This window comes from Diuraphis noxia, unplaced genomic scaffold (genome assembly GCF_037042655.1).
Source record: "Diuraphis noxia isolate RWA-SAM2 unplaced genomic scaffold, SU_Dnox_SAM2 contig0002, whole genome shotgun sequence".
Lineage (NCBI taxonomy): Eukaryota > Metazoa > Arthropoda > Insecta > Hemiptera > Aphididae > Diuraphis > Diuraphis noxia.
Genome location: NW_028301712.1, coordinates 37,570,881 through 37,680,538, shown reverse-complemented (window position 1 = coordinate 37,680,538; position 109,658 = coordinate 37,570,881). Strand labels below are relative to the sequence as shown.

The following is a 109,658-nucleotide window of genomic DNA, read 5'->3' as shown; positions in this document are numbered from 1 at the left end:
GATAAGAATATTATGTATATCTGCGCAGTCATGTTTAAATTCAAATTTGATAGAATATTTAAAATTATACCAATATGACTATATTATGATTTATCACTATATACTATATAACTATAAGCACAGTAAACAAAATATAATATCTAATAAGTTATACGATTGGTACACAGACGTATATGTATATATATATATATACCAATGTCCAATATAAATATAGGCGATTTATATATATTATAATAAAATGATAAACAATTTTTTTCTCCTGGGGTCGACATATCAGTAATGTGTCTCAAAAGATCGTCTTAAATGTAAAAATATCGTTTATTTTTAAACCTGATCATCATCTGCAACATTTAAGCACCTTGCAATATAATATGCATCATATATACATATATTATATATTATATATGCATAGTGCGCAGTGACATCATGGATGAACAAATAAATCAGTTTTGTATATATACACTATACATCAAGCCACACTGAATTTAATTGTATAGGTATATATAATATTTAATAAATAATATCAATAGTGGTATCATGCTGTAGTACGCGATTTAACGTACGAGATTCACATAATAATAATAATATAAAACATCACTGCGGGGACGACCGAAAAAATGAGTTTAAAAAAGTATAAAACGCGTATGGCTGTACCGCGGTTTCGGCGATTCACACACTCACACAATCGCGTAGTGCCGTTGATTCGACGTGCGTGTGCGTGTTTGTGTGCGTGTGTGCATGTGTGTGTGCGCGCGTGTGACCTGAAGCTGAAGCAGCAGCTGAGAGATTTAACGGAACCCGTCGGTTGTGTGAGTACAAGCGCCGCGAGAATGCGAGTGCGTGCGTGCGTCGGCGGTGGTTCTACCGAGTCGGCGGCGGTGGAATTAGGTCTTTGGGTAACGACGATTGGTCGTCAGGTGGGAGGCGGATGGACTCGCGGCGGGTTTTCACGTGGCGGCGGCGGCGGCCTCCGCGCCACCGGTCGAGTTGAGTTACCTGCGTGCGTGCAGTGTGTGATTTACGGTCTCGCCGGTCGCCAACCTGCAACCGCCGTCGTCGTGGTCGTCGTCGTCGTCGTCCGGGTCCGCGTGGTCCGAGTGTGTGCGCGCTCGCCGTGTGTCCAACAATTTGCGCGGAACCTTTTTTCTCGTCTGCTCATCAAGTGCGTACTTTGCGAAGAACGCGGCACGTAGTATAATATCATAAATATATACTTACACATTACGATAGTGTCGGGCACGGCGTAAGATAATAAATATTTTTTTCAAATTTTATTCTACCCGAGTTTTGGATTACACTAGCCGCCGTGTCTGAAACGCACGCACCATCTCCTGGTTCACGGTATGTACTTTATATTATATCAGAATTTATATTATTATTTTACTTATAACAACGTACTGTTTCTATCTGGTATATTCACACTCGTGAAAACATCTTTATTATTTCAAAAGTCCAAAAACGACCACCGTTAAAGTCTCTAAGGATTTTACCCATCGTTAAAGTCTACGGAGACATTTTCTTTAAGCTGTTGGCCAAGTTTATTTTCCGATTTTATAGAATTGTCTTCTACAGAATAATATTATTATAATAGTTACCTATCAACAAGTGTGGTTTTATTCTATCGGTATAGTTATATCATATATTCCTATAGGTAATATAGTTTTAGTATGCGACCATATAGTTTATTATGATCATAATTTAAACGCGTGACTGTCACAAAATAATAATACAACTGCAGCACGTATAGGTACCCACGTACCTGTACACGTATAGGTCCCTATATGATTAATAATATTATTGCATATATTTTTCTCACCTCTGGCGTCGGCTTATATTATACCTAAATTTCAACGTCTTACAATACCTACATGTTTTTCGGAAAACACTTATATTAAATGCGTCGTGACAAAAAAATTCATGTCCGTCGCCGATAGACATATACTTATGTGGCTATGTATAATATTATATACCTATTACCTGCATATATTATATAGATAGCTGTGCTGCCATTCTCCTTCTCAGAAGCAATGTTTTGGACTCCTTCAAATTATTAGTTGTATAGCCAGTGGCGGCCCCTTAACCATAATGATACTAATGACAGCGTCAATAAACGAAACCTGTTACACTCCATGGACTTGTCTCCATACACTGCGATGTGTGTGATGATGATAATAATAATAATAATAATAATAATAATAATAATAATAATTTGTATTATTATTGCTATGCAGTTTTCGGCCAATTCTTTATTTTGCTCTTTATTTAGATCGCGCCGTTTTAATGACCGTGTTCTTGCGGCTGTCATTGACGGACGGCCAATATTTGTAATACGCGCCAAACTGGAAGTCACGATTCTTACGTTTCGTGCGAACACCACTTTTAAGTCGTATATAATATGACACGACATATTATTTTTATATTATATTATCATGTTTCTAGTCGTGGTGGTGATGTACGCAGTTGTATAGGTATTAGGTATTATATTATGACATACACCAAGCAGACTTTTAACGAGGTATATATGTATGTATGTGTGTGTGTGTGTGTGTAAGCGGTATGGTATAGAAGGTCTTGTTATCATGCAGCTACACACTTCCGGGACCACGGCGGAAGCTAATAAGCAATAACGTACGAAAGGTATTTTCTCTCCATAAAAAGGCTTCGATCATTATAATGTTATGCGCGCTTCAGTGTTATTTTTTTGTCTTTTTTACGATTGTCTATATTGTCTGTTTTTTTTCTTGCGTATCGTTTAATATAGGTACCTACTACCAGTACTATCTTTACCTTATACCAACGCCTACACGAGCTGTAGTATGTGGACAATGTTCATAAGAAACACTACGCATATGCACGCATAAGAATATCAACGACTTTTTTACGATCTCAAGAAATCATAATACGCATTATATATTATAACGTATCTAACCACTGTTGCAGGATATGTACTCTCGGATGCTGAGCGTGCTATGTACTCTTGTATTCAGTGTGTGTGTGTGTGTGAGTGGATCCAGGTTAGAGCCGAATGTGCTACCCCTCGGGGCACCGGTTTCTACGCACCTTTATAACCTCGTCGGAATTTCTTTCTCCGCCGCGGTCTCGTTTATATATGTGGGTATACGACACTCTTCGTCGAGCCTCATCTTGTATAAATCATTGTTGTGTTTTTTAAGTCGTATTCGGACATTAGTTTTTAATGACTCCGCGGTTTATATTTAATTCATATATATGTATTATGTATTATTATATTCCCTGTGTAACTGTATCTATAATAAACGAGTAGGTATAGCTATGATGCCATAAATAAAAAATAACGAATCGAGTATAATATATATAATATTATATATGGGGGTACCTACCAGACACTAGACTTTTCTCGTCGCTTACTTGTCAACCTTTTTGATTACGCTGCTACTGCAGCTCTATAGCTGCCGGACCGACAAAATTATTATTGACAATACAACATATTTAACGACGTCGCGTCGTCTGCAATTCTGATAACCATCGCGCATTACCATATAATTATAACCTATTTTTATAGTATTTTAATGTTAATTTCATTTTATAGTAAAAATTATCCTACAAATGAGAATATTAGGAATTTAATTTAGTTACATATAAAGTATATTATTACTGTGTTGTCAGAGGGTAGGTTAGTGCGAGCACATCACACTGTGCAAGAATATTAATACATAATATAATATAATACATATTTATGTAATAAATTGCCCCCAGATCACAAACATAGTTTGATCGAATCCAATAGTACAAAATACATTTTCGTAATATTAATAGGTTAGGTTAAGTGACTTTGGTTATCTAGTCGTACACTATTTCTACTGTGGCAAACGCTAAACATTTTTATTTACCAGTTTAAATATTTTATTTGATGCAATTTATTAAATAAATAATTCGTATTGTTTTCAATTCAATATAAGTACTAGATAACATTTTGATAAATTAAGACATAATATTATATACAGTAGGGGAAATTTCATCGTACGCTTAGCCGATTTAAGTTTTTGTATGGTAAAAGAAACAAGTTATTGTTATTATACATAAGTAAAAACTATTCGCCGTGTGTTGCATAATTAATGTAATAATAATTATTGTAGACATAATAACGGGTCTGAGCTGAAGATTATCGCTAATTTCCGAAGTGAGTTTATGCACGTAATATAGTACTGGAATTGAATATGTGAATATATATATGTGTATAATTAATATATCCATACATAGTAAAATTTATTATCGCACGTATGTATTATAACTACTACGAAAGTCTGTTTTCGGCTAAAACCGATCGGCTTTGTCGGAGAAATTCGACCCCTGACACTATATAAGAATTTATTCGTGCCTCCGAGGTCGTTGCCATTTTTTTTTCACTCTATACTCCGAACGAAATCTCTATATGACCGCCGGCGCAAATAAAACGCTGTGATATAGAAATCACATAAGTGTACAATTTTTACACACACGCACAAACATGTGTGTACATGCATACACGCTAACGCGTGCGCGCTCATACATACAAATAAAGACACATTTTAAAAATAGCAAGTGCTTAAATTTTTACGTGTAATGGATCCCCCGCGAGTCATTAGATCTGACAACGTTGGAGTGCACTTAATGTCTGACTAGGTACGAAACGCATGTAAAGATCATGAACGAAAAATCAGTATAATAATGATAATGATGGTTTTTCTCCTTTTAGTTTCTCTCTTTTTTTTCGAACACATTTGACCTAGAAACTTCCTTTTTTTTCTTCTATACCCACTAATATATATGTATTTATAATGCTTACATCGCCAAATTGGAGTAGTAGTGTTGTACTGTGATCGAACTTGTTCTTTATATAATATTTTTTAATAATAAGTACCAAACCTAACCAACCTAAAGTTTTTTTTTTATTTGTGTATGCATGAACTATGATGTTATATAATAGTATAAGGTGTATACAATTACTTAATAGTACTTACCTATTATGAAGAACGACAAGAGACATCTAAGTTGGTTAAGGCGTTGTGGATATAATATATATATATATATATATATATATATGTATATGTATAGATATGCACGAGTAGTTATAGTGAATACTGTGTATAGTACTCATTTTTAAAAAGAATATACAACTGATCCTAAAAGTGTATTTAATTTAAGAAATATAATAGGTTTTATAATATTTTAATATATTAATATCTTATATGGAGAGGAAGACTCTATAGAGGGGGTCCACCATACAGTCGAATAAGTGATAGGTACACGTAAAATATATTATGTATGATATTGATTTGAATCCATAGAAAGTCGTCTGTATAGTAATAATTTTATTGCACAGTTTTTATAATAAACAATAAATAATACGAATGTCTGTCGTCATGGGTGGATCCATTGCCGAAACGGCGATGGACTGTATGCGTATACCTGCGTATACCTACTATCTATGGGAGGACACACTGGACATTGCTTTAATAGTATACACACATATACACTCCACACGATTTCACCCTGTGCTAAAAAACTCACGCATGGTCTATAATAATATAATAATAATAATCGTTTTTATCCTCCGCATTGCTCGTCGTTCTAATATCGTGCAGGCCGCAGTCGGTTTTCTAGAGTAGGTATACAGAGTATATTATATATACACATACAAAATTGTAACAATATACATCTGTATATACGCGAAGACACAGCGGACGTACACAATACACAATAAGATGTAGGTATATCGTATATATGCTCTTAGAGTCGGTTTTCTACCATTATGCTCGGTTCGTCCGTATAGTGCGCGTGGGATGTGTGCGACTCATCCCGCAGAGTTTACGTGTGTGTGTTATTTTCTCATATATATATATATAAGTACATGTGAGACTGTCTCGAGTCGTGATCCGCGCTCGCCGCAATGTATTCCACCCGCAATGCTCGTGAATAACAATATACAATATAATATGATAATATATAAAATAATTCGCCCGGACCAATTTGCCGAGTTCCGTGTGCGAATCTCCAAGACTATATGATATATATATACAAAAACCACACGGCTATATTATTATATGAATCACCTCTCGTCCGATCAAAAAAAAAACTGGATCGTCACGTTTCGCTCGCGACCGAATCGGGACCGAGCTGATGAATGGCGGAGATTTCACGATATTATGAAACTGCACATCAACTGCAAGTGCAGGAAGTACCTAACTTTTTTCGGAATCAAAAATATTTAATAATCTCTATAAATCTCTTCACACGAATCCGAGGGTAGCGGGGGCATCGTCGGGTTTAAAATGCAGACAATAAATAGGTTTATCAGTGCCTGATTCAGGCCAGTTTGAGTTCGTGTATAAATAGATTTGGATGAATTAGTTTTTTTCTATACATAATATGTAGAATTGTTCGACGGCGTGTATCTCAAATTACGAACTAAGGCATTCATACTGATTAAACCAGTTCATCATTCATATCTAATACCACACAAACAATATAAAAATAACATGCAATTTTTGTTTAGTCTGTGGCTATTGTATACAATTTTTATTTCCGGTACACGTTCGCATTCATAATTAAAACATGCAGACATAATTCGAGGTTTTCTAGGCGAAATCATTGTGTTTTATGATCGAAGAAGAAAACACGAAACGACGACGATTTTATCGAAATAAAAATACTGCTATAGTCATAACGTTATGTTATGCTCATTCTTCATCAAGATTGCTGAAGTGTACACGCGTTTGTTATCATCAGCTCATAACGATATCTAACATTATTATATACAGCAGCTGTACCATGGTTGTACTATCAAGTGACAATCAATAAATTAGAAAAAAAGATTTATCCTACCCATTGTTGTCTAAAATATTATAATTAACATTATATTATATAAAATTATGTAGTCAATATATTATATTATAGAGCCTAGACCACCGGTTAAATTATTTTAGTATCACAGAAGTAACCACAGAACGAACGCCTATTGTGAATACTCGCAAAATGTATAGCGTTCGTATAAGTTTAACACTGTATGGTATTAAAGAAAAATCATGGCACAAAATTAATATTCACAAGTATAACCCATATATAGGTGGCATCTTATGTGCGGTATCGGTACAGAGTAGTCGGTGTACTTATCTGTATCAAATACAGATAAAATTGATAGCTCAATTTTCTTAAATTGTTTTTTTTTTTTAATGTTTATTGATGCTTTGAGAATTAAAACAAAGTAAATGTATTACCTTAGTAATTTAATTGTATACGTCCAATTAAGAAACTATTGGTATAGATTATAAATACAATTTCAACAATTCAATATAATATGATAAAACTAAAAATATAAGAACACAGTTGAATATTATGTCTAAACAATTGAGAAATAGCAGCTTAAAATAAAGTAATAATACGAATGTATTATGGGTAGAAGGAAATTGATGTAAAATACTTTTTTTATTTTAACTAAGCCTCAAATATGTATGTCTTTCTAAAATGTAAAATATCAAGTGCCATAGTAATTTCGAAGCATTCAGTGAAGAGGGAAAATGCATTTTATTTGAAACGATCGAGTGAAGCATAATTTCGACGTGTCACGAATTTAGCCTAAATAATTATATTTATTATTCTCTAGCACTCTTTATAGCCATGTTTCATTGAAATGCGCGACGGATTCAAAGCGGCTTTGCGCTGATTAAAAGAATATATAATTTGCAATATCCTGTAATTAGTCGTTAACGGGCGTTTATAGACGACATGGATTTAATTTTGTCTGTTATATTAGTGTAGTATATGTATATAGTTACAGACTCCAGTACACATTTCTAGGCATTACACGATAAGGTTTAATACTATTTTTTTAAGAATCGTAATTAATACTCACTACACGTACCTGTACACGTCTATTATATACACCTAACCACAAATTAATAGCCATGTTTTAGCTAGGTAAAAAAAAAAATTAAAAATAATGTGTACCTAAAATAAATTTTAAGTAAGACATCATTTGATAATTATTATAATTTATAACGGTTGCTGGCTTGTTGCGCTTTGTGTCAAAATAATAAATTATATTTTTTTAATTCTTATTCTAATATATTACATTTAAACATGCGTTCTTATATATCTATTGCACGAGACTTTGACGCTGGTCATGGACTTTCTGCAATTTTTACGAAATATTGCCTATTGACAACGGTTAAAAGTTGTCATTTGTATAAATAATATTCTGTCGATGGTAATAATTGTCGAATTCGTTGAATGTCTACTCGTTCGGTTTTTTGATTCAGTTCATGTATTTAAATATTATAGACGCGTGTTTCTTATACATTATATTAGAATGGTTTTCATCAGATACATTATACAGAGTTTTATTGATTTTTAGTCAAGTGTCCTGATTTCTTACAGTTTAATTAAAAACCAGCGAAAATGGTCTTATATAATCTCATTATGCAGTAATCTTTATATCTATAGGTTAGGTCTGTATGTAATCCACTATGTAAAAAATAAAAATTATTAATTAGATATATTGTATATTATATTCGCTCTACATTTCCTCGGTATAATTTTATCATAAATCATCGTTAAAAAAAAAGTGTTTTAAATTTAATGATGATTATTAATGTGTATATTATTAAAGATAAAGCTATGGATTAGTTTAGACACAAAAAGTTGGGAAACATGAATAAGTATTGATAATTTATTTAAATTATTTTTTTATAGTATGATATAAGAATTATTATTTTATTTATTTTTTTGGAAAGTAATTAATATGGTTGCACAAAAGACTGTAAAAAAGGTGTTTTGTATTTTGTATACACCCGTCCCATACACATAATATACAATAATAATGATATATTATGTATACAATATACATAATATAATTTCTTATAATATAAAATCCGAAACCTGGCCAGTTGTTAGCGGTGGCCATGGTGCATTGCATTTCCCATATGGATCATATTATTATAACGAAAATCTACGACAATGAGACTGAACGAAAAAATCATGACCGACTGTAAGGTTCCTGTATAATGTGTATATTCTTAGTAGCCGCGTGTTTAGATCCGGGCTAATTATCCGGGCTGATATAATAATGGTTACTCGTGTTTAAACATTGAGACGCGCCGTGGAAACTGGTTTTTAATACGGTTTGTACACACACACACACACACCCATATATATTATATATATAACATGCGTTCCGCTCCGCCAGCGTTTTCCTTTACTCTTTATTTTTTTCGTCTAATTTTATTTTTACTCGTGTAGTTTTTTTTCTTCTCCTATGTTTTATTTCTTTTCTTATTCGGCGGTTAAGGTCCGTCAACACCGGGGCCGCCGCACGAAGCGGTCCGAGAAAATCCGTCCGTGGCGGCGCGCGGTGTGCACGCGTTAGCAAAGACGGTAGGTCGTTGCTGCTGCTGCAGTGTTTAGGTATACCGTTATAAATTTATAATATAATATACGAGCGACGTTTGTATATACACACTCACACAATAATATTACAAATATACAACTATATTATATTTATATATGGCATATTATACAACTAAGTATACCGGATGATCTAATATTTATTAAAATATACACTTATCATTTCTAAAATTATTAATGTTTTTGAATGTATTACCATATTGTTTTACTATTTTTTTGCTTCTATATCTTATTATTTTTTGCATGTTTTACTTTTTTGAGTTTTGAATTGTTTAATCCAAAGCAGAATATTCTTAGGAACACTTAAATTCATAAAAATCGAACTTTGATCAATTAGTTTATGACTCATAACTTTTATATATGTACCTATTTAAAGTTTATTATGAGCGGAATGGTGTGGTATAGAAGTACACCGTAAAATGTCGGTCCGTTACTTCGCTAGTCCAAACTTTAAATAATTATAAGCTAATAAATTACTTTTTAGAAATTTCATTTTTATATTTCAAACTACCCCGAATAATATTCCATGTCATTCAAAAAAGTAAAAAACTTAAAGAATAATAACAATATAAAATATTAATACTATTTTGTAACGAATTAAAATCATGTGGACAAAATATTTTCAAAAATATTAGTTTATTTTAAAATACTTTTAGAATTTTAAAATGTCTTACGTTAAGTGTATCATCCCGTATATGTGGTTGTATGTGCGTATAGTTATAGATTTTTTAATCTTGGTTCCGGAATGAACAATTTCGATCGGGATAAAGCATCGAGCACTAAATGTAATATTCTCCGTCTCCGTAGATATTCTAATAATTACGCGCTTCAATAGTAATATTATATTTTATCACTGAAACCGTGACGTGTCCTTGGACGTCACGATATAGACTTATAGCAATTATGATAAATTGTGTTGCTGTTTTATAGAATCGAAAAATTAAATATTTTATGACGAATTGACGACCCGCGTACAACCCATGTTTAGTTTTTAAACCGATTGCTAGACAGTGGGTAACGTTAAGAAAATAATTAACAATCAAATATAATAATATTTAAACCTAATGTATGAACATATAGTTTGTAGTTTTTCGAGTTATCGAGGTTTGAGTTGTGGCGACTCGACTGTAATATTTAGTCGTACGCTACCCGACGATTTTATACCGGAATATGTTTCGTACCTCTTAGCCGCGTAATCGTTTCATATATTTATTGTATTTATAACAATATCAATAATATCATGCGTTTATGAACCACTGCACAAATTATTTCAAAATTTTTCCGATCGTGAACTGCAGGTTTATTTAGAATTTTTTTCCATCAAAAACCACAAATTCGTATTCAAGACTACAATATAATTTATAAATATATTTTATATAGACAAGTATATAGCTCGATACCGACTCAAAAATCTTCCAATCCGCAAAAGATTTTTTTCTTACTACTATTTGAAAGTAGGTATATATATATATATATATATATATATATAGCAGTATACAATTTTTCGGTAAATATAATATAGATCATTTCGGCTATATCAAAGCTACAGTTTTTATACATACATATAATATATTGTAATTTATGATACCTTTATAACTTATATTATTGTTAGTAGATAGCGTAGGTACCTATAGTAGTAATATTATAGTATAATATAGTATTGTATAGTAGTAGCTATAGTATTATGCTGTCGGTACACAAAATGTAGGTGACGTCGTGACTTGGAACCACACCCGAAGTCGAAACGGATCTGCCAGTACCCCTTAGTACTCGTATACTCCTTCCCTATTGCGGTTCTACTATACTATAATATACGGTATAAAACTAGATTATAACTAATATATATAGTAAAGGTACCTTATATTATATGGCGGACAATGGGGAGGAAAGCGGTCGCGAACGGGGAACGGTCGGTCGTAGAAGGAGGGGCGGGCACAAGGTATATATTATTATATATTACAATATACAGACCATTGATAAGACAAAGTGGGGGGCAGGGGGGGCAAAACTGCCGCGGTGGACCGGTTTTCTGTATATCCCGACAGATCGAGTCACCCGGACCAGATTAATCAAAATACGTTGCGTGGGTGCTCTCGACTCATAAAAACTATACATATATATAACACGCGTATATGAGCCCGCGAGTCGGCAAACCTCCGCCGCACGATTACTGTTTTCTATTCTCCCTTCTTCTCTCGCTGCCATAGCCAAAGCGTAAGAACCTGCCGGGACGTAGAGTATATTATGTAGGTATATACTACGGATGTACACGAATTTCAAATCGTAATTATTTATGGTGACCATTTTATGTTCATCGAGACCCCCCTCGTGGTGAATAAAATAATTTTATAATATACCTAATGATATGCGATATAATTCGATGAGGTCCGTCACCAGGTCGTGAACCTTTGCGGATAGTTATTGACAAAATTCTTATCTAAATCCTATAGTAAATAATAATAATACAATGCTATGATACCTAACAGTTCTTAAAATAATACTACATTCGAACTAGGCTCTCATTAAAATAGAATTCGATTAATTATTCACCAAAGATAAATCCCAGACATTACTATATAGGTATAATATAGGTAGTGATATACCTACTTATTATAATACGCGTCATCGATTTAACGCGTTTCGTACCGTTAATCAAATTATCACAATTGCAGTTTAATGTCGCATTTATGCGGTCGTAAACCGTTTTTAATCGGTATATAATACTAGCTGTGAGTTTCAAGCCATTCAAAGCGCAAGGCTGTACGTTAAAATATAATATTTTGCATACTAGTGACCTATATTTTATCAGATTTTTGCGACGCCCGCGCGGTTACCGCACTTGACTTTGAACTTTACAATTTCAAAGTTATACATTGATACCTGTGAATTACAAAAATAAAATAAAAATATGTCCGCCACTATAATATAATATTGTCACAATTTTATATGACTATCTTCGTCTACTTGCGCTCTGACTGTACAATACTATCTCCTATTAAATTTTATATATTGTATAATGGGGCTGCACCAACAGCGGCAAGTATTATTATATATTATTATTATTATTATGTTATAACAATAATATTGTTATTATATAGAATTGACAATGATGCCGTTATTGGAAACCGGACTGCATAGGTATATATCAGAATAACTGAATGTAAATCAATTTTTCGCCCACTCATTCCCTCTCTTCAGAGATACTCAACAAACAAGCCAAGTCAATAGGTATATACATATTTATTATATTTGCATATTGACTATAACAATATTATGCATGCATGTGTGTGTGTGTTTTATTGTGAGTACAATATTATAAAAATATGCATTTTAACAATAATTTGATATTAATTTGAATCACGACGCACTCGAAAAAGTGACTGTTTTTATAAATATATATTTGTTATGTTATATTTGTCATTAACGATGGTAACAGGTAGGTTTTTTAATCCAATTGAATTTCATAAGCTGATACCGCCTAATGTAACCTTACCTTTAATATGATATAATAGTATATACATAAATATGTATATATATATATATATATATATTTATTTATTATATATTAAACGTACGGTAAAAATTAACTCAATGATTTATATGACATGAAAGGTGGCCATCCGGTTGATAAAAACCAATACACAAAAACATGCAAGTACCTACTGCGGTACGATAGATCGTTTTTCAGACGAAGATTTATAATGTTCATCGGCCTGGGCGCAAGATGTTGAGCAATAGTCTGATTGTGTTAAAATAATAATAATAATAACATGAGACGTGAAAATCGTATATGACTCATATATTTACGCGCGTCCACCATAAACGGTACGGCGGCGTCATGAGTATAATATTTTTTTTTTGTAGGTCGACAATATAACCGCATAGACACGTGGTATGTTCCTACACCGTCGGTATGGCTGTGGCGAATAGGTTCACATAATATATTATATCCCTCGGACGACGCCCGTTAATTTATTGCCTCTATGACGAAATGAACATGCGCGAGCGGATCACGACCAAGTCAAAAAAGTTACTCCGATCACGATTTCATTTCCGTCGTACATTATTATTATTATTATTTTGATTTTGTTTATTATATTTTCCGGCTCCTCCCGTCATAATCCTAGCTGCCTCGTTTTATGTCATTTCGCACACACATTATATATATATATATATATATATACCTGTGTGTGTGTATTTTAACAATATAAATAAGTACGTATTAGCTGTCGCATTCTATTTTGTCTATGTCGAGATTCGAGGCGCACACTATCTCGTTCCTAGTACCCCCCTCCCGGGGGCTACCTCCATCACAACCTCCTCCTCACTACCCAATCTGACAATCCGGGCGTCAAATTCACGTCGCCCGCCGTGGCCTTCGTCTCACATTTTATCGGATCTGCGCGCGCTCGTGAGACTTGAAGAACTAGGTTACACCGCGTGGTTTAATATCATAACGTGTCGGACCGAACGGCGTTCAAGCTGGTGCAGTAGTAGTAGAGTTTGACGGGGATAATAATCTATAAATGAAAAAAATTGCAAGTTTTATATATATGTAATAGATATTATATTATAGACAGGTACATATTACTATTATTTTACGCCATGCACGACGGAATGTTATCGTATTATAGCGTAATAATTTTCATACGATTAACCATACTTTGTTGTAAGACGTATATGAACCGATAACTGCAGGTTTCTGCAAACTGCAGCAGAATACTCGACACCCGAATTTTATCAAAACTGTACCAGCAACTATATCAAAAATAATGTTTGATGCCCGTAAAATTCATCATTATCGTTTTTCGTTTGCATTACTTTTTTACTGCCGAACGTCTTTACATAATGTAGTGAAAAAAATTAACTGTACCCGCATTTCATCATTAAGTACCTATACATGTCATACTGTCATAATATTAGGTGTATATTTTTTTTATGTTATATAACATAGAGTATGACTCTAATATTTAAGGCAACACTTAACATGTTTGTGGAATGACCTTTAATATTTCTATCTAAATTGGTACTTATAGTACACTACGTAATCGTTAATGCTATTTTTTTAAATACGTATTTGCATAAAAGTGTTATAAACCTTTAACTTTGGATGTAAGAATAAATTTAAATGCACAACACATTACGCACTTGTATGCATTTTTAAAAATACGTTGTTTTATCTAACCGCTTTTATAGATACATTACGCATAAGTTGAACCCCCTAGCTAGACACCATAACCACAACTCCGCCGCCGGATGCGAGGATATATTATGGTTACCGAGGTCGGGGTCCGATATTCATCATTGTGGTATACAACCAATAGCCATACTTAAACTTAAAAAAAAAATCCATAATGTAATACAGTAGGTATGATGTATATTGTATATTATTATATATTGTCTTTTTATGTTTAATATTATTATAATACGTATATAAATACAACAGTTATTATTCTCTCACACAGTGTATACTAGGTGTTATTGTTACTCAAGTACACCGCCAGATTTATGCATAAGCTTTTCTAAATGGTTTATAATATACATATGGCTTATAAAATCATGTATGTAAAGAAACCCATTTCTCTTTTGAGACGTCAAAAAAAGACGTCTCACGTTATACTTTATTATTATGTGCATATACACGGACTCGGACTCTCGGTTATCTAGAAAACCGTTGTAGTCGTGTGTGAACTCCTCCCCTATAATGCATATAATTGGTTTTTCGGTCGACCATATACAAACACATAATATACAATGTAATGGACGTCGAGCATGTAATTTCTGTCGAGTATTTACATAACACAACTCAATAATTTTCAGGTCCGTTCCATTGGTGATGTCTTAAAATCTCGTTAAATTTTTGACGCATATATACACTATTATTCATTTATTTACGTTATGATTTCATGAATAATCAACTTTCGCTTGACTGATTTGTTCGTGCAATCTTCAATCTATTTTAATTAAAGATTTATTTAAACTCGTTGGCGTTCGTCCGGCGTGATAACGTATAAATACGCGTATTAAAGTGATGTGTTTTTTTTTTCTGAGCAAATTCCGAAACGTTAATTTTGCAATTTTAAAAAGGGAAAGTTACTTATATTGGCGTATAAGGTTTTAGACATATCGTTCGCACATTTCACTGCTATTCATCATTAAATGTTATTTATTTTAGATATTTTTCATTTTTCATTTTTTGTAATCTCTTCTTCTCTAAAGCTTCATCATTATTTGCCATATAGCCGGAGACCGACGACCTCTGGGATTGACCTGTGTCAAAACCGGTTCATCATTTTTCGTTACATTCCGGATAATAGTCATTAGGAAGTAGAAAGAAATTATTAAAGTATATACGATAGTTTTAATAATATAATATTATAATCATATTTTGGAATATTTTTCACGTACCGATTATTAAGATAGTAATTTAATTGAATTGATAGTCCATGAGAACTTTAGCATTTTTATAAAGTGATGTGGTATTGCTATGGAGACTTGAACGCTATTTTAAATTTTTAAGCAATGAGTTTCAACTGTGACGGAGGCATGCGCACTGCACAGCTCCTATATACATACTATTTAAATAGTATTTATAATGATACAATCGTCTCGAAATCGATCAAGTGGTAAAAAAAATATTTGAAATCAAATGTTTACGAATTTTTAAATATTTATCGCACGTAGGTAATACTATTTCGATAATGTGGCATAGTAATTTATAAAGATCACGTTGTCTGAGATATTTTTCAATGCACTTTGTATAGCCACAATAAACAGTTTTAATTGGTCAATTTCCATAAGTCTGTTTTATATAATAATAATGCTTTCGGATTTATTATCTGATAAAAACCACGAACGACGAATTTCATCGGAATGCATATTTTATTACACGCGTACGTGGTAAAAATTATTATGCACTTATAACTTATGGTTAACTGTATCTGTAACTATCGGATATTATAGTATAATATATTATACACAACGATGACATAACACCGTATATGTAGGCACGCTAAATATCAATATATTATATATTATTATTATGAACGTTTACAGCATTGCAAATTCATTTAATATAAAATCCGATATTGAACCTTTAATATGTTCTCCTATACACTTCGATGTGTATACGTCGTGTTGCGTCTTATAATAAAATAATATAAATTAAAATATATAATTCAAAGTTAATTAATGTTATATGCGCACTATAAGTTTATATGACATACTTATTATATATATTAATTAGTATTATCATTGTTTATTCTTTAGTTAGTTAAAATATAGAAAACATGGTTTTATAGGCAATATTTATAATCGGGCTGCATAATTAAATAACGATTTTCTTATAGACGATAAAACAAAAAAGAAAATTTAGGACTACCTATAATTATTCTGAAATGTTGGAAACGTGAACTCTACGAGAGGAATCGGACCGGACAACCAACCTTTAATTTATTGATATGGTGATGGCTTTATTATTTTTAACTTGATTTATATATTACAATATACATAGGTAGTATCGTCGCAAGTCTAAGACAAACTTAATATATGACTGCAGCCATCGACCAAATGATAATTTCATCTATAAGTAAACATATATTCGGCACAATCGAGATTTATCAATGGCCTATTATAATAATACTATATCTAATAATATATTATCCTGACCTGAGTTTTTACTTCGCGTGTAAAATCTCGACGAAGGTGCAGCGTCGTCACGGTGTGGTATATTATAATACTATAATAGTGGTATACCTACCTGTATACGCGTGCGTGGGTAGTCTATACTCTATACCCAATTATTATTATTATTATAGTAATAATAATAATAATGTTATCTCTGATAGATATTTTTTTCCAGTAAATTCCGGGCCCGTGACGAAATAAATAAGAGTCAACTAGTCGACGGTGGCTTCGAGCACTAAAGCGTAAAGCGTTTGGCGCGCACTCGTCTGGATTTCGAAAATCGCGAGGTATATAACGGTGCTGTGACTTACTCGTATATTATTCGTGTAACGCCCACCCCGACCGAAGACGAAAAATACGAAAAATAAAAATAAATAATAATTGCACGACACCATAAGTCGGGTGCACCTATACCTTATAATAATATAATATACACGCGTACGAAAATTCTCACGATCCGTTTCGCATCTCGTCGCATGTATATATAATAATATTGTGTACCTACACCATCAACGGTATTTTTAAAAACACAACGCGTTCTTCGTTATACGTGAGATTTGGAAATCGACAGAAGTAGGTATATACCAATTATTAGATCGAGTATCTTTCAATATTTTAGTATGGTTAAAAAACGATTTAAAATAATCTCATCCGGGTTTATTATAATAAGTAGTATAGTGTATGCAAAAAAGCTGGTTTTAAAATCTAAAGGAATATTACAGACAGTTAAAACTAACAATTATTCTCAAGAATATTAATCTCTCTTTGAAGTCGCTGCAGTGTAATTGCAACCGCCAAGACATGTAACTTTAGTTTTCGTTCTATATATGTCATACATGATACATCGATCATCATGTCACAAATTATTGATTAAAATTGTATGTTTAGGAATTACACATTTTTCACGAAACCAAATATATTGCAGTATATAATATTTGCTCACTCGACATTCGACAACGATAAATATTCGATAAATCGTTTAGAACAAAATATGATTTCTCTATATCTCGACGTGTGTAAATCGTGCAGCTATATAGTCAAGGTATAGACATCGAGTGCATAAGCTTAAATTATATATATTTACCTATGTGTATATTAAGTTATATGTGTATACAACGCCGATGGACGTTATATAGTATAAGCAGAATCGAAGATAAATACGAACGCATAATTTAAGGTCTCAATAAATCGCGATAACATAAATTATAACGGCGGCTGCATTGAATAGAAGTTTCGCACAAATTGTAGCGGGTCACAAAAAATCGTGTAGACATTTTTAATATAAATATAAATATATCAATACTTATATCGCTGCGGTGCATTCACGTATCTCACGCAGGTACCTAATTTATTATTTGTAATAACTGAATAGGAATAAAATAGTCAACGACGCGTGCAAAATTGGATCATCTTATCTCCGATGGTGAATCCAATATAGATGTGCAGTGCAAAGGAGGGGAAGAAAAAACTGCACGAGGTGGACCGCCGCCGAAGAGATGTGCAATGGGAAACACAACGACTGGGCGTCGAAGTCTTCGTCGTAGTTGCCGTCGTCGTGGGATCCGGACGCGGTGTTGCCGTTTTGCCAGCGCGATCACGTCCTGGAAATATTAGACACGCCACACATACTTAAACAACTGGTTTTCGTGTGTCTATACACGTTTCTGGTCAAACATTGTTTACGTTTTCTCCCGGTGCAGAAAAACAATAGAGCCGGATTTTTAATCGGACAAAAAAAAAAAACCACTAATACTGGTGACACTGCCATCAGTTTCGTCGACAAATAGACTCAGCCCCAGATGTAAGGCGGGTTAAGGGAAGCACAATTTATTTATCATCATTAATATTGTATTTTAAGTTTATCACAATACTAATATTAATGTTTACTGAAACCAAAAAAAGTAGATAATCAATTTAATCATTAAAGACATTACATTAGTTGTTATTTTTAATTGTTATGTCTTTTGTTATTAAAAATAACATAATTATATTTATTTTTCATCTGTGAGGGCCTATAACTCACATCCGTACCTTGCACACATTAAAGTATGATATCAATCCCGACATCAATTACGTCGTTATTGAATATTGATATTATCCACGGCATAATTATTTCAGTATGAGCGCAAAATATTATAATAATTTACGTGTAGATGCAATATGAGCGTTTACATAATTATGCATCGTGGTCGAGAAAAGCGATTCTTAGAAATGATGAGATGGGTTTCAATAATACGCCGGATAAATCTAAGACTCCGAACCGCTAATGATCATCATAATATATAATAGTTTCTATAATTGATCATCATCATAATAATAATAATATAATAAGCATTATATTACTATTGAAATCTGGTTGAGAGTTTAAACTTGAAAATACGATGTACTATGCTGTGTATCAAAAGTGAAACATTAAGGTCTACGACACTGTGATTACGGATTCATATTCGGCTAAACGAATTAATTATTAAACATATAATACAAGCCCGAAAATGCTGACGCGAACGACACGTCAGCGTGCATCGAAGTGACAGTGAAAATAAAAACGAAATATCGCTACCTGAAAATAATATTATATGAGCCCAGTGTACGCGGCATGTGTTGCGTGTACCTATATTATAATTGTGCACGGAGTACATAAAACATACATATTATATTTAAGTTTTTATTATATCGACGCCATACATTTCCGCATGTGTGTATAATATAATGTGTATCCGTAGAGACTACGTAACAGACCTTTCCATTGGCCTCAAGGTACGACTATTCTATACGAATAATAATAATAATAATAATAATAATATGAAAACATGACGTGCAGTGGAGTTTCGCGTTGTCTGTCGGATAAAGTATATAAATTCTTTGATAATAATATATATATATATATATATATATATATATTCGTCATACCAGAGTATGAGTTGCGCAACTATAAGTGCATTTTTATATATTTTATATATTATTATATTGCAGTAAAGTATATTATGTTCAATTAATATGTGTTTTTCGACGTGTTTTATCTTGTAATAGGTAAAATAATATACGTATAAATCAATAATATGCGTATACTGTATATTTTGTGTATGCGTGGAGATTCATGTATAAAATATGATATTTTAAATTTCGAAGATTTTTTTTTTGTTCCAATTTTGCGTGATTAAACACAGCAGCCTTAGAGTGAACAGGGAAGCGTGAGACTCAAAACCCTCAACTTTTTCGAACGCGTATATTATTATTATTGTTGTTATTATCATTATTATTATATTACCATGCGGTGCGTTTTTATTTCTATTCTCCTAACTCCCCGTCCCCACACACACACACACATGCAGTGCACAGATTTTCTCCGACCGGTTAATGCCCGCAGAGAGGCAGCGCAGTGGCGGTTGAAATCGGAACCCATTCCGTCCGTCTATACAGCGTGAACTGAAGGGGAAAAAAATCGTGAACCCGAGAACCGGCTCTCTAAACCGCTTCGGTTCAAGTACCTACTGACTTAGTTTCACGTCGTCGGCGGTGGCCTCGTGTCAGAGTCGTCATATTGCGTGTGTATATAAATAGATATATCTGTGTAAACGTATTTTTTTTCCGCTCATTCTGATTTTATAAGCAATATTGATTCAATTTTTTTTTTTTGACTCCGGTCATTGTCTCGTCTCGAGTAAAACAAAACATTACATATGGTCATCTCATATTATACATATATGTCTTGTTATTAATTTATTGTCTACGCCTTGGTACTCATTATAATATAATATTGTCAAACGCTAGGCGTGTAAGCATGTTTCGATATCCGATCGACGACATTACCCGTCCCCTCCCCCCTTACTGAATCATTGTATGCGATGGATCATAAATGTGATATCGCATCATAACGTTGTTTAGACATATTTTCAAGTACGATAACACTCGTAGCATATTATATTACTTTTCCGGTTTTCAACTAAACGTTTTTATACCTATTATTATATCATATTTATATATACTACATACTATAATATATCACTGCACACGCATATCATGAAACATGATTTTTTTTTTTACAAACGACATCAAATCAGTTGATTTGTGGAGAAAATTTTAATTAACGAACGCACTTTAACTTTATTACATCTGAAACGATGAATCAATATACAAGTCTTGTTGGATAATGCATTTAGAATTTATCAGACTGTCCAGCCTGTATATCGTGGTATAATACATTTCATATGCATAATATGTAATTACTTGTACACAACAGCGGTGAGGCGGTAACGATGGTAGATGACCACGACAACAATAATTAATTCCAGTTCTGCAGTAGCACTAATATAATGTTATACATGGTTATTACTTATTGTTGTCATTCGATAATATGTAGTGTGTTCTTAATCAAAGATCGATTTGTTCGTTAATCGACTATAAGCTAGCACTTTTAATAGTACCTAGATATTATATACTTCTTACTTATACGTAAATAGTGTTTAGTATATAAGCATGTACATTGTTTCACGATATGAGTAAATCCAAGTCACCTACAATCCTCGCGTTTTCGTGGCACGTACTAGATGAAGATAAAAATGAACAATAATCAGTTCTTTCATGTCTACATATTCGGGCACGTACAAAAAACGTCCTAAAAAACGATTAAAATGTATAACATTATAACGTTATTGTACCTAAAATAATATGGTACAACGACGTAAACCGTAATTATTGCAGTTTAGATCCCTTGTATTAGTATACATTAATAATTTAATGTTTTGATAATATTATATAAATGATGAAGGTAATCTTAATATATTTATTAGCTAATAATATAAATAGCGAACATCTTTATTCAATCATTGTATACGATCCGAGGAATAAGGATACTTGTCTTATATTTATTTAAAAAATAACTTTCATAAACAGTTTTGTTTAACTCTGATGCTGGACATCATATTATTAATCACTTTTTTTTACCATTAATACTCAATAATAATTATTAACTCGTTATAATAATTATAGTATTACTGTTAATAACTAGACATTTTTTTTTTTAAGATAACGACAATTATTAATTTTCATTTTATTAAATTTCTTTGATGGGTAATAAATAGTACCGTAAAGCTATTATACGTGTATATTTTCGCATATTGTTTCCAGCTCATAATCCTATGTAATTATGGAAAATTTGATACGACAAGGAGAAAACGGACCTTTATCGGCGTGTCGAAAATTGTTCTCTTGCAGTAGCGAAGGCGATATAATATAGAGGTTTGCCCACACTTTCTACAGTCGACTGGCTGTCAATTTTTTTCTCATTAGCAAATCGACATGTACAAGACCTTTAATAAACCCACAGCCATATAGTAATTACAGGGTACCTGCAGAGTAATGATTATGTACCACGTGGTGGTATATCTACTATACGCAGTACACACGTTTTTCCTTAGAAATATAACCGGTCTGTGTATATAATAAATAATAATATATATCAACTAATACGTGTGTATAAATATAATATCTTCGTTGCTCATCATTTTTCACGTTTTGTCGACTTAAAATTTATAAGTCGATATAATAAATAATATCTATGCTATACCAAGTATAGCATACTGAGGTAATTAAAATTAACATTTATTCGATTGCCCAGTTAAGTTGTTAACTATACGTGCTGAAGAGAAACCTAAAACCTGAAACCGTATATAATATTATACCAGATACCTATAGTATAAGCTGCATCTAACGAGAACCAACTATACCAATCGTGAATTGCTGAAGCTACCGTACGATTACTATTCGATAAAATTGTGGAATATAGAAAGAGTGACACACTGACACATGTCACATCAATATACTCGTTTCGCCTGTCTCACAGTTGATCGAGATGGTCGAAAGAAGTTTACTAGCTTATTGTTATATAATACCAGACGACCAATAACTTGCCAAATGAAATAAAATAATAATACGAATGACTCTGCTCGTAAAGAATAATCCTGCTGAGCAGTCTGTACAATGTTTTCCAATAACCTATCGATTAGACCCGATTAACTTGAACTTAAAAATTATTACGGTCGTATAATATACTGCCTACTCCTATAATGTGTGCGGTTTTTGTCGAACGATTTTCGATGTCCTCGGTGCAGCAGTATAGTAATGATAATATCAACAGTCGACACGGACGAATCGATCGGCGTAACCACAGATGGATATTATTATACCGCGGTCGCCGCGCGCATTTCGGTCCAACGACGATGTTCTGTGAATCGATACAGACATAACAATATACATTATATATGCCTATACAGTATATATATATATATATATATATATATACGAGATAATGATATGTTCGTTTTATTCTATTCGCTGTACATGGACGTTATTTAAAAGATAAAAAAAATAATATATAATGACACGTTACGGTTTACATTTTAATAAGGTTCCAAGAATCGTGTAAAAAGAATTTATAGAGCGAAACGTGGCGGCGAGGCGGTGTATTACGGTTTATTGTGTACATTTTTTTTTTTTTGTATGTGTGTATGAGTGTCTAACTACACTATACTACACTGTTCCGTCAACGACCTGTCGTATCGATATAGTAATAATAATAATAATTTATAACAACTCCAAGTCGTGAAAAGTGTCGATTAGTCAGATTTAATTGCATTTAAATAATAAAAAAAAAATAATAATAATAAGAAAAAAATAAACTATTAAAAGGAAATGATTTGACATTGTGTGCACATCACCGCAGCGGGAAGTGCACACAATAACGAATGGCCGCGAATACTCGCGACCTACAGTACATGGGTAGGTACACAATATTACATAAAGTTAGCGCGTTATACACGGCACACGCGTCCGTACAGTGATAACGTTTTCACTGCAGAGCTGATTACACGTCCGGCGGGCGATTTCAGGACGGCGACTTGTCCGCGTGCTGAGCGCTTTGTGATTTCCTGCTGTTTGCGCTGCATCTGTTCAACGTCCTGCTGCTCTCGATGTGCACCAGACCCACTTCGGCGCCAGCCAACAGTCGGCGGATCGCCTGCAACTTGCGACGCGATCGGCCCTGCGTCCGGTGGTCGCGGGCGAGCCGTTGCTGGATCTGTCGTTCCCGAGACGTGTTGGCAGCCAACCCTTTCTCGAAATGCTGCACGTTGTCCACCATGCCCAGCACTTTGTCCGACGCAGCTTTTAAGTAGCTACGGCACGAAGAAATTACCAAAATTATTATATTATAATATTATACTTTATAGTGTTTTATTGTGGGTATACGCTAATACGCGCAATACCAGCTACGTTATTAATAGCTATCCGATCGATCGGTGCTGCGATTTCATAATGTGTCCGTCTGTTCTACAGCGTATTTTATTTGCTTGGCTATTGACGGAATAGGATACGAGCAAGGCTGAGAAATGAAAAAATTCAAGTTACGCACTCCGATGGTTACTTTTTTCTTTCACAATAACTATATTAACTATGGCTACATTTTGACTTAATTTAATATGTGGAGTTATTGGTATTCAATTAAAATCACACAATATGGATCTGTGAAACAATAATACAAGGACTCTTGAACGTGTCTATACTATTTCAGAAGTATACCTATTGCAGGGCAATGTATTTCGGTTATTATCGTAAATTCGATGAACCGCTGGAATCATAAATCGGCTTAATAACATTAATTAGATACTTTTTAACATGTCCAATTACTAAATTGAGTAATTCAATCCGCTCGAGCGTTATACAGAAGTATATAAGATAAAGTGATTAATTACCGTATCGCTAATGTATATTATGATAATACTATCACTAGAAACAATACTACAGATCTTAATTGAGTTTAGTCGATTTAAAAGAAGTAAAATAAAAACAACAGTTCCCGGGCTTATGGTATTGTCGTGCATCATGTTACATATTTTTTATTCAAAATTTACCCATTCGATTGGTTTCATGCTTATGTAATTCATAATATTCGACTAAAATCTGGAGAAGCGATGTTGATGATTTACATATATCTCCGTACGTACGTCGATCGGGTCGGCTATTAAGCCATCACTCGATGATAATAAAATAATAATAATACTATCGTGAAATCAACTATCAGAAGAGTGTCGTAGTGTTGATAGTTACTATTACATTATATTATATCTACTTATTAACCCTCACACTATAATGTATGCATGATAGTACTTTCACGACAGCAACTATCTCATTTTTCTATCATCGTGTAACCGCGGTTTAATGCTTGGTTCATGGTTGTATGAAATATTATAATGGTATCACCGCACCTGTATTTCTCTCTCTCCAACACGGCCATTTTTCGTTCACGTTGCTGAGCAGTGTTCAACGCCGCAACTGCTTTGCTCAGCTGATTAGTCAGCCGCATCACCTGATCGCGAAGTCCATCAGCAACTGCCGAGAAACCAACGGTAGAAGAAGCGTATATGGTGGACTCGTTGACGTCTTCGTCGCTAGAAGAGACGCGAGTTGAAGTCTCTACTCGAGTCATATTTTCTTTTCGGGTCGTAGATTCACTAAAAGTCGTAAATTCACACCGTGTCGTAAGCTGGCTCTGGGTCGAAGGCGGATCCTGGGTTGAAAAACTGCTCTGGGACGAAGATTGGCATCTGGATGTATGTTCGTGATGTAATTGAAATTCGGCCCGGGTCGATGATTCGCTTCGAGGTGGTTCGGTCCGGGATACTTCTCTAGAAGATATGATTTTTGTAACCATGTTTTCGTCGGTAGACGAAGAAACAACTGCGATCGTCAGATACGCCACCGCCAACAAAAACATTAACTGCCGGTGTCGGCTCATAAGTGCGTTGCTAACGACTGTAACGAGGTAAGTATATTAATAGACGTAGTTACAATAAAACGCTTCAAGTTCGAGAACCACAACTGTTGCAAAGCTTCACGAATGCTATTAATCCGGCAAGATTTTCCGACTCGACATATTGTGTAGTGTCGAAACAATCCACAATGTAATTGATGCGTATATCATTGATCAATATAACAGTCAATCGAAATCGTGTTATATCGTATGACTTTACTAAGGTAACAATATATATATTTAAATGTTTAAAAGAAAATACAAGTGGAGTGTGCGTGTTATATGGGCAGAGGTGGACGGCCTTATGTCATATATAATATGTACATGTATACGATCCGGTTCCCGGGCAACCTGAAGTAACACGTCACGATTCTCGCCGAGAGAAACTTTAGATGTTTGTTAATAATCATATTGTTAGATATATAATATTGTATACACTATACCTTAATACCAGCCGTATTTATGTATGACGGGTCTTGTTGTCCACCTCGTTCACGTGAGATTTCGATCCTTCCGCAGAACGTATTGAAAAAAATTTAAATAACGTGTGTCATTTATGCCATTCATTCAAATCATTGTGGATCTCTTGACAACCTAAAAATCGTATCAAAATAGATTTTTTTTTTGTGTGACGTTGCGACATAGAAGGAATATAATTTATTGTATATTTGCATGTAGGTACCTACCTATACTTATTCTTAACTAGGTTGGAATTTTCTAGTCTGCGAGTCACACACCACCCTCATACATTATTATAATAAGGTATCAGATAGATATAATAATATTATTTTATATCGGTCGAATGTGTTTAAGCTGATTTCTGAAAACTCGTTTGCTACGCTTTATTTTACATGTATTATTGCACTTATTCTGAAAATGTTTCAGTGAAAAAATACACTTGAGATTAATAGTAGGTATGCTTTATTGTTTACTATAAGGTATAGATATTAGGTACATGATGCAATATAAAACTTTTGAGAATGTTTCTCAACATTCTGAATGCTAGGTACCTAATTAATTATTAGGTATCATAACCATATAATAATATATCATTTAAGAATGTGTGGTTTTAAAAGTAATGATTTTTTTATGTTACATAATATAATTATTATATTATATCATTATCGCGTATAATATCATTCATGTTAAATACGCATTTTATTATTATGATACACGTCATGTAAATAGGGAAGTCATGGGTGGACAGAATTGACAGGAATAGGATAATATAATAATAATAGAAAATAAAAAAATCTAATCTCAACTATCCCACACGCATTAGGTATCTGTATTTTATATTATTGTTTAATATTTCACAGGACTCGAACGCAAGAGTAAATCAATTACGCGACGGCGACTACGTGTTATTATTATTATGTTTACACTTCGAGCATTCGTTACTATATTATATTATTAGATACACGAGTAAGACTTCAATATTCGGTTTTTATTCTCCTGCCCTCTTATACGTATAACACATAAAACCCACACACCACTCCATTTATAATATTTCCAAATCGTCATTCAGACAGTTCCCATCATCATTGTGCTGTCCTTGATTCTACTAGTTCAAGGATCTCATTCCGGATTTTCACGCTGCTCCTGTTCCGTTAACCGATCGAAGAAGACCGGCGTGTTTGTGTTACCTACTCATATAGTCGATTTTTTATCACCGCGTACAGTTAATGTTTAAGTATAATGTATAAATACTATTATTGCAATATCCGACTTTGGTGAGAAACAAATCTAAACAATATATATTTAATGTTTAATGGTGTAAATATAATAATTTAGTTGATATGTATATACAATAATACCAGTTGTGAGTATTCCTTTGACTAAGTTAACAAATATTTCATAAGCCACCATGGCACCAAAACGCAATGTACCATGTACCTATATCAATAAAATGTTCACATAAATTATTATCGGGCTTATCGACACGGTGGAATTAATTTATATTATTTATAGTCAGTTTTTTTAATGATATCATATATTAAGAGTGCAAGACTGCAGCGATCGGCAAAGTAAAATTATTATAATTTATATACGTAAGTTTGAATTAGTACATGGAATTCAAACAACGCGATTTGCGTGTTTTGCGAGAATTTAAGTAATAATGAAATCGTGTGTCAGAGGGTCTATAATAAAACGAACGTAGAACACACCTCTACAGTTGGCCAATTTAAATCCATTTTATATTTATATTCTACCTGTTACATGTATGAACAGTAAAATTAACGTGTAGGCACATTATTCTAACTGTTTTAATGTACATTAGCGGACATTATAAGCGTATAATATAATATCCACGCGTCTTGTGTACACAATATTTAGGTACCTACGTAATAGGTATATAATATGTGTTACGCCGAATGGAGGAATTATATATGTCATCAAGAAAGCAATTTACTAAGCGTTTTAATAACATATTTTCAGATCACCGACGCTAAAATAACATGAACTCAAATTGGAAACACAACTTAAGGGACGCTATGAAGTGTGCTAAAAATCACGTCCTCAATAATAATTTAACGACTTACACAGAATGTCGTTTGAAAACATTTTTGGTATTTTCCACTACTCCTTCATAGACACTATATATTAAGTATATAATATTATATATATTATAATACAAGCTTATTATTACGTGTTCGGTGATGTACTCGTATATATATATACATATACAGGTACACTGCAGCTATTACGTTTAGGAAACAAGCGTACCGCCGTTGCACAATAATTATTGTTTTGTCGCGTCTGTACATGAATATAATATTATATTTAGGAGGAACCTACGTTGCTGAACAATAAATAAAATTGTAAATGTTTTTTGTTTCGGCGTCATCGTCCGGCGCGCGCTCAATGAAAGCGTGGTGGTCTCCTGCAGGCCTCTGCACGCCTCACACTCTTCACCATAGGTACTTTGTATGTGTAATGGCGTAAGTACTTATACACACACACACACACACACAGTGTAATTGTGTACTACCGGCTACTATATATCTATACTCGTGCACATATACGTACAAATAATGTGCCCCGAAGTTAATGATTGTACCAGCTAGGTGCCTATACATCTATACATATACGAGCAGATCCGGCAATTAAGGTCGCGGATCACGCATTATATATATTATTTTTTATACACCTGCGTATTGTGATGTCTAGCCCGATGTAGACAAATATAATATATGGCTTATTATTGTGCTATAATATTATCGTGACTCGAAAAAATGAAACACAGATTTAAATAAATAACACATCATGTCTTAAACGTTCATGCCAGAGTAAAAAAACTACTAATAATTAGTTATTTTATGTATCTACCTAATAAGTAGGTATGTTTTACAATTTAATATTTTAAGTTCATTATTGCTCATTTTAATAATTATAACAATAGTTTTTACTGGTTTATAAAAAAAAAAAAAAATAGGAGGTATATATAATGATATTTTATACAATATTATGTTTCATCTGCTTTTTTAAAATTAAATTAAATTAACACATTACATTGTTTAATCAGATGTTGTTAGTACCTAGTTAATTTTAACATTTTATCCACTATTCGACCATCGTGATGGTTATGATCTATATTTGGTCTTGATGCACGATTTTTAATCTTTTTTCTACCTACCTTAAATCGAGAAATGCTAACAATGTCTGATTCCCTACTTTTACCCTGACAAAATATTATACATGACAATACAAAAACTGTACTAAAACGAAATATAGAGCATAGAAATATTATACATTAGAAAAGGTGCATTTCTCATATTAATGACGTATAATTTAGGCTGATTAGGCATTTTGAGCGTAGCTTCAGCATCATCTTGCGCCTCTACGTCTGAGAATGTGTTTTTATGTTAATATAAGAAGAAACACAGTTGAGCATGCGCGTTGAACACGCGTGAGAGACGGTTTTTAATGGTTTTTTTTTCAAATTTTGACGCTTTTCCCCTCGAACCAGGTCAACGTGCCCGACGGCAGTGATACAATAGGTATAAAGTCTCTGCCGGTCCTATCGCTAGTCGCGGTGATGGAAGACGACCGCCTGCTGACGAATCGGACGAAACGCTCGCGCGGAACCATCGCGGCGGCGGTGGCTGGTACACGCGTCCTTGGACGACGACCGCGACCACGATCATCATAGCGTCTAACGGTATAATATGGCGGCGGCGCGGCATACGTTTTTCCGTACGGAAAAATAATATTGGAAAAAAAAATAATAATAGAACGCATCGCCACCGCGCCCCGCGATGACGGGAAATCTCGGTATGATATTATATGGTCGAGACGTGCGCGTCCTTGGGCGAACACGATCTTGGTTATAATAAAATATTATAATAATAATCCGACGGCCCACTCGAGGGAAAATAATAATAATAAAAAAACGTAGTCGCGTATAAAAACTTAGACACAGAGAAAGAAAAATAGAGATAGAGTGAAAGAGAGAGAGAGAGAGAGTGAGAGAGAGGGTGGGACAGAGACAGAGTGAATCGGACTGACGACCGGCCAGTGTCGGTGGTAACGGGACGTGCCATCGTAGTCGTCGCCGCAGTCCCCTCCCGCCACTCCAACATCATCGTCACGGTCCGTACTCGACCGCCGCTGTATACGCTCTAGTACACACGGAGAATCTCGACGCGGCGGAAAGAAAAACGTGTTTTTTATTATTCTTTCTTTCTATCTTTCTTTTTTGCTTTCTTTCTTTCTTTCTTTCTTTCCGCATGTCCACTGCACACACGCACATCGCATAACATTTATGTTATACGCATAGTATGCTGTGTCTTTTTTTAGTGTGCGCGAGCTGTAATAAAAATAATAATAATAATCAAACGAGCTCTCCGACCGTCACCCCCAACCCCTACCAGCCATGGATTTTCAATCGATTTGCACCGATGCTCGATGATACGTCTCACTATAATAATAATTAACATATTATTAGGTGTATAATTTGTTGTACTATTTTTGCAATCTTCCCAACCGTGTGTAAACGTAAATTGTATATAATTGTTGAATTATATCATACACTGTACTTATTATACTTATATAGTTATGTATTAAATTTAAGGATAATAGTTTGTATTTAAGAACTCATGAAAATATATATTGTAGTTTTCATATATTCAGTAAACATTTTCATAAAATATTTGAATTGTTTAGTTTTTATTAATTTGCAGAAATAAAAATAAAAATATTTAACGTTTTCTTTGCTTGTGCCAACCTTCATACTCTCCTCATTTAATTTTATACCCGGTGATTAATCAGTAAATTATTTGACAATCCTGTATAGGAAAAATAATATGTACCTACCTATGTTTCATATGTAGTCTACTTGTGTTCGAATTTGTTCGTCTACCAAATTTAAAAATCTCATCATTATTCGTTACTATCAAATATTGGTTGCATATGGTGACATTATGGCTATTACGGTATCTACTTACCTAAATGTGTATTGTAAAACAATTCTTTTAAATTTTTCAAACGCTAATAATTATAACTAACAATATTTCTGAAGAAAATATTATATTATTATTATATACCTACATGTCATGATAAAATATTTTCAGTCAATGCGTGATGTAGAATAATCGTTAGGTAGTTTTATAAGTTTCGTCTTCACGCGTGTTTTTTGATAAACTATGTTTTTATATTTGCGAGGTTTGAGTACCTTTTCCGCGTCATCGCGCACTCTGAAATTCGTTATCGAAGTTGTGAACTAATATGGTAATATTTCGTCTACATGTATAATAAATATCTATATATATTTCTGGATTATTTATTTTCATTCAATTTTAAAACAATCAGATATTGTAAAAGCATTGTACAAACTACAAATACTTGGTGTATTGAAACGATTACATTAGTAAACTAAAAAAAAAAAATTCAGAAGTTAGAGATAAATATTCGCGTGACGCGAAAATTTGAGCTACAGTGCTAGTATCCATGTATAGTATGTAGGGTTCACCGAATATGATATTTTGTAAATAATATAATGCATTTTTTTTTAAACTTTAAGCTGTAATATGTTAAGTTACACGTTTACCATTCTTATTATTATCTCATCTTCTGATTATAATACTTTATTTTTTCAATGTTACTATATTAAATGTGTGTATAGGTTTGTTAATATATGTATATAATATTCCATATATGTTATTGAACTGTTATCGTATAATGTATCCTGTAACTATTTTATATAAAATAAAATTCATTAGAATTATATAGAATCAATGAGGAGTGAGGAGACATGATACATAGATAGATTATAATTGATTGATTAAACTAAAGTTAGTACAGTATTTTATACACCTAATGAATAGTAAAAACTGCTGATATGAGAGTAGAGTCCCGTTGTATGTGAATCCCTATTTTTATAAAAAAATAAAACTTAAAAGCAATGACAAAACATCATCGTATTTAATTAAATTATGGATCTGAGTATAAAGCGTTTAAATTTATTTGTTTTACATCATCTCTAGACTTAAAAAAATGTTTGAATTATCCAGGTAATTAAAAAAACATATTAGATTTTTAAAGCATCAATTGTTAAAATTGTCCTTAATTTTATTTACAAACGATCAGATGTTGATAGAGCTGCATGCAACTTAAACTTTCACAGGAGCACTCTTTCTACCCAAAAAACAGTGTCCACTGCAGAAAAAGATAAAAAAACCAATCATAAACTGTCATCCTTAAATCAATAGAAATATGTTGTGTTTTGTAGGCAATGATACAAAATTTGATTATCATTATTTGTTCAATGTCAAACAGTTATTATTAGTCATTTTTTTTTTCTACAAATATACAGATAAATATGTGAATATAATTTATTATCCACCATGACGAATTAACTCAGATTTGTCGTTATAATTCCTCAACACGCGTTTTTGTTTTACCGGTTTTGTTTTAATTCTTCCGCATGCTGTATTTATAGTATACGATTTCTCCTTTGGAACTCAGTATACCTACTAAAAACAAACCTATTAACTTTACCAATCTCGACGCTGTGTTCGTATTCGGGTATTCCTCGCTTTTAATTAAAACAAAAAAATATAATGACTTTATAATATCCACATGACGGTATAGGTACCGTTACAACTCTCGTGTCCGTCATAATAAAAACATTTTTTTAATTGGTTACATCCTTTGAGCGTTTTGAAAACGATATCACACTATTATTAAAGCTTCGCAATTTTCGCTCAACCATCAATATTTTTTTACAATTCAATTTTGTTTACTGATAGTGTTCTGATAAAATTATATTTTTATTTTATTAAATAATATATTACAATCGAATATGTTTTTTAATTAATTCTGTTTCAAACTACGTTCAAATATTTAAACAAATTCAAATAATGGTATAATCATTCAGACATGATGCTGGACAATGTTTTCTGCAGTTGCAGAAACTAATGTTATGTAGGTCAACACAATGGCAAATATTTTTAGTCTATAAAATAGTGTGTGAATCATACGATAAACAAATTAAATATTAAATATAAATGATTCAAATCATGGAAATTTACATATATTTAACATTAGTTGTTAAAATTAAATTGAATCTTCTTCGATGTAATCATAATCCATCATAGATCTCTAACATGCTAATTTTTTTTCTTCTAGAAACTTCGAATTTAAATTATGTATATAGCTGCGTATGTTTATTCTGTATATTATCATTGAACCACGCATCGTCTATCTATAATTTCGACCATTCGGGCGTTGGCTCAATGAGCTGACCTAATGATAATAATATATTATAATGATTTATTTTAATACACTCCGCGGTATTAACTATAATACATGAAGAGAACAAATTGAATATTATTAATTATGACGAAACCATCAATTTTTATTAATTTAGTATGTATAATCCTTTAGTGACGTTAATGTTTGAAAGTAATATAATAGTATAATTTCAAATTAAAATTTTAATTGGATAGGTAGTTTTTTATGGTCCATTTAAACAGAAATTATTTTCACTTAAACATTTATAACACACTTGATTTATCACGTGGTAAGAATATTTTGTAGACAATATATTTATAATAGAACTCCATTATATGGTTCAAGCTTTCCTAGTAAATTAAATAGTGGTTATATTGTCAGTTATAGATCATTAACATGCCCAAATTCAATAGTATTCGGAACTGAAAAAGTGGTCGTATTTATTTTCAGTTTTACAATCGTAACTGGTACATACTTTTCTAGTTTTCAATAGATTTTAAAATCTTTTTTATTGTATTTTTAATTAAGTTATTAACATTGTAAACATTAAATATTTACTTTAATCTTAAATAGGATATATAAATAAACACAACACAAAGACCAATACGTCTTTGGCCCGGAACCAATTCGGTTATTATTTTTTATATTGGAATGTGAGTGCCGTTCCGAACATGTGGATATATACCTATACGGCTATACCTACCTATAGTAGCAGCAATAGTATAGTAATAGTACCAAAAGACTATTGTAGAAGTAGTATAGTATTAGTAGCTATGGTAGTAGTGGTGGTACTGTCTAGGAAACGATTGAAATGAGTGGGTCGACCGGGGCAGTACCGTTGAAAAATCCATAGATCGAGTCAACAATTTGTTTAATAATTTCCAAAGATAAGACCAGCATCCTGTCAATCAACTACTATTTTAAAGCTTGATCGAAAATATAAATTCACTTTTCGTTTGAAATATATTATAATCTACGATACCGGCGCAGCTATGTTAAATACCTATTTATATATATAATAAAAAACCGAAACACCGACTCATAATATATTTATGACGTATAATTTTAACATAATTTCTTATTCACTAAACCGAGTTTCACTAGCCTCGAAATCATATAATATATTGTGTTATATATATAAACTATGTAAGATTGATATTATAGATATACCAGATAGCTCTAGTCCATATTTATATGTATGAAAAAAATTGTTTTGTTAAAGCACATAAATAGTTATTCGCCTCCAGGCAGCTGCATAGAACTCGGGGCGTATAACTATATTGCGAGTTAGGTTTTTTACATTTAGTAAATACCATATAAATATAATATTTTATAATGCCATATAGTATGTACTATGTACATTGTAAAACACGACCGAGTGCGTATAACGTTACTAAAAAATTCCGCGCCTGTCACCCGGAATACAGCTCCACGCGAATGACGTTTTTTTTTGTATTTTTTTCATACCGTCTGTGCTCCGCAATGGTGTGCATGTGCATGTGACTACTCCAAAATCATATAATAACAAGCCGGCCAACTAAATTATATATTATATATACGCGTACGTGCAAGTCTGCAGATTATGAGCGTTTGACCTACATATTGTAATATAATATTTATAGTCTCCTGCGAGTCGTGCATATGACATGTATATGCATAGCAATGCACTTGATGGATGAACTACATTCATAATATACATCGTAGAAAATTAAAACACCCCTAAACACGTATAGAGACATGGACCGATTGAGCGGATCTGCATAACAATAACATATTAAAAAATATGTATAGCGTTATATTTGGAATATAATAATATAATATCAAACTTAAGTAGGTGCTTAATATTTTGGAGTGATGCGTATTATAGCGGGGTACAAGCGGATTTCGCAAAATAAATATTATGTAAGTACGCGATATAGATGTACGCGGCGATGAGGAAAAATATTAAAAACCATTAATCATATGCATTATACTTTTATATATAACAGGTATACCTTTATGTATATAATAATATATTAATGGTATATATATATATATATATATATATATACGCATCATATTATTAGCTGCTTGGTGCCGGAGTTGCAACGAGCCTGACGGAAGTGCCTACTCGGCGTTATAGTAATAATAGTAATATATATATATGTAGGTACGCGTTTGGCATTTACGCGTGTTTAGATTTCGATGGCCTCCATGACCCAAGTCGAAAACGGACGCGTGCACATAATAAACGCATGTCGATTTTTATCGGAGTCGTGGTGAGATTTATTATAATATGCGACCGGCGAATTCCTAGAAAGTCCTATATTATGATGCTATACCTACATTTATAATATAATATACGTGTAGACGTGTAGTATAATAATATTATATACGTATTGTAATGAATCGCATGTCGCGCTCGCGACAGAAACGTTTTTGGCGAAACGATCTAACACTTTATAGCTATATTGCAGCAGCTGTTGAATAGGTAATAATAATAATAATAATCGTTATTATTAATATAATATTAAAAAGTCATTGATGACTTGGGTAGTTATACAACCGTATAGGAGTCGTCGTTCGCGAAAGAAAAACTAAGGCTTTGCAGGTTACGCCGTGACGAAAATTACTGTCGTACTTCTAGATTTTAAAATATTATTGAAGATTTTATATTGGTTTTTGCATCCTCGGATGAAGCCTATATAGCCATTACCCACCGAGATTAATATTCACCTTTCTCAGCATGGGACTGGTTTTGCATGATACTCATAAAGGCTGTAGGTAAATTTAAAAGTCGTTTTATGACGGAATATAATATTTTCAATGCGTTTGCTTGAGGCATAGGTATTAAGGGGAAGTCACACCCACGTATGTTGTCTCTGTCTTACACACGTACGACGTAGCAACTTACCAGTTTCAATAGTATGGCGTTAGTTTTAATATAAGAATGAAACGATTTAAAAGTAAGATTATTATACCAAGTCCCCCGTGTAGGATTTTATTGATATTATAGTTTTAAGCAAGCTATGACCTTTTTTAAACTGTAAAAAATTTGCAATGTCGTGCGACGTCTTCTTTCCTCTTAATGCTGTTTGTAAATGATGATAAATGATATTATTATTATCATATTCCGTTACACATTAAATTTGAAGGGGAAAATATCACTGACATAATATGATTTATAGTTATACAACTCATACTGAGTTCAACATTTAGAAAAAATTAAATAGTGTACCTCTTCTCCCTATCTGAATACATCCCCGTAGGCCTAAATTAATAATATAATAAAGTACATTGTATACTATTTCTACGAATTTTCATCGACTTTTAAGATTTTTACGGATTTCATACAGGCTATCAAATATTAGGAGTTTATTCTTTTTGACATAATATTTTATCTACACTTGTTTATACTATACAACATCTATGTACATTGTACGCACAATGTATACAATCTGGCTACCTATTATATATATTGTTCTACAGTCGTATTATGACGAAATCTATGCGAAGTCTACACTATATATCATATTATAATATAATGTGTGTGTGTGTGTGTATATATTATACATTCGTAAGGAATAATAACGTAAAAAAAAAACAAAAAAAAAATTGTATTACATTATAATAATTTTGTTTTTTATTTTCAGCTCACCGGTCATGTGGAACAAATCGTCAGGCGTAAAAACGTTTAATCAACGTGACTGTCAGCCATCATATACATATTTGCTGCAGGTAAGCGGTCAGAATTTGACACACAAAGTTTTTCACCCCACCATATAGGTATCGAATAATGCAATATAATACCGAATAATTTATTTAAAAAAAAAAAAATAAATAAAAAACTGGTCGCTTACCAATATTAATAATAATATTAAATATTATATTTTTAATTCACGGTGTGATACAGGTGTCTAAAATTGGCACTGCGTTTTACCTGTCATTGCGTGTAAAATAATATGATATATTATAAAACCTACCTTTACCAGCTCACATGTATATTATGCATATCAAGTGAAAAGATGGCTGGGCAGACAAAGCTCTTTTTTTGCGGACTTATTATCCGCAAGCGTACTCTAGTAAAACCGGCTGAGTAAAATGATCAGTTTTTAGTGTATAATACTATATATACTCATAGTTTAGTTTTATTATTATTTTTGTATTATTTTCACCATTATTTCGGCCTGCACAATATCAACTGTAAAATACGTAGGGTGCAAAAAATATCTCATATTTGTTTCTTAATTATTGTAAAATGATAAATATTATATGTACCTTGATAAATATAAGGTTATAAATGCCTGTTTGATCGTTAGTAAATTAAAGCTCGGTATGAAGCACAAATCCGTTGTCATTGATCATTTTTTGCATTTACAAGATTAATTAATAATCATATACCAATAAGTTAAATTAACACTATACACTAAAATTTATTTGAAACGAAATTATACTTAAGAATAAGAGATATTTTTTGTTACATAAGTTTCTACTGTTTATAGACGCTTCCTCTGCTAAAATTTTACATCAATTAATTTTGAAACAATTTAAAAATCCCATGAATTAAGCAAGCAATTAATATGCAATTATTTTACAAGTAAAATTTACTCTTCACATTACTTCCGGCTACTGAAATTGTGCTACTTTCTAATTTCCTCAAAACTTTTCTTCTTCTTATATTAAGTTGAGTATATACATATAGATTATAGGTAGATAACAATAAATATTCTTTTTTGTTGAGTTAAGTAAAAATTTGATTTAGGTTGAATTCTTAAATTAAAATAAGTAAAAATAATATATATTTTTATGTATATACAGATCTATATACTGTGAGAACATATCAAACTATTACGACTACTAAACCTCTTGTTACTCACCTTAGCTATAAATAACTGCCTGAAATCAGTTAACTAATCGCAGTCCTCTGAGAGGTGATAATGGAGTTTAACTAAAGATAACATAAGTATTTTTTCGAAAGAAATTAGTTTAAAACAATATGTATTTTTTTAGAACTTATTTACTCGTAAGATTAAACTCGTAAAAATATTAACAGTAATTAACCAATTAATGAAACCTTCAATGAATATAAATAACATCATAATAGTTCAGTATACATAATTAAATTGTGTAAGCATTAATCTCTGAATGTATCTTTAAAAATCAGTATAAAAAATATTATTAATAATAATATATTCACACTTGGTTAAATAAAAAAATTACTGAAAAAGTATTTTTAAAAAAACTTAATTAAATAATAAACAAATTTATGTATATAATACCAACTTAGTTCAGCCTTGGTGTATACATTGGCTGCTGAAATTCATTTTTTATTAACATTATATTTTATCTATATAATAATATACCTAATATATTACATATTCGGTAAATAATTTTACGATCAATATAATTAGGAGTTTTGAGTCAAGAAATCATCCATTGGTGGAACTTAAGTGGTTTCATGGCGTTGTATTGGTGAAAATATAAGTTGTTAACTTTTTTTTTTTAATTAGCTTTTTATGGTATAACAATTAGGTATGCGAACATAATATTTATGCAATCGACTATAAAATAAATTGTGAACTTATAACTGATTCTTTAACTGAAAATACCTTTTATGTACATCAGTTCGCTGTAAACCTGTAAACCTAACAGTGGCGGATTAAGCAATTTGCCGCCTACAAGCAGGACATTTGCCGTCGTTTCATTTTCAACTTTTTTTTTAAAGAACAAAATACATAAAGAAATACATTGCGTAAATAAATTATTAATTAACAAAAACATGCAACGTTGTATCGCCGTATCGGCCATCACGATAATGTATTTAAATACACCGTTCCCGGGAAAAACATAGTTTTGCTAATAATAAAAATTTAAGTTGATCGCGTTCACCGAAACCATTTCAGTATTCAATGAGTTAATAACCTAATGAGTAATGACTAATATTCATAAATTATAATATAATTTTATAAATACATTTTTTTTTAAGTGTGGCAAATTTGCTGCCCCGACAAATTTGCCGCTCCAATCACCTGATTACTTTGCCTGTAGGGTAACCCGCCACTAAAACCTAAGTAATCCACATTTAAGTAAATATAGTAAAAAATATTTTTCATTTTGAATATTATAATGGTTTGCATTTAGATGGGTAACTCGTGAATAATTTTTTAATTTAAAACATAAAAAAGGGATTTTAATCTATGAATTTAGTATTTATTGATTTATAAAGAAATTAAAACAATTAAAAACAAAATTTTAAATTGAATACATTTAATCGAGTTTCAAGAAATAATTTCGATACGTTTATGATAGTAGTTATAAGTTATTACTTACAAGGTTTTTCCTAAACTACTCAAATATTATTTTTATTTCTTAAATTTTGCATGATTTATTATTGTGTATTTATGTAAGTATTTTAAAAGTACTAATTATTTGATATAACTCACACATTATAAATCGACCAACTTTATAACATTATAATTATAGCTTGTTCGAATTCATTCAATATTAAATATACGCATAATAAACACTTTTATTAACTTTATATCTTAGCCAACGAGATAATAAAATAATAAAATATGAGTATAATATATAATAAGTATAATAATTGTGCCCTTTAAAAAAACAAAACACACCAATAAGACCTTGCGTTTGTAAATTAAAAGGAATCAGTCTTAAATATTAATGGATATCAAATATAATCACGAGTATTACAAAACATTTTTTTTTTTAATTTTTATTATTTTACGATATAGGTAGGTACCAATAAAAATTATCTTTTTTTTACTGCTATATACTCATAAGGTCAAAATATCTATATTAAAAAAAATAAAAATAAAAATAAAACTAGGCACTGTAAAAAAATTATAAAATGTTGGTTTTAATATCAATAGTGTCATTATTTTTGATTTAACATAATATCAATACATTATTATCTTTCTGAATGATCAGTATAATACGGTGTACTTTTTTAAGGATAGGAAAAGAAGTTTAAAGTCCCCACCATTTATATTTTATTCACGAGTAGGTATGTGTTTTTTTTATACATATATAACATATTATATACTCATAATCGATATTAATCATAACTCCCGCTGTTTGAATCGTTGTTGGATACTAATACATCATAACCTGAACGATTATGTTATGATATGTAATTATAAGAGCACTCAGAGTCACGACCTCGCGTGCATCCAACGTCTTTAGCCATGCTGGTGGGCTTATGACTTTTATTCGTGCGTATTGTAGGGATTCGTTTTTTAGATAACGGACAGTCATAAAAATATTTTGTTGTACCCATATTATAGTATATATTACTATCTGAAATACAACGACGATCATGAATTTCAGGTTTAGGCCGGGCGCATATTGAGACGCAGGCGACGCAGCACAGTGTAGGGCGACGCAGGGTAGGAAAAACTGGGCTACCTAAGTGAGCGCATATTACTATGCAGTTCTGACGTTTCACCGCCTAATATCAGTCACGAGCATGAGCGTGAGCGATAGTATGATGGCCGAAAATTTAATAAATTTAAGTTCTGAATCAGATTCTGATGACGAATTTGATGAACTTATTTTGTTATATTCGTTAACTAAACAAAAAAAAAGGTGGAAAAGTAATTTTATGAAAAAAAGACAAAGTCACGGTGAATTCAATTTGTCGTCGGAATTTTCTGACAAACAATTTTTGAACTACTTTCGCCTGGACCGAAATCAATTTAATGAAGTTCTTCATTTAATACGAGATACTATTTATTCATTTGGATGTAATGCTCAAAAGCCGATTGAACCCGAAGAAAAACTGGCAGTCTTTTTAAGGTAAGTTTTTTAAAATGAATTTGAAGTTTTAACAATAAAATTATAATAAACAATAATTACATTATTACTATACAATAAGGCCTAAGCATTGCAATTTTGTAAATTTTATTTTAACAACAAAGTAAAGAACCCAAAATAAAAACACGATCCTTTAGTTAATGATTTTATGTTATATTAATATGGTAAATCATATTTATTAATCTTCTGAAGTAAATTAAAAAAATTATTCTGTATAAGTCAATACTTAATATTATAATATTAGATAACTAGAAACAATAACTTGATGTAATAAAATTAAAAAAAATTATTCTGTATAAGTATTTATATAATGAACAATATCATCTTGGTTCTCAACATTTTCAGAAACTGAACTGTCGCGAGAAGTACTTGCACATGAACTTTCTCCGTATGACCACGTAGAAAAAGACTGAGGTTGACTGTAGATATTTTGTTGTATCTGTTGTGAGTGAAGTTCTTGAAAAGCATTATTTTGTTGAGAATTCAAAAGATCAGACTCTACTTGCGAAACAACTTCAAATAATTTATTTTTTATAGTAAGTTGAGACGCTGGTGGCATTTTATAAGTAGTTTGGTACATGGACATAAAGAAATGGTAAAGCGGATCATTTGGAGTTTTGAGGTCTACCAATTTTTGGCGTTCAATAGATCTTTCTTTGGCTCGTTGTTCGCGATTCGCTATAGACTGTTGAATTAAGGTGCCTATATCATTTTTTTTCATTTTTTTCTGTGGTTCTTTGAAAGTAAATTTCCTTCCAGCTGACGAAGGAGTATCTTTTAATTTTTCAACAGAATCTTCTCGTTCCTTGTTGCTGCGCACTTCATTATCTTCTTCCAGTTCATAATTATTCTCCAAGATTGGCGTCTGCTGTGTCTCTAAAATTTGACTAACTTCAGTGTCTGCATTGTCAGATTGTTCATCATCACTGTCAACTATATTGGCACTTCGCTTTCTGTTCTCCATGTATGGCAACAAAAACTCCATTTGTTTCTGGAATTTCCACTGTTTAACTGTCTCAGCTCCAGCTCCACTTTTAAACATTTTTTTTTGCCTTCGTAGAGCATCTCTGTGGCAGTTCCTCAGTTTGGTCCACATGGTTTTCACTGTTTCACCTGTAAAAACAATAAAATATTCTGAGCGGAGCGACTGACCGACCGTTTTCACTCAAAATCGTTTTTTTTATACAATGATTATATTATATCATTGGATTCAAATTTAACACTTGATAATGTATTGTTGTACTTGTATTTAAAGTAGTTAACCGAAATTGTTTAACTGCAAATTTCACATCTCTTTGATTAATAGTAGTAAAATGTAAAAATAATTTTATTAAAAAAACTGTTTTCCCTGTTGGTTACAGGTATTTAGCTTCAGGAGATAGTTACAAAAGTATAGCATATAGTTATAGAATGGGGGATCGAACTGTCTCAAAGATAATAAATGAAGTGGCCACTGCTATATGGAACAACATGCAACCAATATATTTACCAGAACCCACAATGGAAATGTGGAAATTGATCGCAAATGATTTTGAAAAGATATGGCAGTTTCCACACTGCATTGGCGCTCTAGATGGCAAACACATTGTGATTAAAAAACCACCCAAAAGCGGAACTTCATTTTATAATTATAAACAAACATTTTCCGTGGTTTTAATGGCAATAGTTGACGCTCACTACAAATTTATTAGTATTGATATAGGTTCTATGGGAAGATTCAGTGATGCAAATATATTTTCGAGTGGTGCTTTAGCAAAAAAACTTAATAAACAAACTTTAAGACTTCCACCACCAGCAGCTTTAACCGATTATGACCAAATATTACCCTATGCTTTTGTAGCAGATGAAGCGTTTCCACTAAGTGAAAATATTATGCGACCTTATCCAAATAGAAGTGTAACAAACAATTTTCAAAATAAAGTTTTTAATTATAGACTTTCTCGAGCACGGCAAACTGTTGAATGCACTTTTGGAATCTTGGCATCACGATTCCGAGTGTTTAGAAGACCTTTTGAAACTAAAATTGAAAGTGTTGATAATGTTGTAAAAGCAGCTTGTGTATTACACAATTTCTTAAGAAATGAAACAATAATTTTAAATAATATGCAAGGCGATAGTAGTGAAAATGAAATGCCGGAAAATCAATTACTGCCATTAACCAACAACAACACTAGAAGTGGATCAAATGCTTTTTGTGTAAGACAAAAGTACACAGATTATTTTAACACAGTGGGAAGCGTACCATGGCAATCGGATAGTGTTTCTAGGGGTAAATACTAACTACTTTTATTTGTAAAAATGTTGATATAATATACACTCTATAAAAACTATTTTATTTGTTTGTAATTTTTTTTTTTTATTATTATAATGTTCTACTAGGTATAAATTAATTTTCCACAATATTATAAACTTTACATTTCTATGAAAAATAAATACGTAAATCTTTACTTGTAATTACTGTTTATTAAGTTCATTATTATTAGTTATTACCTAATATATAATAATTTGGTATTCACAAATCAGTTGTAAAATAAATTAAAATCATCATTCACAATCAAAAAAAAAAAAAAGAAATGTAGTATAGTCATACAGAAATTTGTGACAAATATTGTTGATGTATAATATGATGTATATAGGACATAAGTATGTATAATACTATAATGTATAACCATGCGACGAAAGTGAATTTCCTATTTTAAATTGTGTGCGCCTGCTAATCAAATTATAATTAAACCAAGATAATGTTTAAAATTAGATAAAATCAAATCACATAAGTGAGTTTTTGTAAAATATCTTATCTGTACTTGATAAGTTTGTCGACATTTATAGATTTCAATAGTACACCGAACACTTTTCATCGTCTAGACAAATATTCATATTTCATATCTATATTACAATTTATACGTCGAACATTATAGCATGTTAAATGAATAAAAAAAATACCTACGAGTTTTCATAAAAAATATTGACTGATTAATATATATCAGTAAATTTGTTTGATTTTAGTGATATTAGTAATGAAAAAATATTAATTATAATAGTAATATAAATATTATTTTAGGTAATCTAAATCAATTGAATACTAGGTACTTACCATTACTTAATTTAAGTTCACTGGCAATCTTTTCCCATATTTCGTTTTTCAACTTGCCCTTCATATAGTCAGCATGACTAGTGTCAAATAAGACACTGTAATGTCTGACGGCTTCAATTAAAGTTTCTTCCATCGTAATTTTTAAAAAATGATGACTTAATTAACAAGTTTAATTAGTTAAATAAATATCGTAATAGCCAAAGCTCGTGGCACGTGTGCAGTAATCTGTGTCGCGAACACTACGTGACGCAGGCCAACATAGGCACAGCACTGCTCTGCCCTGCCCTGCCTCCCAATATGCGCTAATAAGTTCTAACTAATAGATTACAGAAAACTACGCTGCACTGCCCTACGCTGCGCTGCGTCGCCTGCGTCTCAATGTGCGCCCGGCCTTATAATAGTGAATACAGAGTGATTCACAATGTATGAAATCGGTTACCGATCACTCCCATGATTAAGAATTAATTCAAATTCTGATACTTGAAATTTTTAATCACACCCAAGACTATATTTTTCCGTTATATTATTTAAGGGATGATTCGTTGTGATAAAAACTTAACTTTTATTTAGGTTTGCCAATAACGATTGTTTTTTTTTTATTCTCTAATTATACTGCTACGAAAACATTAAGGTAGCTAAGTAGCAAAGTATATACATATATATAATCGATAATTACATAATTTTAAACAGAGTTTTATAGAGTTTCACTTAATGTGATCGCTATTATTAGGGTTCAGATTTAGATGCTTTAAAAATATCAAAAATAAATTGTATAAATTAAATTTTATTGCACTACGTACTATATTTTACTAAACTGTAACACTACCATAAAAATTGTATACAATAAAATCGGGCAATTGGTTGGTGCAACACTAAAATAATCTTCAGCCTTGTATAATAATTATTTAAAACCAGATTACCAGGTGTTAAATAGTCCAAATGGTTTATATTATGTAGTTCTATATTTATACTTTAATAAATTCAAATCGAAAAATAGGTCAAAAATATCATAATACATTTTAAAAATTCATTAAAAACCTCATAAATACTTTAAAATGTATAAGATCCGTAAAATGAAATAATCCCCCCCCCCCCAAAAAAAAATGTAATTTTTACATGGAATACTTGAAGCACATTTGTAGCTTGGAAAGCATCGAGTAAAATATTTAAAAAAAAATATGCAAATATTTTGAAATTCGAGCCCTATAACTGGTTATAATTATAATAGAGTGGCTTGGTGAGGCGCGGTCGTACGCTCAATCTGCGGAAACGCACTGAGCGTACGTACCGGCCGCAGTTGCTAGCTCCCGGATGGGTGACCACCCGGGATTTTTAGCAACATATCCTTGCCACACTTACACAAACACGTGTTACAACCCTACCCAATTAAAAACCTACAAACAAACATACACAAATAATCCCTACCGTACCACCCCACACCCAATGGCCTATGTTGCCGCGGGTTCTCCTTACAAAAAAAAAAAAATTATAATAGAATCCATTGTTAATATTTATTATTAAATAAATACCAAATCACATTATGTAAAAAATATTGAAAAATATTTTTTACTTCCTCCTCTTGGCCGCTAATAATATAATCGTTTAGTTTTGGCTATTAGTGACACTTGTGTGTCTTAAAAACTTACATGTTATACACAGTACACAGGTCATATACACATCAGTAGTCATCTGTAACGTCTTCATGTGCTCCTTCTAGGCTCTAATACACACATCAATTAATACAACCGACCGATGCCATAAGAGTATAATAGATATATAGGCTTACATTATCGCATTTTCCTATTTTATTACTGCTTTAATTATTGTTATTTTTAAAAAGTCGTCTTGCCTCTTCACGTCGTAGTTCTCACAAACTCGTCTGAATGTACGAGATGCTCACTTAGCCTAACAACGTATATAATTTTCATCACACATTATCGTTGCATAATGTATATGACACATACCCAGTTATCATCTTTGTACGGTTCTCCACCGATGTGAACTATTCAAAACTCGGACCATATGTATAGGACATAGGTACTGGATACTTAAATCCTGTTGCTCTATAAGCGGCTGATGCTGCGTTTTCCACCGCGATCTACTCGAAGGTACTTCTATAATACCTATATATACACATATATTTTATTTATATATATATACAATACAAACAAGATTCGGATAACCGACCGAATCCGAAACACAGGGGCGCAAGATAATCACAAACCGCATTATAATATCGCGGTGTGCTATACATAAATATAATATTATACATTATACAAATTATATATACTATTATAATACACAACGCACGTGTTCCAACGATATTATTCAGTTTTATGGGTCACGAACAATTTAACGCTAATAAATATTCATAATAATATACGAGTTACTTATTATACGCGTACACATATTCACTGCAATAGCGCGATGCTAATAGGCGATTTTGTTCTACATCATGCACTGTTTAATGCAATTGCTACTATAAATATATATATATATATATATATATACGTGTACATGCAAATATATTATATGAAATTCCGATATGCATTTTTAATTTTCACATACTTTTAACCACCACAATAACACGTTTGGCGCATGTAATTCCGCTCTGGATTTTTACCGGTCGATTATCGTCTACATTAAAAATATTTTATATACACCCATGTGCATATTTATGTATAATATATATATATATATGGTATATAATCTCAGATTTATATCTAATAATAATTATTTGTGGCCGCAAACCACTGTAGTTGCTGTTATGGACATAGGTACACGTCCTCGGCTGACATATTATAAATATGTACACCGACTGCATACAATTATATTTCGATATCGGATGAATAAAATTCAAAATATTTTCGGCGTTCCATTAATCTCTATTGTGTGTAAGCTCGTTAGTCCGCGGCGGATCGTATTTACAACAACACGATTTCGGATTACGTGTAATAAACACGAGCACGGGCAATCTTCGACGGTTATAATATTCCGATACGGTGGACGCTACGGGTAGAATACGATTGCGCGCATACCCTTTTGGTTTACGATTGCGCGTGTTAAATACGATTACTCGATCGTGCAATATTGCCAAATTTAATAACACGATGATACAAATTCTAAGATAATTATTGTCGTATTTATCTGATTATCTCATCTTTTATCGTAATTCCCATCATATACTCATATGTATGTAGTTGAGTTACCTACTAATATCTGCTGTAATAATATCATTCATCTCATGGAACCAGTAAACGAAGTACGTGTGATTTTGTTCGGCAGAAAAAAAACGTTACTCGTGGTAAAAGAATTTAAATATCGTTTAATTAATAAACGAAAAGATAATTTGATGAAATGGAGATGTAACAGAAAAATGTGTTCAGCTACTATACTAACAAAATCGAATTACACATTTATATGCATTTTATGATTTGTTCGTCTATTTTATTATTAATTGCATTGAATCTGTATGAATTTTGACTAAATTATGATTAAAAACTCTTAGATCAAGCAAAATTAAATTACTTTCAATTTTTTTTTTTTATACTACCACTAAATTAATTTATGCCCATGTTGGCAACATCGCATGAAGTTTTACGAGCAATCGTACATATATCTTACCCAAAATGTATGTTCTATTGTCCCATTAAAACGTGCGCAATCGTATTATGAAAAAGGTAAAATGCGCGCAATCGTATTTTACCGGGACGCTACTACGCTAGTTACCTGACCATATAATAATATGGTTATGTCTATATTATGTTATCAAAATATTGATCGCTTTATTTCCCGCGGTGCGCTACATACGCAGGACGCATCAGGACTCTGTAAGATCAAGAGATCCATACGATATGTACCTATAGCGACTTCGTGCAGACGAAATCTCTGTGGTATCATGTTGTGATATAGTAACATGTATACAGGTACCTGCGATGGGTTTGGCGTGTCTAAATCACGTCGGTTACAAGGGTAACCGCGGTCGTATGAATGAAATGAAACAGACAATATAGACACACGCGTCTGGGGACAATTTCGCGTCTGTCTCGCGTTGCACATAATCGTCTATGTATACCTACCAAGTACACACACACTCGTGAGCGGGTGCGCATTTAAACTTACACAGACTTGATATAGGTACATTTTTCTTCTCCGTTGGCAATGCGTTTTCTGGTCACGATTGATCATTGTCCGCGCTGCTCGAATACCTGGGTACATACATATACATATTATATTGCATTAGTCATGCGGCATTACATCTAGGAATAAAATTCGTGTACTTAATGACCTCGACGCCGAAGAATATAGTATAACCTCCTAGATAAATACGACTAAGACAATCATGATATATATATATATATATATATAATATATATATATATATATATATACATATAAATATGTGGTTCGTATTTTTTTTTTGCATCAAAAATTTCTAATACGAAAATAAAAAATGTGTCAACATTTTTAATCACTCGATCACCTATTAGGGAAAATAAAAATAATATGTCCTGCTTACAAGGGCTTAAAATATTATTATTTACTGAACACCTCCTCATCTACTCCCCCACCCCCACCAATAGAGAGAGGTAAAAAACGTCTAGGGTAATGTTTCTAACGATTGCAGGTGCCCATAATATTGTTAAGCATTATACGTACTGTCAAAAGCATTTCGAAACATATACGATTCGTGAAAACGTCAGTGAATATGTTTATCTGGCCTAAAAAAGTCCTATACTTTGACACAGCCTTGCGTTACAGCCTTGGCCTCTTATGAATTCTTTTGTGCTCCATCTAGTCACATTTCCAAGAAACTAACCGCAATAATTATGATGATAGCACAAAGTACACATATAGGTACGACCCGCGAGGAAGTTTTTCCTAATTCACCTAATGGGTGGCTGAATTAAGAAAACATCAATCATTATAATGAAATTGAAATGTCAGCTGTGCTCATGGTTGGTTGGGCGTGTGTCTCTATAATATAATGGTCAACCGAGTTTCGCAATACAGGTCCAATTAAACATTTGCGAATATTATGTTAGTGCAAGGACTTGGGTAAGAAATTCGGTTAATGCCGGAATTTTATTTCTTTTCATCTCGAAGGACGTTGCACTAATTTGGGTCTCTCGATCAATTGACGTGAACTTTATTAAAAAAAAAACGCAATGTAGCACAAATCTATTTTAACAATCATAATAATAACAACTGGTCATAATTGAATATAGGTTTGATGTTTAAATTGAAAAAAATATTTTTTTCAATTGTAGTCGTAGTAATTTCCAATAATATTTCAGCATTCATCGGAAGCCAAATTATTGGAAGCTGCGAAACGTGAACTGCAGTGGTATACCACCTATATACGCATCTATAGAATTGACAGTTGTAAATTAAAATGCAATAGACTCTTATCAAATATAATTTAGAAAAATAAATAATAAACGAAGCATTTTCAATACTCAACAACGGATATTTACTCGTACTGATAATTTTTAAAATACTTATCTGCAATAGAAAGTATACTCGTATCGTTCAACGATGTTGGTGGCCTGGACGGTGTGTCGATACTATTATAATCTATATGAGTTTTAAGTAACATCATCTCAATGCATGACGTATTGTTTTGATTATAGTATTTAAATTTGAATCAAGCCGTGATTACTGCTAAAACTATAGCCGTCCACACACGTCCCGTATATCATAACACGCGTATTGTCATCGATTCGATAACAAAAACAATGGTATCAAAATAGTAAATGTATCATAATATTATAGTCAGTAACGCGAAATGTAGCGGTTACCTGTGAACATATAATATATGGTGGGACTTAACGATGCTTGGCAAAGACGTTAAACCATCTGACACTGCGCCTCTGAGTAATAAGAATAATATTTTGCGCTATGATATGGTTGATGTCTATGCATTTTCTGCAGCCACTGCCACACTTTTGTCTCAATTGTGCCTTCAAAGCGTGTTAGCCGCAATCGTGTACGTAATAATATCATTATAATATATATGTATTGTCGACTGTTTTTCTTTAAGGTCGTTATAATATTATAATATAATATACGAGTACCGTATCACTTAAGAAAACGACACGAAACCGTGACAATCGTCACGCAAGTGCGTAGTACCTATATGTTAAGTCAGAATTTTATTGTTTTATTAATGCGAACAAACCATCTCGTATCGTTATTGTTTTAATATATTATTATTATTATCGTATTCGCACCAGCGGTGCCGGCGGCGGGCGATATAATATTAATAATAATAATATTATAACCATGTTTCACTGCAGCACCGGCTGGCCGCCGTTTCCGAGCACCTTTTGATTTATTTATATGCTAATGAAACTGGAGAAAGTCTCGTGGTTTTTTTCTTTTTTGTTTTGCTTTAAATATATTCTCGAGACAAATCCGCCATGTGCGGGTAAATGGTTTTAATGAGACGTAAAAATATATTATAATATAAGAAGTACTCTGGTCGGACGGGAAAACGACTTATACCTATATGTAAACTGTAAACACGACATGGTTGCGGGATTTGCAGATGTATACTTTAGGTACGCGCAGAGATATTTTAAGAAGATAAGAATACATTGAGCGATCGTCACGGTAAACGAATCGTTTTGTTACACGTGTGGCTTACCTTTTTTCCCCTCAGATATTACCAATTTTGCATTTTTTTTGTGATTGATAATACAAATATATAATATTATATACAATATTATTGTAATGCGGACCGCTGGCATTTGTTTGATCGATAAAATATGTACGTCAGTGGCGCCGGTACATCATATTGAGCTGTTTATTTATGTTTTCGTATCAATATAAGTAATCTAAAAATTTTTCCTGTTAACTTTAATATTGAGAATAATTTATTTCACTTAAAATAATGCTATACCTATTATACAAGAAAAATGTGAAACAGTTTTCACTAGGGTGACCTTAACAGTTAATTATTTTAGGTTAAGTTCATAATTTGTTTTTTAACTTTATTTAATATTTGCGATAAACGTTAAATCAAGCTATGTTTAACAAACGGTTATAGATGTAACGTTATAAATTAAATGGTTCACCGAACATTTTACTAAAAACGTTAAAATTGTTTATGTTTTTTGAAATTTCACCTAAACAACGTTAAAAAATTAAAGTTCTTGAATGATGGACATAATAAACGTTGTTAAGTTATTCGTTCTTGTGAATTTAAGCAGCAGAACATTTTGAATTAATACGGTCTTGAACATATTTTAATCATAAGAACGTTGTACAATAAGACGTTCTTGAACGCTTTAAAATTATATGTTCTTGAATATTTAATCAGAAGACGTTTTAGAGTAATATGTTCCAATTGTTGAATTGTTATACGTTAACGTTTATAAAATGGAGACAAAAAGTGCAGGTGCTAAATAAAATAATATTTTGTTAAATTATAGGTACACATAAATAGATTATAAAATCCAAATAAATTTATGAACAATTTTAAAAGGTGAGCAAGTGGGTGTCACTCTCCTGTACAGCAAGTTACAAATGAGTCACTGTAATGGATTGTATTAAATTTGAATTCAATGATATTATATCACTGCGTTACACCAGGCCACTTAAAAATTTTTTTTTACTTTCTCTAGATTATTATACCTATTGGCTTATCGCTATCATGATAGCTATTAGTTTATATATGACAAACTTTATTGGAATTTCAAAAGTCAAAATATTTGATAGTTTTTACAATAAAGTAGGAAATAAAAATTGATGATATTATGTGTCTAGTCTAAAATCAGTAAATACAATCATTTACACTTTATAATATATATCATATATTTATACTTATACCTGTTAAATGGATGGTACAGATACAGATAATCAATATTAAAACTGGATTTATATTTTATGATTCTATTACGTACGTCCTAACGTTTTGTAATCTACATAACAGCCAAATGTCATTTTTACACGAAACTGTTAAAATAACATTGTGAGAGTATGATTTAGTTATTAAGTATTTGAAAATACACTAAGAGAAGCTAAAAATCATTTGATACTCTTGTCTTCAGAATTACACAAAATTGATCCTGTTATTAGAGAAGAGCAATCAAATATTAATATTGAAACAGATGAAGTAGATGACTGAGCTTGAACTTCGTACGGCGGCGGCTGACAGGAGTAGTGGTTTGGTTAGTAGTCAAGACCAAGTTGTGTTGGACATTCAGAGAAAAATTGTAAATTTTATGCATTTTCCTGGGGAAGATAAAAGTAAAAAATACTATGGATATTTGGACAAAACTTTAAAAAATTATCCAGTGATGTATGAATGTGCTTTGGTTGCTTTAGCATTACCAACTACTCAGGTAGGTAACTACAACAATGGCCAATTATTTATATAATAAAAACTATTAATTACGACTATCTGTCCTAAAAATTTTTATATCTTTGATTTTAAGTGATACTCGTATCTTAGTTAAAAAAAAAAAATATATAAATATTTGAAATTTTATGTAGTGTTTATTATAGTATTAATGTATTATGATTTATAATACCTATAGCTAATTTTTTATTGATAAATAGGTCACAGTGGAACGTATTTTTTCCAGTTTGAAATTCATATTGAATGATCAACAAAATAAGATAACACCCAGTTTACAGAAAAACATAATGGTTGTACGATCAAACTATTTATTTGACAAAAATTAATCTACAGTATTTTTATTTATTTATAGAATTTATTCATTATTATTCATTTATAGTTTAAATTGATTATTATTTATTTGTAATATTTATTGATTATCATTCATTTACAGTATGAATTGATTACTATTATTTATTAATGTACTATGTTACTATATTAATACTCATAGTAATTTATTACCTATAATCTATATTATCATCATATTATATCATCTTATATTGTTAAAAATAAATGATCGGCTATTGGATTTATTTTAGCTAAATCTTCTTTAGTTCTTTCAGAGTCACATGATTCTGTTGGGGTATATTTGTAATTATTATTTTAGTTATTAGTAAAGAAAGGACTAGATGCAATTTAAGTTTTAGATTTTGATATTAAAGTAGGTAATAATTATTTTAAAATAATTTTAAATCCAAAATACTAAATAGTCAAATCATAATTTTAATTCATAATGTTATTTTCAAAGTTCGAAGAACGGTTTAGTTCGAGATGTTCTACGCGTATATAATAATAATAATAATAATAATCTAATAATAGGCGTATTAAAATTTTGAAGAACGTATTAGCTTATTAGTTATTACGTTCTTCGTGTAATTGTTCAGAGAACTTAATAGGTTATAACTTTTTTTAAATAATTTTTCAAAGAACTTAAAAAAGTTATAACGTTTTTTTGTAGTAATTGTTAAAATAACTTAATAGATTATGATGCTCCTCATGTCAATTCTTTAAAGATTATAATGTTTTTCGTGAAAAAGTTTAGTAAACTAAATTTAATAGTTTATATTTTCTTTCATATGAAAGACCAATAAACTAAATTAAATAATTGGTTTCGTTACATTATATTTTGGTTCATGAACAACAATAATGTTCTTTAACCGTTTTTTTGCGTTCCGTTTGGAAACATTGGCCACACGTTACGTTATAACACCCCATGTGCATAAAATAATAGATAAAAAAATACGCGAATAATGGACTAGACGATATAGTCCTTTGCAGTGAGATAGGTATCTAATAATATTATTATTAGAGTCGAAAATCGTATTCTTCCATTACTCTTATATTTTCTTGTTCATGATTAGTGGCAGTATAGGGTACCTATCTATATAATATTATCATTTATACTTCACCTACCACGCACATAGGTATAGGTGTTTTAAATTTTTTTCAAATATAATACCATTTGTATAATAATAATGTTACTGTGTTGACCTAAAAAATTATGGTATTTTTATTTTAGTGATCCTGGACCGCTACGATTGCCCGGGTATAATGTCATTACAAAATATAAAATACCCAAACAGAACAAGTTTATACGTCTTCAGATCCGTTATTATACTCGTTTAAGTATAGAACTTTTTAAGCCCGTAAACAGCAGCTAATAAACAACATTTTAAAACTGAAATATTTTTGTGACCGCTGCCGCTGTTTTTCAGGCATGCTTAAACTCGTCGGCAAATCATAGTCTGGTCGCCAATAATATTATTTATCGTGCGTTTAAATTATATTTTATGTATTATACTAACATGCTTATATGAATTAATATTATGATTCCGAAAACGCTATTTAGAAAATCGGCGGTACTTAAGTATAATAACATACAACAATCAGTATTTATCTGGTTTCAAATGATTATAACATATTTTAAGTGTTTAGGTTTAGGTTTAGTTAAAATTATTAATACAATCAATTGATAAATAATATTTGAAACAATTTTGGTAGTTTACGGTAATTCTAAAATATTTTGTTTGATTTCCCTTGGTTACACAAACAACATCTTATAATAGCCAAATTCATCCCATTCTATTTCCTCCATCGTATCCATTGTAATTAACCACGTTAAGTTTTTTGTCTTCTCAGGTTGATAGTATAGTGGTACGTACTAACACACAGTATAAAAACATATCCCCAAAAGAAGTAGGTCACATGGCGTAAGATCAGGTGACCTAGGAGGCCATGTGCCAAGCAACAGTTGAATCATTTTTAGTAACCCTGTCTTTTTAATACTTACATTATGTGAGTTTTCAACTAAATCTTTATAATGTTTTATTAAAATACGTAACTATTTACGATCCAATTGATGCACGACTTTTTTCTTTTGTTAATCTATATGCTGTAAATCATACCTATATATTTAGTTTAAAATAGCTCATTTTTTATTTTATACAATTTAATGTGTTATTTTTACAAATTGTTTTAAAACAATTTATTTTTAACTTAAATACTAAAAAAATTTGATATACTCTTGCATTGAATTTAATTGCATCAAAAGTGATTTTATTTTATAGTGAATCATGTTTATCTAAAATATTACGATAAAATAATAATCTGTACGCATAAGTTAGAACTTAATTAACTAAAATATTCTTAAAAAAACCATCGTACATACATAGTGATTATATTCTTACATTTAAGTTTAATCATAAATCTATTCCTATTATACAATCATTGAAGGTAACAGCACAAAATTGGTACTGTTGAACGCGAATCTTCCATGTTACCTAATACATTTGTAAGGAAAAACATGTCATGTGAGTGAACGTCTTATTAAGATAAAATTATTTAGTCATGCTAAAGACATATTATAATGTTATATTTACGTAGGTAATATTGATATATATATATTATATTATATTTGTTGTAAAAGACTCTGTAACACTCTGTATAATCTGTATAAAGAAGTAGTATAATTATTGTAAATTGTATTTTTTTAAGGTAGATATTACAAAACTAATTTATCAATAGATTATGATGTGTCGGTATGTGTACGTTTAATTCTCAAATATTTCAATGATTTCGTGCAATCTGCTCATACATTCCAAACATAATGTAATGTTGCATTAAAATAAGATTTTTGTTTGGCATATATTATTATACATTATGCCATTTAAATATTTAAGGGTCTCCGAAGTACGTTGGATCATCGGTACATCGTATAACCAAGACAATTCTGTTCGTACCTATATATTCGTACGCGTTATAATCATTTATAAAAACAGAGAATCTTACGGCCGAAATTTTTATCGTCCGTGGTTTGCGTGTGCTGCATCGTCCTGCCTTGATGCACACGGTCAACGTACATAATTCACCCAATTCCGTTTGCTATACAATATTATAATAAAGCCAATCAGACCGTGTTATTATTATTAATATTTTATGCTTCTCCGGTGTATAATGATAATAGTCGTAGGTAGGTAATAAACTTATAACAATATAATATGATATCGCGCTTATTACGTGCCCGCTCGCCAAGAAATCCCATAACGCACGTACCGACTGCGCGCACCACCTATACATTAGTTGTATATGATGAATATACCTAACTGATTTCTTAATTACTCAAAACCTGTTCCGTGATTTTCTCACCACTTTTTATAACCGTATATTATTATATTAGTGTTATATATATTTTTTTTTAATTCTAGGAACAGCGTGTATTATTAGTACTTACCTACTATTCTTGTGCAGTGTATAGAGGTACACTGCAAGATGTCGAATGAATGACGATGATCGGTCAAACGATACAAGGAACTCATCATCGTGACTCTGGGTGCCAGCTTTAGCTGAACATGCTATTAAAAAACATAATAATATTATTATAGCCGATATAAACGAGCGTTTGGATTGTAGGTCATTTTCGTCAGGTCCGGATTCCTCACATAAAGTGCTATAAACTTCATTTATGTTATTCGATATTTCACTGTATAATATTATATATCTGGTCAAAGAGAGAAAGAGACAAATAATTTTCCAACACGAGACGTACCTACAATATGTTGCGCGACCGTATATTTATTTATTTATTTTATTCTTTCAGACGCGGTTTAATGGATATCGACGCGTATAATTCAGATGACTCAAGTCAGTGCACGATGTACCAAGTACGTAAATCGACAATAATATTATACACATTCTAGTCCAATTATCGTCAAAAAAAAATATTAAAAATAATGATGTGTTAGAAAATTCGCCAAACCATAGATTGCCAGAGTGCAGGTCGTGATAATAAATCTATAACACAACATGTAATATATAGTTATAGATTTTATTTATTCGTAGAGAAAAAGAGTTTCTCACGACAAACCTCACGCGCATTATAACATCAAACTGCAGTACATCTAAAAATAATAATGTTAATAATGATAAATTATAATATAATATATAGCCGCAACGACATGTAAATTAGCTCCAAAAAGCAATTAGTATAATACATAATATTATTATAATAAATATTTTTTTAAATTACCTGAAGCATCGTCATGCGTTTTCTCCGTGAAAATCCGCGCTGGAATTTAAAATGCAGAGTGCATAGCGGTTTATTTATTAATTTTTTTATACAGCCGTCTGATTCTAACAAATATACGTACACTATACCCTACATCTAAATACAATAATATTATTAATAATGCTATGCGGATTTCTATTATATGTTAATTTTGGTACTATCTATGGACATACATTGTATTTATGGTTGCGGTGCCCGGCCGTTGTACCACTTGATTCGTATGACCGGTTTTCGGCTGAGCAAAATGTTATGTTTGTATCCGAAACGAATAATGTTATAATATTATGGTAATAATATGGTTGTAGTGGCCCGTATGGATATTACGATTAAATGTGACACGCCATGGAGTATTTGTTATTATTTATTAAATTTCAAAACTGTTGTTCCTATAGCTTGTAGCTACTTGAATCTGGCCGGTTCTATAACGTAGAATACTGTTGATAAAAGCACGATGTAAGAACCCAATAATTTTGTGTATGTTTTATAACCAATTGGATTAATTCCAAGAATCGTTCAAAATGTTAAAAATCTCACCGAACATAGCAGTGATAAGTTTATTACCTATTTAAATACGTAGAGGGCTTATTATCATAACGATTAAGGCCGAAAATTTACCATATTTAGTCTCGCAATATATATTCTTATTAATTTACACTAAAATTAAATTTTCGAAGAATAAACAAATTAAAAATACTACTCGTAGTAACGGTTTCTTAATTACTATTTAGGTTTTTGATGAGAGAATAATATATGTAAATACTTCATAAGCACAGCTAATTATTTCCTGCGTGAAACTATATGCATGGTTGAAAAAGATGACTGATGTTTTCGTAAATTCTTCTCATTTCGTAACAACACTTTATATAGGTATACGTGTACCTATCTAATTGTGTATAATTACAGCTTTAAAACGCTTTCCATTTGATGAGATTTATTGGAATTGATTGAATACAAACGTACGTTTTAAATAAGGAATTTATATTTTGAGTACACAAATTAAAATATTTCTATTAGTTTACTCAAATTATAGTTTAAGGTTTGAACATATAAGATGATTTAATTATTTATTTATTTCATCAGTAATATTATTACACTTTGTTGAACATTTAAGATGAGATTTAATAAAATAGCACATTAAAAATCGTATCTAAATTGTAATATTATTTTTGTTTTCGAATTCAAATGCATTTCTAACACAAGAACAATGTATTATTAAAATGACTTCAAACTATTTTTCAACGTTGTTTACATTTTATTACAAATCTATACATGATGTATCTCTATAATTTTATAATGTAAATATTTATAAAATTAATAACGTACATCTTCAATAAGTTTTAAAAATTGTTGATATTAACATTATAATATAGTTATAAAGTTGTACACATGTTATTCAATCAAATAACCGAAAATAATTGTATAATAGTTTTAAGAATAGAATAAAAAATATGTTGAATTCTAAAATAAACATCATTATTTGACCGTAGATTTAAGTGAATGAAACAAACAATCAAATATAAATTATTAACAAAAACAAATAATAAAAAATTGTTTAATGCATGCTCTTGCCTCTCAGCCACAATATTTATGAGTTTGACAAACTAAACATTATTGAAGGCTAACAGAGAAGTAGATACAATAATAGGTGCACGATGAAAATTGTTAGTTTTTTCTTTCATTGAAATTGTTGATTGTTAGTACTATAGAACTAGACATGAGGCCAAATGAATAACGAGCACATTTCGTGAGCACTGAGGACAATGTCAGCGGCTTCTCATTAAAAAAAAAAAATTAATAATAATAATAATAATAATAGAAATGTACCTACTACTGGAAATTAGGTCACGTTTGTGGTTGTGTATGATGTACCCGCTTGCGCTAGAGGAGTTGAGCCAGTGGATTAATCATCGATTGGCAAGAAAGTGTTAACCGATTAAGTTCAAATTTAATTTTCATTAAGCTGATAACCAATTCTATTTCTACAATCTGTTTCGGTAGTAAAATCTCAAGGGTTTTGGCGGGCGTGTTGTATAGGCAATTCCGGTACACGAAGGAGTGCACATATCCCGGACACTGATTATTTGAAATCCCTAAACGCGGCACTAAGATAATAATTCGAATAAAATAGAATTATTTAAGTTATAATATTAAATTGTATGTATTACGATGCCTTTATAGAATGCTATTGAATATCTTTCGTAAATAAAATATTAAAATGTAAAAATAAAATATGATTTATAAGATTTTATAACCTTGCATACCGACTTCAACAGAATATGAATTTTCAAGCTGGTTATAATATCCTAAATACATAACAGTTACATCCAACAGATAAATTAAAATATCGTAGTTTAATATTAGATTTAAATAACTAGACCCTAGACCGTATACATTGACGTAGTGTTGTAAATACAGTTTTAAAATATTTTCAACTAGATTTGTTTCTGTATTTAATCCTTGTTCTGATTAAATAAAGTGTTGAGTACCTACCTATAATAAACGTTAAATTACCAAAAACCGGGGCGTTAAATTTCGATCCTGTTTCATAAATAACGAAATCGATGGAATAACCGTTAGATATTTTATTTTATAATGCATCATAAACTGGATAGATCGACGCCGACGTTAAATTTGGTATTTGTTGTAGTCGCGTTCATGGTCTGCTCGGCGTTCCAAATGTGTGTTTACTAACAACAACTGAATGCGTTGTCCATCTAAAAAAAAATCTGTAAATTATTGCGAACCACTAGTTATATAGCCAAGCTGTGGCTCTACTACGACAACCGCTACAAACATAATGTATATTATTTATATGCGAATACAAGTAGGAAAAATACGTTAGTTTTAAGATACCTTAACCTCAATCTATTAATGACGAATATACGCCGGTCATTCGTATTGGGCCAACATATTATATTATATTCTCGGCACAATGAACGCAATTTATTATTTATTTTCTCTCGTTTATTAGTTTTGCCGCCCAACAAAACTAGAGTTCAATTTTTCTTTTTAGATTAAATCATTATAACTAATTTTTTTTTACCGGTACCAATTTGCTAAAAAGACACAATACCTAGTACATACATACGTATATATTATAACACATACACGGTGAACTGCGATAATAATGACTTGTTAGTTGTTTATCACTTTGTGAGTGCAACGGCAGCTGAAAGAGGACGCGACCGTCACATTGTGTGTAAAACGATATGAGATGAATTACAATACAATTATTATCACCCACTGATTGTCAAATCGACAATGGGACCAATATAATATTATATAATATATTATACTTAGGACTGGGGCATGTATGCTACACACATGATATTTATTGTATTGTATTATTATAGTATGAGGAAATTGTTAATTTTTTGTTCACGCATATTCGTGTTTTTAAATGTCTGGTATTTTTGAAAAAAAAAATTAATTAAAATGTGAAAACAATGTAATATCTTAATAATATTATTGTAATTTAAATAATCTAACGTGTTGGTTATATTAAAATCATTAAGGAAGTAAACGTTTAAGAGATCTGTTATCAAACAATACTCGTTACGTGCGTGTGTACATATTATTTTATACACGTGTGTTACGATTTCTGAAGAATAATTTAATCGCAGCTGCACAAAAGAATATATACCCGAGAAAACAATCGAACTTGTTGAAATATTTTAAGGCTAACTGTATGACGAATGACGATAATACTTCAAATTTAGTATAATACATAAAGGATCATCAAAGATAAACATGTTAAATAATATTATTCAGTTTCATAGATGATCGGCGTGGTAGGTATATAATAGGAAACTAGTGATATCACTATATCAGTGATCGACGAAAGTATTATGATGAAAATAATATTATTATTATATTTGATGACACCTCCCACAAATTATTTATATCTAAAGTGTCGTATTATTATTGTTAATCTGAGCATATTTGATTTGTTCTCGGAAATCATGTCAGGTACCTACAATTAAATTTATACCGTAGTGCCCCATCTACTTGATATAAAATCTGCCGTGCAAAAGGTACTTTCGGCATCCGGATTACCGTAAAAGAGTACATAATATATAGCAAAAATCAATAATAATAATTAAAAAAATTTGATTTTGAACGGAAGTAGTACAGCTATACCATCATATCTGTAGGAACAATTTGATTGAACTGTTTTTTTCTTCCTATTCTATGTAAATATTTATAAGTATATAATTGTATAAAACTCAAAGCTAATGGCCTATGCTGCCGAAGCTGTAACGTTCAATAAAAAAAAAAAAATTTGATTGATTAACTAGATAGACCACAGAAAGTCCTTAGACTAGTTTTAGATGCCAGCTGGGTGGCGTGCTTGGATTTTTATGATAATCAATATCGTCGTCGGTAATTTAAGTGCCATGTCGACGGAGCTTTGATATAAATATATAATCATACTAGTATCAGGCAAACGTATGAGAAAGCTTAAACGGAATGCACCAAATATAATATGTATGGAAACGACATTTAACAAATAATGAACCGTCGTTTTGTATTTTATTATGTTATTAATTATTATTATTGTGATACGGCGTTGTACAGTGATATATTATACATATGATGGTATATTATGTTAGCAACAACGTCAAAATCGAAGGCAATCATTAATAATATATATTCGCATAACACATAATGTTTGATCGACGACATCACTTTCGAATATCTGTCGGCTATACCCATATACCGAGCACTGTAATAATATCATTATGTTATTATTTTTTTTTTTACTATTGCATTCGTGGCACAACAATTGCTCCCACCGGTATCCACCGCGCTATAATAATAATAATATTATAATGGATATAGACATATCGTACATTATAATATACATATAAATATTACTATGCCACTGTTATTATAATATTCGGAGGTTCCGTCAGATAATATATTATTGTACTCGCGTACGTCAATATATCGTTGGACGACCGCTTCTGAACTGTATACACACGACCGATATAATAATAATATAATATATTTTTATTCGTTCGGTTATTTATTTATTATTGAATTTTAGTGTGTTGGATATATAGAGCAAAATGCGACCCGAGGCTATAAAAAAACAGGTTCGCCACCGCCGCTTTCGGTTGAAATATTAATACTTAAATACATACATGTGTGTATGTGTGAGTTTAAATGCTAAAATATCGTATGCGTTGGCAACCTTGCGTTTTTTTTCTTCATACATTATGTTATGCTCTACTCGCAAACGTTTGTGAGTGTGTCGTGTGTGTGTGATGAAAGAGAAAATAAGCGACATTACTCATTCATCGGTATCCTAATTGCTAGCAGTTTTTTTTTTTTTTTATGTACTCCTACTAGACTCGTACATGCTAGCACACCACCGTACACGTCATTTTATATAGCATTTAATATTGTTTATTTTTTTATTCAAGAGGGAAAAAAAGCGCATGCGGGATCCGGGGAGTGCTGCTGCAGCAGTTGCAGTGGAGTGAAATTATATTGCAGCACTTCGCCGCGCGCGCCGACTGTCTAGTCTAATCTATACGAAAGATCACGAACGCTCGATGCTTATAAAACGTCCAAGCCGCTTTCCGATATTCGAACAAACGAATTTATTAAGTTTTTCTCACAGTTTATAAAATAAAAAAAACAGTATGTCCGTGGTCGTAAAGCGTAGTAGCGGCTTCGAAACCGATCGGTACTGTTTGTTTTACAAACAAAATATATTTTAAATAATTTTAGATTATTATGCTCTAAAACATTTAAACTCTTAATATGCATCTAATGGGAGAAGTATAACAACCTGAACTTTTTTTAAATATCAACATCATTAACTTCTTAAAGGAAATTGGATTATATAACCAAATATAAGCATAACATGCATTGTTAACTTAATGTAAACATAATGTCAACTAATGGTCTAGTAGCCCGGTAGCTGATGTAATTAAAATTTAAATCAATAAAAAAACGTTTTTTTCTCATTTTGAATATTAAATTATATATACCAAACTTGCTGTGACACGCGTGAAATTTTCTGATCACTGTGTACATTACATCTACTTGTAAATGTATTATGTTTAAACAATTGATCGTGCCATCATTATCACTAACATTTTCGCGCACTACGCAGCTCGTGCGAAATCAAAAAACGAATTATAATATTATAATATAAATTATATATACCTATACCTCGTTAAGCACATGATCAGGTTGAAGGTGCTAGAAAAATTAATAAAATAATAATAATAAAATTATGGTCGTATAGCAATTATTACTTTCTGATAGTTAAGTGTTATAATAATTTACGTAGGCCTCTGACAGCAACGATGCAGCCGTCTCGTATAATAATATAAATAATATCTAAAAACATAAATTGGTAATTATAGACACATTTTTAACATTTCAGTGTATAAGTATAATATTATTAATTATTATTATGTTTCAGCAACGGAGCATTAAAAAAAACTTACCGGTTACTGGTTAGTGGTTAGAGGTTAGGTGGAAGAATGCATATACGCGTATAATATCTAATAACGATCTCCTTTTTGCTCGCGTGTATCATTAAACTACCGCAGCAGCCGTGGTGGTGTCTCTCGTCATAATAATTTTCTAGAAAGCTATCGTATTGTTCGTGATCGTTTCGGACGTAGGTTTCTCGAAAACTGTTTATATATATATATATATATATATATATATATGTATGTATGTACTTATAGCAGGTACAGTCGCCCGTCCGTGCCATTATTTATTTATTATATTTAAAAACAAAATTACTGTTTTAACCGAGAGCCAAAATTATAATTATATATACTATCGAAACATGCAGAAGTTTGTAGATTAGTATTTGATGATGGCTTAACGAGTATTATTATTGTTTTTTTTTTTACATTTAATTTCTCTCCGGTTTCCGTTCAATTGTTTTTGCCAATATTATTGTCTAGCATTCGCGATTTATGCACAGTAATACATATCATTTAAAATATTTTGACGGTTGTTATTGCGGAATATTGTGGTTGTAAGAAAAAAAACTGTTGGGAAAAATAATAGTATCATAGTTGTGAATATTTAATAACTATATTTCTATCACGCCTTATCGGGGATATATAATTACTTATTAGCTTTAATGCAAGTGCACTGTATAGAAACACACCAAACTCGTTTTTATACAAACTGCAATTGTTTTGATGTCGCTTTTTGTTCAACCAAACTAGGTACACCACAGTGGTTTAATTTCGAGCCACTGAATCATTTCCCACGAAACAAAGATATTGCGATGATTCTTATCGGCAGTTCAAGTAAAACTTGTTAGACACCGACACTATTATGTACAATAATGAACATTATGCAATTATTGACGTTTTTTACAATTGTTCATTCTAATAATATAAGTATTAGGCCACTTATTATAATAATATGTATTATTTTATATCATATTATATTTATTTACATATATATGTTCCTAAGTTATTTTCTATAGTCATGATGAATTTTATAATTAAAGTTAAATGTCGTAAATCATGAACACTTGAATTGGTGAATGTGAACTTATTAAAGCGTTAACTAAAAAACAAAAATACATAAATAAATAATATAATATTTGGGTTTCAGGATAATTTACCTCATATCACCTCAGCAAGTTAGGATCCAATAAATTTAGTAAATGTAATTTATGTGCCATATGCATTTATGTCTAGTTTCTAATTTTAGTTCGCTTTAGATCGCCACATAGTCAAATAAAACATTATTAATGAGAAAGAAAAGGTTGAAAATAATAGCAAATTATTAGGAATTAATATTAGCATTATAACGAATGTGTTGAAATCATAATTCATCTGAATGGTGTTAATTACCAATTAAAAATACAAAGCAATCCACATATGAAGATGAAAACATTTAGAATAAAATCTAACTGTATTTATATATAGGTAAGTACCTACGTGGTACGTCAATAAACCACTTCGCCAACTCAATGAAAAAACATCGCTTGGTAAAAAAAAAACAAATCATTTAAATTAGAAAAATAAATAATAAATCTGGCCGTTTTTAAACAAACCGTTTAATGGACATTTGTAACAATAATTTATTTAAAATATTATGTAGACTGTAGACAATTTATATTCTTCAAATAATATGTTATTCACTAGATCTATAAAGTCTGTTGATTAATATTTCAACTAAAATGTTGCCGTAATTCGTATGAAATCTTAAATCGATTATCCATTTACCAAATGGAAAATATATCTTCAGAGCTTTTACTGTGCAAAGTTATGAAATATAAATCTAAAAGCCAAATTTTTTGGTTTTAATTTTAATAGATTTCAGGCCGTATAGTTCAATTCGAGTATCTATATTATTTTATATTCATGCAATGACAGTGTATTGTAGTGTCCATTAAAGTTTACGAACGCTATTTCATTCGTATGTGAATATAACAGTTAATCACACGACCATCGCAATGATATTATAACAAAACGACAGTAGGTACCACATACATTGTGCATTTAACTGTCATTAATATTATTGACTTAGGTGTATAACAATATTTAAATGCAGAAACTATTCAATTTGGAGCGTGTGATAATAATACGAGTGACACAATTGTCGTTTTTTTTTTTTTTTTTTTGTTGGTGTTACATAAATCCATGTATAATATTTATATGAAGATAATACAATACGACTCATTATGGAACCCTCGCAGATGTCCTACCCCCATGCGCCGCTCGGTCATGTTCGTGACACACATATTGTCGACTTCGTGCGCCGAAACTTTCTCAGCTTCCCGATGATTTCCATCATATATATATATTATATACATAATATATTTAATACATTTCGCACGCAAATATAGTATAAACGATTTAGCATTGAAATGCCGAGTTTCTGATATAATATAATATTATAAGTATATTATACTGCTCTGCCATTAGTTCTATCGCGATTTATTCTGTCGTCACTCGTCGTTTATGTGATTCGTATAGGTACACGTCTTACGTATGCAAGATAACGAGTGTAGAGACGTATTATGTCAAATTCACGATTTGAACCCGTTTACAGACACCGGCAAGGGACGGAAACAAAAATCGCGTTATTATATAATATTATAATATTCAAAAAGCGATTAACCGTTGAACGTCATCGACGTCGTAAACCACCCGAACAAAACTATATATATAATACTACAATATTATATTACACCCGCCGATATAATAATAATATAATAGCAAGTCCGAATCAGGAAAATATTATAATATTATATGTGCACCGGAGCTAGTATACCCATATGTATAATAATATGTGCACGTGTGTTAAAAAGTCGACGCCCGTAAGTAGGTTACTACGGCCCCGAGCGATTCGTGTATCAGTGGTGTGCGTGTATAATAAATGTTTCCAAGTATCTCATACAGTATAAATATATATATATATGTGTGTGTGTGTGTGTGTGTGTATCTCGATATGTACTGGATATGTTTCGACATAAGAACTAACGAAATAAAATAAAAAATTACTTATCTGCTGCTGTAGTTACCTGTAGATCACTGCACTGCAGAGTACTCACGTATTATTATTATTATAAATTATAATACATTACATCGGCTGGCTATAAAATAGCTATAGCAGACTGCGCTTATAAAAACGTACTTATATTATACTGCAATTAACCTAGTCCTATACTATTACTACCCCGTACACAGAGGTATGCGTAATATTATACTATTACTATTATTATTATTATTATTATTATGACGATGATAAATATTTTACTAAACGCGTTCAATCGGTTTTTTTTTCTGCTAAGGAATAATATCGAATTATAGTTTTACAACAGCAAACGATATCGAACAACAATTTTACATAGATCTGCCGGTCGTATAAACGTTGCTTACTATACACAAAAATTAAACTTCAGAGCAACAATTATACCTATAATGTATTTTAGTTAGTGTTTAGTTATTATTATTAATTATGATCGACGTATCGAATTTCGGTTTTGTACATCATATATCACCTATATTGTAAGAGTTCATAAGCATGAGTGTGTGACCTGGTAGCAGAAAATGTTGTACAAGGCACAACTGAAAGACGTGCGGACAGAATGTAATATGCATTGCGCTGTTTCGTTCATTATAATTTTTCTCTTTTTTTTTATCAGTATTTTTATTTTATTTTAAATAGTTTTTTTTTTATTACTTTGTCTTACGAAAACATATGGTACAATATTTTTTTTTCTTATAAATCTTGTGAATAAATTGTTGGTCGATTAAATTTCACCGCTAATAATCTTAAAATAATATTGTGCCAGATACATTTATTTAACGAGTTGTCTAAAAAAAAAAATTGGATACCCGGAAATTCCGCTATAATTTCTGTCGGATCCTTACCGGGCAGCCGGCCGGCTTTGTGGACGAAGCGTTTCACCTGTGATTATGATGATGAGCTTTGGGCCATATATACCTACGTACCATATTATTGTTGTACGTGAACGACCTATACTATATGGCTGCGTATGGGTCGCGAGTGCCGCCGACCAGTAATTAGTTTTATACCTATAATAATGATTTTAAGAAATTATGGTTTATGACGTCATGACATCTCATAAATTTAATATATTGTGTATGTAAAATACAATTACATTGTACCGACCACTATTAAGAAATAAGAAAAGTAAAATAATTTTATGGACCACTGCTGACGGGTGTATGACATCCGGATGCGTACTGCGTAGTTATAACTCCTTGAAATTTACATTTTGCTTCTCACTGCCCACTCGACACCACTAAAATTATACCGATATTATATACACCACCATCCCATCACGTTGTGTAAGTAGGATTTATAATATAAGTGCGTTTAAACTTAAATAATTCTGAGAGATACTAAATTATACATTATATTGTATACATAATAATAATAATAATATGAAAATATAAATACCTACTTGATCAATTTTTTAAATATATCGATGAAATATTATAACGTATAACTATCTCCTGACCTCCTCTACATATATAGGTACATGCATTAATAATACATACTGTATTAATTTCTCCTAAATTATGCGGGCCATCGGCCTCCCTTGACTCAGCCACCGTGGTTAGGCTATGCTTACTTTTTATAACAACTGCTCTGACGCTCTGTATATAATTATGTATTGTGTATGATAATATGTCCGATAGTATGAATATATGTACATATAAACTTTTATACAATTACCGGTTTATGATTTTACCTATATATAATAAACATGATTTATTTTTAATTGGAGTATTTCGTTAAAAAAAAAAAAACTTAGTACATATGCGTGTTATGGTTAATCAAGCGCATATACCTAATAATAATTCATTAATGATGTTCAAAACTACAAACATTTATCAAGCAATAACTGTAGAAAATGTTGATTTCATACAAAACGCCCGCGATCACTAGTAATAACAATAATAAACTATTATTTAAACTGCTTTATCGACTTTCCCAAAAAATACATCACCTATACGTATAGTAGGTATATTTTTTATACATTGTGTCCAGTTCACAACAGATGTAATTAACTGTTTATTCGAAAATTATTATCGTATTCCAGATCTACTATACAAGAATTGACGAAATATTATACGATTCGCCCAAGTACCTATATCTCTTGGCACCAAATCAGTTTTCACCTATACATTCAAATTTCGTAAAACCTATAATGGTTCATTAATTCTCGATATACGTATCATCCATTATATCTTCGTGAATTTTCGTTTATGACGTTACTCGTTATGCATTAATACGCGTTCTATTTTTGTTTTACGTCTCGAACACGCATAACGTCAACACACATTCAACCATATTCGTTTAATATAATATTAAAATATAACGACTTCAGACGTTATGTATTACACGTCATAATATTAGAATAAGTATATAACCGTAATATATTGGTATATAAAAATCGATGTTTGCGAGAAGAAAAATAGACCTAAACTTAAACTCAAATTAGACGTCATGATGTATGTATGGAGAACCTTTATTGCGTGTAAAGCGATTTCGTTTAATCAAACGTTCGACTTGTATAATATACATGTTTATATCATAGTATAGGTATTCCTTGTAAAATCCACGTTCGTTACTGCCGTTTAATCTATACCATTTTCACCGTATTACTATACCGCTGGCGTGGATTCAGGGGGGGGGGCTATGGGTGCTCGGGCACCCCCTGTCATCTAGCCACCACAAAATAAATTTATATTATAAATTATGTAATTTGTTATTTTTCAAAATAAAAATAATAATAATAAAATCGGTGCTTTTAGTATCGCCGTCACATACGACAATAATAACTATTATTGTTAATTGTTTTCGAAGTACTTATACTCGTATGTAACGACACACGTCGACGGCGGAAAGTACAGATAAAAATTATTATTATGAAAAAAAAGTTAGCACTAATACATCAAATAGAAAATGGTAATATTTAAATAAATAGTAAGGTGTACCTAACAATTTTTTTTTTTTTTTGAGCACCCCCTGTTAAACTTTTCTGGATCCGCGCCTTCTATACCGTGGATACCAGACGTATTATGTGAGGTGGCCGACTGAACCGCCAACCGTTGATTTATAATTTTACAATAATAATGTTATGATGTGTGCATTTTCTAGATTGAACTGTCACCGTCTCGTTCTGTGATTACAAACGACAGTCGTTCGCACGTCGGATCGGACACACGTGTTTCCGCGTTGAAAATGTGATTATTGGGTGCACGACCTGCAGGTGAAATACCGTTTGGACCTAATTTCGATTTCACAATATTATGGACGTAGCGTCCACCGATTATCTAAAGACTGCACTGTATTCGGGAGACAATGGCTCGGACACGGGTAACCGAGACAGCCTCCGACTAATGGAGCTTGGGCTCCACCTGGAGACCCTTCACGACGGATCGCATCGGCTTAACACGTCAGTGGACCATCTGTTGAACGACCCGTCTCTGTCAGGTGAGCATTTTTATGAAATTCGTAATTATACGCCGAATTAATATAAATCCGAGATCCTTCGATTTTACGTTTAAATGAGATAACATAGCATAACATGAAAGATCTTCAAGAGGCACTTGATATTATTACTGTTACTGTATACAGTAGTACAGTGCATTCTATCAAAGTGTAATATTATATTATAATGTACGTTTGATATTACTTAAATAATGCAATAAAATATTTTACCTATCAGCGTATAAAATATATGCACTTACCTAAATAATATTATGCATAAAAATGTCTTTATAAATTAAACTTATCTGGAAATATCATATTTATCTGTGTGCAGAGAGGAATAACAACGAATTCACATTCGCCAATAACAACAATAACAACAGCAACAATAACAACAACAATAACAGTTTCGAGACGATCATTAGTGGTGACCACGGGTTCGACTTGGACTGCACACCCAGCTCGTTTAACGACAAATCTGACATTGTAGACCAATGGCGGACGTTAAACACGGACGGTGCCATCTACACGGTGGAGGTGGTGAACAACTCGGATGGTGGCGTCGGCGAACCATTGTGGTGCATGCCCGCACTCACCGAACACCACCAGGACACCAACGCAGTAAGCAACTTCGACGAAACGCTGTTGTCGATGAACGGGTCGGACTCCTCGGACCAGGTGGGCTCTGGCAGGTACATCAAACAGGAACCTTTGCGGGAGTACATCAAACAGGAACCGTTGACGGAGTACATCAAACAGGAACCGCTGCAAGAGTACATCAAACAGGAATCCGCTGAATATACGGGCGATGAGCTTCTCCGGAACGCGTTGCTGGGCAAAACCAATCATAACCACCACCAGAGGTAAAGCCACACGATATATTAATATATTATAATATAACATACCTACATATAGGTATACTTTTCGGAAAATATAATAATATATTTCATTTATTTATACGTATTAAGTATGCATATTATTGTTTCAAAGCACTAAAAACAAAATACTAACTAATAGTGACTAAATGCGAAAAAATACTTTAAAATTGCATTCATAATCAATCATTAAGAATTAGGTACATTAAAGCATTTTCGAATACTTTAGATATGAGTTAGCATAATTTTATCTAGTCCGTTTGTTGATTTTATCTATACTTAAGGCACGATGTAGATATCTTAAAATGTGTCAACGGTTGTTAGAAAAAATTTAAAACTTTTCAAAGGAAAAATCCATATTTTCTGTCGTCTCATCAAGAAAACATATATTTAAATTCATAAAGAAATAAATTATGTGAAACGAATTCAAAAGTTTTATTTCGATTATAAAATGTTCATAAAATTTAAAACAAAATAATAATAATATAACAATTCTCAGAGAAAAACGAATTAAAAAATGTTTAATTTAAACTGTACACTATATTCTGTTATCATGATGGTTTTATAAGACACATTTCTAAGTTATAATTTACTTTACAACTTGTAAAATAGTATTTGAGACCTAGAGTGTTGATGGTTGTTGATGATGATTTAACACTATAAACCAACGACAGCGCATTCTAATCGCATATCATTCGTTATTATACACACGGTATAATACGGAGAGGTTAAATTTAAATATTATTCAGTATTTGCTTGTTTAGTAGTGATGGTAGTATTAATAATTTTTAAGGTGTTTCTGTTGCTTTTTTTTCATACAATTAAACGCTGATTATTATGTAGTCACACATCGTGTACGCCTTTAGAAACTGTGACTTAACGATACTCTGTGATGCATGTGCGCAGGTACGGCGACAAGGACGTCAAGCCATCGGTGTCGACCGCATCGGACAGCCAAAACTCGTCGCCGGGACCGCAGTCGATGCAAGATGTCGCGTCGTATCCGTCGACGTCCACCGTGGATATGCAAGACGTGCTGGCGACGACCAGCACCTGCAGCAACGGCATAAACGGCAACACGATCGTCATGATCGACGACGACATGCCGTCAATGTCGCTGCTGGTGGCCGGCGACGGGGCCTCCGCGCAGAACGTTGATGATCTCCTCTTGCCAGACTTTGACTTCCAATACATCGATGGCCTGGACAGCGACATGTCTCAGTCGTTCCAGCAGTACTGCCCCACTAGTCAGGGGTTCGTGTCCTTCATCGCCGCCGAGGTAAATATCGTCAATTTTTCGTCCACCCCAATAAAATCTCCACCCGTTTACGCAACAACCATAACTAACGTAACACACACGCACATATAAATATGCGACCCAGACGACTTTAGGCTTGTCACCAAAATCGAATATTCCCAGACAGGCGTTTTTTGTTGCAGACATTTTTTTCGAATAATTTCGGCTACGGCTGATTTCTATCACTTAAATACTACATATTCTTAGTAATTTCTTAAATCGATGTTGTTGTTTTTTTCGTATGCATTTTTAAAACGTATAAAATACTTTCTAAACCTCATTTCATATTCCAAACGATCTGGTAACATTGATTAAATAAAAAAAAAAAGCTATAAAATTGTATTTATGCACAAAAAATATGCGAATCCAGTTTATTTCTATAAGAAGATCTTTAACCCCTGCGTTAATCGAATAATTTTTCACCGTGGAAACCGTCAATCCTTATCATCTAAATAATATACCAAACAAATATCAATCATATTTATTGCGTAATAATTATTAATTATTTTATTAATACATAATAGTTAGGTACGAGGTACAGTGTAAACTAACCTACCGTGTGTAGAACTGACATAATATTGTTTTAAACCAGTTGGCATTAAATGTTTTGCGAAATCATAAATGATCCTGCGGTGAGCTGGTTTTAAAATATATACTATAATATGTTCGTGTACATTGATAATGTGTGTACATGTAACAGTAACACTACTTACTTATATAGAGCCACCATATGGAGATTTAATCGCTGTACACTAATGCTTTATTATAATTGATTGTAAAATATTCGTAAAGTTATAGCTCGATTTGTTGAATTTATCATACGCCATTATTGTCGGCCAAATGAGCAATTATTATCAGAAAGAAAATATTATCGTAGAGAATTAAAATAAGTGTAGGTACAATATTTATTCATGCCATTGTAATTTTTCACGTTTTCTATTCTATAGAGAAAGAGACAAAATAGGTACTATAACATAAGTACCTACATATAAACTGAAGTTTAAAGTAAAGCCGAAGTGCCACATGAAAACAATAATGTAGATATGATCTATGAACAATAGTAGATTATAATTAAATATAATATATTATACAAATAATCTTCGATACACTCGAGAAGAGTGATGACATTATAGAACGTTAACGCCACTCAAATGTGATCTAAGATTTGACACTTTAGTTCATTGGTGTACATTATTGTCATTACGATATCATTTTCGTCTGCCGATTACTCAGGAATTAAAAAAGTTGATAACTGTTATAACATTATAATAACCACACACAAATTATACTTATACCTTGCAGGGTCCACACATAACTCACACGCTCTGGTCGATCATTGTCACCACCTGGATTTTGAATTTAACGATATAAGTTTTTGATGATTTTTTTCTGAGTTTTAAATAATTGAGATATACAAATTGAATTTAACATATATTATTATTCGAAATAAGAAAGTTTATCTTGCATATTATCTATCTATTTGCATTATTTAAACAAAATACATTGTTGTTAATTGATTCAAAAGGATTTTCACCATGCATAAATGTTGAATAAATGCATGCATATAACTGTAATTTTTAATATTTTTATAGATATCTGGTGAAAACTGATGGATTTGGCATTAACACCAATGTATTATAATATTTTAATATAAAAAAGTTTATTTTTTATAAATTATTTCATCAAGTATTTTTTGTATGATTATTTATAATTTGTTTACTTTTTTCAAAATATACATTTTTGAATTTTACATATATTTCGTATTGACCGTGATAATAATAAATGGAAATTTATTTAAATTCAAATTTTTGGTAGATACATATATTATGTGCTTGTATATATCTCACGGTTGTTTCTTGTGCCTTAAATTAACGGTGCTTGTATTCATCTCATGGTTGTTTGTTGTGCCTTAAATTTACAGCCCCAGTAGTCATCATCGTCGACTATATTATTATAAGATATTTAGTATAGTTTGTGATGATGACAATAATAAATAATAATATGCTGTTATTATATTTGGTTTTTGTAACGCAGGTGGCGAACATATCGCAAATCCCGTCCACGGTGGTGCTGGACCACCGAGAACTGGAACAGGTGTCCACGTCGTCGTCATCGTCGCCACCAGTTCGGCCGGCCAAGAAGTACAACCGTCGTTCACACCACGCCAACGGCAAGACGAAACAGTCGGCTGGCGGTGGCCCTGGGACGTCGATTGCAGGTTCGGGTGGTGGTGTGGGTGGCGGCAGTGGATCAGCTTCGGCGTCGAGTGACGACCAGCCAGCCGGACAACCACCCGCCAAGAAAGAACGGTCGCTGCACCACTGTCACATATGCAGCAAAGGCTTCAAGGACAAGTACTCGGTGAACGTTCACATACGCACCCACACCGGCGAAAAGCCATTCATGTGCACCGTGTGTGGCAAGAGCTTCCGGCAAAAGGCTCACCTGGCCAAGCACCAACACACACACACCACGCCTGCCAAACCAGCGCAATCGCTGTCGTCCGTTTTGCAATCCGTCAAAGGCAGCAGCGGAGGCGGCGGTAGGAGGTCCACATCCAGATAGCCCAGACCGCAGGCTGCAGTCATGCCGACTATCACCACCGAGTCACCATCCTTACCATCGCCACCACTAAACTCACCATCGACATTACCACCATCTACCACCAATCATACCAATACCAACGTCCAAACCACCTCCACCATTGACCTCTGACCTATATTTCCTACGGCAGCCCGGAAACGCGTCTAAAACGAATAAAAAAACGGGACGCATTCCTCATCCGCGTTGTTTGTAGTTAAACATCCGTTTTGTGTGCATCGCACGCAAAATAATATTTATTATTATAATAATAATACGTTTATTATTATTTTTATTATACGTTTTTAAGGCGATCATTGCATGTGTGTGTGTGTGTACTGTAGATCACTACACGCTAAACACACGCGTGCTTTGTTACGACGACTCGGCCAATCTTTTTCTCTACCCGGAGAAATCGTTTCTAATGTGATGATTAATAAGTTAACCTCATTAAAGAATATTAATGTAATAATAATCGCTTTACGAATCAAAATATTCAAAAGTATTGTTTTTTTTACGTGTAACTTTTTTTTAAAATAATTTTTAAGTTTATATACGCTGTGTAGATGATATAATTTTTTTCTACATTACAATAAGATTTACATTTTCTTAACGAATAATTATAAAACATAAATAAAAATAAATATATAGCATATTACGTATACAATCAATACATAGAGGTAGGTTTATAAATATTTGATTTATATTTAACAACAAAATATAATTCTCGTGTACTATTCCGTCCTGGGGCCTGTGATAGAAATGAACACATTGCAGTTACAATAATGTTGCGAAACGATATTGATGTAATATTATTTAGTCACGTTTTTTGTGTATTATAAAATATATATATATATCATAATATTATTATTATTATTATTATTTTGTTGTTATAAAAATGTTTAGTTTTTATGTTGTATTCGTTTTAATATGCGTGTTATAGGTGTTCCTAGTAAAGATTACCTTGACACCGGACTTAAATTATTAAGATATCATATTATTAATAATGTATTAAACATGCGTATGTACGAAAGCAAAATACAGTTTAAAATAAACCTAGGTAATTTATTCGTGTTGCTTAATTTTTTTAAGAATTTTAGGCCTATAAAACTTAAATTGAATTAAACAAATTAGAAACATAAGTATTATTTAGATAGCCAAAATGTTTTTTTCTTATTTTTTTTATTATTATTATAATTAATATTTTATTTTTATTATTAATATTATTATTTAAAACCCGTAGTAATATATTTTGTACTAAAGTAATATTATTGTTATTTTTAATTCCATACGATGACGATGAAGTTTTTCTTATATATTATTTGAATACTTGCCAAATAGCAATAGGAACAATTTAAATTTTATAATAATATCTTTTTTCTTGTGCCATACACAATAATAATCATGACATAATAGTAAATAGTAAAATGTTCTTATACATGACAATTTTAACTACTACGCGTTTACGGTATTATAAATAAGAACTTCGTTTTAAATTTACATTTTTTCAACTGAAAATGTATACAAATATGAAATATATATTTTATTTTTATTACAAATTTAAATTTTTATATTCATACATTATATTATGAATCTCAATTTATTAATTAATACTTATATACGTCATTCCTGCAATAATTTTGACTGTGATTTATAAAATGAATTATCTTTATATATTTTCTCATTATATTTAAAATAGTAAAATTCCATTATTTTATTTTATAATATATAACTTAAGAGAAATTTTTTTATACATACATACGGTTTTATTTTGAACAATAATTATTATTGTCATCGTACATGTAGGCCAATTGTATGTTATTTTCATGTATAACAACTCAGTATTTTTGTAAGTTTTTTTTTGTTCGTATCTGTTTTGTAAAATTAATGAAAATTATTTATTCCTAATGAATTGTACATTTATAATAATTTATATATATTATTATATAAATACATATATATATTTATGTATATTATATATTCCATGTTATAATGTGTGTAAATACAATATACATATTATGTACTATGTAAATATATATATATACATTTTATATTTTCATATCAGCTTGTTATTTTTTCTTAAATCTTTAATCCCATTTTTTCTAAATATTATGTTTATATATAAAATGTAATTTATCATCATTTTCACAAAACAATATCGATTTTATATTTGCCTTATTAAAAGAAACATCAAATCATTATAAACGATTATCATATTATTATTGTTAGTCATAATAAATTGAAGAATAAAAACATTTTAGTAAAGTAATATTCACATTCTAATATGAATATAAGTCAAATTATTTTGGATTAATTCAATTCGTCCAAAATTAGCTAATAATTGTTTACTTATCTAATTATTCAATTAGTTACATAATTTGGATTAAACACCAATTTTGTAACGACGAACACTGACCTACCTAGATGTTATTATAATAGTTACCAAGTATTTACCTATCAGCATTTTATTTTCCACGATTTAAAAAAAACTTAGCTGCACAAAAGTTAATTAGTTAAAAATCATTATCCAGGTTTATTTTCGAAAACAATTTCAATCAAAAAAAAAAGTACATGTATATGTACAGTTTGCTAGATATTTTACACACTATAATTTACTGTAGTACATGCATTTTCCATTGGGATCAATAAATACTGAGATATGAAAATTTGTAATAAATATAATTTTTTTTTATTAATTCTTCAAGAAGATTATTGGGCCCAACTGAACATGTTTGTGTAGAGACCCATTAGTTCACAATTTAAAATATTAATTCATTAGATATTTAATATAAATGTAATAATTACAATTATTTGGGATTCGCATTTATCACACAACTTAAATATCAATATATGAATATAATATATATTATATAGGTATATATTTTTTCCTTTTCTTTGTTAACATAATATAATTATATAATGTAGTATTATGTAAAAATCGCGTAGTTAAAGGATAGGTACAATACATGACCATAAAAATAAAAATAATTAATAATTTCTAAAATCATCTAACTAATACAATACCTAAAAAATAAATAATCCAATACATTATGACATTCATATTCATTATGAGTATGTCTATGTTTTGTTCTTGCGATACCCAATGTATGCCATTGCATAATAAATTGCAATTTTTGCTTGGTATTTTATTTTATATAAATTATTACACAGTAAAGTTTGTTCACAATAAGATTTTTTAATTTCTTTAAATCTTAAAGCTAAATAAACTGAAAAATAATATTTTATATGAATCTTAAAGTTTATTTTTTAAATATTATTTTAATTTATACGTTTATTAAGAATGCTATCGCATATAATATAATGTTAAAGTAAGAACAATTATTGTTATCACTTCATTATCATCAATATCAATACAATAAATGTTGTGATACGTACTTAAAACCGTAAGTATCAACAAAAATGTTATTATTAAATTAACATCTTGAAATTATTGTTATTAAATTTTCACTATCCGATTGTATCGAAATTGCCTATATATGCCCCTTAAAATCGTAAAAGTATAAAATATAATGGTACAATAATATTCCTGTATCATATAATAATAGGTACCTACATATGATTAATTGATGATTATTGATTATCAAATGATTTAATTTGTAATTTAAGTATAATATTATCAATTAATATGCAAGCTTGTGTATAAACAATGGTACATCATTCCATATACTTGTTTATTTACAATAAAAATATATTTAGGATGTACCTATAGTAATTTTATATGACATATATATATAAATATACATATATATTAGAGCTCAGTATAGACTCAAAATAATATTTAAATATCTAATAATAAATCAAATTAATGTGTCAGGTTTAGACAATTCATTTAAAAGTTTTAATAAGCAGCTAATACACGCATCTCGTTCTTGTCAAGTTCTCAATTTAATGATTTATAGGTGTACAATAAAATTAAAGTACCTATGTACTTAATAAATTTACATCTACGATTAAATGGCAATAAAATATACTTCACGCAAATATGTCTAACGGTTCACATTTTTTAAATTAGATTAAAATAACAGATTTTATATGTAATTAAAATATAAAGTTATAGGATAATTCTTATGAATTTAATCTATTTATCTGTAAAATCTATGAAAAAATACATGTATAATTATGATTATGTTGAATATAGTTGATAATCATTGATATTTTGAAACTTGAACAAAAACTTCAAGTGTAGTAAAAATTAAAAAATTGTAATCTAGAATAACCATTGGATTTAATACTATATTATTTCAAGTGTTTTTATTTGATGACGTCAAATATCGGTGCAATACAGCCTAAATATAATGCTCGTATAGTATTTAACATATATTATATATATTATTAATGTTTAACCATTATGTATAGCTAGGTACACGACATTGATGGAAAAATAATTCAAAATAAAAAACGGAAAGGAAAAGAACCATGTAACAGTATAATGTGTTGGTGTTGAGATGCAGACATCCCACAGGGAACGGACCGGAGAATTTTTATTGGCTTTAATTAAACTTAATTGATTTCAATTGAAAAATGCGCCGGCGACCCCGTCGTATACAACTTGGTGATGCGATACTGTGCGGGTATTTTTTTTATTTTTTTTTGTTGTTATTATTATTATTTTTTAGAGGAAAAATAATGCACTTTTTTGTTCGTCTAAGGAACTGAACTGTTAAATCTACCATCACGTTAACTCACAAAGAATTGAAATCGTCGTTTTCATTTGTGCGTGCGTGCTTTTTTTTACTTGACTGCTTGAGTGTCACAAATTATACGGATACGATTTAAAATACTGCAATTTACATTATGAGATGTTATGTTATACGATCATACTAATATGATATAAACTAAAAATATATACTTACTGCACATACAGTTTTATCTTTATATCGAGAAACATTATTACTTTACAACAGTGTTATATGCGGCACATTTAACATTTTTATTGCTATTTTAATGACCATAATGTAATGTTGTAAAAATATATATATGCGTATGTATAATGCCAATTAGTTAAAATGTACGTTTGGATATTTAGACTAAATTGATTTTTACCGTAGGTATATAATATGTTTCTTTTTTTATTTTATTTGATTATTAAGCAAGTGAAAAATCATTATAATATATTTATAAGTATTCCATCAGAGCGTTGTGACTACTTATTAATTATATTTTAGACGAATTTCAATCTTTTCAGCCGAATATTCTTATTAACCAAACATGGTCACAGCATTTTATGATTGTTTTGTTTTTTTTTTAGAAATTTAAATGATTGATTTCATTGTTTACAACACGCGTAAACTCTTTGATGCTGAAGCAGATATTCGTAGAATAGATGTAAAAATCTATATTTATATTAATTTCTAATTATTTAAATGATAATATATTATGTAACAATTGAATCGTAGAAATAAAATAATCATCCCATATCAGTTATGTTCATAAATAAAAATTGCTGCTAGTTTGTGATTACAAAAGATCATAGTAATAAATATATTATTAACAACATTTATTTTTTGATAGTTAACCTAATGTATGTTTTTGAATTTTGATTTTAAAGTTTAGTCTTTATTACTCGAATTCAGGAGTGGTTCTAGAACTCAAATGTTGTGAGGGCCTAAATATTAAAAAATATATGTTATATTTATTTTATAAGTAAGCAATAGTCAGCATAGACTCACGAACCTAATGATATTTTTTGTCTCACAGTTCAAATATTAATACAAACAAAATAAAGATTTTCTTTATTCTTCTAAATAAAATATTCTTAATGTGCTTTATGTTGAATATATTTATATAATTTTAAAATATATTTTTGTAATAAATAATTAAAACTTTCTTTTATAATTGAAGTATTATATAAAAATAAATAAATTAATGAAACTAATAATTCTTTACTTCATCAAAACGACACGCTATTTAACTTCTTAAAAGGTAAACATATAACTATTTGGAACAGGAAACTACCCACCCTGCCCGTATGCATCGTTTTATTTAATTCCAAGATTAAAATAAAATATTATATAAACCAAGAAATGAGATAAATATTTTATGAGTTACCGCAACTGTATGATATATTCATGTAAAAAAACACTTTCAAATATACGTTCTAATATAAATACACAATTATATATTATAATATGTTCATAACTAAGTCTTCAACAAACGCTTCGCGGTGTTTAAATATTTTGAATAGCGTGAAGGAAAACTGCAAGAAATTTTTTACTACTTGAATAATATTATATTATAATTTATAATCATGCATAATTATTTATTAATTTATGAATTATAAAGTAGCATTTATTATAAAATTATTTATCACTTAAGGTGGGTAACCAAAAGTTTTTTTATGAAAAGGAATTTTTCGCATACGTTTTATACCAATATTTACTATATAAATACAATAGGTAGCATTAACATGTAGATATCATTATCTTAATATTTTACTATTAAATATAATGCCCATCGTCTTTGTTACAGTCAATATTTATTTTTTACAAATAATTTCGTCATTGGACGACATATCTTATACTTTTAGGTTATTTAAGATGTTGATAAGGCAAAGAATGACGTTTTTATGATACTTTTTATCCAAATGATCATTTACGTATATATAATTTTTTCGAATAATTTTAAAATATATTATCATTCTAATAATACAATAACATCATTTTTATTTGAAGAGTTATAAAGCAATATTTGAAATAAAATATTTTTTTTAACAATCTATTAAAAAATTATCCAAATAATAATAAAAAAAAATCAATTAATAATTTTTACCAAATCTGAGATATTTCTAGCTAATTTTTACAAGTACCAGTTATTGCTAAAAATTAATAATTACCAATATGTTAGGTTTCAATTACATCAGCTCTGTTAAATTACATATTTACGCATAATTTGTATAATGTTTACAGTAAACTGTTACACTGTGAATTGTGATACTTTTAATGTAAATAAACTTATCAAAATTTAATTTATCAAACTTATTGTAGTCATAATTCCAATCATAATATACAGAATACAAATACATAAACATACTTATTATCATGGAAAGATTTTCTACAAAATAATATGTTGTGTATATATAATATAGGAATGGGATCAAATATTTATAATTAAACTTTATAAATACTTATTTACAAGAAAAATAATTTAAATTTAAATTCAAGCTATAAGCTAATAACTAATATTAAGATTCTTTTTAACATTTATACGAAATTACTGCAACAGGATATAAAACACTTATCTGAAATATTATGTTACCTTCTATAAATCATTTTAAGTAGGTACTATAGTATATTGTATGCAATTATTATGAGCTTATTATACGAAACTATTGGAATTAAAACAGGAAGACAAATTTTTACTAAAAGTGTACTATATAATCTACTAAGTAATGTTGTAAAATGCGTACCAAAATGTAATATAAATATACTCTTTTTCTTGTTTAAATGTAGGCTAAAAACCTGTGTTATTGTAGCCTAAATAAACTTAAAAAAAAAATCTACTAAGTACCTAAGTACTTATAGTTAGGTTATTTGCATTATGAAAAAGACAAAAAGTGAAACGTATAAATATATCTAGATAATGGATTCTTAACGAGGTTTCATAAATTCACAGTCATATCCGAAATAAAATTATTTTATCTACTAAACCAAGTGATGAGAAGTTATATAAATTTATTCGGTTTGCGTAATAAAAATTATTATTCTACCTAATATTATTTAATAATTCCTTTTAAAATTGCTTATTTGTAAACAATTTAACCATATTTTTTTTCCAAAATTAACTTTTTGACATCTGAAAAATTGTGCATAAGAAAATAATGTCAACCAGATTAACATCGTGTCCTTCAAAAAAAAAACAAATCGTATAAAATATATTATATTATATAATATAAACTATACAAAACAAAAATATCAAAATAAAATAAAACTGAAAGAAGTTTAAATTCGACGTATTTGAGAACTCATCTAACCACGTTTTAAATATTCAATTTGGAAATCAGCACCTCTGTATACTAAATTATAATTGCAAGATTTTTACATTACAAAGTTGGAAACCTTGAAATGTAATAATTAAAATATCAATTCATGGGTTAATACTTTAGACATGTCTAATTTCTTATACATTATTGATATACTATGTACTATAATACATTTTAATGATACATAACCGATTTAAAGACTTTTACAAAACATACATGTTTGTAATTTCATTATTACTCGACCTATTTTTTTAAATATATTTAGACAGGTATCTATCATTATTTTTTTTAAAGTAACACATTTAAATTCATATATACCTATATATTTCTTTATTATAATACACAATTAATTAAGAAATATTCCTTGTAGTCACATATTAATTTATTATTTACAGAAGTATTTAAAATATAATTATATGTTTATTATATATTTTTGAATTATAATTTCATATGAAAAATAAGTGCAAGGAAAATTATTAAATAATGTATGTATTATTTATATGCTATGTATGTAGGAAATAAACTAATATAGTAATGTGTACATTACTATTATAACTACTTATATTGTATACACATATAGGCACAATACATAATATTGTGCTTATATTATAATTTACAAATTCATAAATAATAATAACATATCAATTGTCCAATAACTTATAATACCGTAAAATGTAGAACCTAAAATGTAAAATGTAAAAATGTAATAATAGTAAAGCTAATAACCTTGCAGTTGATGCTTAAACAATAAAAAAAAAAAAATAAAATAAAATAATAACATAAAGCAAGATAGGTAAATATTTGATAATTTAACTTTGACTAATACTCATAATAATAATATAATAGTTGACGCACACAGGTAGTCTTATAAGTTATACTTAGTTTTGCATAACAAAATATCAAATAATAGTTAAATGATATACTTGCTTATACATATATATAAAACAATTTGTCATAGTATATTAAGTAAATTATTTCAAATTTAAAATAATTGTAAATTTGTATGTGTATTTATGTTAATTCAAAATGAAGGATACTATTTATTATTAAGTCTATAATAATCATGTTAGATCACATTAATGATTAATATACATTTTTTTCCAATCATAATAAAATTTAAATATGATCAGATTTTAGAAATGAAATTATTTTATTGCATTTGATAGCAATAACCACCAAATATTTCATTTAAGTACATTAAAGAAAATTGATTCAATCAATCCATATTATGTACTTAACAATCTCATTGTTCACTAAACTTGATCTCATAATTTACAGGCACACAGCCCGTAAGTAAAATAATTAATATATTAATCTATACTCAACAATGAGTATATAATACACACCACTATGATATGCATGCAGATATCAAATATTTATATATTCCTAATATCTAAAAGTATGCAACATCTGAACATCGTAGTAAACATTTCAATTAAGACAACAGCAGCAATAATTATAAAACTCAGAGATAGTATTGTGTTAATTAATTATCATTGACATTTTCTAATATAGATTATCGACTCTATTATTGACGATTGGTTATCGTTGGTATGATGATGTTTGCAATCTAATTATCCTCAATTTTGTTCCAAAAAAATGCAAATATACTATGTTATCTTAGTTATTATCTTTTGTTTTAACTTATAATTTATAGATAGGTACCTAGTTAATTATACATACATTGTGTTGGTGTACATATTAATATATTTTTATTTTTGATAAAATGTTTATAATTTGTACAAAACACAAGTATATATTTTAACATTAAAAAAAAATTATCTGCTACCGTAGGGTTTAAATACGACGATCATCGATTTTACAGCACGTAGCAATAATAAGAATAACACCCGGGAATTTGAGATTATATAAAAATGCTACCACACAATCATGCTGCAGCTATTTAGCAAAACTAAATAATTAAAATAGTATGTTATATTTGTAGGATTCCAGTTAGTTCAGTCAAGGGGTGTCATGCTGCCTAACCCTGGATGGGTCGTCCCTAAAGGGTTTGGCCTTGTTTTTTTTTTGTTTTTATATATTTATAGTTGAACCTCACAACACCTATACCTATATTTAATGATACAAGTATACAACTGTCTGATTAGCATTAAATAAATTTAAAATAAATAACATGTTGTTAAGAAAAAAATTCAAAAAGTTGATTAATGAGGCGTGGCGTGGGCGGGAAGACATAATGCGTAGACATAATACATAATGTTAAGAGTTGTATTCTTGAAAAAATGGAATCCCCTTTATGTTCGTCGATCTTTGGATGTGACATCGTACGTTACATAACAGACGTCGAGATAAAATATGTGTGCTGACTGCTGAGAATAGTGAGAATACGATAAATGAATAATTCAAAAATACAAAATTATATTTAAAAAATAGGTACCAAAGGTATATTGTTTATTTATTTTTACTACCTATTGTAATTCATTGAATAAAATAATAATATTATGTTCTACATCGTCATGATGGTAATAAACTAATAACTAATAATAATAATAATAATAATAATAATAACAATAATAATATATAGTATAGGTACCCGTTTGGTGAGTGGTTAGGCATATACGAATCCGGGCGACGACCGCGGCAGGTCGTCACCGTGGGAATTACACATATTGAACGTAAACGTTAACGTTCTACATATATATAATTTCTATAAGAGCGTAAACCTCGGAGTACATACGGTTTATATAATATCATCATTATTATATGTATATGTATATATGTGTTTGTGTCGATATGGGAAGAAAAACTAATACAATAATAATATTATACAAGCGACGAACGGGAGTCGGGACACGGCCACCATGTGAAACCATATGCTCGACATGAGGGCCGCCGGGTCGCGTGCCGAAATCCCTTTGCCAGCGCGCACGAGCCCTTCCGCGCTGCGCCCGCACCCGCATAGCAGCACCCGATGCAAACCTGTGACCCGATCACCATGATGTGTATATGTCGTATATACGCGTGTAATATCTGTACATATTATTATTATTATTACAATAAGTAATTTCGAGTGCGTGTGATATTACGACCGACCCGAACCACCCTTCACGTCACGTCACCTCCCGCCACCACCGCCACAACACTACCTGCCTCGATCGCACCATAACTGCTTTTATAGTGACAGTGACCCCGGGATATTATTATAAGTTGTCGTTTTTGAGATGATCTTAATTTAAACATCATCATATTATCATTTCAATTTAGTACACGAGATGAATTAAGTAGGTTCTGCAGTTTTCGAGCTACCGTATCCTGCTCGTGCTAATAATATACGTTATAGAAGATAGAACAATATATTATGATAATATTCGACTGCGATCAATTTTCGAAATTCATACTATTCGTCAATATTATGGACGGTTACGTTCATCTATAGTGAAATCTTTCCCACGCGACAAAGTACCGCAAACAGTAATGTCTAGCGTCAGGCCCGGCTTATTATGTGAGTGTCAGGGGATATGCCTCTGGACCCATATATTTGTCGGTTTAATATTCTATTAAGTGACTATTCATACTTTTATAGTGAAAAATATTAAATTTTAATACAAACTATAAACTATAAAGAATAAAAAATGTATATTACAACATTTATATTCTTTATAGGTAAATTAAGTGCATAATTTAAAAACATATAACTCTCGTATTAATTTCATTATCTGGACCATATTAATTATTGTTTATTAGTTTTACTATTATTATACATAACCTGTTATATTTATTTATTTTATAATCATTGTAATAAAAATGTTTTTATATTACTTTTAAAATACTAAACAGTGATATATTTTCAAATTGAATCATTTAATTAATAAACATAAACTTAATAGTATTCATTAAAATTTGTATTTATGAAAATTTTAACTATCCAATCATACATTATTTTACTGAAAGTAATAATATTATGAAAATTAATATAGGTACCAACTATTATACTTAATAATACATTCATTTTACATTATATGCTCACTAGATTTCAAAATTGATTGACATAAATTTGATATAATATCCAGCCTTTAATTGTATTTAAAATTTAAAAATATTTACTACCCGTTACCCAATAAAAGATCCAGAATAATTGTACTCAATTAGATTTTTGTTCGACATACATTCATGTGTAGGTCACGTTTTTATTAAGAGTGTCCAAAATTGGAAGTTCTACTTCTGTAAAATGTTTGCTAACTGAGGTTATCAATGTGTATTATTTAATATTTAGTACTAAACTATATATAATATAATTTAAACGGTATACCCGTTTGTCAAAAATAATTATTAAGAAACTTTTTTTTTAAACATTTTATTTTGCAAACATAAATCGTATTTTTCATAAAACCCATATTATACCGCTTCACACCGACACATATACTTTTTTTTTCTTTTATTTTTAAAGCTCTCAATATAAAATTATTACAGCTTGACAATTGACACATATACTTATAACTCAATATAAATATAATATACGTATCAACTTGTTCATCTAAAATAATATTTAAATGAGTTTACAAAAATACCTGGCAAAGTATACATGGACCAGACAATTTATCATATTACCTGTAACGTTTACGCAAAAAAAAAAATAATATATTTTATGTTAGAACATTTTTCAAGTACCTACCACATATAATGCTTAATTAATTAGTAAACTAAAATGTGTACAAAATAAATGTTACAGTTCTAATTGTATAGCAACGAAGCCATGGTGTTATATGGGCAGCAACATATTAATTATTTATTTAATTTATTTTTTTTAATTTTTACTTTTCAGAGAAACATTCATATTTTTTCCAGTGAAAATGTAGGCTTATTGTCCGTCAATTATTATGGTGATAACAAGAATACACTTTTCGTTTATTGTTAAGTTATCGTTATTATTTAGTGTACAAATAAATAGATCGTGGCTTGGTGAGGCGCGGTCGTACGCTCAATCTGCGGAAACGCACTGAGCGAACGTACCGGCCGCAGTTGCTAGCTCCCGGATGGGTAACCACCCGGGATTTTTAGCAACATGCCACACATTCACAAATACGTGTTACAACCCTATCCACTTAAAAACATACAAAAATAACCCCTATCGTACCACCCCACACCCAATGGCTCATGTTGCCGCGGGTTCTCCTTACAAAAAAATAAATAAATAAATAAATAGATCATTATGTTTAAACATAAATCGCAGAGTATTGGGGGTGAATTTGCGACAAAAATTATTAGCCCTGGTCCAAGAAGTACATCTCTCCTAAGTATACGAATATGTACTAATATAAAATATATAATTTACTTTATTAATTATATAGCTTATAAATGTTTAACTAACACATCTCACAAGTCATAACCCTGATGTGTTATATATTATGGGAGGCTTGAAAACGAATTTTTTTACAATTAACTGCAATTACTATTTTTTTAGGTAAGTACTTGAAATTGTTTGGAATACTTAGAAGTTCTAAGAACTAGGTAGTTAAATAATTTAATGATATTTTAAATAATTTTTTATTAAATATTATTGAGAAGAAATAAGAATTTGGAATAATTTTCTAAAACATTTTGTTCACACCACTAAATTGTTATTATGTTGCGGTTCGTATTTTGTGCATGTTTTATTTAATAGTATTTCGAATATGGTGTAATCAGGTACATACTTTTTATGAAAAAACTATCCTTATTCTGTGTAATATACTAATATCTATAATATAAGTGGATTATATAGTATATTACAATATTATATCATTTATATCCAACAACTATTACACACATAATTTATTGAATTGTACTCGAAATTGAAGTGAAATTATACCAGCCATATAAATAATAAAGTACAATCCATTCATATATACCTATTAGGTACACTCACAAGTCAGCTATGGTACAAGCTTAATCAGCAATACGATATCTTTCGTCGTTGTCCAAAACGTGTATAATGTGCTCATGTAAATATAATATAATATATCAGCTACCTACCTACTTGTATGAAATCGGATTACCATAAATCATAAATATCGGGTGATCCAGTATTGTGATACATATGTGCTATGTTATTGATATTTTTTAAATGTTTTTTTCACTATAATACATTATTTAGTGAAACGATTTCTTATTATTCTTGTTACTAAATTATATAAGGTAATTCACCAAGTATGTTCACCACTTCTTTTGTTTTTAATAATGTAGTTATTCAAAATATAATCTTTAGAATCTTTAAATATACTAGAAGTACATATTCAAATACTTGAGATTTTTTGTTCCACTTAACGTTGTGTCCTCTGGCAATACAAACTTTCGCTTTTAAAATGAATACCCAAATTTTAACATTAAAATATTTTGTGGATAATTTTTTTGAGAATTTTGATTTCATTACATCAAAATTCTAATGAGTAGTTTTTGAGTTATTTAATTTTGTGTTTTAAGAATAAAAGGTCCATGGTTTAGGATTATAAAATAATATGTCGCCTATGGTCGATTTGAAAATATCAGGCATTCATATTAATTTATCAACATAAACAATTTGTAATAACAACCTAAGTATCATAAATACTAGTTCCAATAGTACGTATATTTTATACTTTTGTAAAACAATTTTTAAGGACTATCATCCTTAATACAAACATTTTATTAACTAAGAAACTAATCATTAGAATTTTTAATTGGGTACATCAAAATTAAAAATAAATATATCTACTAAATAATTTTCAGTAAAAAAGGGGTTCTCATTTGTATAACAGATGTTTATACCGTCAAAAGAAACTCCTTAAGAAGTAAAAAATCTCAAGAATTTGAAAATATGTTCTTTGAGTATATTTGAAAATTCCAATTCATTATTTAAAAAAAATGGGAGTGATTATGCTTAGTGAATCACCCTGTATATATTATATTGGGAAATTGAGTTTCTTTTTATGATATGCAATAAGATTAAATTTACTTTTGGTTCTAAAACCGTATTACTTATACTAATTATTTATCTTAATTACATTGGAGGTTTAATAGTTTGTGTGACAATATAACAATTTAAATGAAAGTATTTTCTGTTTTTGGAAAACTATCTTGGAAAAAAAAAGCTAGTCGAGTAAATAGTTATAGAGATACTTAAAAAAAAAATGGTATAAAAAATCAAAATCGTTCTATACCAAGAAAATTACACAGAACTATACTATGAATATAAAAAGAAAACAAAATGATAATTAACTATATTTAAAACGAAAATTAGAAAGTTTAGTATAGTTATATTATTATTTTATAAAATAGTAGAATTTTGATGTAAAACAAAATAATAAATATACCCATATGACCACACATCCATTAGAAAATAATATGACAAGGACAATCGAGGCAGCAATAAACAAGCTTTGCATCGGTCATCACAGATATCGAAAAAATGTAAAACGAATTAATTTTAAGATTTATAATTCTTTATTATTTATATTATATATTATATATGTAAATGTTTTTTGGTAAATTTCATTGGCTTTTTTATGCTGTGTTAAATTAACTAAAAAAAAATCCATTTCGTATTATATGCTGGTTAGGTTAGGTACTGTGGTAAACTTATTTTTTTATTTTTCAAATAGTTGTTTCCGACTCATACTTCTCTGCCTTTTCTCTCCGATCATAATAATATAGGTACTCCCGGCAAATGCGTATCTATAATGAATAGTGACGAAACTTCCTGCTAGTATAGCACTACAACTAGAATGACAAGAATTAAGTCTAGTACACTAAGCTTTCTCAGCTGTGTATTGTTTATTTTATTTTATTATATTATCCTATGTTATCGTCGTAAAAAGCGTAAGTGTTTATACGAGCATAATATATAGGTATTAAAGTCAATGATTATAATATTATAGTCAATGGAAATATTTCCGATTTAACTTGGTATTATTTGGTGTAAGGAATTAAGATAAGTAAATTAGAGCAATGGTGTGGAATAAAAATATAGAGATATCCTACGTACACTATATGATATGTATATTGTACTGTTTGACTTAACTTTAAAAGCTTAAAATAAAACAAATACATATGTTCATACAGAATATAGATAAACACTGAGAATGTGAATTTGGTATGCAAAAAAAAAACGGTTTGACATTTAAAAAAGTGTGACATAATCTAAATGATCACTATAGGTACTAAAATATATAGCTGCAGACATTAAGAAATTCGACCGAACTACTGCGCAAAACGTATACAATGTAGGAGCGTATACATACACTGCAGGTATTACAACAACGCTGACATAATATTATATGCGTGCCGTAGCTACCTGAACAATATAGGAAAAGATTTCGTACTCGGATAATGCGCTCAATTGGTGCGACGAACGCCACCACAGGTCTCGTGCGACTATTTAGGCGTAAAACGGTGGTCATGTGTGATGGCGTGTGATGAGTGGGGTCGTGACTTTTGCGTGTTAAATTACCCGCTTTTCCAAAACGGTGTGCAACGCTACAGGGGTATAGTTTAATATAGTACATTAATCTCGCTTGGACACTCGCCGTCGGAAATATGTATACATAATAATAATAATAATAACAATATTATATATTGTACATAATGTGATGGGAATCGACGCTAGAACAGACGTTTATCACGGAGACGATCGCGTCGGCTGTATTATTATATATACCTATACGTACATATATAAAGGCACTGCACGCAGAGCGTACAAACAGTAACACGTCGTATATATAATATATTGCATGTACATTTTATATGTATTACGCGCATGACGATGAAAAAAAATAATAACAATAATAATAAGGGCTTCCGTAATAATCGTCCCGCATTTTCGAGGCTAATCACCCTCCGCATCAGTGTTAAAAGGTCTCTATAATATGTATTCGGCGATGTATATATGTATAATATATGGTACACGTCGTTACGGCTGAGCAACGTTGTGTATGTATGTGTGAAGGGTCGTTGCATGGTGAAAAAAACACCGTGGTTCTACACGAAATTCTTAAAAAAAAATTGCTCACGCTCGACGCTTTAAACAAATTTGATCAACACGCCGATTTTGAGGTAAGTTTGCGAGAAACGAGACCATATATACGTTAGACACTTTTGTTAGCGTTGCAGTTGCTGCTCCCCGTCGTTTTGTCGGGATTTTGACTTCCGGAAGTAATACGGATGTCATAATATATTTCTTACTTATCTGATCGTCTCTCTAATCTCCTCCCTACCCGCACATGGACGATTGGAGTATTGGGTTTCCTCGAAAAAGGTCTCTATTGGTATATATCTCACACACATACACATTATACAGTATATTATTACCGTTGTTAATTTATTAAATCAATTATAATTTTTTCTGTGAATAATATTATACATAGGTGCATAGCAGAACCTACAACTATAATAGCATATTTGTATATTATTTCAATACATAAAATACAATTTTGAGAGAGTATAGTTTATAAGTTGCTACCACACAACCAGTTAGTTACAGTGGAACAAGGGATACTCCACTAATATTATTGATCCTCTACTTCGCTCATCAGAACTTTAAATACCTAAGACTAATTATATATTTGTTTAAAATTCGATTTAAAAACGATAAAATGTAATACGAGTATAAGTACAAGAAATTGATTAGATTGAGTCATTATTGAGTATAATAATATATATATATAGAAGGAAAACAAAATAAAACATTTATATTACATAACTAATTTCAAACTATAAATTTACAAGACAAAAAATGTGACACAATCATTAAACAAAAAATTATGATACCTTATTTCTGAAATACGCAGAAAATAATCTGCATTAGAATATAAAAAGAAGATTGCATTTTGTTTTTCAAAATAAAAGTAAACTTACGAATAAATGATAACGATAGAAAACAGAAGAAACCTTTTTTAAATATATTATTGTTAAGTGATGATATAAAATAATAGATTTAATTTAATTGTAATTATGTAAAATTAAATTTTCGAGGAAATAAAAGTATTTAGTATACCTTTAAAAGAAACACTCTGTATATATTATAATAATAAAATATAATTGAACACGTAATTATTACTTATTACGTCATATTTCTCAAGATTTTATTATCACTTTGATACTCTTACCCTGCGTAATTCATCTTATCAAGAACTTTTGAGTTTGAATTGTTCAAATGATATATTTGTCTAAATCAATCACCAATTAAAATGCCCTTATAGAAATTTTCAAAATAATTGTATCAAAAAAATGTAATAAAAATTAACAATATAATAAAATGTCCTTCTATAGAAATAGAGAATTTTAGAACTGTACATCTCCTAATAATAAAAATGTTGATGCGGCTCAACCTATTTAACCCTCCATAACTCCCAAATTATATCTATGATCCTATAAAATTTAAAATTTAAAATTTTTCATCATTATTTATGATTTTAAAATGACTGATTTTTTTTTTACAATTATTTTCATTCTTTCAATTCCAAGTATGGTGACTAGTTATATAATTTAATTATAAATATTCTAATACGACTATTAGGTTGAAATAAACGAAAAAAAATTTTTTCCTTTTAATGAAATCCAATAATCTTTCATTTTGTTCCAAAAAAAAAAAATAATAATAATATTACAATAAATAAAATCGGTATAATAAGTTAGTCAATGTAATTAATATTTATCAAATATTAACTATAAAACATATACCTTATATGATGCTGTTATAAAATAAAATGTATTAGTTATTAGTGTTATCAATATAATATTTTCGAGTCTACTAAAAACAATTATATAAGTAATATCCTTTTTAGTCCAAAACCATTATTGTTAATAATCAGGCCTTCTACATCAAATTTTGGGTGTGCATGCTTAATTTTTTTGTGTGCCTGACATAAAACTTAAAATAAAATACAACCCATTACAAGCAATACGAGTACACAATATACAATTTTTACTCTATTTATTATAATATACATTTGCGCCATAAAATATTATTTTATATAAAATAAGTATTCCTATCAAAACTTCAAAATCTCAAAAATTAGGTACAAATTGATTTCAATGGGTGGGTTTCTATGTTCCGGCTGCAAATAAATCGTGACCCAAATACTAAATTACGTCCCCAGCTTTTTTAGGTTACATGATTTGTATGTTGTATCACTCAGTTTCCAGGTTACACGAATCGCGTTCCTTGATTTTCCATGTTATAAGAATTGTATCCCTATGCTTTTTTTAAGTTAAAAAAAGAGATTTGTCTAATTTATATAAATATAAAATTAAAATAACTACACAAATAACCGAATATAGTTACCAACATATTATATTATAATATAATAGAGTTCGTTATCTTAATATAGTGGATAGCCAATGTAATCAATATAAATAGGTACATAATATTATGTAGAATGACAATAGTTATAGCTCCACCCACGCCTTATTTCCACTCGATAATAATAATCAGTAGAATCGACTTATATTCAGTAAGGACCCGGCCACACTGCGGAAGTATTTTTTCCGGAAATTCCAAACGGGTTAACCATCGTGCAGGTTTTTACACTACCGTCTAAATATCTACTGAATTTATCAACACGCAACTTCTGTACAACTTAGGACGGTTCCAAATAATATGTCCTGTTAAGTATCCGTTCACAGTTAGTAGGATTTTTACCGGCAGAATTCCGGTCAAAGTGTCAATTAACTTTAACTGGGCATTGTAAGAATGGTACTTAATAGTTTAGACATAATTTGTGTACCAGCAATTTCTTCGGCGCACAATTCGTGAACTGCGATACTTCAGGCCCAACATCACTACCCATTGTGGGTGACCTGTTATTCACAACCCTTAATGCAGTCAGTGTGCATGTTTACTGTCTAAGTACTCGTGATGCATATTATTATGGTTTTGTATCATATGTATAATATAATATCTATACTTAAACTTACAAATATTAAAAATCAAATAAGTTAACCTACAGATAATAGTTTGAATCACTATAGATATAGGTTTATTATGAATGGTATACTACGAAAATCACTTAAGGATTGAATTAAAATATTTTGTTTAGTATATAGATACTCTTCTATTAACACCTGTACATAAAACTTTGAAAACCCTAATTTTATATAGACGCCTACTGCTTAGATTTTTACACCAGTTGTGAAGTAACCTGGATAGTGAAGAATTTTTTTTCTCAAATAAGAAATAAGAACTACTCTTTTTATTATAAATTGAAAGATAGAAACGCCCGAATTTCTAAATTTAAATGGGAAAATATTTTCAATATGATTTCATATGTGTCTAATGGGGAAGTTACAATGATTATAATATGAGAAGCATATACCTATGCCTACCCATAAATTAATTTAACGATAGTTGCTATAGGTATAGCAATATTATACCTATATATAATCAGAATTGCTATAAGTTAGGATTAGACGGACGAAGACCGATATACAACAGTAGGTATACGTCATCCGTATTAAAACACAGCGTTAATTGTAATATTGTTATTGTTATTATTTCGCAGAGTTATCGCGTACCTAACTCGGTGCGTCGTTGTGTATATTATGTTAATATCTTCCGAACGGGATCATTTCCGTCTGTCGTCGTTGTGACACTATGTATTATAATATTAATATCGTGTCGGTACAATATAATAATACGACATTGTGCGTGTTTGTGTGTGTGTGTCTCGCGTGTGTGTGTGTGTATAAGTGTGCATGCGTGTGCGTGTGATAATATAGTCGAAGGGACGACTATACGGTCCCCGCGAGCTGTGTAATATATACCTAGCTATGTGTACGCGCATCGCATTGGTCGACGGGCCACCACTCCCAAAAGCCCCTATTGGTCGCAGCCCACGTACACGCGCATAATATATGTAACGCACGTCCCGTCGAACGCGAAAACTTACATCGGGCCCACGATACGTTTTTACTTTGAACTTCACACGGTCCGAGCACGACGTACACCGCGCAGCGGCCACACGCGATCCCATCGCCGTTTAAAAATATATAAGTCGTCGCCGCGCGGACCCGTTTGATCACCATCGAAATAATAATAATAATAATAATTATAACATTATAAACGTATGATTTATAGGCGCAACGCGTCTGCGACTCGCATTTGTTCGTTTTCGTTTTCCGATCGCGTCTCCGCGAATATAGACCGAACGAGCTACTCACCCGCGTCGGAAGAGCAGCGACTACGCGAATGCTCCAAGTCGTGCGCGCCCGACCGCTATTAAAACCGGGTTCGCTTTTTTTAAATTGCCCTTAAACGAAGTTTATTTAATATAACAATATTAGGTCCTGTAATTCAGCCCGTGGTCGTCGTCGCCGCCGTTTCAATTGTAGACAATCAACAGAAATTAACCGTCCCTCCGCCTCCACCACCGCTAGCAGACGACCGCCGCCGCCGCCGCCGCCACCATCCGTATCTCATCGTCGCGCCGCGTGCATGTGCGTGTGAACGCGAACCTGCGATAACCGCAATTATATACAACGGACGCGCCGGACCCAATAACGATAACCGCCGACGGGTTTTCACCCGACACCATCATGGACGAGGGCGCGTTCGACGAGTCGATGATGTTCAACGAATATCACCACCAGACCAAGCCCGGGTCACCGGCCGCGCACCACCAGCATCAGCCGCTGTTGGCGTTCCAACAGCCCGGCGATATGATGGGATATGCGCTGCCCGTGCCTGACCACATGGACATGCAGCACCATCACCACCACCACCATCATCAGCTCCAGGACATGGACATGCATAGGCACCACCACGGTGTGCCGGACCAAATGCAGCAGCAGCAACAGCAGCAGCAGCAGCAGGACAGGCAGGTACAGATCGGCGATCCGCAGGATTTGTTTCAGATGCCGGTCACGTCCACCGTTCAGGTACAGCCGGCCGACATCGTCGTCAACGCCAACGGGCAGAAACACGCCATCAAGTTGGAAATGGACGCTAACCCGTTGACGACCACCGGTCAACAGTCTACAGGTAAATTATATTTTGAATAGCGAGCAACTATGATATAACATGTGATGGGTGTGTGTGAAGTCGGTCACAAAATCACGAAATGTTAATTTTTTTTTAAGACAGTTTTGAAACGTACGTAGAAAATAAAAAATAATAAAATATGTTGTCTGTCTTGTATTAATAGATATTGAATTCCATAAGGTAGATCAATCTAGCTTGTTGGAACGGAAAATAGTCTAATTATTTGACAAAACCTTACTGATAAATTACATAATTAAAAAAACAAATTTTAAATAGTTAAAGAAAGACTATTAAGGTTAAAATAATAAAATGATTGTTCTTAATTACTAAGTAAACTTATTCCTAAAAATAAATAAAGAAAATAAATTGAAATATTTATTCAACGTCGTATGGTTGAAGCAATTTTTCAATTCTAAAAGCCTGATTTATTGTGAACAAATACCATAGATCCATAAGACACAAATATTTCTTTTCCAGTAATTGTTGTATCGTTTTTCCTCATCATCAATTAATAAAAGAAACACTTTTACTTGCAGGACTACCGCCTGAACAACCGGTGCCAAAGAAATCTAGTTCTAAATCAAAAAACACTGACAACAACGGGACAAAGAAGAAAAAGACGAGGTCAGTATATACTCATAAGTCATAAAATCTTTTGATATAAAATATAATATTTCTTTCCTTTTTGTAATATTTTTATCCATCTAAAATGGCCAAGCAGAGTACAATTTCTAATTAATTTCATTTGAATCAATCGTAAATTGTACAATAACGCTTTAGATAATAATATCACTATAAGTATATCGTTTACCATGCGTTTGTGCAGGACGACATTCACGTCTCATCAATTGGAAGAGTTGGAACGAGCATTCGAGAGAGCTCCGTACCCTGACGTGTTTGCCAGAGAAGAATTAGCCTTGAACCTTAAGCTTAGCGAGTCTAGGGTTCAAGTATGGTTCCAAAACCGAAGAGCCAAGTGGCGGAAAAGAGAGCCACCCAGGAAAACAGTTTACTTGACCAATTCCGGTAAGTGTATTCTATAATACAGTTGCTAATAAACATACATACACTTTTTGTCACTCAAATCATCAGAAAATACATAATGCTCTTAAGCTATTTTATAAATCTTAGGTTCCACTGTGCAATAAACAGTGTTATATTATACCATATTATATTACAGACTACAGTGAGCAGAAAATATAAATTACGTTAAAGCTAATAACTAAAAATATTCACATTAATAACCTAAAAATAAAATGTGTTATTTATATTTTTTAGTTTTTGCTTATTGTATGTATTATAATGTGATGACTGGAGACTGACTAATTTTATAAATTGATATTTGTAAGATTTTAGTGTCAAAAATAATATGTTACCTATCTAGGTAACTATCTAGTTAGCAAAATACTTGTGGCTAATTTCAAATTTACAATTTAATGTGTGCGCTTACATCAGACACAAGCTATGTGATAATGTATAATTAAAATGTTTACAACTCTCATCAATTTATTACGATTATTACTTATAAAATACACCTATAGCTCTGCAAAAATCATATTTATATTTTATCTACTAAGTACTAAGTACTAGTAGGTTACTCATTATATCATTAACCTCAGAATATCTTTTTCAAAATTATTTCTTAAGCCACTGAGCTATGGTATAAATACATATTAATTAGTGATTGGCCATCTTAAGATTCAATATTCTCTTAACAGAAGGTGCTGCACCCACCATAAGTTGTCTCCATCTCACAAACGTACAGCATTGCAAATTTGTGTTCAGCGAAAAAATTTGTTAATATTAGCTTTAACATTGTTAAAGTGAATTAATCTATTAATAATCTTAAAGTTAAGAACATTATCTGTATAAATGTTTGTATGTAAATTGAGTTTTTACGATATTTCTATTTTTAAGCAATAAGTATACAAGTAATAGAAGTATGAAAAATATTTTGGCAACTTGAACTCAATTAAAACTTAAAATACCTACTATCCAATATTTCAATCCAACTAGTGCATACGTACAAACCCATATTATTTTCTAATATTTTAGTTGTAAAACAAGTCTATTCGCTCTAACAACTAAGTTAATACACAAAGTTGGTCTGGCTAAACGCAAATGTCCAATAATGATATTATGTTGTACGTTTTTATATACAACGAAGGCAACACGTGCAGGTATGGCGTCCTCTTAACCTGCACCTTAGTCAAACATAACCGTATATGGTATTCTCGGAAGTGCTTATTGACAAGACAAGCAACCCTTGACGTCTGTAGTCTCATCATTATATTACGATTATGATTTATGTTACAGTTTTCCCGTCCGGATCTCCGGGATCGTCGGTGAGCTCGACGTCGTTCACCACGCTGACGACGTTTGGTGGTAATGTGTCACCGTCATTGGGTACTTGTTCGCCGGTCACGCTCAGCGGCTCGGAGCCCTGGGGCTACGGTGCCGCTGGTTACGGGGACCTTGCACACCTGAACCTGCTCAACAGCAATGGGTCGTCGCCGTTCGCGCAGAACGCGTTCCACGGCAGCGGTAGCAACAACAACAATAACAACTTTGCCGGCACGCCGTACGCCGTCCAGCCACAAGACAGCCCGGGCCTGTTCTCGGCCAGCATGCAGTGCCTGGCTCGGCAGGACATGATGGGTCCACTGGACCAATCGCCGCCCGATCGCGACTATCACGGGCATCAACTCAACAAGCACGTGGTCGACTCGTACGTGATGAGCCAGGATATGGCAGGACTCTTGCAGCCGGACGCCGAGTGCGACATCGTCGGCACCATGGGATATGAAGTCCAAGATCACCAGCAGCATCAGCATCAACAGCAGCAGCAGCAGCAACAGCAGCAGCAACAAATAGACGAAGACGGGGAAGATGAGACTGCGATTAAAGTTGAGCCACCGTTTACGCCACTTCCGCCTTTCATCAACTGACACAGGAGGTTTCAGTTTGACACGTACGAGTATCAAACTGAATTCGAATGAATCCGACACGCCTCGTTTCAAATCGCTCATGTCTCCACAAATAATTCATGTGTATAATTTTTCGGTCTATGCACTGATATTTATGTGTACAGTGCCACCGTTCAGTGTTCATGTGTGAGACCACCATCTTTTGCAACATCCTGCAACGTTGGGAAAAACTAATGATAAATAATTACCGATGGGCAATAATGGTTTCGTACAAATCACCGTCGTCGAAATTATATGACAAGCACGTCGGCAGAGACGATCTATTAAAAAAAAAAATCAAGATTAAATAATAAGAATTAAGAATCGATATTTATAAGTGCAAAATAATAATTTTTATGTAAATAAGTGATTTGGTTTATTCATTTTGTATTCCTAATTTATAAAGTAACTATTATTATTAAATAATATATTTATATATTCGTGTGGCATGCGTATACATTTCAATTGGGACTGTAATCGTTCAGTATTACTCGTCCAAAGGAAACTAATATAAGCTAATTATTTATTTTTTTATTTAGATAAAAAAACACTACGTATTACATACATTATAAAATTATACATGTAAATTATTATTGTATTTAACAGATACACAACAAAATCGCATTATTCTTCCATAACGATTAAGTGTATATAAATATAGATTTTATAGTACAGTAAATATTATATTATATTAAATTATATAATTATAATCATTTGAAATTCGATTATTCGAAAACTTGTGTATTCTAGATGTGCCTTATTTGCTTGTAAGTAGTTTGAGTAACTTAAATAAACTACGTATACTACCTAATTGTATGTGGTCTATAATAGGTTTATAAATTATAAATAAGGACTTGTAACTATATATAATTACTATGTGTACAATAAAACAATTTTATTTTTTTATTTTTATGAGAATCGGTGATTACCTATTTTCAATAACACCTTGAAAGAGCTCTGAATTCGTAATTTTGAAAAAAAAAATCATTTCAGATAAATGGTTTAGAATGGAAGGTTTTTAAATTTTTTTTCTTATATAATCTATATTTTTAATTCCATATTTAAAACTTTATATAATAAATATAATATCGCTAAGTGTTACGTCAACATTTTGTAAAAAATCATTCTTCGCCCGAGTATAAACTTAAAAATATAAGTTATTATATTTAAAAAAAATCTATAGGTAATATCACTATGATGAAAAAAAAAACATAGTAAAAATTACATATTTAAAAAGAATGGCGTGTTAATACTTAAAACTATAATTATTATTTATTATTTTTATGCACACGAATTGAGATAGAATGATATTAGTGAAGAGTGGAGACTATTAAAAAAAATCTTTATATATTAATCAAGACGCAAGAGTCATGACTAATAATTATATTACTTCATCTGTCTGATACCGATCATTAAATATTATATATCATATATATATGTAAACAATAAACATGTATAGGTGTTTAATCAATACGGCCACGTAATAATATTATTGTGATTTATTTGAAACATTTTTTTACGCTCTATTAAATTTGTTTCTTTTTGTGTGTGTGTATGTGTTTTGTCTTTCATGACCTTTTTGAACAGTAAAAATGCTTCAATTTTCTTCAGCAAATCTTTTCTTGTAGGAAAGTGAATCTAGTTGGTACTTTAAGAGGTTAAAAATAAGAAATTCCCAAAAGTTTTCAAAAAGATTAGGAAAATCTGGGATTTTTACTCAAAATTGGTTTTCGACAAATTCGATCTTGATTTTTGGTGTGACTAAAAAAAATAATAATAATACATAAGAAACATTTTTTTCTTCAGAATTTAAACATCAAAATTAGACAAATATATTTACATATTAAAACTAAGAATAACTTAAAATGTGACCAAAATATAATATGTACTATAATTCCTATACCTACTAAGTCTGTGGGTTAGTACACTTTTTTTATCATTATTATTTTTTACTTATTGTTGATCATCAGAACAATTTAAATAATTTGAAGTACCTACTTGTTTCTCATAGTCAACCTTCGATCAAAATAAAATAATTTATATTGTTATAACATGTTCCAATGCATGTCCTCATAATTTTACACGTATGATGATAATTTAAGAGAGTGAAGTGCTCATAAAATTATCTTATTGATAGGTACTAAACATGTGAAAAATTGTAATCTATTGATTGCCAATAGGTGTCAACTCGCACACCTTAGTGTTAAGTAATCACTTTTACTGTAAATTAAAACTTGAATTTCATAATGTTTAGTACTTTTTTAATTTGTTTAAGCATGGACAAGTTCAAATATATTCAAATTGTTTTATTTGGATTCTTTATACTAAAAGGTAAGTGAGTGTAATATTAACTACTTAAAAAATATCATATTGTGTTACATTGAACTTGAACACATCCCGCCATGACAACTTCGTTATTTTTTTTCACTAGCCAACGACTAATTAAATATTTAACTAAAATTATTTTTTAAACAGTATGTTTTTTAAACCAATTAGGTATGTATTTTTATTATTTTATGTATGTAGTATACTTTTGATCTGATTTTAACCGTTTGAACCGATTAAAAAGACATCAACCTACGTTTTGTTACCATTGTCTGCAATACCTTAGATAAATATTATTTTTCTTTCAATAAAATTAAATCAATTAACTATTTAAAATTAAATGCAGTGTCAAGAAAATGTGCATATCTATGGTTAGAAATAGCTTAAAATGTTTAATAATCGGTTACGTTACTTACAAAAACTGTATAGAATATAACCTAGTATTTTTTTTAAATTTAAATGTTTTATTAAAATAATTATTATAAGTTTAACCTTTTATATTCCCCCAAGTAAGAGGTTACACACTGGTGGGCTTCCCTCCTCACGTCACTCACGTTATGTTATTTATTATTTATCAAATTTACTTATTGTAAATATCCTATTTTATCTAATCAAAAAAAAAAAAAAACCTTTTATATTAAACCTATATTAAATGTATATAATATTATAAATTCGATACATATTATATAGAAAATAACTATTTATTATAAGCCTAACAATAATATTTTATAGGTATTTCATATTTTTTAAATCAACAAGGAATATGTGACCTATTCCCTGCAAAACCAGAACTAATCACTGGACATTTCTCACGATTCATACACAAATGTCAAATTCAATATAAAACAATTTAGCTCCCTAATAATTCTAAAAAATGAATTGTTATTTTTAAGAATCGAGCTCAAACCCTTTACAAAATGAAAAAAAATGTTCACCACCTTCACAAGCGCAAAACGAACAATTCCCTTACGTAGTAAGTACCAAATTTTATCATGGTATTTCTCATATGTGTTTAAATGTGGTGGAATTTTCATGTATCCGGAACTTAGGTGTTTTTTAGAATGCATTCAAACGGAGAAATATTATGTCAAGGCACATTGATCGATGTGAACTGGGTATTAACCTCTGCGCATTGTATTAAGTAGGTATTTAGTCTGTTGAATCTTCACTTTATAATAATTAGTTATATAATTTATGTTATTATAGTATAGTTATAAATTATTAAATGGACTTTTATTTTTATTTCTAGTACTACAGGTATTTCGTTGGACGGTATTGATATTGCGATGCGAAATAATAAAACTCATGAAATTCTTTTGAAGCCGATAAAAGTGATAGAAACAAAATACAACGATGTGGCATTAATTGAGGTAAAATTTTTGAGATTATTTACTACTATCTTAAAATATTTTTCCCACTCTCATATTTTTTTTCGTTATGCAACAGATGGAAAAATCCATTATTCCCTCTAGTATGGTAGCACCCATCGAATTGGCCAATGAAGATCAACCTTCTAACAATACGGAATGCGTTGTGATTAGTTTTCAAAAACAGTCAAACAAGGAATTATCACTCATATATTGGAACGTGGTTAATATTGCAAAACAAACATATGATAAGAGCGAATGGTACTTAGAAGATTCGACTTGCCATTCACAAATATGGGACTCATTACAGAACGTAAGTAATCATTGTGTAATCAAAAAGAATAAATGTACTCTTTATATTTATGAATTTAATAATTAATTCACATGTCATGAAATTCAACAAAAGCGTACTTACTTCATTTATAATTTTGAACAACTATCGACATAAGCGACTACGTGGTTTTGAAAATTTAAAAATCCCTAAATATTTTTTAAAAAATGTACTATTGATTGTTATTGTAGATATTAAACAAAAAATAAGATATTTTATCAAATAAACTTTTATTGTTTATTTATCATATTATTATTTATCTACTTAGAAAATATTATATATTTGTTCTATTACATGCTATACAATACAAAATAAATCATGTGTGGATAAATTATCTAAATTTTTAGACATTCAAAATTTAAATTGATCATCAGGTCGTTAAAACTCTTAAGCATATTTAAACTAATAAATTATACCTAACTAATTATTTGAACTTTATTTTTCTAATAATTTGAATTTGAAGCCTAATTTTATGTAAATTTAAATTATTTTTTATATAACAATAATACTATTATTATACTACACAATATTAACAAATATATTATTATGTTGATTACAATTGTGTAAAATGGGACAATATTTATTATAGTTAACAACGTAATTATTCGGTGTATCACATTTATATAAATTATTTTTAACATGCTTGTTTTTTAGATAACCCATAATGGAACTCCTTTGGTTTGTAATAATCATCTAAATGGCATATACTCACTCAATGAACCTAAGATATTTAATAACATTTTTAAGTACACCAATTGGATCCAAAGTGTAATCAACCCAATGAATTTGAATAAAACGCCTGAAAAATATGCAAACAATATTGTATTCAATGATAATTTTTTGTCTGATTCAAATTCAACGGTACTAGAAGACTCAGCAGAGTCAACAAAATCTGTTGATCCATCTCCAGAAGCTAATGCAGAAAAATCATCTTATTGGGCAAGAGAGTCAGACGGTCCTACTTCTTCTAACCCATGTTCTACAATGAATTTAGAAGGAAAAACTGAATATGCTGAAGAAACTGAACGTAACGAAGAAACTGAATCTACTGAGGAAACGGAATCTACTGAGGAAACGGTATATACTAAAGAAACAAAATATACCGAAGAAACTGAAGAAACCTCGGATAAACCTAGCTCTGAAGCATCTATTCCTCAATCTTCAACTACAGAGAAATATACTACAAGTTCGAATCCTTCAACAACCACAACTGTAGAAACAGAAAAAACTAAAGAAACTGAATATACCGAAGAAACGGAATCTACTGAAGAAACAGCATATACTGAAGAAACAAAATACACTAAAGAAACAGAATATACCGAAGAAACGGAATCTACTGAAGAAACAGCATATACCGAAGAAACAAAATATACCGAAGAAACGGAATCTACCGAAGAAACGGAATCTACCGAAGAAACAGAATCTACTGAGGAGACGGTGTATACCAAAGAGACTGAAGAAACCTCGGATAAACCTAGTTCTGAAGCTTCAATTCCTCAATCTTCAACTACAGAGAAATATACTACAAGTTCAAATCCTTCAACGACTACAACTAAAGAAACTGAATATACTGAAGAAACGGAATCTACTGAGGAAACGGAATCTACTGAAAAAACAGCGTATACCGAAGAAACGGAATACACCAAAGAAACAGAATATACTGAAGAAACGGAATATACTGATGAAATTGAGTACTCCGAAGATATTGAACCTATTACTGAATCTGAAACTTTATGCCCGAATCCACCAACGGCTGTAACTGAAAGAACAGAAGTCACAGAAATTGAACCATATTCAGAATCACCTACTACTACTACCACTACTACTACTACTCAATCATCCACAACGGATATAACTAAAAACCAAACAGTATCGGTCGTTACAGAAGTTACCACGGTTTCGGAGTATACCAGTTCAAAAACAGATAGCACACTAGTGACTTATAATAGCACCACACAAGGAACTACTATAACTCCCACTTTAACTACGAGTAATTCATCCATAGAACCAAATACAACTACATCCGATTATGATTCAAATACAACGACAACCACGATGAGTACTACGTCTACAACAACGGAGATAAGCACTAGAGTAACATATGAAATTTCTGACCCCCAAGAAACTACAACATTTGTGGACGAACAATATGAAGATAAATCGAGTTCACAAATAATATCTGTTCATACAAGTTTAATAACAGCTGTATTTTGTATTTTATATCATATTAATATGTAATTCATCTATATTTACTCGATTTTAATGTGTACAGTCTAAAAAAATTTTTAATAAATTTTAAATTAGACAGGGGTATTAAAAAAAAAATTCAAACATGATTATTATTTTAAGCAAATCGTGAAGTTTTTTAAATAAATAAAATCAAATTAAATGTACGCATTATAATTTTGAAGTAAATAAATTGGATAAATAAAATAAACCAATTAATCGATAATAAACATTAAATATATTGTAAACTATTTGAATATTTCAGGATAGGAATTATATCGTCTTATGGTCTTATATGGTGCAATAATTTATATAATATACAGCAATGAGCAAGTACGTAGGTACGTCCACGTACATAACTTATGCCATAAATATAACGAGTACACGTCATGACACAAAATATAGGTTTTTCAACCTGGGGATCACCAATTAATTATTTTGGGTCACCAACATATGATTATTGCTTCTATAAAATAAATTATAAAACTCAGTAATAAATAAATATACCATGTTCTACTGTTCTACAACTATGATAACTATAGCTTAACAAATTATAGTAATCCAAGAATAAACAGAATTATGTCAGATCATTGACATCAAACATCAAACAAAGCCATTAGGAACCACAATTTAAGAATGATTATTAATATTTAAAGATATGTAATGAGCTTGCCTATGGTAAAATATATATGCGGTTTTTAACTGGTAAAAAAATTACAACATCTGTGATTTACGGTTTATAATTACCGGATGAAAGCAAAACGGTGTTTACTGTAAACATTATTTTGTGTAATCCAAAATTATCTAGATCACATCACAGCATCCTAAGCATTTTTTATAGCTTGTTGAGTGATCTCCAAAACAGAGTGCGCATTTTGGTGGATCTTAGCGCAAGTTTGGACATGAAAAAGATTGATGTTGTGATCAACATCTGACACAGCGCGAGTGACGGTCACAGTTTGCTTTAGTGTGTCCATACTCCTGGTAATTAATGCATTGAATTATCACTTTAGGTTTGTAGGACTCTTCAACTTTTATTTTGGTATGTATACGAGAGAGGAGATATGGTAAGTATCCTTTCAGTGAGTAGTTGGTTCCAAATCAACAAAGAACAGAGGAAGTAGACTTTTGGTGGCCTTGTGAAGAATATTTGTGACTTGTCTTACCTCAAAGAGAATAGCTTCAAGCTCAGATTTTATAAGATCGTAGGTGTATAGATGGACGGATATGACGAATAATAACACATGTGGGTTTATCTTCCCATAGTTGAAGGTGTGGTATTCAGCATTGCTTTCTTTAAGATAGCGAATAAGTTCTCAATATGATTCAGGGTTTGATATTTGTATTTTTAGGTGGTCACCGGCAAATTTGCAAAAGAAATGGTTGACACCAATTAGATCTATAAGAGCTGAGTAGAAGCTTGTTAAGTGTAAAATATCTTTCATGAATATCTAGGGAGTAGGTTTGATGTAGATAGCGTCATTTGTTTCTTCTGTATCAGAGGTTGCGTCGATATCTATGTCTGGTGTAACATTTTTATTTTTATTTAATGTTTCAAAACGGTTGCGTGTAATAAAATAGTTTTTTGATTGGCGGAAGAGTTTTTGGATGAAAAGTGTCAGATGAAGAACTAGAAAATATCCATTAGGGATTCTACGAGGACTTTCAAAATCCAAACCTAACCCTGAGAGTTGCGTTCAGAATAATTATGGGACTTTTATTAGAATGTGTAGGATTTTTTAAGCCAGTAGGCTGTATAGTGCTGTTTTTAGTTTTACTCGTATTATCTGGTTCGTTTTGTTACCTTTGTACACGATTTATATCTGGAGTAGACTGCATATCTTACGTGAGCAAGGTCACGAACCGCTGGACAACGCACACAATACTACGATAACGCGACACATTGTCTATGGATCACACGACGACTGTTAGACAACGCATTAGAATCTAAGTATTACGTAAACGTAAGTAGAATAACACTACGAGAACGGCGTACTTACAAGTTTAAATTAAGTTACTAATTTGCATAGAGTTAACGTCAGCAATTTGTACGTATAAATTTGAACCTAATCGGTTGTGAAGAACGAGAATAACAACGAATTTTAACGGAGTTAAATTAAATTAAATTTTAATTTTAACAGAGACTAACGTAGTACTACTAACTAGTACTAAATAAATAATATAATATGTAAGATTTACCTAAGATATTTGAATTTAATAAATAATAACACAAAATAATATATTGTATTGTAAAATGGTTGTTAGTTGAAGAGCCTAGATCAGATATATTTTTGTGTATAATTAGGATAAATATTATATTTATATGTATTTTATATTGTTATTATTACTTCTTTAATATCTGGTGTTTTAGTTCAGAAAATTGTTGCGAAATACAATTCACATAACTTGTAGCTAAATAATAATAAATACCAACGTTTTATAAAATGATGTGAACAGGTTCACGGTACAAAATTTGTCTAAATAGTTTCTTCATTTAACTGTGCACAGATAATAAAAATAATGCACATGTCTCTACAAATAACGATTAATATTTTTTAAATAAATTAAATAACATATATTATATATTATGTAGTATATTGTATATAAATATCTAATTTCGTAACCAAAATATATTAGTTTATCTTAAAATAATCCTCAATATTATAAAAACATTATTGAATGTAACAAATGAATATATAAGTAGGTAATCGTAGAAATTTTCAAATTTCTATAGATAATGCTTTTATTATTTTAGATAATATTAAATAATATAATGGTCCATATATTTTGAAGAATCTGTAGATTCGTGTGGCCCTTTTCCTATGTAATATAAGTAAACAATTACACTTACGTTATATTTTACAAACATAAACGTATAATATTACAAGGCTTTTGCTTTAAAATATTCCCATGATTAACAAGGTTACTAACAATTATTACACCTATCATACATTCAGTTTTATCTATAAAGTATATTTAATTATATTTTTGAAAAACAATGTTTACCGGTGAATATTATGTGTTGGTATTATAAATAGGTGCAATGAACTATTATTATAGTATAAAATAAAATAATTTTGATTTTTAAAAGTATCCCATTAAATTTACATATAAATCATCGCTGATATAATTCCCTGCATACAATATTGTATATGCTGTGTTAGCAAATTAAATAGTAATACAAACCACTTCTTGTAATGGAATAAACTTCTTTGTTATTTTTATTTAATGTACTTAATAAAATTTTTAAAT

The 109,658-nt window shown here is 30.7% G+C and overlaps 4 protein-coding genes and 1 pseudogene across 6 annotated transcripts; 4 read left to right on the top strand and 1 right to left on the bottom strand.

Annotated features, from left to right (window-relative positions):
• Positions 1–1,003: 1,003 nt before the first annotated feature.
• Positions 1,004–77,300, top strand: LOC107162913 (uncharacterized). Of its 2 annotated transcripts, XM_015510073.2 has the most exons (7): positions 1,004–1,341; positions 37,279–37,363; positions 57,053–57,116; positions 70,157–70,492; positions 70,824–71,352; positions 72,271–72,643; positions 74,696–77,300. In XM_015510073.2, the coding sequence occupies exons 4-7, from the start codon at positions 70,309–70,311 to the stop codon at positions 75,224–75,226; spliced, it is 1,617 nt and encodes a 538-aa protein (XP_015365559.1). In that variant the 5' UTR covers positions 1,004–1,341; positions 37,279–37,363; positions 57,053–57,116; positions 70,157–70,308; the 3' UTR covers positions 75,227–77,300. The 2 variants fall into 2 exon arrangements, with proteins under 2 accessions (XP_015365559.1, XP_015365560.1); XM_015510074.2 differs by lacking the exon at positions 57,053–57,116.
• On the bottom strand, positions 41,651–44,805 carry LOC149058416 (uncharacterized). Its single transcript, XM_089219235.1, has 2 exons — positions 44,553–44,805; positions 41,651–42,571 (listed from the first exon to the last, which is right to left on the bottom strand). The coding sequence occupies exons 1-2, from the start codon at positions 44,683–44,685 to the stop codon at positions 41,745–41,747; spliced, it is 960 nt and encodes a 319-aa protein (XP_089075361.1). The 5' UTR covers positions 44,686–44,805; the 3' UTR covers positions 41,651–41,744.
• LOC149058415 (uncharacterized) lies at positions 50,387–53,250 on the top strand (annotated as a pseudogene). The gene is made up of 3 exons (XR_016190082.1): positions 50,387–50,429; positions 52,553–52,900; positions 53,118–53,250. The product of XR_016190082.1 is annotated as an uncharacterized LOC149058415 (transcript).
• An 18,817-nt stretch (positions 77,301–96,117) lies between the features above and the next one.
• Positions 96,118–101,063, top strand: LOC107162891 (uncharacterized). The gene is made up of 4 exons (XM_015510032.2): positions 96,118–97,191; positions 97,728–97,815; positions 98,018–98,217; positions 99,508–101,063. The coding sequence occupies exons 1-4, from the start codon at positions 96,747–96,749 to the stop codon at positions 100,137–100,139; spliced, it is 1,365 nt and encodes a 454-aa protein (XP_015365518.1). The 5' UTR covers positions 96,118–96,746; the 3' UTR covers positions 100,140–101,063.
• A 1,264-nt stretch (positions 101,064–102,327) lies between these two features.
• On the top strand, positions 102,328–106,908 carry LOC107162889 (uncharacterized). Its single transcript, XM_015510030.2, has 6 exons — positions 102,328–102,488; positions 103,376–103,455; positions 103,532–103,623; positions 103,732–103,852; positions 103,929–104,162; positions 104,835–106,908. The coding sequence occupies exons 1-6, from the start codon at positions 102,404–102,406 to the stop codon at positions 106,416–106,418; spliced, it is 2,196 nt and encodes a 731-aa protein (XP_015365516.2). The 5' UTR covers positions 102,328–102,403; the 3' UTR covers positions 106,419–106,908.
• The last annotated feature ends 2,750 nt before the right edge of the window (positions 106,909–109,658 follow it).

Bases quoted from the DNA above. Each gene is read 5' to 3' on its own strand.
- LOC107162889 (XM_015510030.2), top strand. From the start codon at position 102,404: ATGTTTAGTACTTTTTTAATTTGTTTAAGCATGGACAAGTTCAAATAT. The intron at 102,489-103,375 runs GTAAGTGAGTGT...GTTATTTTTAAG, and splicing joins TGGATTCTTTATACTAAAAG to AATCGAGCTCAAACCCTTTA. The intron at 103,456-103,531 runs GTAAGTACCAAA...TCCGGAACTTAG, and splicing joins ACGAACAATTCCCTTACGTA to GTGTTTTTTAGAATGCATTC.
- LOC149058416 (XM_089219235.1), bottom strand. From the start codon at position 44,685: ATGGAAGAAACTTTAATTGAAGCCGTCAGACATTACAGTGTCTTATTT. The intron at 42,572-44,552 runs GTAAGTACCTAG...TTGTTTTTACAG, and splicing joins TGAACTTAAATTAAGTAATG to GTGAAACAGTGAAAACCATG.
- LOC107162913 (XM_015510074.2), top strand. From the start codon at position 70,309: ATGGACGTAGCGTCCACCGATTATCTAAAGACTGCACTGTATTCGGGA. The intron at 70,493-70,823 runs GTGAGCATTTTT...ATCTGTGTGCAG, and splicing joins GAACGACCCGTCTCTGTCAG to AGAGGAATAACAACGAATTC. The intron at 71,353-72,270 runs GTAAAGCCACAC...GCATGTGCGCAG, and splicing joins AATCATAACCACCACCAGAG to GTACGGCGACAAGGACGTCA.
- LOC107162891 (XM_015510032.2), top strand. From the start codon at position 96,747: ATGGACGAGGGCGCGTTCGACGAGTCGATGATGTTCAACGAATATCAC. The intron at 97,192-97,727 runs GTAAATTATATT...TTTTACTTGCAG, and splicing joins CACCGGTCAACAGTCTACAG to GACTACCGCCTGAACAACCG. The intron at 98,218-99,507 runs GTAAGTGTATTC...TTTATGTTACAG, and splicing joins AGTTTACTTGACCAATTCCG to TTTTCCCGTCCGGATCTCCG.